Source organism: Culex pipiens, chromosome 1 (assembly GCF_016801865.2).
Source record: "Culex pipiens pallens isolate TS chromosome 1, TS_CPP_V2, whole genome shotgun sequence".
Taxonomy (NCBI): domain Eukaryota; kingdom Metazoa; phylum Arthropoda; class Insecta; order Diptera; family Culicidae; genus Culex; species Culex pipiens.
Genome location: NC_068937.1, coordinates 79,978,010 through 80,107,770, shown reverse-complemented (window position 1 = coordinate 80,107,770; position 129,761 = coordinate 79,978,010). Strand labels below are relative to the sequence as shown.

At 42.7% G+C, this 129,761-nt stretch overlaps 7 protein-coding genes and 2 pseudogenes across 8 annotated transcripts in view; 7 read left to right on the top strand and 2 right to left on the bottom strand.

Annotated features, from left to right (window-relative positions):
- Window positions 1-11,333: 11,333 nt before the first annotated feature.
- LOC120429982 (uncharacterized) lies at window positions 11,334-39,795 on the top strand. The gene is given in 4 exon segments (XM_052705985.1): window positions 11,334-11,660; window positions 26,951-27,240; window positions 27,557-27,934; window positions 27,936-39,795. Coding segments are annotated over 4 exon segments (2,892 nt in total). The 3' UTR covers window positions 29,833-39,795.
- Window positions 39,796-41,524: 1,729 nt separating this feature from the next.
- LOC120429981 (40S ribosomal protein SA-like) lies at window positions 41,525-45,735 on the top strand (annotated as a pseudogene).
- On the top strand, window positions 42,642-45,300 carry LOC120429980 (U5 small nuclear ribonucleoprotein 40 kDa protein-like; annotated as a pseudogene).
- A 21,445-nt stretch (window positions 45,736-67,180) lies between the features above and the next one.
- On the top strand, window positions 67,181-81,318 carry LOC128093207 (uncharacterized). 2 transcript variants are annotated; one of them, XM_052709215.1, is made up of 3 exons: window positions 67,181-76,231; window positions 76,398-76,916; window positions 81,180-81,318. In XM_052709215.1, the coding sequence occupies exon 1, from the start codon at window positions 69,601-69,603 to the stop codon at window positions 72,499-72,501; it is 2,901 nt and encodes a 966-aa protein (XP_052565175.1). In that variant the 5' UTR covers window positions 67,181-69,600; the 3' UTR covers window positions 72,502-76,231; window positions 76,398-76,916; window positions 81,180-81,318. The 2 variants fall into 2 exon arrangements, with proteins under 2 accessions (XP_052565175.1, XP_052565174.1); XM_052709214.1 differs by having other exon boundaries at window positions 67,181-76,916.
- Window positions 81,319-92,365: 11,047 nt separating this feature from the next.
- LOC120429972 (uncharacterized) lies at window positions 92,366-94,987 on the bottom strand. Its single transcript, XM_039595068.2, has 2 exons — window positions 94,521-94,987; window positions 92,366-94,288 (listed from the first exon to the last, which is right to left on the bottom strand). The coding sequence occupies exons 1-2, from the start codon at window positions 94,926-94,928 to the stop codon at window positions 94,076-94,078; spliced, it is 621 nt and encodes a 206-aa protein (XP_039451002.1). The 5' UTR covers window positions 94,929-94,987; the 3' UTR covers window positions 92,366-94,075.
- Window positions 94,988-98,170: 3,183 nt separating this feature from the next.
- Window positions 98,171-103,516, bottom strand: LOC120429979 (uncharacterized). The gene is made up of 3 exons (XM_039595073.1): window positions 103,481-103,516; window positions 98,342-98,733; window positions 98,171-98,246 (listed from the first exon to the last, which is right to left on the bottom strand). Exons 1-3 carry the CDS (start codon window positions 103,514-103,516, stop codon window positions 98,171-98,173), a joined length of 504 nt encoding a protein of 167 aa, XP_039451007.1.
- Window positions 99,527-106,049, top strand: LOC120429983 (angiomotin-like). Its single transcript, XM_039595075.2, has one exon. The coding sequence runs from the start codon at window positions 103,965-103,967 to the stop codon at window positions 104,922-104,924; it is 960 nt and encodes a 319-aa protein (XP_039451009.1). The 5' UTR covers window positions 99,527-103,964; the 3' UTR covers window positions 104,925-106,049.
- Window positions 106,050-122,250: 16,201 nt separating this feature from the next.
- LOC120429977 (uncharacterized) lies at window positions 122,251-124,182 on the top strand. The gene has a single exon (XM_039595070.1). The coding sequence runs from the start codon at window positions 122,251-122,253 to the stop codon at window positions 124,180-124,182; it is 1,932 nt and encodes a 643-aa protein (XP_039451004.1).
- A 5,076-nt stretch (window positions 124,183-129,258) lies between these two features.
- LOC120429973 (uncharacterized) overlaps window positions 129,259-129,761 on the top strand; it is a 2,823-nt gene continuing 2,320 nt past the window's right edge. Inside the window, exon 1 of the mRNA XM_052705984.1 lies at window positions 129,259-129,761. This exon is cut by the window's right edge and continues 884 nt beyond it. Coding sequence (XP_052561944.1) covers window positions 129,259-129,761 — 503 coding nt within the window.

Sequence of the window (129,761 nt, the reverse complement as noted above, 5' to 3'; positions counted from 1 at the left end):
AGAATTCCAGAAAAAAAAATTAAACGTTTGTACCAGTCTTATTTTATAATTTCAAAATTTCCTAACTTCCTAATTTCCTAGTTTCCGAATATCCTAATTTCCTTATTTCCATACTTCCAAATTTCCTGATTTCTTAACTTCCTAACTGCCTAAACTCCTAATTTCCTAGTTTCCTAATTTCCTAACTTCCTAATTTCCTAACTTCCTAACTTCCTAATTTCCTAACTTCCTAATTTCCTAGTTTCCTGATATCCTAATTTCCCAATTTCCTAATTTCCTATTTTCCTTACTTCCTAATTTCCTAGTTTCCTAATATCCTAATTTAATTTCCTAACTTCCTAACTTCCTAATTTCCTAGTCTCCTAATTTTAAAAATTTCCTTATTTCCTAATTTCCAAATTTCCTAATTTCGTGATTTCCTAACTTCCTAATTTCCTGATTTCCTCATTTCCTAATTTCCTAACTTCCTAACATCCTAATTTCCTTACATATTAATTTTCTAATTTCTTAATTTCCTTGTTTCATAATTTCCCAATTTTCTTATTCTCTGTATTTTACTTATTTGCTAATATCATAATTTACAAATTTCCTAATTCCCTTGTTTCCTAATTTCCTAATTTTTTAATTTCCTTATTTCATGATTACAAAGTTTTTTAATTTCCTTATTTCATAATTACATATTTTTTTAATTTCAGTTTTTCTTGTTTTAGAATTTAAGAATTTCCAAATTTGCTTTTATTTATTGATTTCTTAATTTTGTTTATAATTGTTGTTAAAAGTTTTTGAATAAACATTTTTAATCTATTCAATTTTAACTTTTGAATATTTTTAATCTTTTTATTTTTTCCTCGAAAGAACCTCAAGCGCGCACACCGTCAATCGCGCTCATACCGAACTGTCAACTTTTCTTGGGGGGGTCACGAAAAGAACACGCAAAATTTCTTGACCGCGTTCCTTCCGATCAGCATACCGTACTTTAACAATGAATTTGGAAACATGAATGATTTTTCAGGACAAAATGATTTAGATTTACTAGATTTGAATCAAGATAGGGACAATTTATCAGACATTTTACCGCCAGGGTACAATATACCTGAAGGTGATGATTTTTCGGGTTTTTCTAGAAATCCTTTGTTTTACAACATCAACATGCAACAACATAAGCGCAAATCTTTGCCCATTTCTCAATGGCCCATAAAATATGCGGGCAATGATAATGGGATTAGCCTTAATTTGTTCCTAAGACAGGTTGAATTTTTTGCAACATCTGAACATGTTACCAAATCAGAACTTTTTCAGTCCATTCACCATTTACTAGTTAGACAAGCAAGTACTTGGTTTTTTACCAAATGGCCTGTACTAAGATCGAAAAATTGGGATTATTTTGTATCAGCTTTGCGCAAACAATTTTTACATGGCAATATTGATCATTATGTGAAAGTCAAATCTGCGTCCATGTCTCAAGCTCGTAATGAATCTTTTTCAAACTTTTTAGTTAGAATTGAGCATTTTTTCCTATGCAGAACCATACCATTTACTGAGCATGAGAAAATTTGCGTCATTTGGAAGACTTATGTGATAGAATTGATGCTAATGATGAAAATTTGATGAATAAATTTAATTTTGCATTTGACTCAAAAAAGATTTATGAAGTTAACATTCCAATTACTCCAACAGCAATTGAAAATAAGCAAGATTCTAGACAATTTACCTTTTCTAATTCCAACTTTAACAACAATTCAAACAATATACAAAATTACAACAACCAGAATAGAAACAACAATAGGAATCAACAAATTCAAAACAATAGGTCAATTAATTCAAATCGGAATCAAAATAACATTAGAAATCAATACCACCAACAAAACAGCTTGAATCAACCTTATGAGGGTAGGAACAACACTAATACCAATCGCAACAACAATAGTTTAACAAACAATAATCAAAACAGTAACACAAATCTTGATAGTAATTGGAGAAATGTTAGCAAGGAAAATATTTTAAAATACTACAGAATTCCTTATCAAAAAGTTTGTTTAAATTGCAGAAAATTTGGTCATCACTTTACGACATGCTTTTTCAAACGTCAAGTATTTTGCTACGTTTGTGGTTTACCAGATTTTCACTATGAAGAATGTCCTTTCTGCGAAGCGAAAAACTCGAGGAGGGAAAATTAATGGGGGAAATTTTCCCAGATTCTATTGAAACCCCAGTTTTAAATGATAGACAAACTATTGATAATTTTTTACAAATCATTGATAGTGAAATACATTGTGACGATGTCCAAAACTGTTGTGATATTTCTACAAATTCAAATTCGAACACAAAATTCAAAGGTTATTTTCATGATGTAAACTCCGTGTTGCTCAATGTAGAAGGAGATGAAAGATTTTTTATCAAATTCAAAATTCTTGGCTTGGAATTGATGGGTTTGCTAGATAGTGGCAGTCAGGTGTCAATTGTTGGCACAGAATTTGGAAATGTTACACAGTTTTTCAATGTTCAACCACTTGACAAACCAATTAAACTTTCTTCCGCTAGCGGTGATTCATTGAGCATTCAAGGATATGTGGACATACCATTCACGTGGAACAATGTGACCAAAATCCTTCCTTGCTTACTAGTCCCACAACTACAGGAGAAATATTTACTTGGAGTTGACTTTTTCAAACTTTTTGACGTCAAGTTAACAGTAGACAACAATTGTGATAATTTACAAGTATTTACAGTAGACAGTGCAAATGATATTTCAATTTCAATCGCAAAACAATAATTATTCTTTTGATATTAACATTAATCATGAACTTAGTTCTTCACAATCAGCTGAGATAGAGGATGTAAAATCTACGTTGTGCATGTTCTGTACCAGAAACCTTAGACATTTGTAATGTAATGGAACATGAAATTATTTTAGATGATACCAAACCAATTCACTTAAATCCACATCCTTGGGCTCCAAGTATTCATCGTAAAATTAATACAGAAATTGATAGACTTTTAAAATTAGATATTATAGAACCTTCGAATTCTGATTGGTCACTTCATGTGGTCCCTGTCACGAAAGCGAATGGAGATATGAGATTTTGCTTAGATGCACGAAAATTAAATGCTAAAACTATCAAGGATGCTTATCCCCTTGCAAACACGATGAGAATTTTAAGCAATTTAGGCAAAAATCTTTATTTTACAGTTATTGATCTTAAGGATTCCTTCCTACAAGTTAAACTTAAAGAAAATTAAAAAAAATATACAGCAATTCCCCACGAAAACAGCATGATTCGAAAAAAAAACCTTAAAAATTTCAGCGAAGACCTACACATGTTAAAATACCAAAATTTTCGTTATTAAAAGACGCAACTTTTGGTACCATAACATCTATAGGTTATCGCTGAAATTTTAAAATTATCGCAGTTTTAGTGAAAAAAGTCGATTTTTTCTCGTTTTCGTCATTTTCCCATTTTTGCGCGTGGCTCGTCGAAAAATCCAGTTTTTATTTTCAAAAAATCGTATCTCAGAGTATCGATAACATAACTTCACCATTTTTTGATATGCTATGTGAAATTTTCCGAGGAATCCGATAAAAATATTTTCAGACATAGGCTCTTTGGTCCCGAGACCTTCAAAACAGCATTTTAAGTTTTCATACGACCTTTTCAAATTTTATGCTAGATTTTTGAAACTTCTTACTATTTTTCCCAAATAGCCCAACTAATCACCTTTCTTTTGCGTCTAGGACAGCTGAAATCGGATGAAATGGCGCGGAGATATGACTTTTTGAAAAAAGTGGTTTTTGCGAAAATCGACGAAAATTGCCATTTTTCGAACCACCCTAACTGTTCAGCGATAACCTTTATTCGTAATTCAAAATGGCGGCCGAGCTCGAGATTATCTCGCTGGTCTGTAAAATTTCAAGAATATGATATGACTCCAAAACATCGAAAAGGGAAAGAAAATGTTGTGTGCGATACGCTCAGCAGAGCGGTGTGTGCAATTTTTCCAGATACAACTTCACATTGGTATACTATTGTGGATTTAGCTCGTAGCTGGATTTTCTGGCATCTTCTCACGGTCATTGGAAACGGTCGTGGATAGACCTAGGGGTTCCCATTTGGAGTGAAAAAAATCAATTTATAGAAAAAATATGGATTAACATTTTGCTTTTTTATCACTTCTCCGACATCAGGAATAATTGTTTGAACATGCTCGCAATTTTTTTATTCGGTCGGAAAAATATTATTTTTCTTGAAAAAACTTTCATTTTTAATCACATGATAACCCCTAATTCTGGCTCGATGCCGCCATCATGCGACCGCGTGCTCCGTTTGTTTGTCAACAAAGCTGCAGCTGGATGGTGAGACGAAGTGAGGGGGGAAGAGATTTTGACATTTGTATGCCCGCATCTGGCCCGCCGCCTATTTCGTCGGTCACTGAGCCGCCGGTCGTTTCCAGTGACCGAGTCCAGCTAGGTACTGATCGTACAATAATTTAAAAGCTAAAATAGAAAATGATTCAATTTACAAATTAATTTCTATGCGTTCACAAATCCATGATGGACGATTTGAGTGTAAAATTTTAGTTCCTCCAGATAAAATTAATCTATTAGTAAAACAAGAACACGAACAACTCATGCATTTAGGGTTTGATAAAACTTTTGATAGAATTAGGCTTAGATATTATTGGCCGAAAATGAAGATTGATATTAAAAATATATTATCCAAATGTTCAAATTGTAAACAATGTAAATACCCAACAGTTGCAACATTGCCTTTAATGGGCCAACAGAAGAATGTTTATAGGCCTTTTCAAATGATAGCTATAGATTTTATTAGTGGATTTATTAGAAGTAAAAAAGGGAACACTGATTTATTAGTAGTTCTTGATATATTTTCCAAATTTGTACGATTATTCCCAGTACGCAACATAAGTGCAAATGTTTGTAGTCAAATGTAGACGAATTTAACTAATTTAGGTACCTAACAAATTTTCAAAACAATAATTCCAGATCGAAAAGACACTTCTGAACAATTGCGACGGCGATTGTGGCATGTCAAAGATCAGTTCGAACCAGCACGAACAAATTCTTACACTTTTCGCGATTTTCTAACATGATCATTTTTCTCTTAGAAACTGCCCAACAAATTCACCAGCATTACTACACATTTTGAAATTTTGATAACTAAAGTTGCACGACGATAAACAGTGTCAATAAATAATCAAAAACCACGGTTTAAGATTATTTATTGCCATTGGGTCTGGGGGTGTTGTAACCTGACCACGATATTCATCTGATCAGGTTTGCCAATCGTCGACTGCTTATCCCCACACAGAACCACAAGGGCAAATACTTGTAATCCGTAGGTATTTGTACTACATTAAACATTACACTCATACAACAGAACAACACCACAATTATCGTACGCATCCGTACATTGGCCAACACACTACTTCGTGCACGCAACGTCCGCGAGAGTGGACAATCTCGTCGCGGGTCAACCAGGGGATTTGCACCCATATTGGTCCCAAGCAACATTTGTTCTGCGTAACACCAAAAAAACGCCATTTCCCGATGGAGCATTAACATGACACGTATTCAACATGTCGCACGCGTCAAGGAGCACTTTCCCTAACCCACTCAACTCCAAAGAACACCCACATTTACCGCGAAATCTCAATCAATTCCGCGACGTGGGATGGATCATCAACGAACCGGTTGACTGGTATCAGGAACCCTGAGGGCCGATCCAAATTACGCTCACGGTCCTCTCTCACAACACAACGATCAGTGCGTACGCACATACGCACGCCACACACATGACCCAATATAGACTGATGACCGGTTCTGCAGCAGTATCAGTCGGTGGTTTACCGCAAAGCAGGACAAGTCGCGTACTCACAACGCGCAGTGAGATAGTGCAAAGCTTAATAAAAGGAGTTTTACATCGTAACAAGTGAAAAATCCTAAATCTAAATCCTTTTCGCTCGACAGGACGCAGCTTGTAGGCTGATTAAAGTGAACAAGTCGCAGAAGACAGCTTCAAACTGCGTCCGGTGCAGGTGTGTGAAACGTTGTGAAGTTAGTGATAACTACTAACGGAAGAATTTCTTTTGAGTTAGAGAGAGAGTGGTCACCGAGGCTAGGCTGCGGCCAGTGCCCTACAAAAGTGGCATCGATGCTGTGAGCGTCGGAATGATGTGAGATCGGTAAGGATCGTGTGGTTAGCGTTGTGGTTGATTTTTGGGACAATTGTTTGGACGATTCGATTTCTAAGGCCGTTTTTGGACTATGTCCAGGCCCTATTTTCTTTTCCACATTACTTCAAGATATTCAACAAAATTGCGGCTGGAGGAGTACAACTTCTGCAGCAGTGGATCAAGAAGCGCTGGACGAGCGATGCAGCAGGAGAATCGGCTGGAAGCCGGTGCGGTCCGTTCATTTCGGCGGGATGCTGGAATGACGACGGGTCACGAAGACCGGGCCATTTGAAGGAGTCTACGGATGCAGTTTGGCCAACAGCAGGGGGGATTACACACTATAACACTGACACATTTACATTAGTTTAATAATTAACTTAAGAATTAAAAATACATTTTGACTGCTAATCAATGCAGCAAAATTAAGTCGCCCAAGAAGGAGCGCCATTAACACTTAAACTACCATCCTCAATATTATCCCGCGAACTACCAAGCTAGCGAAAAAAGGCGAAGTCCAACTTTAAACAGCTGTATCTCGGCTCCCTGTTGACGGATTTTCAAAATTCAAGAAGCAAAAGATGCGGACAGATCTCTAGATTATTTTGCTTTTTGAAAAGTCAAAAACAGAGGCACTTACCCTAAGTTATTCCCAAAACCATGAAAGTACTGGCTTCGCACAGCGTAGAGCATGACTCGGACCGGGTAGTCCCAGGGTCGGCAAACTACTAGGTGATTCAAGGGAGGATCGGTTACAACAGAAAAACACGGAAGGATTTCCACTTTTCATCAACACTTTATTTGGGGTTTTGTTCGTGTGGGTGTGGGTGTGTAAAGTGTGGGTTTTTCAGGGGCTAACATACCGTGATCCGCTCAGCTGATGGTTCGCCTCCGGCGATTGCGGGCCGGCAGAGGAGTTCGTCCAACCTCCACTCTGCGGCGGGAACTGCCCCAAGGGGGGGGGGGGTTTGTTGCTGACGGATGCGGCGGCCCTTTGTTCTTGGCTGCGAGTCTGGTCTTCGGCGCCAGATGCAGCGTGGTTCGCCGGCCTACTTGGGCGGCGTCGGTTCTTCCGGCTTCCGTGCCGGGATGATGGACAACCAGCGGGCGTTGCTGGTTCCGGTGGGCAGGCGTCTTCCCTCATTGGCTGATCGGCAGCCCCAGAGTCCAGTGAAGCGGGCGTGCCGAGAGGGGACCCTCCTTTGCGGTTAAGGCCAGCGGCCTGAGGGTGGTCGTCCTTGACGATGATGGCGCGGGGAGGCTCCAGACGACGGGGGTGGTCCTATTACGGATTAGACGTGGGAAGCTACCAGCACGGGATTTACGCAACCCAGGCCGACCAATCCGAGATGGACGAGCTGCTCGCGGAAACCTCCTGGTTCCGCCGATGGGAAGGGCGATTGACGACCCTTCGCGGGAGCACGACTTGTCCACTCGGACGCCTGTTTGGAAGAGAGCGATTTTCCCCAAATCGACTTCCCTCAATTGTTTTCCCAAGTCCATTTTTCCCACCATTTCCTTTGTGACGTATTCAAATGCGCCCGCAGGAAACTGGTGGACATCAGCCTCGCTTACACTGATACGCTTCGCCCCATCAAAACTGTTGTAGTGTGGTGTAAGTGGTATAAAATGCTGAGGCGAAGCTTCAATTAACCAGAATTGTAACCAACGGTTACAACCAACCAGGCAACTTTTTTTAGCCCTCTATTTTCTAGTTGGTTTGCATGTTGGAGCGAATGTTGAATGACAATCTGTTTAAAATTTTATCATAATGCAAGATACAGTACAATTATAATATCCAATACCATATTGGACCGATCTGGCCACATTGGGACCGGTTCCAGGTTCTCCGGTGGAACCCGAAATATCCCCAATTCCAGAGTATTTTCAAGAATTTTATTAGAGTGGCAATATGGGTATCAAAATTCAGCATTTTCAAAATCAAGCTCATTGATGACGATAAAAACCAATTTGGACATATCTGGCCATTTTGGGACAGGTTCCAGGTTCTCCGGTGGAACCCGGAATATCCCAACTACGGAGTATTTTCAAGAAATTTATTAGAGTGGCAATATGGGTATCAAATTTCAGCATTTTCAAAATCAGGCTCATTGATGACGCTAAAAACCATTTTGGACATATCTGGCCACTTTGGGACCGGTTCCAGGTTCTCTGGTAAAACCCGGAATATCCCAACTACGGAGTATTTTCAAGAAATTTATTAGAGTGGCAATATGGGTATCAAATTTCAGCATTTTCAAAATCAGGCTCATTGATGACGCTGAAAACCATTTTGGACATATCTGGCCACTTTTGGACCGGTTCCAGGTTCTCCGGTGGAACCCGGAATATCCCCAATTCTAGAGTATTTTCATGAATTTTATTGGAGTGGCAATATGGGTATCAAAATTCAGCATTTTCAAAATCAAGCTCATTGATGACGATAAAAACCAATTTGGACATATCTGGCCATTTTGGGACCGGTTCCAGGTTCTCCGGTGGAACCCGGAATATCCCAACTACGGAGTATTTTCAAGAAATTTATTAGAGTGGCAATATGGGTATCAAATTTCAGCATTTTCAAAATCAGGCTCATTGATGACGCTGAAAACCATTTTGGACATATCTGGCTACTTTGGGACCGGTTCCATCCCCAATTCTAGAGTATTTTCATGAATTTTATTGGAGTGGCAATATGGGTATCAAAATTCAGCATTTTCAAAATCAGGCTCATTGATGACGCTGAAAACCAAGGTCATTGATGACGATAAAAACCAATTTGGACATATCTGGCCATTTTGGGACCGGTTCCAGGTTCTCCGGTGAAACCCGGAATATCCCAACTACGGAGTATTTTCAAGAAATTTAATAGAGTGGCAATATTTCAGCATTTTCAAAATCAAGCTCATTGATGACGCTGAAAACAGTTTTGGACATATCTGGTCACTTTGGGACCGGTTCCAGGTTCTCCGGTGGAACCCGGAATATCCCCAATTCTAGAGTATCTTCAAGAATTTTATTGGATTGGCAATATTGGTATCAAAATTCAGCAATTTTAAATCAAACTCATTGATTAAAATCAAGGTCATTGATAACGCTAGAAACTATTTTGGACATATCTGGCCATTTTGGGACCGGTTCCAGGTTCTCCGGTGGAACCCGGAATATCCCAACTACGGAGTATTTTCAAGAAATTTATTAGAGTGGCAATATGGGTATCAAATTTTAGCATTTTCAAAATCAGGCTCATTGATGACGCTGAAAACCATTTTGGACATATCTGGCCACTTTGGGACCGTTTCCAGGTTCTCCGGTGAAACCCGGAATATCCTCAACTTCTGAGTATTTTCAAGAATTTTATTGGATTGGCAATATTGGTATCAAAATTCAGCAATTTTAAATCAAGCTCATTGATTAAAATCAAGGTCATTGATAACGCTAGAAACTATTTTGGACATATCTGGCCATTTTGGAACCGGTTCTAGGTTCTCCGGGGGAACCCGGAACAACCCCAATTACGGAGCTTTTCCTAGATTTTTATTGAATGGCAATATGGGTATCAACATTCTGCATTTTCAAAATAAAGTTTTTTGTTGACACTCGAATTATTTTTTGGAATTATTTGAAAATGCTAAATTTTGTTACCCGTATTTCCACTCCAATAAAATTCTTGAAAATGCACTGTAATTGGGGATATTCCGGGTTCCACCGGAGAACCTAGAACCGGTCCCAAAATGGCCAGATATGTCCAAAATTGGTTTTAGCGTCATCAATGAGCTTGATTTTGAAAATGCTGAAATTTGATACCCATATTGCCAATCCAATAAAATTCTTGAAAATACTCTGGAATTGGGGATGTTCCGGGTTCCACCGGAGAATCTGGAACCGGTCCCAAAATGGCCAGATATGTCCAAAATGAATTTTAGCGTCATCAATGAGCTTGATTATGAAAATGCTGAATTTTGATACCCATATTGCCAATCCAATAAATTTCTTGAAAATACTCCGTAGTTGGGATATTCCTGGTTTCACTGGAGAACCTGGAACCGGTCCCAAAGTGGCGAGATATGTCCAAAATGGTTTTCAGCGTCATCAATAAGCTTGATTTTGAAAATGCGGAAATTTATACCCATATTTCCACTCTAAAAAAATTCTTGAAAATACTCTGGAATTGGGGATGTTCCGGGTTCCACCGGAGAATCTGGAACCGGTCCCAAAGTGGCCAGATATGTCCAAAATGAATTTTAGCGTCATCAATGAGCTTGATTATGAAAATGCTGAATTTTGATACCCATATTGCCACTCTAATAAATATCTTGAAAATACTCCGTAGTTGGGATATTCCTGGTTTCACTGGAGAACCTGGAACCGGTCCCAAAGTGGCCAGATATGTCCAAAATGGTTTTCAGCGTCATCAATAAGCTTGATTTTGAAAATGCTGAAATTTATACCCATATTGCCAATCTAATAAATTTCTTGAAAATACTCCGTAGTTGGGATATTCCGGGTTCCACCGGAGAACCTGGAACCGGTCCAAAAGTGGCCAGATATGTCCAAAATGGTTTTTAGCGTCATCAATGAGCTTGATTTTGAAAATGCTGAATTTTGATACCCATATTGCCAATCTAATAAATTTCTTGAAAATACTCCGTAGTTGGGATATTCCGGGTTCCACCGGAGAACCTGGAACCGGTCCAAAAGTGGCCAGATATGTCCAAAATGGTTGTTAGCGTCATCAATGAGCTTGATTTTGAAAATGCTGAATTTTGATACCCATATTGCCAATCTAATAAATTTCTTGAAAATACTCCGTAGTTGGGATATTCCGGGTTCCACCGGAGAACCTGGAACCGGTCCAAAAGTGGCCAGATATGTCCAAAATGATTTTTAGCGTCATCAATGAGCTTGATTTTGAAAATGCTGAATTTTGATACCCATATTGCCAATCTAATAAATTTCTTGAAAATACTCCGTAGTTGGGATATTCCGGGTTCCACCGTAGAACCTGGAATCGGTCCAAAAGTGGCCAGATATGTCCAAAATGGTTTTCAGCGTCATCAATGAGCTTGATTTTGAGAATGCAATGAGCTTGATTTTGAAAATACAGAGCAGGTAAGGAGTTTTTATTGGGCTTGTAGAGCTCGATGCGTCTCTGGCGTCAACCCGCTGAACCACTTCCGCCAGTGGAAGTGAACAACTGTCCCACTCCGATGCTTCAAACAGCGGTCGTCGATCTGGGCGACGGCAGCAATCGACCTGTGCCGTGTCGCATCCCTTTGGATAGCGGATCACAGATAAACTTTATTTCTACCTCGATGACTGATCGTTTTAAACTAAAAAGAGTTCCCGCAAACGTCCCGATCTGCGGCATCGGAGGTCAGACGACGAATACCAGGGAGTCGACAACCGTTCAGCTCCAGTCCCGATACAGCGGATTCACGGTGGACGTGGAGTGCCTGGTCGTCCCGAAGGTAACTTGAAAGATTCCGTCGTCACCGGTCAATACCACCGATTGGCCGATTCCAAATGGATTTCAGCTGGCTGACCCTAAGTTCCACATCCCAGATCGCATTGACATGCTCGTCGGTGCCGCCCTGTACTTCCGCTTACTGAAACGAGGTTTCGTTCCCATGTGGGACAATTACCCGGAACTGCGAGAGACTCACCTGGGTTGGGTATCGTCGGAGGAGCTGGAGAATCTGTCACTGGTCAGCAGTTTGCGCCCACTGCGGTGCTGCAGTTTGCGCGCAACGGCACCCGTTGCTGCGATCGAGAAGGCGAAGAAAGCGCGCGAAAAGAGGAACGACAACCAGTCTTTTTTCACCAGTTAGAACGGAAACATCTCGCACTTTAATTCTAATAAATTAAGTTTAGTTAGTGTAAAGAAGTGCTTCTTTCCTTCACCCACGGGCGCGTCCACCAGTCTACAGTCCACCGAAAGTGTCCACCGTTGCTTTCAGCTCCGGCACACCAAGATTTGGTTGAAGCCATTTTCGCCGTTTTCGTGGGGCCAAGTCTGGCCCGAACACTCATTGCAAACTGATTGAAAAGTTTTAACTTTAAATTCGACTTTATAATTTCATTAATTTGTCGTTCTCGTGTAACCGTGTACGCCTAAGTCCAAAAAGTAAACAAAAGTTTAGGTGATTCCGGTGGTTAGTCAGTGGTGGTCCACGACGATCAAAACCGAACGCGGCCGCAGCCAGGAGTTGGACGCGGAAACCTTTGAAGGAGGAAGGTTGGGGAATTAGGGGAAAAATGGTTTTCAAAAAGGTAAGGCCAGCTTCCTGCAGGACCTACAGTTGTTTCACGATCAAAATGGGTAAGAAAGAAGCTTGGGTGTTTGGTGGAGTTTGTGATTGATTTTGCTTGTTTTTGTAGGACGCCGATTTGCACCGGTTGTATTCGGTGGTGGTGGTCTGGGGTGGGTAGACGAGATTGAAGTTGAAGCAGATTTAATTTTTTTTTTGAACAAGTACGATGAAGTTAATTTTAACGGTGAGGAAAAGGATCCGAAAAGGGAAACGACGAGAAGCGGCATAATCGGTGGTGGTCAGCGCGGATGTTGCACTCGGTGCCGGCGGTTTACGACCATCAGCAGCATTATGTGCCGGAAGTGATGTCCTGAGGGTCCGCAGTCCATTTATCGCTGCGGGACATGTTTGACGTGTATTACCTAACATCCGTTAGAACAGTTTGCACCAGTTCTGGAAGGACCGTCTGTACGCAAGCCGCAAGTCCTGGAGCTGTCGTACTAGGAGTACTTCCAGAAGTTGGAGCGGGATCCGACGAACCTGATCAAGAACAACTACCTGGAATACCGAAGAAGTCACCGGTGAATATTGAGAATGTGTTCAGTGTCTAGCCAATTTCATTTCGATTCAAACTGTTTCAGTAACCCGAGCATGGGTAAATAACAAGGGAAATGCGTAATAATACCTTTCTCTGGTATCAATACCAAATTTTGGTATTCCTGGGCCCTTTAAAATTTGTCTTGAGGATTATGCAAGAGCAAAATGTGGTATCATACCAATTTAAGGTATTGTTTTGATATTGCTAAATTGCAGAATTTGTCAATGGTCGAACACCACATATTGGTATTCTTTTGGTATTACAATGTTTTATCAAATTCCTCTGAAACTATGGAAAAATTTTGACCAATTTTGACAAAATAATTAATTTTGCGCTAAAATGATGTCTCAAAGCGAATGCTTTAATTGAAAACCGGAAATTTCATACTTGATTTTAAACATTTTTGATATACCCCCTACAGAAATGACTTGAAATTGTAGAAAATTTTCTAAGTCAGGATGGCACATTTTGGTATTATTTTGGTGTTAAAGTGTTTTATCAAATTCCTCTGAAACTATGGGAAAATTTTGACCAATTTTGACAAAATAATTAATTTTGCGCTAAAATGATGTCTCAAAGCGAATGCTTTCATTGAAAACCGGAAATTTCAAACTTGATTTTAAACATTTTGATATACCCCCTACAGAAATGACTTGAAATTGTGGAAAATTTTCTAAGTCAGGATGGCACATTTTGGTATTATTTTGGTATTAAAGTGTTTTATCAAATTCCTCTGAAACTATGGGAAAATTTTGACCAATTTTGACAAAATAATTAATTTTGCGCTAAAATGATGTCTCTAAGCGAATGCTTTCATTGAAAACCGGAAATTTCAAACTTGATTTTAAACATTTTTGATATACCCCCTACAGAAATGACTTGAAATTGTGGAAAATTTTCTAAGTCAGGATGGCACATTTTGGTATTATTTTGGTATTAAAGTGTTTTATCAAATTCCTCTGAAACTATGGGAAAGTTTTGACCAATTTTGACAAAATAATTAATTTTGCGCTAAAATGATGTCTCTAAGCGAATGCTTTCATTGAAAACCGGAAATTTCAAACTTGATTTTAAACATTTTTGATATACCCCCTACAGAAATTACTTGAAATTGTGAAAAATTTTCTAAGTCAGGATGGCACATTTTGGTATTATTTTGGTATTGAAAGGTTTCTAATCTAATCTAATCTAATCGAACACAAGCGCAGCCAGTCCGAAGAAAGCATCCTGGAAGAACTTGTGGTAAGATTACGCCTCAAGTCCTTTCTTGTCAAAATTAATGATTACAGTACATCCGAGTTACCCCGAAAATGTATAGCAAAAATTAAAGCGGCCAGGCCTACTGCGTTGCATTAACCGCAGAGACAGATTCTGTGAACGGATCACATTTCACAGAATCATCAGGGGAGGAAGGATGCGTGGACATACCGTACCAAACGCTCCGATTCAGTTGTGGTGTGGTGTGTAAGTGTAAATTTGGCAAATAATAATATTTAGGGAAGGGGGGGGGGAGGGGAAGGGGAGGAAATGAGGACAGGAGAAAGGGAAGGTGGGAAAGGGAATGATTATATTATCCTTTGTTTAATGGATATATCATTTGATCAATAGAATATTATGTAAAATAAGGGAAAAAACATCAATCAAATAATGATAGATAAAATGGATAGATCTCACCAAATCAAGATTCAACAGCTCCAGCAGGGTGCCACTTGAATCGTAATTCTTCTAAGACTTCTGGACTTGAAAAGGACCAGCAGAAATCCTGGTACTGCTCGACCGGCAGCAAAGGCATCTAACGCCGCAAGTTGGTACTGATCACCACACGATGCATTTAGTCTGCTACTGCTGGCCAGTTTGGTAAATTGGAATAGGAGCATGATGACCACTCCATAAAGTGCTCCAGCTGTTGCTGATCCTGCCTTCTTGTTCGTGTGATCGTCACCCCCATGAAGAGCATCAAGCCGACGAGAAGTTGAAATCTGGGTTTTGATATTCCACTGACACTACCTCAACCGCTACCACCATTAAATTTGTACAGGAACTCCGGTTAAAAAATTGAAATCGAAGGTTTAAAAAAAAAATCAAATTCCAAAAATATGACAGCGGAAAAAAATACGTCTATTCACATATTTTGGTATTGAAAGGTTTCATCAATTTTCTCTGAAACTATGGGATTTTTTTACAAATTTGGACAAGATAATAAATTTTGCGCTAAAATGACTTGAAAAAAAATTTTAAAGCTGGTTTTAACATTTTTTGATATACCCATTAAGATATTTTTTTAAATTGTTGAAATTTCTCCAAGTCGGGATAACCAAATACTTTGAAAAACGAGTCAATCGAAAGATTATTGAATTTTGGTGAATTTCAATCCAGTTTCATTTTAATAACACTTATTTTTCAATCTTGTTATTTTCCAGAAGCTTCAAGAACTGCAAGCACAGGCCGTTCATCAATGACAAATGCATTCGGTGTGGTGAAGAATATCACTAAGAACAACATGGAATCATCAGGTGAGTAGATTTGGCTGTTGCATATGGATCATTACCGTTTTTTCACTAACTGCAACTGCTGCACTAAAAATGGTATGAAAATACCAAATTTTGGTATTACTTGTGCAAATATCAGCGACCAAAATGTGCTCTTGGTTGCCTAGTAATAGATGGTAAAATACCATGAAATCATACCAAAATCATGTATGTGAAAGACCACAGGAATACCAAAAGATGATTTTCCAAGGGCGCGGGAATACCTAAAATTAAAACCATGACAATACCAAGTTTTGGTATTCAAGCAATGTTCAAAAATCCAGAAGACCTCAACTTGGTATTGAAATGGTTTTATTTTGAGATATTATTTTACCCTTGTAATAACATGGTTTGGTATTGTTGTGCCCTTCCACATACAAGACTTTGGTATGATTTCATGGTATTTTACCATCTATTACTGGGCAACCAAGGGCATATTTTGGTCCCTGTTATTTGCCCAAGTAATACCAAAATTTGGTATTCCCGTGTTATTTACCCCTGCTCGGGAACTCCCGCCCGCAAACGCTCCTCTCGTGACGGCGCAGCTTCGGGCGGATGACTGGGGTCTTCGGACGTGAGCGGTAGCGTAACCCGAGCATGGGTAAATAACAAGGGAAATGCGTAATAACACCTTTCTCTGGTATCAATACCAAATTTTGGTATTCCTGGACCCTTTAAAATTTGTCTTAAGGATTATGCAAGAGCAAAATGTGGTATCATACCAATTTAAGGTATTGTTTTGATATTGCAAAATTGCAGAATTTGTCAATGGTCGAACACCACATTTTGGTATTCTTTTGGTATTACAGTATTTTATCAAATTCCTCTGAAACTATGGGAAAATTTTGACCAATTTTGACAAAATAATTAATTTAGCGCTAAAATGATGTCTCAAAGCGAATGCTTTCATTAAAAACCGGGAATTTCAAACTTGATTTTAAACATTTTTGATATACCCCCTACAGAAATGACTTGAAATTGTGGAAAATTTTCTAAGTCAGGATGGCACATTTTGGTATTTTTTTGGTATTAAAGTGGGATATGGGAAAATTTTGACCAATTTTGACAAAATAATTAATTTTCCGCTAAAATGTTTTGACACCTAAAAATGTTATTTAAAGCTGATTTATTTTTTTTGTGATATACCCACTAATATTTTTTTTCAAAAACTTTGAAATTTCTCTAAGTTGGGATAACCAAATACTTTGAAAAACGAGTCAATCAACAGATTATTGAATTTTGGTGAATTTCAATCCAGTTTCATTTCAATAATACTTATTTTTCAATCTTGTTATTTTTCAGAAGCTTCAAGAACTTCAAGCACAGGCCGTTCATCAATGACAAATGCATTCGGTGTGGTGAAGAATATCACTAAGAACAACATGGAATCATCAGGTGAGTAGATTTGGCTGTTGCATATGGATCATTTCCGTTTTTCCACTAACTGCAACTGCTGCACTAAAAATGGTATGAAAATACCAAATTTTGGTATTTCTTGTGCAAATAGCAGCGACCAAAATGAGCTCTTGGTTGCCCAGTCATAGATGTTAAAATACCATGAAATCATACCAAAATCATGTATGTGGAAGACTACAGGAATACCAAAATCTGATTTTCCAAGGGCGCGGGAATACCTAAAATTAAAACCATGGCAATACCAAGTTTTGGTATTCAAGCAATGTTCAAAAATCCAGAAGACCTCAACTTGGTATTGAAATGGTTTTATTTTGAGGTATTATTTTACCCTTGGAATAACATGGTTTGGTATTGTTGTGCCCTTCCACATACTAGACTTTGGTATGATTTCATGGTATTTTACCATCTATTACTGGGCAACCAAGGGCACATTTTGGTCGCTGTTATTTGCCCAAGTAATACCAAAATTTGGTATTCCCGTGTTATTTACCCCTGCTCGGGAAGACCGTAAGAATCGGTACAGCTTGGACGCGGAAGTTTTTCAACCATAAGCAGAAGCGTTAAATGCAAAAAAACGAAACCATACCATGTTTTAATATTAAAATACTGAGATAATGCATGGTAGTATCAAAAACTTTCCAACTTTCAAATTAAAAAGTTCGAACTTTCAACGAATATTCACCAACGCGAACCTTTAATCCAACGAACGATCTTTTTAAATTTACAGCATTTTTTTTGTGTGTAAGCGTGAAAATTTGTCTTAACTTTTCCGCAAAAAGTTTGCCAAACATGTGTAATGATCAAACAAACTACACTCAACCCCCGGTGGTTGGTCACTTTTTTGTGTGTATCCCGTTGGTTGGTCAAAGTCCAAGGATCTGACACGCATGCGGTTTCCTGAAGTCCTCGCCAGAGGCGCTGTCAATATTGTTTACGCGTGGTTTTTGAAAAGGTCGTATGAAATAAATACATAAATTTTGTTCCCAAATAATGTTTTTTTATCTTTTGCGTATATTTGCGAGATAATTTCAATTATTAATTATTATTTTTTTCAATTTTCTACATTATACAAAAAAACTAAACTAAAAATCTTAATATCTTCAGTTACCTTGAAATAAAATTAAATTAGTTTGAATCTTCCTGATCGTTGGTTTAAAATGAATGGAATACTTATTAAATTTCAGTCAAACAAACTTTAAACTAGCTGTCACTGAACACCACAGTGCTGATATGCCAACATTAGGTGCTTGACGGAATTAAATGCAGTTCCCCTAATTGTCCCCTGAGATTAAATATATATAAAAACTAGTATTAAACTTACAAAAGTTTTTAATTTGTTATTTATTTTCGATGCGCATACGACATTTTCAAAAGCAACGCGCCAAAAACTTGGTTTGATTTTGACTTCACTCGCTTTATATGTGGATGACAGTCGTGATGTAGCCGTGTCAAAGTCAAACTAAAAAGTGACGAACTATCACTTTTTACACGGCGCTCACGCACGCTATCAAAACAAACGTTTGGTAGTGTGTGTGAACTCCGTATAAAAGGGGTGTCAAACTAAAACGTGAACCCGTTCGTTTGACAACAGTTGGTGTCAAACCATCGGGGTTTGAATGTATTTGTTTCATTGCGGAGCGTTTTCGTTTTGTATCTTATCGTTTGTTTGTGATAATCTATATGTCCTTGAGCAATTTTCTACCAAAACCGGAAATGGATTTTATTTGTATTTTTTTATTTGGCTCAAACTTTGTGGAGGCCTTCCCTATGACCAAAGAAGCTATTTTGTGTCATTGGTTCACCCATACAAGTCTCCATACAATTTTGGCTGCTGTCCATACAAAAATGGTATCCCGGGCAGACGGTAATAACAAAATTCATGCCATTTCAATAACAAATACTGTTAAAATAACAAAAAATGGTATGGAATATTCTTGCAAAATCCATTTTTGCATAAGAGCTTAATAACAGTTTATGTAATCATAACCAAATTTGTTATTGGTTTGATATTAGTTGAAAGTCAAAACAACTTGGGAATAACATTTTCTGTTATGGAAGAATAACTCCAGCTGTTATTGGGATGATCGGATTAGTTGTTAAAATAACAAAAAAGAATAACAAAGATTTGTTCGAAGAATAACGCAAAATGTTATTAGTCTGTTATTACAATAACAATCCAATAACAAAAAAATCATAACTGCGAATAACAAATCTTGTTATTAATAACATAAAATGTTATTGGCCTAGTATTTTCAAATAACAAAAAATGTTATTCCCACGTTATTTCCGTCTGCTCGGGATGTAAATATTCAAACAGCTGTAATTTTGGAGCGAATTTTCTGATCAATTTGGTGTCTTCGGCAAAGTTGTAAGTATTGTTGAGGACTATTGAGAAAAAATAGGTACACGGAAAAAATTGCAGATTTTTTAATCAATTTCTTTCACTGAAACTCAATTTCCCAAAATACGTATTTTTTTATTTTTGAGATTTTTTGATATGTTTTAGGGGACAAAAATCCGCAACTTTTGAGCCATAGAAAAACATGGTCAAAAAATCTGCCGCCGAGTTATGATTTTTTGAAAAAATAGTTATTTTTGGAAAAAATCAAAATTTCATGCAAAAACAAATTTGACGATATTTTTTCAATGCAAAATTGGATTTGCAATCGAAAAGTACTTGACAGATTTTTTGATAAAGGGCTCCGTTTTCATGATATAGTGACCGAAAGTTTGATTTGAGCGAAATATTTGCAGTTTTTCGATTTTTAAAGGTTGTGACGATGAGTGACCATTTCTAAAAAATATTGTTTTGAAAAGTTCAGAAAATTTACTATAAAATTGTCTAAGAGACATTGAAGATTGGACCTCGGGTTGCTGAGATAGAACCGCTTTAAGCAAAAGAAACACGAAAATTGAAGTTTTCTAAATCTCCCCGAGCAGACGGAAACAACGTGGGAATAACATTTTTTGATATTTGAAAATACTAAGCCAATAACGTTAATAGTTATTTATAACAAGATTTGTTATTCGTCGTTATGATTTTTTTTTTGTTATTGGATTGTTATTGTAATAACAGACTAATAACATTTCCAGTTATTTTTCGAACAAATCATTGTTATTATTTTTTGTTATTTTAACAACTAATCCGATCATCCCAATAACAGTTGGAGTTATTCTTCCATAACAAAAAATTTTATTCCAAACCCGAACAGACGGTACTAACTAAATTCATGCCATTTCAATAACAAATACTGTTAAAATAACAGAAAGTGTTATGGAATATTATTGCAAAATCCATTTTTGCATAAGAGTTCAATAACAGTTTATGTTATCATAACAAAATTTGTTATCGGTCTGATATTGATTGAAAGCCAGAACAACTTGGGAATAACATCTTTTGTTATGGAAGAATACCTCAAACTGTTATTGGGATGCTCGGATTAGTTGTTAATATAATTAAAAATAATAACAAAGATTTGTTCGAAGAATAACTTAAAATGTTATTACTCTGTTATTACAATAACAATCCAATAACAAAAAAATCATAACGGCGAATAACAAATTTTGTTATAAATAACATAAAATGTTATTGGCCTAGTATTTTCAAATATCAAAAAATGATATTCCCAAGTTATTTTCGTCTGCTCGGGAAGTTTTTTTTGGCTTTCAACCAATATCAGACCAATAACAAATTTTATTATAATAACATAAACTGTTATTCAACTCTTATGCAAAAATTGATTTTGCAAGAATATCCCATAACACTTTTTGTTATTTTAACAGTATTTGTTATTGGAATGGCATGAATTTAGTTATTACCGTCTGATCGGGTCACCAAAACAACCCACAATTTTCTAATGTCGATATCTCAGCAACTAATGGTCCGATTTTCAATGTTAAATCATGAAACATTCGTGAAATTTTTCGATCTTTTCGAAAAAAATATTTTGAATTTTTTTAATCAAGACTAACATTTTAAAAGGGCCAAACATTGAATATTACGCTCATTTAAAGTGCTAGTCTTGATTTAAAAATTTTCAAAATATTTTTTCGAAAGGATCGGAAAATTTCAATCGGAATGTTTCATGTTTTTACATTGAAAATCGGACCATTAGTTGCTGAGATATCGACATTAGAAAATGGTGGGTTGTTTTGGTGAGACTTAGAAAACTTCAATTTTCCTGTTTCTTTTTCTTAAAGCGGTTCTATCTCCGCAATCCAAGGTCCAATCTTCAATGTCTCTTGGACAATTTTATAGCAAATTTTCAGAACTTTTCAGATTAATTTTTTTTAGAAATGGTCACTCACTCACTCATGGTCACTATTTTTAAAAAATCGAAAAACTGCAAATATTTCGCTAAAATCAAACTTTCGGTGGCTATATCTTGAAAACGGAGTCCTTTACAAAAAAATCGGTTAAGTAGTTTTCAATTGCAAATTCAATTTTGCATTAAAAAATAACGTCAAATTAGTTTTTGCATGAAACTTCGATTTTTTCCTCAAATCAAATATGGCTCAAAAGTAGCAGATTTTGTCCCCTAAAACTTATCAAAAAGTCTCTAAAATCAAAAAAATACGTATTTTGAGAAATTGAGTTTCAGTGAAAAAAAAGTTGATTAAAAAATCTGCAATTTTTTTCCGTGTACCTATTTTTTCTCAATAGTCCTCAACAATACCTACAACTTTGCCGAAGACATCAAATTGATCAGAAAATTCACTCAAAAGTTACAGCTGTTTGAATATTTACATACCATTTTTGTATGGAGACTTGTATGGGAGAACCAATGACGCAAAATAGCTTCTTTGGTCATAGGGAAGGCAAATAAAAAAATACATAAAATAAAAATGATCGAATTTCGTAGAGAGTTGCTGCCTTTTAGGTAGAAAATACAATTTATTTTATTATTCTAGAAAATGAAGTCTGTTAACAACGATCATCAAAGAATCAAACGTAACATACAAAAGAAACGAAAAAATAAGTCAGAAAACAGAAATCCATTGCTTGAACAACCTCACGATCTCCAAAAGAGTTGTCAGATAAAAACTATGTATGTCAGTTTTAAAGCTCTGAATTGGCAGGTTAGTTTCAATTGAGATTACTTGGAATCTACATGTTTGTACTGTACATTACTTTTATTGAACTCGGTCGTTGGAAACGACATCATCTAGGCTCGAACTTGTGTGTAAACAATGTTGCTCTAAAAAATGCGTTGCATACCATCTTGAATCAAAGAAATTAGAGTGTGCAGTATAAGCTTGGCGGCGCTACCGTCGCGGCTGAGAATACCTGACTTAACATGGAATATGGAATGGCTCAAAAATTTCGACAGAAAATAAATGTTTACCTCGTTAACATATAAAATTCACTTCAGTATACGGTCCATGTTCGCATAAATGTCCCATATACATTTTCAGCAAGTTGAGCAAACGGGCTTGGAAGTTTGAAAAGGGTTTCCCATGAATTTCAATTACACAAAGATTTCATTGAAAAATCATTCAACAGGGATCTAACCCATGCTCTTGTTAATGCTCTTGTTGATTTACATTGAATATTTTCCTAATTTAATGGGACTCGATATGTGAACATTTTCTTTATGGTTCATCAAAGTGTTCGCATACCAGCTCGATCGCAGCAAGCTACCAAGGTAACCACCTACCTAATGTTTGAAAATTTTAAAAGGAACAAATTAATCTGTTGTGAGATTTCATTCCTTTGTGGACCACCAATCAGTGAGGAACTCCTCGATATTAGCACCTGAAAAGTGCTAAAAAGTGCCAAAATGCCTCACGGCAAGAAAAGAGGCGGTCCTCACCAGCAGGATCGGCAGATATGAAGAAACTAAAGAATGTCGAAATGCTACCGAATGCTTTAACTAAAACTACTTAATTGCTATACATTAAAATAAAAACTACCCGAGCAGACGGAAATAACTTAGGAAGGTCAGTTTTTGATATTGTGAGAAGATCAAAATCCGTTATTGGGATGATTGGATTAGTTGTTAAAATAACAAATTTCCATAACAAAGATTTGTTCGAAAAATAACTCAAATTGTTATTGCTCTGTTATTGCAATAACATACTAATAACATAGAATCCAGAACAATAGAATAACAAGGTTAGTTATTCTGAGCCATGGATGGGGAGCACCCAAATAACAAAAAATGTTATTAATATGGATTGATTGCATAACAAAAAGTGTTATTATTTCATCACATGGAAAGCTATATCCCGGGGGCAGAAAGTTGCACGGCGTGGTTGGAACAAATTAGTATAAACCGAGATAACCCATCAGAGATTTATATGTAGAAAGTTGTGTTTTACCGGCCTGAATCTGAATTTATAAATATGAAAATATTTTATCGGTGAAAATTGCGTTTTCCTAAAAAATAGGTTTTTGATTTTTGATACGAATTTTTAATTGATCTGGCCTAACAGGTGGATCGATCTTTGAAAAATATTTTTATAATAAATTTGTAAAGAAATCTCACACCGTTTTGATTGTCGAAAGATATTCCACTTTGAAGACAACCATATTTTGGGTGATTGAGAATTTGGTCCTTAAAACATTTTTATTCGTTGTTATACCCCCTCCCAGTTTGGGACCCTCCCTCATTCCAGTTTTCTAGGCCTAATTTCACGAAAAAAATATTTTTCAGGCATAAAGCATTTTTTTGGAAAAAAATATTTCAAATTTCTGTTACAATTGCAGACAGGCAACTCCTTACCTGTCGACTCAATTAAAATTATAAAACGTAATTCAATTCGAAACATTTACGAATTCCGTTTCAGAATTCCGATTGAGTTGAATGGGTGCACCTGAACTCTTGAGCAATATTTGAAAATGGTGCATGAGCTTTTTGAGCGCTTGGACTGTTTTGCAATAACCCAGGCAATAGGTAACTATTTTACTATTTTACAAAACCTGAAGTTGCCAGAAGCCTGCCGATTTGCGAAATGGATCCAGCTGAATAAATGTTGATGCGCACTTTTAAAATTTTGCTCCAGAACTGACCTAACGACCTACTACATTAACTTTAGTATCCAACGGAACGCAAAAAATCTCGTCTTAAAAACTGCCAACCTTTTAATTATCCGTTAGTAGATTTAAAGTCGATCAACATGCGGTTCCGCCGATTACTAGTGCATGCGATTCTTTTGCAAGCTAATTTTAGACAAATTCTTACTAGCAAAAAAAAAAAAACGAAAACGAAACTATTGGCACTACGCCCCCCGGGGCATGGCCTTCCTCTAACGTGGGATTTCTGCTCCAGCGCCTCTGACGAGACAGGAGAAACCGGGACCGACGTTTTACTTCACCATCCGATAGAAGCTCAGTGGATAAGGCGGGAATCGAACCCGCGTCTCATAGCATCATCGGGATCGGCAGCCGAAGCCGCTACCCCTGCGCCACGAGACCCACCCCCTAGCAAGTGATACCAAAAAAAATCAAAATCAAATTATTCGCTCTACAGCATTGCCTTGGCTTTCTCGATTGCGAGATTCCTACTCGAAACTAGGTGTCCGAAGGCTTGATTGTTGAGGCAATTGCAAACATCTTTTTACACCTAAGCTTCCATCCACCCCGGGATTCGAACTGACGACCTTTGGATTGAGAGTCCAACTGCCTACCAGCGACTCCACCGAGGCAGGACCCAGGGAGACGACTCCTACACCTGGACTGAGCTAACGACCTAACCTCTAGGTTAGACCGGGGCCAACATTTACTTCCCTGTCCGACGGAAGGCGTGATCAGACAAATCTCGTCTCAAAATTTGCCACCGGGACCTTCTGGGATCAAACCCAGGCCGACTGGGTGAGAGGCAACCACGCTTACCCCTACACCACGGTCCCGGCTCAGCAAGTGATACCCTCACTTCAAATAATATTAAACTTACATACCAGATGCTGCCGAAAATAACCGAAACTCGTTACCCAACGAAATGTTCGCATTTGAATGAAATTGTTGAATCGCTGCGACGCTGAAAGAGAACAATAAAAACACAAAGTATCAATTCACATTAATTAAAAATCAGAAAATATACTTATCTAAAGGATAGATGCTGTTGTTAATCATTGATTGCCTTTTTCTTTGTAGTCTTCTTGTTGAACTCCACCCGGACGATGATTTTGGGCGCACTTCCGCTGGCGATTTTTTCTGATCGCCCTCAATTCATTTCGCTCTCAGATTCTTCTTCTCCTCACAATTCTTCTGCTAGTAGATTTACGGTTCGTTTCTACTTCGTGCTAAGCCCAGATTCTGATGATATTTCATCATTATCTCAAGCCAATCGCTTCGTCAACAGCTCCTTCCGGACCGACAACTAGTCGGCCAGCTCCAGGTGGATACGAATTTGAATGTTGTTTTCCTTTGAACAGGTATTTTCTGGCGATGAGTTGCGCGCCTAACTGGATCCGGCGCCTTCAGCGACGATCCGAGGACCACTTCAATCACAGTTACACCGGCTTCCACTAAATCAAACGAGTTACCTGTTAGAACCGTCTTCTTGGCGTAAATGTCTTGCCTGCTGCATCTCTCTTGGACAATCTAAACACAGACCGCACGGCGCTCGGTTTCGTGTGCGCTACATTCATCACATCAACTATAAAACCAGATTGTTTATTCCGTCAGAATCTTCCGGTGCGCGGTCCCGTTGGTTCCTTCGTCGTTGAAAACCATAACAGTTTGGCCTCCACGGCCAGCTTCCACAATCTGAGTGGCCACATCGCTCGCAGTTGCCACCGGCTTCTCCTTAATTCAATGTTTTGCCGTCAAATGAAAAAAAAACTTGGCAAGGGTGGAGTTGTCCCAGACACAGGCACAAACGCACAGAGGGCAGCTTCTTGTTCCTCCCACTAAACAAGTGAACACAAACAAACACCCGCGTTCGAAACTTCACAACAAAAGACAACAATGTTTACACTCGCGAAACCTGCTGCGACGACCGCGACGACGAAAAGCAAGTGCCTGCTGCGATAACACTGTTGACGTTTGAGCAGGGGGCGTTCAATAATGACGTGTGTGCGTATTGGAGCTCGAAAATATATAAAAAAAATCTGAACTTTTGTTTATTAACCTTTTTACACAAACGGAGTAAGCAGGATATACTTAATGTTGTCATTTGTTTATAAGACCAGTGTTCGAGCCTGAACCTGTCAGCTCGAAGAAAATTTTGGTTTGGTTTTGGCAGCACTGCGCTTCTGTGATGACAACTGCCACGAAGGTGGCAACCCAGCCTGCGTCGTTGCCAACAGCGAAAAAGACGCGCGCAACGACGTGTGCTCGGCAGCAAGCGAGACAGAGCTGGCAACAGCGCGTCGACGACGACGCCGTGAAGGGATCGCGCGAAACGACGTGCGCGGCAAAAACGCGCCGTTGACGACGGCCTGAGCGAGAGAGAGAAAGGGAGAACGAACGGCGCACGAAGATGTTCGTGGAGGAGTTTTGGCGCGCAACGAAAGAGGACGACGAAGACGGGCCTGTGCGTCGGAACAAGTGAAGATTTAAGTTTTTCGCAGGCAGCCGAACCGGTCGGACGTCAAGTCGAGCGCGTCGCGATCGTCGGAAGCATCAATTGATCACTTAAGCTAAGTTTTAGTAGTAAATAGAAAGTAGTGAGAGAAATTCTAGTGTTGTGTTTGTGTTTGCGATACTTCCGACCCTCCCAAACTGGTTCCGCAAGTCCGCTGAAGGTTTAAGCAAAAATCTACAGTCCGCTCCGAACATGGTCCAAACGAGCCGGATCTGGTGAACCGGGAGTGTGGAGACAGGACAAAAGGCGGAGGGTCGTTTCTATCGTGGCAAGTGGGCACAAGGCCCACAGAGTGGAAAGATACGCCGCGAAGAAAGAGTGCAACAGGACGCCATCTTGACAAAGTGAAAAAGGCGACGCCATTTTGGATTCGTCCAGAATGCGTCCGAAAAAAGTGTGAAAAGTGCTAAGCGACGCCATCTTAGATGCGTCCAGAGTTTTCTGAAGCTGGAAGAGGTTCCGAAAAGAAGACTCGAGTGTAGTGAAGTTCCGGCCAAGAGGACACAAAGTTCCCCCAAGTACCGCGATTACAGACTTGGCTGTTTTCCGTGCTTGGTTCGGACACTGGAACCGATCGTTGGTGTTCCTCTTGTGCCGGAAACTGCCCTAAGGTGCCTGCAGCAACTCCCGGTTGCGGCGCTGAGCAAGGACGCGACGACTCCAGAGAAGAAGAAGCGGAAGTTGCAGGCAGAGAAGGAAGGAGATTTCGGGAAGTGGTCCTGGAAGTGAACACCGAGAAGAGGAGCGAATACCTTCTGCGAACTTGGTCCGGAAGTGAAGACGCTCGAAGTGAGAAGGCTTTCGCGAAACTGGTTCCGGAAGAAAACGCGAAGAAGTGGTTCCGGAAAAGGTGCGCATAACGTTTTGGAAAGTGGTTCCGGAAGTTCGGCGCAGAGTGCAAGTAAGCGGGTAGAAGAACCCCAAAGTGAAGGCGAACGGTTCCAGCAGCCGTTCCGAGCTCAGTGCCCTGCCACTGTAGCATCTGTGGTCAAAGTGCTTCGCCCGAGGAAGCCACCAAAGAAGCTGAGGAACTCGGAGAAGGCGGCCACACCGAATAAGACACCGGAGTGAGATCGGCAAGAAGCCCGGTCACAAAGAGCACTGCGTGATCCCCAGAGGAGCAGCAAGTGAAAAGGAGATGGAGCGGTTCCACGAAGTCGTCCACCAGCGTGAGCTGGCTCAAGGTAAGCTCGTATCTATTCTTGACAGCTTGAGAGATGCCACGACGCTCACATGGGCAGCGTTGAAGACGTACCAGAAGGAGGTAGAAGCCGCGTACGACGCGTACCACACGGCGTACGGGCAAATCCTTGGCATGGTTCCGTCAACCTCACGGGACGAGCATGATGAGCTTTACGACGCCTTCGATGACCTGCACACGGAGGTCCTAACGGTTATCGAAGCAGGGTTGCTTGAAGTGATGCACCAACGTGATGGCCATCGACGAAACCCCGAAGAGTTCCTGGAAGCAGCTGGAAGAGCTGCTGGACAGTGATCAACCGGAGTTTACCATCCAGCATGGTGAACGGTCCGAGAACGCCAAGACTGAGCAGCCCAAGGTCATCGAGACGAACAAGATAGCTGACGTGGAGGACACGTCACAACCTGCCAAGGAGCCACCCGGACAAACCGTAACGGACAACCCGGGTCAGCAGCAAATGGCCATGACCGCCGGAAGAGAGCCGGCACAGATGTGCGACGTGTGCGGACTAGGCCAGCACAAGAGCTGGAAGTGTCCGCAGTTCCTAGCGATGACAGCCCCCCAGCGGCTGATCAAGACAAAGGAGAAGCAACTCTGCTTCAATTGCCTCCGGACGGGACATACCTCGGTGCAGTGTGTGTCCACCGGAGCGTGCGCGACGTGCGAGGAGCGGCACCACACCCTGCTGCACGCCGAGTACCGGAGAAACCCAAAGCAACCGACAAAACAAACGAAGGTGGAGCAACCTGTTGCTCCACAACAAGCCTACACGAGTCCAGTGACGACAGAAGCCAGCTCCTCTGGACAAGGACAACTAGCGCCCGACGCGCTGTCAGCCGTCGCGGACTCTCGGAATAAACCCTGCAGCCCACACCCCTGCAGTTGTTTATTAATAACTACACAACATGAACTGGACAGACACCACGCGAACGAGTTGGCTGACATCGAAGAGCAGTCACGTTCCAACACCATGGCGATTCCTGCTGGAGTTCAACTCGCCGTCAGAGTCAACTTGGTGGCTCTGCGCGAGACGAGCTTCAGCCAGGTCTTGGACGGCACGATTGGAAGTGGCGCAGCACACGAAGAAGCGGTCCTGATTCAAGGCACGGAGTTTGAGGATCGACCCAACTTGGAGCAGCACACCGAAGCCTGCGCACGAGAAGTTGGTGAAACCTACAAGGAAACAAGTTTAGTGAGTGATCAAACAGCACAAGGAAGGTTTTACCTGCTGTTCCAGGCGATGCTACGCACATCGAAGACAACGCTGGCTTTCCAAGCCGAGCGTTTCCAAGGAGGAGAGACAAGGTGCAGCGCCCGGCTGCAATCAACGCTCTTGACGGCGGCGCGTACAAGTACGCCGCACAAGGCTGCTGCAGTTGGCACACAGCTGAGGTTTGATGAGCGTTCAAAGCATCGAACAACTGCAGCACCAGTGATTATGAAGAAGACAAAGAGTGGCTCTGGAAGAACCCACCCACACCAGCGGTCGGTGTGCGCCGACCCACTGACGAAGAGGACGTCTGGGAACACTGGAGATGGTCCAAGTGGAAGCGAAACAAGATGCCGGTTTCCGACAATCGGCAAGCAACAGGAAGCACTGAAGTTCATCCTTCAAGTCGTCCAGTCCTTTTGGCAGCCCCTGCGATTGTCAACTGCGCTTGTACGAAACAACACGACCTGTAAGTACTACACGAAGTTAAGCAACGGGATGACACAAGTTCGCAGCTGGTCGAAGCCAAAGAAGCCCCCCGAAGAAACAACTCAAGACTTGCCTGATACTTTTGGACAACAGACGGGAGCCGGAATGACTAGAAGGCGGAAGTGTGACCTCTGGATTGCATGGAGATCACTTGCAGTTCTTCGCGGGTGGAGGATGTTCGAGCCTGAACCTGTCAGCTCGAAGAAAATTTTGGTTTGGTTTTGGCAGCACTGCGCTTCTGTGATGACAACTGCCACGAAGGTGGCAACCCAGCCTGCGTCGTTGCCAACAGCGAAAAAGACGCGCGCAACGACGTGTGCTCGGCAGCAAGCGAGACAGAGCTGGCAACAGCGCGTCGACGACGACGCCGTGAAGGGATCGCGCGAAACGACGTGCGCGGCAAAAACGCGCCGTTGACGACGGCCTGAGCGAGAGAGAGAAAGGGAGAACGAACGGCGCACGAAGATGTTCGTGGAGGAGTTTTGGCGCGCAACGAAAGAGGACGACGAAGACGGGCCTGTGCGTCGGAACAAGTGAAGATTTAAGTTTTTCGCAGGCAGCCGAACCGGTCGGACGTCAAGTCGAGCGCGTCGCGATCGTCGGAAGCAACACTAAATTGACCACTTAAGCTAAGTTTTAGTAGTAAATAGAAAGTAGTGAGAGAAATTCTAGTGTTGTGTTTGTGTTTGCGATACTTCCGACCCTCCCAAACTGGTTCCCCAAGTCCGCTGAAGGTTTAAGCAAAAATCTACAGTCCGCTCCGAACAACCAGGTCTTCCAGAATGTCCGGATTTATTTGAAGGACCAAATTGATTTGGTCAAGACTTAACTCGAAACGGAAATGCTTTTAAAAATTACATCATCTGTGGATGGTACCCGTTGGTAGAACAGATCACTTGGTAGCCAGGTTGGTAGCTGTTTGTTTTGAATGAATCCCATTTGACAGTTGCGTCATGGGGGAAACCTCCTCATTTCACTTCAAGGTCATGAGCATCGCGACGGCCTCAGCTCAGCTGTATGTTTGGATTATTTTTTTTGGAGGTGCAGTAGCAACGTTTTTTTTGCGAGGAAAAATTTAGTTAAAAGTGGTTCCAGCGGAGTTAGACGCGTCACCCGAGCAGACGGAAATAACGCGGGAATAACATTTTTTGATATTTGAAAATACTAGGCCAATAACATTTTATGTTATTTATAACAAGATTTGTTATTCGCCGTTATGATTTTTTTGTTATTGGATCCCGGGCGGAAAGTGAGTTGGTGGCGATAACTTCGAACTATCTTGGCTTGTTTATTTGCATCTTGCTGTAAACTCCTCGAGTTATGACGACTTTTGAAACCGACTGCGTATCATGGAAAGTATATTCCATGATCATACTGCATTATCTACAGTTGATATTAAGCTGTTAGTGGTAGTTTTTTTGGACTAAGCAAAAATTTTGAATATTTTATTTTTTCTTAAATTTTACCCGAACATCATGAAATGACTGACATAATTTTCAAACAGTGTAAACTAACAGGATATCGTTTCAATAAAATTACAATTACAATTACAATTTCCGACACTTAGAATAATTTTCATGAGCTGATATTTTACTGGACTTTGAAATTTTTGCGTATATTTTTTAATTCTTTACTTTTTACAGAAAAAGCATTTTTTTGGGACTAAGACAATTTTTGGGAGTTTGGAAACATGATAAATTATTTTGATGTTTATTTTTGCTTTGAACCAAAATTTCGGAAAAACCGTCGAAATTACAGGAAATTTTCGTCCGATTTTTACAAAAACATCAGTTTGTTCCTAAAATAATGTCCCTAACAAAACGTCTTCATTGAAATTTTGAAATTCGAAAGTTGGTTTTTAATAATTATTGATATACCCCCTACAAAAATCGTTACGGCACTTAGAAAATTTACGGGATCCGTATCACGACATGGTTTTTGGTAGAATTTATTTGATTTTTTGGACTTAGCAAAATTTGGCTTTCGGCCAGTAAAATATTTTCAACACTTAAAAAATTTTCTAGAACAGGAAACTGAAAAAAATTTGGGACTTAGAAAATTTTTGGGAGTTTGGAAACATGATAAATTATTTTGATGTTTATTTCTGCTTGAACCAAAATTTCGGAAAAATCGTCGAAATTACAGGAAATTTTCGTCCGATTTTTACAAAAACATCAGTTTGTTCCTAAAAAAACGTCTTCATTGAAATTTTGAAATACGAAAGTTGGTTTTTAATAATTATTGATATACCCCCTACAAAAATCGTTCCGGCACTTAGAAAATTTACGGGATCCGTATCACGACATGATTTTTGGTAGAATTTATTTGATTTTCAGGACTTTGCGGAATTTTTGCTCTCAGCCAGTTGAATATTTTTCAACATTTTGAAAAATTATTTTGATAAGAAACATTACCAGGCTTATTGAAATTTTACTGTGGATTTTAGGACTTATGCAATTTTAGGAATATTTTCATAAACTTTTATTTTTAATTTAAAAAAAATGGAATATAGAGACATTGGATTTTTCGTGATTTGGAAAATTTTGTGACATTTTGACAATTCAACGCTTTCTCCACAATTTTTTAATGAGTTTTTAAAGTAAAATAATTTTTCAACTTTGAAAAATCTTGTTTTGATGTAATTGCGTATATTCCTGCAATATTACTCATATTTGTGAAGAGGAAGAAGGGGAGGGGGGTCTGAATTGTGGCGGGGTGCATTAAAAACCAATAAAATTATTTTTGGGATCAAAATCTACTTTATGAACTTGATATGATTTTTGGAAGATTTCAGTTGTTTGCTACTATAAACTCAACTTGATGTGGCATTGTTGGTCAAATAAACTCAACAAGATTTTTCGCAGATACGCCTCGAACAATTTATGTTCGTGGCCATGTTCGGTTTCGCGTGGGAGTCGCTCAATCTGCATTCCTGTCACACATGAGGTCTGCACAGCTGATTCCACGTAGATTTTTCCCGCCAGTAATGACAGGAAACGCTGACAAACGGAATATGTGCCAAAATCATAAGTGGTTTTTTTAACATATAAAGGGAAATCATCGTGAACTGGAACTGCCGGTCGTTAGCCCGGGTAAAGTGGGAACGTTGAGATGATTGTTGTCCTCTGCTCTCATCTCGCAAAAAGCCATACAGAGAACCACGTCCCATTCCCCATCCCCAATCCCTTTCCCAAATCCCAATCCCCAATCTACAGTGTCAAGCGACCCGTGCCAAGGGATGTATGTCTGGAGGGGAGCAAGAAGTATCCAGGTCTGAACGGAGCCTGCGTGGTACCAAGACGCCCCACGCAGTATGTAGTCTCCTCTGTGTCTTTGCAGGCCCGAGTCACAGTTGAAGTTTGTAGGAGTCCTGAAAACAAGGTTTATCAACATGGAAACTGATCAAAACCAAAACCCAAGTGCCAGCTGCTTCCCTCAGCTGGAACCAACGCGGAAGGAAGGAAGAAGAAGCATGAAATCCGCCGGAAGAAAGGACACCACTAGAAGAGAAGAGTCGGCGGAAAACTGTAGAGTGCAGTTTGCGGTGTCGGAACGCATGAGAGACATGCACAGGAAGGTTCACATGTGGAAGGAAGTAGAAGAGTTATCCAGTACCAAACGAGAACCTTCTGTTGTTCTTCGGAGCAATTCTGCGAGAGATGGTAAGGTTACGCAACAGTTTTTGACGAAAACTAGGCAACCACATGCATATTTTCGCTTTTTTGCGAATATAGCACCGGTACAGCTGAACATTCTGAAAATTCACGCAACAACCTCACCGCTTGAGCACCCCCGCTACGATGAGCACGGTATTTTACCACTCGTCAACACAGCATCTCAGAAAACTCTCAGGTACAGATATACAATCCAAAACCGACCTCATGTGGCCTTCCAGTACTTCATGTACTATACAAGAGGAACCCGCATCCTCAACACAGCGACCAAGCTGCAGGACACTGCCATCCTGTTCCCGGATCATCAAAACATCTTGGAGAAAACGGCAGGTTCAACTGAACAATGAACAATATCCGTTGCATCCAGGTTAACCTCCATCATGCTAAGGGTGCTTCCAGTATCCTTAGTCGGAGGTTCACTAAAGAGCAATTGGGGATTGCTCTCGTTCAAGAACCGTGGGTGAACCACAACAAAATCCTTGGACTGTCCTGTCAAAGCAGTAGATTGATCTACAGCAATACGCAGGCAACACCAAGAACGGCGATTCTGCTGAGCGGAAACATCAAGTGTACTCCAATCACGGAATTCGTCCAACGAGACATCGTTGCAGCAATGGTGACCGTCCCGACCACCAAGGGAAAGCAGGAGATGGTTGTTGCATCTGCTTACTTTCCTGGTGACCAGGACGATGTTCCACCGCCAGAAGTGGCCGCACTTGTGCGATACTGTAGGGCTGTCAATAAACCGTTCCTCATCGGTTGTGACGCGAACGCCCACCATACGATATGGGGAAGCACGGATGTTAACGATAGAGGTGAGCGGCTTCTTGAATACTTGACGTCTAACAACGTCAATGTATGCAATAAGGGCAATGAACCTACTTTTGTTACTGTCGCAAGACAGGAGGTCTTGGACCTCACTCTGTGTAGTGCTGCTTTTGCAGACAAAATAAAAAACTGGCATGTCTCTGAAGAAGCTAGTCTATCCGATCACAGACAGATTGTCTTTGACATTGAAGCCAGTCAACTGAAAAGGGAAACGTTTCGTGACCCAAATGACACGGACTGGAACGCCTTTCGAGGTCACCTTTGCCGGTCCAAACAAGACGCTCCTTCACGAATACGAACCCCCGAAGAATTGGATACTGCAGCGAATACTCTTCAACGCAGGATCACGGCAGCCTACCAGGCAAGCTGCCCTACGAAGGTGAGGGAAATCTGTCGGGACGTATCGTGGTGGAGCGAAAGCCTGAGCAGTCTCCGCAAGGAGGCTAGAAGGCTTTTCAACAGAGCTAAGCTCACTTCCGAATGGGATGCCTACAAAGCAGCCCTAACGAAGTATAACGCGGAGTTGAGGAGAGCCAAAAAAACTAGCCTGGCTAATTTCTGTGAGGACATAAGCTCGATGTCTGAAGCAACCCGACTCCAAAAGGCGTTGTCAAAAGACCATTCCAACGGTCTAGGACAGGTGAGAGACGAGCAAGGCACTCTCACTGTCACAAACAAGGAAACACTGCAAGTACTCATGAGTACGCACTTTCCAGAATCAACTGAAAGAGAGGAGGATGCAGCTAGTACCCGGACTGCAGATGGCGTATGGTGTCGACCATCAAGAGAGTCAGTCCACCTAGCCCGTCGAATGTTCAACCAGTCTTCAATCAGATGGGCCCTCGGCACATTTGAACCACTGAAGGCTGCAGGACCCGACGGCATCCTTCCAATCTTTCTCCAAAAAGCAGCCGACACCATAATGGCTGAGTTGATCAACTTACTTCGAGCCAGCTTCACCCTGGGTTACATCCCTCGAAGCTGGCGCAAAGTTAAGGTGATCTTCATACCTAAGGCCGGCAGAAGTGACCCCACGATGCCAAAAGCCTTCAGACCAATAAGTCTGACAGTGACGCTGCTCAAGCTTATGGAGAAAATCACGGATAACCACATCCGGGCGGAGTTCTTGAAGGACTTCCCTTTGCATAAACACCAATATGCATACCAAGCGGGCAAATCGACCGAAACTGCCCTACACGCGTTAGTGTCACGTATCGAGAACGCACTGAAATATAAAGAATCTGCACTTTGTGCTTTTCTTGATATTCAGGGTGCCTTCGATAACACTTCGTACACAGCCATCAATGAAGCGCTCCGGTCGAGGAACGTCGATGGAACAACTGCGAGCTGGATTCATGCTATGCTTACGAGCAGAGAGATTTCAGCATCGCTAGGAGACACATCTATCACAATAACAGCAGCTAAAGGCTGTCCGCAAGGGGGAGTACTCTCTCCTTTGCTTTGGCTGCTGGTGGTAGATAGTCTTCTAAGAAAACTTACACTACTCGGCTACGAAGTCATTGGATATGCTGACGACGTAGTCTTAATCATCCGGGGGAAGTATGACGGAACGTTATCGGACCGTCTACAGTCAGCTGAACAGAAAGCTGAACTGGAATGCACATCTGGACTATGCGGTAAAGAAGGCAACTACTGCTATCTGGGCGTGCAACAAAATGCTCGGCAAAACCTGGGGCCTTAAACCGAAACTTGCATTCCTAGGGTAACCTATGCGTCGACCGTTTGGTGGCCGAAGACTGAACAGAAGACATGTCAGTCGAAGCTGACCAAGCTCCAACGACTGGCATGTCTCTCTGTAACGAGTGCAATGAAAACAACCCCCACCGCGGCCATGGAAGCCATGCTATGCATTCTGCCTTTACATTTACATGTGAAGCAGGAGGCAGCGCTTGGCGCTCTACGACTACAACGGTGTAACAACTGGGTGGAAGGAGATGGAACGGGTCACTCGCGGATCGTGAAGGCTTTTGACATTTCCCCCCTTGCAACTTCAGTCTCGGACTGCATGGAGGTGAGGCTCAACATGGACATTCCATATGAGGTGATTGAAACAAATCGCCAAATGTGGAGTAATGGAGGACCTACACTTCCAGAAGGAACTATTCGTTTCTTTACGGATGGTTCAAAAATGGGCACTTCTACTGGAGCTGGAGTCTTCGGTCCTCGAACCAGGGAAACCATATCTATGGGAAAGTGGCCTACCGTTTTTCAAGCAGAAGTGTATGCCATACACATCTGTGCGAGGACGTGTATTATGAGAAATTATAGACACGCAAAAATCGGTATTTTCTCGGATAGCCAAGCTGCACTATTGGCATTAAAATCCTCTAAATGCGAATCCAAACTTGTTTGGGAGTGCGTCGCTTCCCTCAGGGAACTTGCTTCTCGGCATAACAGCCCAAGCAGACGGAAATAACTTGGGAAGGTCAGTTTTTGATATTGTGAGAAGATCAAAATCCGTTATTGGGATGATCGGATTAGTTGTTAAAATAACAAATTTCAATAACAAAGATTTGTTCGAAAAATAACTCAAATCGTTATTGCCCTGTTATTGCAATAACATACTAATAACATAGAATCCAGAACAATAGAATAACAAGGTTAGTTATTCTGAGCAATGGATGGGGAGCACCCAAATAACAAAAACAGTTATTCATATGGATTGATTGCATAACAAAAAGTGTTATTATTTTATCACTTATCCGAGCAGAAATTCGTTACAGAAAAAAAAAATATATGAAGCATAACATTGTAACTCAGGCTGTCACAAATATGAGTCATATAAGAGTCATAATAACAGAATTGTGTATAAGAAATTGCTCCAAAAGTAACAAAAAAATATCAGTATCTGACAAATTTATAATAGAAAATTAAAACTCAAAATATCATACAGTGGAATCTCTCGTTGTCGATATTGAGGGAACCATCGAGAGCGGGAGTTATCAAATTATAGAATGAAAAATCAAAGCAATCTATTTGAAGGGACTGAAAAAATATTTACAGCTAGAGCAATATTGCTATCGAGAAGAAGAGAGTCATAGAAGACAGCCATTGAGTAACTGTAATTCTAATTGATTTGTTTTAAAATAGTTAGTTTTGTGTTAAAGCTAGAGAATTAAAACTGTACTGACTTACGGCAATTTCCATATAATTCACCTGAACTTCATCGAAAGTCGTGCATTTTACTATTAATTTGCAAATGTTGGTGGTTGCGGATGAATTTCAACCTAAAAAATAGAATATTATTACAAAGTGTCTAATTCTTTTAGGAAAAAAATATTAAAGCACTTATCTAATGGTGGTCGTGATGGTGATATTTATCGCCAAAGATAGAATTTAGGATAACATGCAGGCTGTGATGTTCATAATCCGTCCAATGATCCAATGACTTTTCTGAAAAAAATAAAAATAGAAATATTACTTTTAATTATGATTTATTGAGTGTGCATTGTTCCGAAACGATTGATATTAAACATATATTAAATATTTTGAGAAAATAGAGAGGAATAGTTTTAAATTAAAAAAAATATAGCAAAAAGTATCCTAATTTATTTTGTTTTTTGACTTCGGTTTTAAAAGTTAAAATTTTGATGGCTATTTTGATTCCTTTTTATTGTTTCACTTCCGTTTAAACGCTTCAATGTTTAAAATCCGGATTTACAAAACTTGCTTTTAAAACATTATTACTAATTAGGTTCGTTAAGCTACATTTCAAAGGTAACGTTTGAAAAGGACGGAAAATGGGTGTAGTGAATTTGTTACTGGCGTGCGAACTTGTTCTTGACCTCTTTAGAGCTGTTTATTCACTTCTTAGATTACATACTTCTTTTTGAAGTGTTGCCCTAAATTTTAACCTCGTTTTCCGTACCGGCTAAAAGTAGTATTTCTTGATAGTATTACAAACCTGCCAATTTTACTGCTGCTTTTTCTTTTGAAGATGATTGTCATGTTGGTGGACCGTGTCCTAGACCTTTAGGCTCTTGGCGAGGTGAATATGGAGCATTAGAAGCTGGAAGAATCGAACCAATAGTTAAAATAATCTGTTGGAGTCTTATAAATGTAATTTTTACTCACTTTCGTTTAACACGCCAGCGAGTGTTTTTGAAACTCTATCGAAAACCCGTTGACGTAGCTTTACCGCCGATTTCAGTCGACGTTCGTAGTGTACGCCATCAAGTCGAGGGTGAAATGCTAACCCATCAACAGCTCGGCCCCCTGTTGTCAGTTCGGGGAAAGTGGCCTTCGAAGGAGTTGGTTCCTGTTTTGCTGGAAAAGAAAAGAACACTGTTAATTTTAGGTTTTTGACAATTTTTAACGTTCAAGCTTACCTTGTCCGATGATATTTGCTCTCGAAGCGTCAGCAAACTTGATCTCGCAGCAGTACATCAACTTCCAGCCGGAAGGTCTGGTGTTGTTGTTACTGCTGGGTCAAGGCCAATGTTTACTCTGCACGAATTAGTCTCCATTTCCGCCGATTTTCCGCTTAGAACAAAACAACTCACTCACTTTCCGCGCGATTCAACCGATTCCATGCAGTCCACGACACTAGACCACAACAGATGCCGAGAAATTCGTTCTCAAGCAGCAGATTTTACAAATTTGTTGTTTCTCCAGCGGCGCGTCGAAGTCCGTTTTCTCTCTACTAGTTATAACTGTCAAATTTTTCACTGCTTTAGCAAACTCAAACCTGCGGACACTTTATGGTTCGGGTGAAATAAGTTATTGCCGGAAATGCGACGGCAGACCGACGACGCAGCGACCGAAACGAATCAAAACGCGCACGACAACACAACAACAACAAATCATTTGACAGCTCGTCCAAGCAGGCTTAGCTCGTGGGCCATTCACAAATGGCGTTATGGCAAAATATGTTCAATATGCACGATTTTTTTTTTGCAAATCTAGCAAAACAATGCAAAAGGGTCATTGTGGATTTGTAAACAAAGAGTGTATTCTGCTTACGCTAGAGGATGTTTACACATCTGGCATAAAAGAGACACACTTTTTGTTTACAAACCCACAACGGCCCTTTGGCATTGTTTTGCTAGAATATACTGTATCCTGGATATCTTGTTAATGTTAGTTTTTGTTATGGGTGTGATGCACTGTTTGTCTACAAACCTAGAGTTTTTTTTGAATAGGTCCTATAAACAAATGAAAGAAAATAATTTATTGGACAAGCAGTTACATAACCAAACTTTTTGGCAGTACGAAGTTGCTGCCGGATCTCTTCCGGAAAAGAAAAGATTGCATGCAGCTACAAAAACCTTAAAAATTAAATTTTGTGCACCGAAAATTTAAAAAATAATGATTCAAAATAAACATGCTGGAGTTTATTTGAAAAGGTTTTGTAAACATAGGAAATTCCATAGCTTAAAAAATAATAGATGTCTAATTTTTTTTAAACGGTCATATAAAAATATAAACCACAATAGCACCTATAATTAGCACCTTTTCTAAAAAAAATCTAGATATAAAAGTTAAGCAATTAAACCAAGTGAAACGTCATTTCGGGATGGCCTCTTCGAATGATTCCGTTTTCCACCCAACCTTCCCACTGGTTTCCACCCACCACCCACGACTGCTTGGATGTAAACAAACTTTACACTCTAAAATGAGAAATCGCACTTTGCTGAGTTCGTTTTCGCACTTCTTCATACTAATGTTTCTGTTCGACTACGATTACCAAGAAAAGTGAATTTTAAGTTACAGTGTAGATTGTATGCGAGAATTTCTCGATCCTGTCAAAAAATTTCGTCTGCACTGTTTTGAAGCTGGAATAAAAAAAAAGTTCAAAAATCCTTTCCGCACACATTGGCAATAAAATTTGAAAAAATAGAGAATTTTCACGCTGTCGGTAAGTTGCTTACAACGCTCTTTAGATTTAAATAAAAGGAAATACTTTCCCGTTGCACAAATTCATAAGAAAAACTCTAGGCCAAGGTACAGTTTTACTTCTTCATCAAGGAACTCAAGGAGCAGGAAAAAAAAAACAGCCGGCTAGCGCTCCAGTGCACTATGGGGTTTCAGGCGGCCATAAATCGAAAAACCGACATACTCTAATTATTTTTTTGGTATTTTTTTTCGAAAATAAACATTCTAACTAAGAAAAATCCGGAGTTTGAAAGTTGTAGGTTCAAAATTCACTGAATTGCAGACCTTCAAAGGCGAAAATGGCAAGAAAAAACATGTTTTTTGACAAAAAAATGATTATTTTTCATAGTTGTACTGTGTAGCTGTTTATGTATTTTTTCCTGCATCATTATATATATTCAGAAAGGTAATTGATTCAACTTTTCAATAACATTTTACAAAACACACTTTTACAGGCTAAAAATAATAATAAAAATCAAAAAAGATTGATTTTCATTCAAAATTTAGTTTTTTTCAACTTTGTTAATGGAGTACTTTTTTTGTGTGCATTTGTGCGGTCTGAAAATTTTGTAGCTTAAAATTTGAACCATGTCCTAACTTGTCTCCAAATTTCAAAGTGCACTTATGTGCACTTTTTGAGTTATGCCATTTTGAACATTTTGACTCATGCAAGAAAATTAATGATTTCGCTTATACGCTTGGTTAAAATCACATTATTTACCTGCGGAGGCAGAAATGACGTACCTGCTATGTATGTTTTGAAATTGATTTGATATTCATGACTTTGTTGGTACTTAAGTACGTTTAATAAAATTAGAAATTCCTATTCTAAGTATTTTACAGAAACGATTCGTCGAATATTCATATCAGTTCGTTGTTGTGTTCTTTTGAAAGTATGGATAATAATACCGTAGTGCCCCTGTACGATATAACGAAGCACTATTCTGAAAACGTGAGAACTGCTTTCGAGTATATTTGTAAGAATTACAACATTGCAGAACCATCACATGATCAACTCAGGGAAAAACCACAGAGGAAAAACTACGCATGTTGTTCTGTAGCTTCAAAACGAGGTATACAAAAGCCCATAGAAGAAGTTCATATTTTAAGTAATCTAACGACAATCGGTTACATAGTGATTTTGATTTAGAATAATTTATCGTGGAAAACGTGAATTTTGCAAGTGGATCAACAAAAAACGTGGACGAGAATCCATACAATGTTCCATAAAATAAACCGTCTAAAATTCTAAAACATCGCAAAAATCAAATTTTAATTGGATGGGGAGGGGGGGGGGGGGTTGGGTCTTCAAAGAGAGGTGGATTTTAACTCAAAAAGAAGGGGAGGGAGATTGAACGGAAATCAGAAACTTTAACATAGCATAAACCGCCATTCCGGGCATCAAATAGACAGAGCAAGAATATTAAAATTCACCACTTTAATGCATGTGGCCTCAAATATATGAAAAAATCGAAAATTCAACATTTTTTCGGAAAAATATCAAAATTCGTTTGTTTTCATTATACTAAGTACAAACAACACAAAAAAGTCACAAAAAAGCAAAAAAATATTTTTGGCCGCTCGCTTATATGGAAATACCCCATAGTGCAGTGGCCTAATCGATACCACGGAAAAATCCTGTCCCCGAATGAGCGAGGTTTTAGCAGAATGGCCAAGAATCACCATCTGAAGAAGCAAAGATTCCGCTGGAAATGGCATTTGATGAGACGCACAGCAACTCGATCCAAAAACTTCCAGTTCCGCCGAATGCGCTCGAGCAATATCAGCAACAATCGCAGCTGGTCATCCCACACAAAGATCATACGGCCATCTACAGCTTGCGGACCGGAACGGTTGCCGGAAAATCCTCAACCATCGTTTTAAGACCCCCTTTAAACGGTCGGGTGGAGTCGTACGCGTCGCTCGGCTGGCATCTACATCATCAACTTGGGCAGCACCTGGGGAACACTGCATCGCCAGCATCGAGTACTCCAGAGAGATACCCTCATAGCGGGCCGCTTCACGTTCGGTGCGAATCAGATCCAGCCGACGTTCTGTGAGCCACGGCTGCTGATCGAGACCGATCCGCTTACCGATCATCAGTCCATGATGGAGGCGTCCTACGACAACGTGCAACACCGTCTCGCTGCTCAAGTTCGTCAAAGTTGCATTCCCGTGCAGCACCAAGTCGTCGCACACGATCGGTCTGATGTATTGGCTGTTGGACCGTGAGGTGCTAAAGCTGCGTGGCAAGATCTCCGACAAGTGGGAGCTGAAGCCCGATCTATTTTTCTACCGTGATCCAAAGGAGCAGGAGAAAGGGTGAATTGCACTGCTGAATGCTGCCACGGCCACCAAGAAGATGTACAACGACGAGCCGATTCCGGCCGTCGAGGAGAGTGGAAACTGGGATGAGGAAGCTGCTCCGGCTGCTGCCGCGGCTGTTCCGGCCGTCATTGGTGCCGTCATCCAGCAGATGATCCAAGCCGATAACGAAAGAGGCCTACACCCGGACCGTCGGATCATGGGGCGGAGTCAGGGTGAATTCAAAGGAGGATCGACGGTGCTGTTAAGCGCAAATGGCCGCAGAATGAGAATGTTAAGAATTCGATTTATCAAATGTTATAAATAAAGTTGTTAGGTATTTATTGATAGCTGATGAAATAAAATCATTCACGATGATTATCGATCAAGCGTAATCATCCGAGTGCTGTTGAGCGTAATTGATAAGTTCTGATAGCCATAAAAAAATATAAATCTTCAAATATTGAGTTATTTGATGGGCTCATTGAAATTCAGATTGCAAAAATCGTCGATGAATAAGCATAAATGGAATGTTAGAACCGTTTGACCAATTCGGTCGTAGATTAAATATAATCGGTAGAAATTTAAAGATAAGTCTAGCGACCTAATATTTTTAGTTAAAATGTTTAGTAACCGAAGAAATATAAAAAAATGATCAAAAGTCGGCTTAGTCCACGAATATCAAAAAGAGAACAAAGTATGAGTTTGATGTAAAATAACATTTGAAAAACCTGTTTTGATACCCTGCCATGTTTATTTTCTCAAAATAACAGATTTAGTAACTATTTTGTTTACGGAAAACAAATGTATTATTTTTTTGCTACGGTTTTTTACGACATCCTCCTCGGGATGTGAAAAACATAACTTAAAATGTAATTATCGTCTTACTCCTCATTTCCAATGGAATATCAATCCAATAACAGTTCCTGTTATTATGCAATAAAATGGAAAAACATAACTTAAACTGTTATTGTCATCTTATTTCACATTTACAATGAAATATCAAACCAATAACAGTTCCTGTTATTATGGAATGAAATGGCAAAACATAACTTAAACTGTTATTATTATCTTATTCCACATTTCCAATTGAATACCATCCCAATAACATTGTTTGTTAAAATAACAGAAACTGTTATTACTTTTTCTTCCAAAAATTATTTACAAGAATATTCAATAACAGAATCTGTTATTTTAACACAATCTGTTATTGAAATGGCATGAATTTTGTTATTACCGTCTGTCCGGGAGAGTCATGCTGTTTTGGGTCCCAGGGCACTGCGGCATTGAAGGCAACGAAATGGCTGATGAACTTGCTAGACAAGGCTCATCAAACATCTTCGTGGGTCCCGAGCCGTTCCTTGGAATCTCAAAAAGTGCCGTGAAGCAAGAAATAACTAACTGGGGACAATTGCAAATCGCTTCAATCTGGGGCGAGATGCGAGGATTGAGACAAGCTAAAACTTTTATCACTCCAAGTCCTTCAATTGCCAGGAAACTTCTTGGCTTAAACCGTAGGGAACTACGAATACTGGCAGGGCTTCTAACAGGACATTGTCCTGCCAGATATCACCTGCACAAAATCGGCAGGTGGCCTAACAACCTCTGTCGTTTTTGTTTAACTGAGCTGGAAAGCTCGGCACATTTACTCTGCTTCTGCGGAGCACTTGTGTCTCGAAGGCTGCGGTTCTTTGGATCGCACCTTCTTACGCCGTACGATGTATGGCACCACACCCATCCCAAGAAGGTCATACAGTTCATCGACTGTATTGCGCCGAATTGGGATAAACCATGTCTGCAAAATAACCCCTCGTCTTCCGATCCAATGGATACGAGTAATTTGTAGTATGGACAGTAACCAGGGTACATCACAAAAGATAGCCTTCTCAGGTGGTCGCAGTGAACTTAACCCAATGCCCATTGGGCAACATAAAAAAAAAATGTTCGGTTATCTCTTAACCATACCCTGGGGTGAACTTGACTTGTTCGTGTTTTTACGAACATGGGTAGATTTTTCCAAGATGCAACTTTCTGCCCGGGATTGTTATTGTAATAACAGACTAATAACATTCTACGTTATTCTTCGAACAAATCTTTGTTATTATTTTTTGTTATTTTAACAACTAATCCGATCATCCCAATAACAATTTGAGGTATTCTTCCATAACAAAAAATGTTATTCTCAAGTTGTTCTGGCTTTCAATCAATATCAGACCGATAAAAAATTTTGTTATGATAACATAAACTGTTATTGAACTCTTATGCAAAAATGGATTTTGCAAGAATATTCCATAACACTTTCTGTTATTTTAACAGTATTTGTTATTGAAATGGCATGAATTTAGTTATTACCGTCTGTTCGGGCAGAGTGACGCGCTCGTCATGGTTCTACAGATTCACACCGATCTGATGAGGACAAGCAGCTCATCGAACAACAATTTTGCTGTTAGTGGACCCGGTCCACTGGGACGCTCGTAGAGGTCACGGCTGGGAGAACTTTTCTACCAAGTTCTAGCCAGAGGGTCAGTATTTGGTTTCGACGGGATTTGTTCGGCAGATTTGTCGGTAAAACGAGTACGGTGAGCAATGCGACAACGTTGGGGTGATGAATGGCCACACGGGTGCTGTGATGGAGGTGCACTTTTCACAGATCGTGAATCTTTACCCTTCCAGCACGGACAATATGGTGGCCGTGTGAGACGTTCGGACGTGTACGATGAAGGGACACCCGATCCTCGGCAATATCTCCTAGTGTACAGGTGGGATCTACTTTGAACTTTCCCGTTTTGCTTCAGCAGGAGCAGATCATTTCCAGTAGGATTGAAATTGAGATTAAGATGAGGGACATCCCAAGCGGGAGGTGATATTCAGATTTAGAGGACACATGGACACGATCACCGGATTGGCGCGGGTCTTACGTGTTGTCCTGTTCGATGTACAACATGTTACAGATTTGAGACGATCGGCGATACGCTGCGTCAAGGTTCTCATCATTCATCATGCTAAGATGTGCGTGGTCACCTGATGGTTCGAGGCTCGATCTGCGGACCGCTTTGTGTACATGTGGGACACGACGTCTCACCAGATCATGTGCAGACCACCAGGCCACCCCGGCAGCGTCAACAACTAGGACTTTCAGTCGACGAAACTGTTAATCCTTTTGGGTATTAACGACAAAATTTGATTTGATTTAACCTCCTCTACCTAGACACTTTCGCCTCTAATCGTTCTATATTTCTAGATTGAATTTTCAAAACAACCTATCCCTCATGGGTTTCCTATGCAGATAGGGCCTTTTGAAAATTTAATCGAGATTTGTGAATTTACCTATGAGAACATGTAAGCGAATAAAAAAAAAAGATTATATCGATCGAGACTACACAGCAAAAAATCCGATGGTAAAATCGCATGCAAAAGCATGCACATCACCTTGGTCAAAATTAAGGCTACCAACTCTTGCTAAGCCAAAATCCGTATACTTTACCGATATGACACCATGGTATAACAAAAACTGTCAAGGAATTATTTAGATAAGTTTGGAATTTGGGAATTAAAAATATTTTTGTTATACGTTTAAAAGTTTACGAAATGCCAAGTTTGCTTTTACGAATAATATCATTGGGCGTCATCCATAAAGTACGTCACGCTCTAGGGGGGGGAGGGGGGTTATCGCAAGCGTGACAAAGTGTGACAAGGGGGAGAGGGGGGGTTCGTGAGACCGTGACGTCACGCTAGGCTATTTCCTGAATACTGAAAATTCAGTCAAAGAATATATCTGAAAATATTTTTTTTTATAAAATTTACTCATAAATCAAACACGACACAATGCTTTAAGAAACAGAGTTTTCGATGATAGATTTAATATGCTTATATCATCAGATTTAAAAAAAAAATGTTGGTGGCTATTTCTATCACTACAACATTCAACAAAATAAAAATCTAAACACAACCTGTAAAAATTAAAAACTTTCTCGATTTTACTCCGAATTTATAAATAATTCTATTTATAAATCATGTTATAATTATTCAAAAAATCAATATGAAGGGGGGGGGGGGTCAACAGAATGTGACGTACTTTTCAAAGGGGGGTTGGAGCCAGCGTGACAAAGTGTGACATAGGGGGGAGGGGGGGTTAATTTTGGCCAATTTTAGCGTGACATACTTTATGGATGACGCCATTGTTAGTGTTTTCACGAAAACATTTCTAGAGGTCCTATAAATACAAGCACAACACAAGGTTTTCACAAGCCAAAATTTGATCTTTTATTAATAAATATGTTTTGTAAGGCAGTGGCAGTGCGTGGCCGAATGGTTACGCTGTCCGCTTTGTAAGCGGATGATTCTGGGTTCGATTCCCATCTGCTACAACCTTCCATCGGATGAGGAAGTAAAATGTCGGTCCCGGCCTTGGTTGTTAGGCCGTTAAGTCATTCCAGGTGTAGGAGTCGTCTCCATGCCATAAGTACAAACACCACACCAAACCAAGCCTACTCCGGTGGAATCGCTGGCGGCGGTTGGACTCGCAATCCAAAGGTCGTCAGTTCAAACACTGGGGTGAAAGGTTCCTTGGAGTAGAAAGAGGTTTGGGTGCTCTCCCCATTCAAGCCTTCGGACTCCTAGGTTCGAGCAGAAACTTGCAATAGAGACCACAAAAGACCCGGGGGTCGTTAATGTGGATGGTTTGATTTTTGATTTTTTTTTGTTTTGTAAGGATTTTGAAAAGAACAATCATTGACAATCAAGTTTCAACTGAGGGAAACCCGGAAAGTTATGCAAGTTATCCCTTTAAAATCAAACTGACAGTTAAATAAAAATATCTTATTAGAGAAAGCTTTGGTCCAATCAAAAAAGCAATGAAATAATTCCGTACAAATCCGTATTATGCAAAAAATTCCGTACCAAAATTCCGGCCTGTTAAAAATCCGCGGAGAAGGTTGAAAATCCGTACGGTAAGGAAAAAATCCGTACAGTTGGTAGCCTTAGTTATAAGCCTATCGATTCTTAAATCATCACTTCAAAAGATTGAAACAGGGCTGTGGAGTCGGAGTCGGAGTCGGAGCCGGAGTCGGTGGAGTCGGGTCTTTTTGGGGACCTGGAGTCGGAGTCGGAGTCGGAGTCGTCAAAACTCGAACAGCTGGAGTCGGAGCCGGAGTCGGCTAAATTTTTATGAGCTGGAGTCGGAGTCGGAGTCGGAGCCGAATATTTCTGATAACCCGGAGTCGGAGTCGGAGCCGGAGTTATCTTAAGTTCAACAAAATTATGTACATTGTTTATTAACAACTAATATTTATTGTTATTGTTATAATGCAAGTTAATCCATAAAACTTCGTATATTTTCAATCGTTTTTTGGATCGCATGCACTGCGTTGCCTTTTTATTCATTTTCTAAGAGAGATTTATCAGATGTCATTATGTTTTTAAGCATTTTTATAGTGATTGGAATGCTTTAATTGTGTCATTTCATTATGATCATTTAATGATAACTAGGCTTAGTGATTTTTCACGCTCGAAAATAGCAAATTTCACGGGGACCTCAATTTCAAAACACCCAATTTCACGCAAATTTCGCGGAACGTGAAAAATGTTAAAATAAATCTGAAAATCTTATGTTTAAATCACAGAAACTACTTTTTATGCTTTACTATATATTATTCTTCAATAAACTGACGTGAACGTGACAAAAAAAGTCTCCTAATTATATAAAAATACATTTAGTTTTTTTATATAATTAGGAGACTTTTTTTATCACGTTCACGTCAGTTTATTGCATGCGTATTCTCATTTATTGGATTGCATTTTTAATATCCAACTACAAAAGGTTTAAAAGTTTTCGCTGATTTGCTTCTGTTTTATCAGTTTAAATTTTATTGAATTTCATATCAAAGCAAGATTCAACAATCTTGACCATCCAAAATATGTAAAATATTTTAAATTTTCTTCAACATTTAGACCATTCAAAATAATTTTTAAGGTTTTCATCTCTCTTTTTAAAAAACTAAATTTAAAATCCATAGGCAGAAATATTATAAATTGTTACGAAATCGAAATTTTTATTATATTATATTTTAAGGGTGCACAGCATCCAAGGAAGCTGTTGTCTTCTTATTCCAAATTTGTCAAACTTACGGACCCAATAGTTTTGAAGATACTAAAATGTCTGTAACAGAAATCTGGGTGCAAAAGCTATGGTTGATGTGTACCGTTAAGAACAGAAAACAAAAAAAATGTATTTTTTAACTTTCAAGGGAATTATTCACACAAATAATAAAATATTTTTATAATAAAACAGGAGTCAGAAAAAAATCTGAAATGTTTTAAAAAGGTGATTTCAAAGATTAAAAATACTCTTCATTTTATTTTAAATAAAACAAAGCTTGATTTTTTTAATTTCTTTTGAAATCATACATTTTAAATAAAATAGCAGTAAAATTTGTACTACAGCGAATTAAAATATTAGTAAATTTAGTTAGTTTCTATAGAAACTGAAAATTTTAATAATTCTTTAAATGGTTCATATCAAGCTTATCAAACGAAGACTAATAAAATTTACTTAAATAGTCTTTATGGTTGAAATATTTATTATGAAGTCATTTGGCAAAAAAGTGATTTGAGAAAATTAATAAATTTCAAGAATCCGGAATCGCGGAATCGTCAAAATTCACTAACTCTATATATATAATATGTAACCGGCCAAATGTAACCGGAGGCGGTCGGTCGGATCGCATTGGCGTAATTAAACGAATGGCTTAAGCGCCACTCCCAAAGGGAGACCATTCATCATGTGCTGCTTTGCCCAGCTATGAGACCCTGCCACAGGGCGGGTGTATCCTTGATGCCGCGAAAGTCGTGAAAAGATGCCTCAGAAAACATCAGAAAAAACTACAAAATTACTCTAGAAACTCAAAAAAACGTATATTCAGGTTCGCATAATTCAGTAGCTACAATTTATTGCTTACAAAAAAACACTTCGGCCTACGAGATTCGATCCAGAGATCTTCTGCATGCTAGTCTACCACGGTACCTCGGTACCACAAGAGAATTCCTGTCTCTCTACCTGACGGCAGTGCACTGCGTGGCTAGTAGTGTGCGTTGGCTTGGGGGGCGAAATTCATTCGGGTGATCGCTATAATAGATTCACTGGGGGGCTTGCGATCACGCAACATAACATGGGGGTGGCTTATGTTGCCCACTGGGTTGGCGGAAAAAGAACTGGCCAACGATCGATCATGCGCATGTCGAAAAAGGGTTTGTACTTACACGACCATGGATTTACGTGTGTTGGTTGGCGATCCGGCGATCAGGTGGTGGCGCGCTTACAGCTTCGGCTACGGCGAGATGGTTCCGCCGGCGGCTAACAGAAGACGGGTTGGCACTCACGGCGTGCGCTCGGCATCACTTCCGGTGTGCGGGGGCGCACAGGTGTGCAGTTACGAGGCTGCGATGTTGGCGTCGGTTGCGACGACGGCGCGGATGCGCGCGGGAACTTGGCGGTGTACCTAGGCCTCCACGAGGCCGTTCCGGTCATAACATAAAATTTCATAACATAACATAAAAGTAATTGAACATAAAATTTCACGGGATTTCGCGGAAAAAGCCAAATTTTACGAATTTCACGCTGTCCGCGAAATCGTGAAATTTCACTAACTCTACTTATGGGAGAACTGTCATTTCTATCACTCGAATCCGGTGCTCTATTAAACCAAGATATTACCTCGCTTAATTCTACAGTAGTTCATAAGATTATTTTTATTCCTTTTTGAGTTTGATTAATTATTTTGAGAAAAATCGTTACATTTTCACACAAACATAACATTTCACGGGATTTCGCGGAAAAAGCCAAATTTCGCGGATTTCACGCTGTCCGCGAAATCGTGAAATTTCACTAACCCTAAATTGATAACCTGTTAATCCTCTCTTACCCAAGTAGGGGAAATATACCCTTTCTCAGCCTATTTCTATTATAGGCCTATCAGCACTTTGATCATGAATTACAGCTTTCATAAAGTGTTTTGGACTGTTCCGAAATGATAAAAAGCTGAAATAAAAGTGAGCAAGGAACTCTCCATTGTTGATACATCTGAAAATGTTGATTTAAGAATTGGTCGAACGGCTTAGAGTGATTAAAATGGGTATATTTCCCCTATGTAGTATGATAACTAAAAAATTAAACAATATTGGTTTTGTAGTCAGAAACATTCAACTGATTCTTGACTGCTTCCTTTTGCTTATATACCCTTTCGATTCAAATTTGACCATACATAATCCAGTTTTTTTTCTGAAAAAAGTACACACCCAATCACCTTTTAACCCTATAGTTAATGTCTTTGAAGTTTTAAATAATATTTTTCTAGGAAAGAAATTGCGAGGTACATAAAAATATTGAAGACTCCACTGTTTTTGAAAATCGGGAAAAACACTGACAAATACAACAAAATCAATGTGTCACATTTAAAAAAAATGAAACTGACAAAAAATATCATATAAAGTTGCAACTAATTTTAAAATAATCATTGAATATGGTAAATAAAAATGTTAATGTTTACTATTTCTCTACTAAAATCTGAAAGTGTTTATCCTTAGGCAAACTATTTTGATATCATTGCAAATTATCATTGAACAAATCTCAAAATTTGAGAACCGAAGAAGAACCAACAAAAATGTATGAAAAAATGACAGGATTTTAATTTATTCAAGAATTCGTCTGCTGTGTGCTATCTTGTGACACAGAACCGTTTTGGTCGAAAATGAGTTAACAAACACTACAAGATGCTTTAACCCAATTTTGGGAACTCGCTTCCGTTTCCCGGATATCGCAATACACTTGTGACCTAGACCAATTTATCATCAAAATGATCGTACACACTTGTGACACGTCATACACGTGTTGGAAAATGTGGAAAATTTGTCTTGTTTTTCACAAATTTATGTTAATACACACTTTTTAAAAGCAATGCAATCTTTTGTTTTTGAAAATATACTTATTAAGTCGGTTAAACTATTGATTTATGTGTATTTTAGTTTGTATGGGAATTCTGTGCACAGTTGTGACACGTAGTACAATTTTACTTTCGAAACACACTTGTGATGAGTGCTTTTCAGATTTTTGTTTACATAATGTACTGTATCTTTTAACTGGTGTAACCAAATTAGGAGCGTTTGTTTAGCGATATTATACCAACCGATTGCTTCAAAAAGTTTGACTCTATCATTCATAGTTTTGAAAATATTTATCATCAAACTTTGAAAATCGATTTTCTCGAATGGTATTAAATGGTCGTTGTCACAAGATTTGTCTCTTAATGTACATGTCGTCCCACGCCAATATGACGGAAAGCGATTACCATTGCAAATCAATGCACCTAAAAAAATGTTCTTGGAAAGGTAGCTTAAGGGGTCCTTTTGAAATATCATTGACCTAGAAAATATGTTAACAAAGAAGAATAGAATTTAGTACATATTTAAAAAAAACCAAGGTGATTTTGATAGTCACTGTGCTTCTATAATTTTTAGCCTAAAAGTGAACAAATTAAATTTATTGGTTAAAATAATCATTAAGATTTGGTTTCTTGATTTGGTTTTTTGATTAAATAAAATTAATAAATAATTAAATAACAGTTAAATAATTAAATTTATCAGCTTTTTTATAAATTATATGTAAATTTGAGGTTAAGTAAATAAATCCATATACACTTACAAAATTGTTCTTCAAATCTGGAAATATTTTTTGATTTATGTTTCAATACCGTATAAAAATTATAACCTAGAATGTTTTTTCCCCTTTTTTTATTCGAACTTTCTTTCCTTGAGAAAAGCATGACACTTAGAGAGTATAGAAATAATCCCATTTATCATTGTTTTCAAAATAATAGTTAACTAACTTTTGAAATATTAAAAAAATATGTGGAGTCGGAGTCGGAGTCGGAGCCAACAATTTATTGAAGGCTGGAGTCGGAGTCGGAGTCGAAGTCGGCTAGAGTTGGTAGGCCGGAGTTGGAGTCGGAGTCGGAGTCGGTTGGAGCTGAAAGCCGGAGCCGGAGTCGGAGTCACCTTATCTCAAAAAGCCGGAGTCGGAGTCGTTTAAAACATGACCCGACTCCGCAGCCCTGGATTGAAACTTCGTTAAAAATGACATACTTTTCAAACAATCGATTAATATATCTCCCCGAATCAAATCATTAACTCAATTTTAAGTTTTAGCCTATCGCAATCATCACTTCAATAGATTGGAAATCTTAACAATTTCTTACCCAGCTTGTTCAACAACCGATAATATACCAATACACGAATTCCAATCATTGTCGTGACATTCGCCCGATTTTCTATTTAATTTGAATATTGGACAAAAAAATTAGCTCAAATTTAGGTCGTAAAGGTTATGAGCCTATCGATTTTAATTTTTTTTTCCAACAATATTGAAAATCAGTTTTTTTATTTCCAACTTCTCCAACAATCGATAAAATTTATCTGTTAACGCCCAGTTAACCAAATTTGACGATTAGTAGAAAAACCGAGGGGCGAGACAATAGTAAGAAATTAAATAAATTAAATTAATTAACTGCCGAAATTAATTAATTAACGAGAAGTTAATTTTGTTTACGATCCAATCATCGCCACCTCTTCTTACACCACATTGGTTTGACAGTTTGACCTCACGCGTATTTGTTTTTGTTTTGAACTGTCGCAAAAAAAAAAATAAGCAGGAGAATTCAGGTGGCGCAGGAGATCAGGAAATGTTGCTGAAACAGGAGATGCTGGCCAGAGGATCGATCTGGGAGGAAAAGTCCTTCGTTTTTTCGGACAGTGTAGTTGATCGGTGAGGACCGCATCGTGATTTATCCGATTGCATTCAAGCGCCCAGCAAGCAAGTTTCTTTTGCTCCCCGGTATAGATGGCTGGGATGAATTAGCCTTTGGCAACAACTCCAACGTCCTGATCGGATCCGGCTCAAGCTGTTCAATCATCCCGATCGGAAAACTTTCTGCTCGCGTCATCATTACAGCAGCGCTGGTCCAATCGACAGCGGAATAACAATCTCGTCCGCTTCTTCCTCTTCAGCGGCAGTAGCGGTCATCGCCCAGCAAGTGGAGTCCAAGATCAACAACAACCTTCACGCGAATGCGCAAGGGCACGAGTTTAACGATTCGTAGGGCAGCAACCAGTGGCCGAGCTCAAGTGATGGTGCAGGATGCGGCGGAAGTGGTGCCCAGTATCATCACAGTGTTATCTATGTCACAATTAATCACGGTGTAGTTGGTGGGGGCATCACAGAGGGACACACCACCACTATCAGGCGCAACAAGTCGGAGGAGGTCGGGGTTAAGGACACGAACCCGGCGGATCAAATGGCGTTGCCGGAGCTTGAGAACGAACCGATGCATGTAGGATAAGTTAGTGATTATGTGGAGTTTCACGAGTTAAAAAGTTTCTTGTTTTATGTTTCTCCTCAGCTCCAAAGCATCAAGCAACTAGACGACACCACCTTCCAGAAGTTCACATCTTAGCAGAAGTAACAGTAACAACAATCACAGCAGTCTCAACTGATGGCAGGACCTCCAACGAGTAGCAGTGGCCATATGCAGTCACACATGCGACAACAACAACACCAGCAGCTCAGTCCGGACCGTAGGTACACGTCGCCAAACGAGCAGAACGTCATCATACATCCACATCAGTCGGGTCAACCGCCGAGCGGGTTAGCCGTGAAACACATCGTCCCAGATCCGATCAATTGGACCGGCAAATTACGTAGGCTTGCAGTAGTGCTTACCACCGTTCAATCCGTGACACCCTCTGGCCCCGTGATGACCACCATCACCGGTACGACCTTGAGCCCGGCGGTCCAGCAACATTTGTTAGACAGTTACAAAACAAGTTTATATATTTATTTAAATGGTTTCCATTATAATGAAAAACAAATTAATTATAATCAATAAACAACTGCCAAAAGGACCCAGACCACTTAAATTAAATTGAGCATGCTTGTCGGGACGGTGCTTTGTGGCGGTTTGTGAAACGCGAACAGATAGTAATCACCATCGGGTTGACGTCTTGACGATCTTCCTAGAGTCGAATCACCATTCCAGTGAATTCACCGTGATTTCCGCAGATGAATCCATCTTCATGAAGATAGAAATGAACGACAGGTGACGACGCCTGCTGACGTCGTCATTCTTCGAATCGTAATCCGGACTGGTCTTGGGGGCACTCATTCCGAGGCACATCTCAATAAATTCATCGCACAACTCTGGATCAGTCGTGAAGCCACAGAGTAATCCAGAGGGAGCACTGGCATTTGATTTATGGTTGCGTTACGCGGTACATCGTGGTACATCCCCCCTTCAGCAAAACTTTCGGTTGTCGTAACGCACGAGGCAAACTGACATTTGAGCGTTACTTTTTTCAAGCGTTCAGATCTAAGAGCTCTTAGGTTTTGTCTTAGGTTCTGATGACTTTTCTATAAGCTGTCAATTTTTTTCACAATTCCAAAATCAACAATGTGAATTTTCTGATGGCTCTAAAATGAATCAAAAAGAATGCATGCGGAAAATTTCAGCGCGCCATTTGAAGAAGATTTCTGGAGCTGTTGCGGTTCTCCAGTGCGTTGAAGTCGGAACATACAGTTTACCGTTTTGACCGAACCCTTTGTCGAGGAGAAAAAGAGCAGATTGTCGAATTTACCTATTTAATATTTCTAATTAATTCCTTTGGGGAGTAACGGACCATACAAGAAATATATGTGTCGATGGAAGCTTTTTGCTTTTAATATACTTTAGTTTATAATCCTCATACTGGGCTGAATTGAAGCATTGACCCAGTGCCTGCAGATTCCACCGTTGGCGTTCATGGCCACCTGGTTGAAGTACGAATAGGCCCTGTGCTGTCAGGATGGAAGCAACATCCAACAGTCCTAGCACAATTTTAGTCGACTATTTTGGTTCAGCTGAGCTGGTCCAACGGGGATGTTGATTCATTGTAAACATCAGCGTTATGAGGAGGATTAAATGACCCCTTGGGCGTACGGCTCTGATTAAAAGGTTCATCACGAAGATCCCAAAAACTTCACTTGAGGTGGTCGTCTTCTAACAGTTGCTAGAAGTTTACAGCTCCCCAGGTTAAATGTTCTAAAGAAACATTGACAATTTCAAAATCCATGTCATTCCAAGCTCAGCACTTGTCAAAACAAACAAATCGAAAAAAAAAACCTGAGTTTACTATGATGAAAATATTCATCAGGAAACGCATAACGCAGCTACGATACCAAAGGGTAAGCTCGTAACGCAGCCACAAAATTCGATGACTTTTGTTCGGACTGCGTCCTCTGGATTACTCTGTGGCGAAGCTCAAATGAAGACGCCTGAAATAAACAGTAATTTGCTGACTGCGTTTTTTTTTTAAATTAATTTAAAATACTCACGGCATACTGCCGTTTGAAGAAACTCTTACCAACAGCGTTCCGAATGCACCGGAGAAAGCTTTCCCCGCCGTCCTTGAGGATGTCAACTTCCGTAGAAGGAAACTCTATGTACTTTCTTGCTCAATTTGTCGTAGGTTTGGTCTTCAACGTAGTAGGCAGGGTAGTCGGCTTCTTGGTCTGGTTCGTGTTCCGTGAGGACTTGTTCCGGTCTGTGTTCCGTGGAGATTGCCATCGCCGCGGACGGGTCGTCCGTATTTGCGCACTCTGCATTGAGAATAATGGTGTAGACGTAATCTGGTTCCGAGGAGGTAGTAACTGCGGTGGTCATTCAATGGACCGTTTTGACTTGGACCGGAGACGCTTCCAGCGGGACGAATATCTTGCGGGGTGATCGATGCTCACTGGGTGACTTTATAGATTGGATTGCAACAATTTTCCTGTGGTCACTGCTTCCGCCGTCGAGTTGGAACCGTACGTAGAACGTGTACCTCGTTTGAAGGTGATGTTGGAGTTGGAGCGAGAGTTTGAGTCTTTGGTGGGCGATAACTTTTGAAGTGGCCAGATTCCAGAAAAGATGAAAGTTTGTTTTGGAAGCGAAATTGGGTTCAAAACAAAAATAAAAACAAATTTGACAGTCGCACGCAAAAGCAAAAACAAAGTTTTCAACAAAGCAGGTTTGGCGCTGTCAAATGTCAAATTGCAAGAGGTATTTAATTTCTTAATATATTAAATGCGAGCATTTAAAACATTAAGGCCTTTGTCACGCCCCTCGAGAAAAACACTTCCAGACAACACTGTAGCCCCACACACACAATCTCAGTAGCCCTTCGTGTACCTTTATGTTCAATGTTTGTAGTCGTTTCAGGACACGAATAGGTTTGTCTTTGTAAAGTTTGTAGACTTCCCGGTCGCAAAGCACTTGACCACTAGGAACTAGACCAGAACGCAACCCACAAGACACTTCTGACCAGATGGTCGACCGGGACAGTGACCCCTCCTCAGGGGCCAGTTAAGTAGAACGAATAAATCATACTAGAAACAGTCATTTCTGTACCTTTCCACCCAATAAAGTCATCTCCAAATAATCGCGTTTTCACTTACCGGATCACAAGTTTTTCCCCCGACACACAGGACCACATCCGCTACGATGTGCGTTAACATTATCTTTTATTAAATCTTCTCTGAAATCCAATCATAAACTCAATTTAATTCGTGCAGGTTATTAGCCTATCTATTCTTAAACCAACAGTATTGAAAATTTGAAGAAAAAAGCTTTTCCAACAATCGAAAATATTTATATCTACTATACCTTCCTTGAATCCAATCATGAGCTCAAATTTAAGTTATGCAGGTTATGAGTCTATCATTTTTGAAGATGTGAAAATTCTTTTACCAACTTTAATAAATCGATATCATTTATGGGCTTTGGCTGTCCCGATGACAGTTGAGCCAGTCAGATTTGCGATTCCTTTCCGTAGGGTCGTAGAATTTTCGCGTCCGCCGTCGGTGTGTTTTTCGTTTTTTTGGCGTGCGTGTGTGGGTGTGAAGGTGCGGCTGGCTTTGGCTGTCCCGATGACAGTTGAGCCAGTCAGATTTGCGATTCCTTTCCGTAGGGTCGTAGAATTTTCGCGTCCGCCGTCGGTGTGTTTTTCGTTTTTTTGGCGTGCGTGTGGTGGTGTGAAGGTGCGGCTGGCTTTGGCTGTCCCGATGACAGTTGAGCCAGTCAGATTTGCGATTCCTTTCCGTAGGGTCGTAAGAATTTTCGCGTCCGCCGTCGGTGTGTTTTTCGTTTTTCTCGCGTGCGTGTGTGCGTGTGAAGGTGCGGCTGGCTTTGGCTGTCTCGATGACAGTTGAGCCAGTCAGATTTGCGATTCCTTTCCGTAGGGTCGTAGAATTTTCGCGTCCGCCGTCGGTGTGTTTTTCGTTTTTTTGGCGTGCGTGTGTGGGTGTGAAGGTGCGGCTGGCTTTGGCTGTCCCGATGACAGTTGAGCCAGTCAGATTTGCGATTCCTTTCCGTAGGGTCGTAGAATTTTCGCGTCCGCCGTCGGTGTGTTTTTCGTTTTTTTGGCGTGTGTGTGTGCGTGTGAAGGTGCGGCTGGCTTTGGCTGTCCCGATGACAGTTGAGCCAGTCAGATTTGCGATTCCTTTCCGTAGGGTCGTAGAATTTTCGCGTCCGCCGTCGGTGTGTTTTTCGTTTTTTTGGCGTGCGTGTGTGCGTGTGAAGGTGCGGCTGGCTTTGGCTGTCCCGATGACAGTTGAGCCAGTCAGATTTGCGATTCCTTTCCGTAGGGTCGTAAGAATTTTCGCGTCCGCCGTCGGTGTGTTTTTCGTTTTTTTGGCGTGTGTGTGTGCGTGTGAAGGTGCGGCTGGCTTTGGCTGTCCCGATGACAGTTGAGCCAGTCAGATTTGCGATTCCTTTCCGTAGGGTCGTAGAATTTTCGCGTCCGCCGTCGGTGTGTTTTTCGTTTTTTTGGCGTGCGTGTGCGCGTGTGAAGGTGCGGCTGGCTTTGGCTGTCCCGATGACAGTTGAGCCAGTCAGATTTGCGATTCCTTTCCGTAGGGTCGTAGAATTTTCGCGTCCGCCGTCGGTGTGTTTTTCGTTTTTTTTGGCGTGCGTGTGTGGGTGTGAAGGTGCGGCTGGCTTTGGCTGTCCCGATGACAGTTGAGCCAGTCAGATTTGCGATTCCTTTCCGTAGGGTCGTAGAATTTTCGCGTCCGCCGTCGGTGTGTTTTTCGTTTTTTTGGCGTGCGTGTGTGGGTGTGAAGGTGCGGCTGGCTTTGGCTGTCCCGATGACAGTTGAGCCAGTCAGATTTGCGATTCCTTTCCGTAGGGTCGTAGAATTTTCGCGTCCGCCGTCGGTGTGTTTTTCGTTTTTTTTGGCGTGCGTGTGTGGGTGTGAAGGTGCGGCTGGCTTTGGCTGTCCCGATGACAGTTGAGCCAGTCAGATTTGCGATTCCTTTCCGTAGAGTCGTAGAATTTTCGCGTCCGCCGTCGGTGTGTTTTTCGTTTTTTTGGCGTGCGTGTGTGGGTGTGAAGGTGCGGCTGGCTTTGGCTGTCCCGATGACAGTTAAGCCAGTCAGATTTGCGATTCCTTTCCGTAGGGTCGTAGAATTTTCGCGTCCGCCGTCGGTGTGTTTTTCGTTTTTTTGGCGTGCGTGTGTGGGTGTGAAGGTGCGGCTGGCTTTGGCTGTCCCGATGACAGTTGAGCCAGTCAGATTTGCGATTCCTTTCCGTAGGGTCGTAAGAATTTTCGCGTCCGCCGTCGGTGTGTTTTTCGTTTTTCTCGCGTGCGTGTGTGCGTGTGAAGGTGCGGCTGGCTTTGGCTGTCTCGATGACAGTTGAGCCAGTCAGATTTGCGATTCCTTTCCGTAGGGTCGTAGAATTTTCGCGTCCGCCGTCGGTGTGTTTTTCGTTTTTTGGCGTGCGTGTGTGGGTGTGAAGGTGCGGCTGGCTTTGGCTGTCCCGATGACAGTTGAGCCAGTCAGATTTGCGATTCCTTTCCGTAGGGTCGTAGAATTTTCGCGTCCGCCGTCGGTGTGTTTTTCGTTTTTTTGGCGTGTGTGTGTGCGTGTGAAGGTGCGGCTGGCTTTGGCTGTCCCGATGACAGTTGAGCCAGTCAGATTTGCGATTCCTTTCCGTAGGGTCGTAAGAATTTTCGCGTCCGCCGTCGGTGTGTTTTTCGTTTTTCTCGCGTGCGTGTGTGCGTGTGAAGGTGCGGCTGGCTTTGGCTGTCTCGATGACAGTTGAGCCAGTCAGATTTGCGATTCCTTTCCGTAGGGTCGTAGAATTTTCGCGTCCGCCGTCGGTGTGTTTTTTGTTTTTTTGGCGTGCGTGTGTGGGTGTGAAGGTGCGGCTGGCTTTGGCTGTCCCGATGACAGTTGAGCCAGTCAGATTTGCGATTCCTTTCCGTAGGGTCGTAGAATTTTCGCGTCCGCCGTCGGTGTGTTTTTCGTTTTTTTGGCGTGTGTGTGTGCGTGTGAAGGTGCGGCTGGCTTTGGCTGTCCCGATGACAGTTGAGCCAGTCAGATTTGCGATTCCTTTCCGTAGGGTCGTAAGAATTTTCGCGTCCGCCGTCGGTGTGTTTTTCGTTTTTCTCGCGTGCGTGTGTGCGTGTGAAGGTGCGGCTGGCTTTGGCTGTCTCGATGACAGTTGAGCCAGTCAGATTTGCGATTCCTTTCCGTAGGGTCGTAGAATTTTCGCGTCCGCCGTCGGTGTGTTTTTCGTTTTTTTGGCGTGCGTGTGTGGGTGTGAAGGTGCGGCTGGCTTTGGCTGTCCCGATGACAGTTGAGCCAGTCAGATTTGCGATTCCTTTCCGTAGGGTCGTAGAATTTTCGCGTCCGCCGTCGGTGTGTTTTTCGTTTTTTTGTCGTGTGTGTGTGCGTGTGAAGGTGCGGCTGGCTTTGGCTGTCCCGATGACAGTTGAGCCAGTCAGATTTGCGATTCCTTTCCGTAGGGTCGTAAGAATTTTCGCGTCCGCCGTCGGTGTGTTTTTCGTTTTTCTCGCGTGCGTGTGTGCGTGTGAAGGTGCGGCTGGCTTTGGCTGTCTCGATGACAGTTGAGCCAGTCAGATTTGCGATTCCTTTCCGTAGGGTCGTAGAATTTTCGCGTCCGCCGTCGGTGTGTTTTTCGTTTTTTTGGCGTGCGTGTGTGGGTGTGAAGGTGCGGCTGGCTTTGGCTGTCCCGATGACAGTTGAGCCAGTCAGATTTGCGATTCCTTTCCGTAGGGTCGTAGAATTTTCGCGTCCGCCGTCGGTGTGTTTTTCGTTTTTTTTCCGCGTGCGTGTGTGGGTGTGAAGGTGCGGCTGGCTTTGGCTGTCCCGATGACAGTTGAGCCAGTCAGATTTGCGATTCCTTTCCGTAGGGTCGTAGAATTTTCGCGTCCGCCGTCGGTGTGTTTTTCGTTTTTTTGGCGTGTGTGTGTGCGTGTGAAGGTGCGGCTGGCTTTGGCTGTCCCGATGACAGTTGAGCCAGTCAGATTTGCGATTCCTTTCCGTAGGGTCGTAAGAATTTTCGCGTCCGCCGTCGGTGTGTTTTTCGTTTTTCTCGCGTGCGTGTGTGCGTGTGAAGGTGCGGCTGGCTTTGGCTGTCTCGATGACAGTTGAGCCAGTCAGATTTGCGATTCCTTTCCGTAGGGTCGTAGAATTTTCGCGTCCGCCGTCGGTGTGTTTTTCGTTTTTTTGGCGTGCGTGTGTGGGTGTGAAGGTGCGGCTGGCTTTGGCTGTCCCGATGACAGTTGAGCCAGTCAGATTTGCGATTCCTTTCCGTAGGGTCGTAGAATTTTCGCGTCCGCCGTCGGTGTGTTTTTCGTTTTTTTGGCGTGTGTGTGTGCGTGTGAAGGTACGGCTGGCTTTGGCTGTCCCGATGACAGTTGAGCCAGTCAGATTTGCGATTCCTTTCCGTAGGGTCGTAGAATTTTCGCGTCCGCCGTCGGTGTGTTTTTCGTTTTTTTGGCGTGCGTGTGTGGGTGTGAAGGTGCGGCTAGCTTTGGCTGTCCCGATGACAGTTGAGCCAGTCAGATTTGCGATTCCTTTCCGTAGGGTCGTAGAATTTTCGCGTCCGCCGTCGGTGTGTTTTTCGTTTTTTTGGCGTGTGTGTGTGCGTGTGAAGGTACGGCTGGCTTTGGCTGTCCCGATGACAGTTGAGCCAGTCAGATTTGCGATTCCTTTCCGTAGGGTCGTAAGAATTTTCGCGTCCGCCGTCGGTGTGTTTTTCGTTTTTTTGGCGTGCGTGTGTGGGTGTGAAGGTGCGGCTGGCTTTGGCTGTCCCGATGACAGTTGAGCCAGTCAGATTTGCGATTCCTTTCCGTAGGGTCGTAAGAATTTTCGCGTCCGCCGTCGGTGTGTTTTTCGTTTTTCTCGCGTGCGTGTGTGCGTGTGAAGGTGCGGCTGGCTTTGGCTGTCCCGATGACAGCTAGCCAGTTTGATTTGACCCTATCAACACCCTATCATACCATTTCAGCTCGATACACATCGAAACTCGTCGTTCGCACCGTTAATCAGTACCTCACTAAACATCAATCATTCAAAACTCGTAAAATCATCTCAAGTTGAAAGTTACATTGTTTAATCCTTCATTCTTTAATTATAAATGATTTTGGTTCTATCTTTCCACAGCCGGCTGTCTAAGACTAGACCATTTCATTTAAAATTTAACAACCGATAAACGGGAAATGTCTCATCCGCAGCATCCGATTGTTTGCCTTGAGAATAATATATAAAAACTTTCAACAAACACTATGATTTTGGGTCGCATCATCATCTTCTATGATGAATCCTGACCAAACACCCTATCCTACTAACAAGTTTTCAGGTTCCTGGCGCTCTTGGGGTGTAAGCACAGAGTAAATCAGCTGCCCTAGTAGCAACCTGCGCTAACTAACATTCCCGTCCCTTAAAATCGAGGTCTACAAACTGACATGGCGGGCGCCGTTGGTGGCCAATGACTGTTACCTATTCGCAACTGATCTAGCTTTAGCAATCATGGTGTTTTGTCTTTTCAGCGCATTCATACATGCTGTTGATAAGGGAAACACCACTAGATCGTCGAAGCCTATAATCAGTAGTGCTGAAAGGATATTACGGTTCTGTTCAGCAACGGAGGGGCAACCATGGGTGATCTCTCATGCTCATGCTTTAATAAATCGATATCATTTATGTTATACTATCTTCCCGGAAATCCAATCATGAGCTCTAATTTAACAGCAATTCCCCACGAAAAAAATGGAAAAAAACAAAAGTGCTCGGATCGGGCTCAAAATTTTTCTGGGGGTTCCCTGGCCGAAATAATTAGACCCGTATTTTTTGTTTGGCCATTAGGGTGACCTACGCCGTGTTAGGGTAGTCTGAAAAATTGCAATTTTCGTCGATTTTCGCAAAAACCATTTTTTTCGAAAAATCATAACTCCTCGCCATTTTAACCGATTTCAATTGTCTTATACGCAAATGAAAGGTGATAAGTAGGCCTTTCAAAGAAAAATAATAAGAAGTTTCAAAAATCTAGCCTAACATATGAAAAGGGCGTTTGAAACTTTAAAATGCCGGTGTCTGGACCAAAGAGCCTATGTCTGGAAATATTTTTATCGGACTGCCCGGACATTTTTACATAACATACTAAAAAGTAGGAGGAGTTCATTAACAGGGTTCGCAAAAACCGGAGGATGACGAAATTGGCAAAAAATCGTCATTCTCCGGTTTTTGCGCGCGGCTCGTCAGAAAACATGGATTATATTTTCAAAAAACCATATCTCAGAACCCTGTTAATGAACTCCTCCTACTTTTTAGTATGTTATGTAAAAATGTCCGGGGAATCCGATAAAAATATTTCCAGACATAGGCTCTTTGGTCCAGACACCGCCAAAACGGCATTTTAAAGTTTCAAACGCCCTTTTCATATGTTAGGCTAGATTTTTTAAACTTCTAACTATTTTTCTTTGAAAGACCAACTTATCACCTTTCATTTGCGTGTAAGACAATTGAAATCGATTAAAATGGCGAGGAGTTATGATTTTTCGAAAAAAGTGGTTTTTGCGAAAATCGATGAAAATTGCCATTTTGCAGACCACCCTAACACGGCGTAGGCCACCCTAATGGCCAAACAAACAAATACGGGTCTAATTATTTCGGCCAGGGAACCCCCAGAAAAATTTTGAGCCCGATCCGAGCACTTTTGTTTTTTTCCATGCTGTTTTCGTGGGGAATTGCTGTTAAGTCATGTAGGTGAATTAAAATTCTACCCTCTCAAGGAATTTACGCTAAAAGACTCACACATCGACGCGTTATACTCACAAAAACTCAAGCCAAAAGCTCAAACATCCACGCGCTACCCTAAAGGGTACTCAAGCTCAGCGATTTATCCTTCACGCTCTAACCTCACATGGGACTCGAGGTAAAAAAAATATATCATCTTCCATGCTCTACCCTCGCAGAGGATTCAAGCCCACAAACTCAAAAAATTACGTTTTACCCTCACAGGGGACTCAAGCTAAAAAAATCATCTTCCATGCTCTACCCTCGCAGGGAACTCAAGCTCAAATATTTATCATCGACGCTCTACCCTCGCAGGGGACTCAAGCTCACAAACTCAAAAAAATATATGCTCTACCCTCACGGGGGACTCCAGCTCAAAACTCTAGCAATCACGCTTTACCGTCTCAGAGGACTCAAGCTCACAAAGTCCAATAATCACGCTCTACCGTCACAAGGGAGTCATGCTCAAAAACTTCAAAAATCACGCTCTACCCTCACAGGGGACTCAAGCTCAAAAAGGCCAGCAATTACGTTCTACCCTCACACTGTACTCAAGCTAAAAAGAATCATCTTCCAGGCTCTACCCTCGCAGGGGACTCAAGCTCAAAGATTCATCTACCAGGCTCTAACTTTGCAGGGGACTCAAGCTGAAACATTCAATATCCACGCTCTACCCTCGTCGGAAACTCAAGCTAAAAAAAAAATCCTCCAGGCGTTACCCTCACCAGGGACTCAAGCTCGAAGTTTCTATAATCACGCTCTACCCTCTCAGGTGACTCAAGCTAAAAACTCCAGCAATTACGCTCTACCCTCACAGGGGACTCAAGCTAAAAAATCATCTTCCAGGCTCTACCCTCGCAGGGGACTCAAGCTTACAAACTCCAATAATCACGCTCTACCCTCACAGGGGACTCAAGCTCAAAACTCCAGCAATTACGCTCTACCCTCACAGGGGACTCAAGCTAAAAAAAAAAAACATCCTCCAGGCTCTACCCTCGCAGGGGACTCAAGTTGAAACATTCAAAATCCACGCTCTACCCTCACAGGGGGCTCAAGCTAAAAAAAATCATTTTCCATCATGCTCTACCCTCGCAGGGGGCTCAAGTTAAAATATTTATCATCCACGCTCTACCCTCACAGGAGACTCAAGCTCAAAACTCCAACAATCACGATCTACCCTCACAGGGGACTCAAGCTCAAAAAGGCCAACAATCACGCTCTACCCTCACAGGGGACTCAAGCTCGAAAACTCCAACAATCACGCTCTACCCTCACAGGGGACTCAAGCTCAAAACTCAAAATATCATGCTCTACCCTCACAGGGGACACAATCTAATCTTATCTAATCAGACCCTAGCGCAGCCAATCTTTCGAAGGGATCCTGGAGAGTGCCTTAGGTTAGATGACGCCTAGCACTCTTCTTGTCATTTATTAACATTTGTAGTGCGTCATTGCATTAGAATGCATTGAAACATCACAAGCGTTAAACCGGCCAGGCCTACTGCGTAAAGCCGTATCGCAGAGATGACTCGTAATTGGGTTGAGTTTAAGCACAGAGTGTTCGAACAACAACACAATTTTGAATCGACAGGGGACGAAGAAGCGTGGGGACACACCACCATACGCTCCGAGATTTGGTTGTATTCGTTGGGAGCACCATGCTAAGAAGGTTTGGTACTCCGGGACCCTCTGGGATGGGACATTGTATTTCCACGAATGCCCTGAACACTATTTTGCCGTGGTTATAGCGCCACAACTCGCTGTCTGTAACAGTATTCCTAATTCCAGTCCAAGTTCACCAAGTCGTCATGGCCTAGTGGCTAGCATTTTTGCTTACCAATCCAAAGGACGGGGGATTGAACCCCGCCTTGAGCGACTTTTGATTTTTCGTTCATATTCATCACTTCAAATTTCTATGTTCTTAACTTTCTCGTTGGGAGCAGATGGGAATCGAACCCAGAACCATTCGCTTACAAAGCTAACACCGTAACCAGGCAGCCACGGCCGCTCCGTGCTCTACCCTCACAGGGGACTCAAGCTCAAAAACTCCAACAATCACGCTCTACCCTCTCAGGGGACTCAAGATCAAAAACTCCAACAATCACGCTCTACCCTCACAGGGGACTCTAGCTCAAAACTCCAACAATCACGCTCTACCCTCACAGGGGACTCAAGCTCAAAACTCCAGCAATTACGCTCTACCATCACAGGGGACTCAAGCAAAAAAAAAAACATTTTCCATGCTCTACCCTCGCAGGGGGCTCAAGTTCAAATATTTATCATCCACGCTCTACCCTCACAGGGGACTCAAGCTCAAAACTCGAAATATCCCCAAGTAACCATGGGACTGTATAAGGTAGCTTTAAATCCCCTCTATATCAACATATAAAGTATGCATACAGAGTCTCAAAACTTTATATTCACTTTATACGCATGGAGGTAAAATTGAGTGGCGACGGGTAGAGTTGATATAAAGTTATACCGCGGTAAAACGTCAAAATACTACCTTACCGACGGAAATTAAAAAAAAAAAACAAAAAGCTTTGTGCGCAGTTCTCTCTCTCTCTCTCTCTCTCTCTCTCTCTCTTGAGAGAGTGCTTTTCACGTTGGGTTGACGGGGTTTGAAAGCTTGTTTGTGTTTTTTTTGCTGTGTTTGTTCTTCATTCGAGATTCTAAGCTGCGTGTTGATTCGCTGTTCTGAGATGTTTCACCTAGATGCCCTGCGCCAACCGTCTCGTCCGTCCTGAAATATGTTTTCATGTATAATTTTTGTCGATAGAGAATACACTAGCCAGGCTAAAACAAAGTATTTATTTATCACTACACTTCAAACAACAACACAGGTATCACAACTCATGGTTTTCAATACTGGCCATTTCGAAAAGGTGGCCACAATCTGGAGAGGCCGCTACCTCGCAATTGTTCCGATTGGGGGACAAACATCGAACCATACAGATATCATGGTTTTTGATACCGAATTGACCGAATATATAAATCCAATTATGTTTTGATTTTAGCCGGGTCCGGTGGTGTAGTGGTTAGCGTGGTAGCCTCCCACCCCAGCAGGCCTGGGTTCAATCCCAAATGGACCCGGTGGCATTTTTCGAGATGAGATTTGCCTGATCACGCCTTCTATCGGATGGGGGAGTAAAACGTCGGTCCATTTGCGTAAAAGAGGTTTTGAGTGACTAACCACACATAACCTTCGGACGCCTAGAAATGAGCAGTCGTTAAAATTTTAAGTTATTCAGTCTGTGCGACCTCAGTCGAAGACGGTGCAAATAAACAACCAATGGATTGCCTTGCCAATGTTTTGATTTTATCTGACGCATAATTCAACAAAATGGCTTAATTTTAAAAGTTTAACCACTTGCACCTTTTTCCAAATATTGTATTTTTCAACGCACCGCTGGCATAAACGAAAAAATGTTGAAATCGACAAAAACATCTCCTTTTTTCACTAAAACTGCGATAACTTTAAAATTTCGGCGACGACCCATATAAAAAAGAATTATGTTTTTGTTCAACCGGTGCTTTGTTGTCTTTGTTAACACAGATAATTTCTACATTTTGTTTCAGGACTGGATTATTGCACCTGAAGGTTACGGAGCATATTTCTGCAGTGGTGAGTGCAATTTTCCACTAAATGCCCACATGAATGCAACAAATCATGCAATTGTGCAAACTCTTGTTCACCTCATGCATCCCGGGAAGGTAAGACAAGAAACAACAAATAAGAAATGTTTATGGGTAGACATTATAATTTGTGATATGTATTTTAGGTACCCAAGCCCTGCTGTGCTCCAACAAAATTAATCCCCATTTCTGTTTTATACCACATAGACGAATCAAACGTGAACCTAAAAAAGTATAAGAACATGGTTGTTAAAAGCTGTGGTTGTCATTGAATTTAATAAACGAGATTCAATAAAAATATGTTTACTTTAAAGCTCTTTTATTTATCTAAAGTCATTCATCCTAAGTTGCAGGGTTGTTAAAATATCAAAATATCAGCTCTTAGCAATTACAATTATCCCGTCTGAATATTCATGCCTCAAATACAACTGCTCTTCTCTCCTTATTGAAACTCTCAGCGCCGAACATAGCCGAACACGTTTTCTTGTTTACACACTCGCGATTGACATTTTCCTTTTCTCTCTCATTCCCGCTTCCACGATCATGGGTCATAAGTTCAGTGCTTCTGGGGACGCGCAGTCCTGTTTTTTCGCGATAATTTCGTCTCTTTTGTGTGGCTGTTTGTGTGCATGGGGTGATTGGTCAGTATAATTGAATAATGCCGTCATAATTTCAGTGCTTCTGGGGACGCGCAGTCCTGTTTTTTCGCGATAATTTTCGTCTCTTTTGTGTGGCTGTTTGTGTGCATGGGGTGATTGGTCAGTATAATTGAATACCATACCATACCATACCAATCAGCATAGCGCACCAGGTACGCGTGCTGTAGCAAGAAGACGCTTCCATCTTTCTCGATCTTGAGCTGCTATTCTCCAATTTCCCAGGTTACAGATCTTCCGGATATCACCATTCACTTTATCTCCCCACCGTGCGCGCGGTTTCCCTGCTCTTCTGCCTGTTCCGCCAGCTGGTTCAGCGCGGTCAAAAAGCAGTCTGACAGGCTGGCTCTCGTCCATTCGGGCGACATGGCCGGCCCACCTGAGCCTCCCCACAGAGTAATCCAGAGGACGCAGTCCGAACTGGTAACACTGCTCTTTGAATAAACTTGTTGTGCTTAGTGCCTCCTGAAACAACTGCTTGATTCTACCTGAAAATCGCCTCAGAACACCTGCAATCACCGCTGAGTATGCTGCCTGCAACCCGCTGTGCCTGTAGCCGCTGGAAAATTGTAGCCGAGGTAACTGTATAGTGAGATCTGAGCCTGTGAATTTCTAGTGTAAGCATAGTTTATTGAGCCGCCATAACAGCGAAGGGCTGCCCACCCAAATCTGGTGCTTTGTTGACATCCGCTTCTGTCACTTCACCGCGCTACTGGCCTGCCATATAACTTGCTGATACACAGAAAAAACAGCTCACTCACCTGTTCTGTTACCGAACCACCTCGCTGAAAACAATATTCAAATGCTGTAAGCTGTTAACGATGCTCTTAGCGCCACCCGCACAAAAGCCCACTTAAAATCTCGCCGCACATACCACGAACAAATTGCATCAAGCCCAAAGTTGTAACAGCCAAATCAAGCGTGAATAAAGATTGCCGTTCTGCTGTTTGTTTTCATTTGAAAACCGCCCGCCCGCCCTGCCCCTCCGCTGCCAGTCCGCCCCAGTTTTGTTGCTGCACGATCTACTGCTGTTATTCTTCGCTGTTGCTGCCTATCGTACATTTCTACGCATTGTCCTGAGCCGTCCACGTACTCGTCAGATTGCTTGATGGTGTAAGTAGCAAAGTGCTGTCGGCGTTGTCTGTGTTGTTGGACAGAACAGTACATGAGCTACCCCCTGTATTATTCGCTGGACAACTAGCGCCATCTATTGCCGAGCACTGCTAACATGGATTTAAAAACATTAGCAGAGTTGCCAAAACTGATTGAAACGATGAAACAGGAATCACTAAACTGTACGAAGGAACTAGTTTCTAGCCAACAATTCCTGTCCAGCAAATTTGAGGAAATCGTGCAAAGCCTCAAGATTCTGAGTGATGAAGTACAACACCTACGCGCTGAGAACGATCAACTGCGGTGCTCAATCAAAACACTATCGCTCAATGCAAAATCCATATCGAACGCAGTTCAGAACACTGAAAGGGACTTGGAGAGCCAATGTAGAGCGCAGCTTGCTTCGAATGCGATAGTAGTTGGTTTGCCAAGATGCCCACAAGAGGACACAGCTGACTTGGTGCTCAAACTCTGCGATTCCATCGGCTACAAACATGCAAAGAATGAGATTGTATCCTGTAATCGAGTCGCCAATCAGACAGCAGGCAGTTCACCAATCAAGATAACGTTCAAAAGCAAGTACGGCAAGGAGTGCTTAATGGAGCACAAGAAAAACTATGGACCATTGAACAGCACTATGATCAAAGGGGCGGAATGGCCACGAGGAAAAGCTGGCAAGGTGTTCATACGTGACGACCTAACACCAATCACGATGAGACTTTTTCAGGAGCTGAAGGAGCTGCAAGGAACGTTGAAGTTACGCTACGTCTGGCCGGGTCGAGATGGGGCAATAATGGTCAGGAAGTCTGACAACTCCAAAGCTATTCCCATACACTCGCGGCAGGATTTACATAAGTTGCAGACTTTTGGACAGAATTGATGACCAGCATCCAGTCAGTCACAAGCAGCAAACCACATAATGGCCATTGAACCGCAATCAACCAATCAGTATGTAGATGAACCAACTCTGCTACGCTTTCCCCTGAATGAAACCAGCTTGAAAATTATCCAGATCAACATAAGAGGCCTCAACGACTTCGACAAACTCGACTCTCTCTGCATATTCCTGCGTAACCTGAATACCTGTGTGGATGTCATCGTAGTTGGTGAAACGTGGATAAAACAGGACCGCTCACAGTTCTATAATATCCCAGGCTACATAAGCATCCATTCATGCCGATCAAAGTCCTCCGGGGGTTTGGCCCTATTTATCAGAAATGGTCTGAATTACGAAGTCTGTAACAACATTTCGGATCGTGGACATCACCGCGTTGCTGTCAAAATCAAAATGGGCAGGATTTCTGTATCTATCAACGGCTTATATCGTCCTCCTGATGGCGACACAGCACGACTACTGGCAACAATTGAAGACATCTTATCAAACGCAGAAGGCTCAGAACACAACATCCTAGCAGGTGATATTAACATCCCTGTTAACAGACCGCTTGATCGAGATGTCCAAAGGTATCTTCAGCTGCTGAATTCATTCAGCATGGTAGTGACAAATACCTTTGTCACTCGACCACTCAGCAACAACATACTCGACCACGTGATCAGCAGCGTATCGGATGCCCCAAGGATAACCAACTTCACGATGGAGTGTGAATTAAGTGACCACAACTATGTGCTTACGGAGTTGAAGCTGAGTAATCGTCGGGAGAGCAAACAGCTCTCAAAAACGAGGGTGAACTACAATGCCGTTGACTCCCAATTCCACCAGTTCCTCGTTAGTGAAGATTGGACCTCCCGACCAGTGAATGCGAGACTGCAAGCCATTACCGGTAAATATGCGAAGCTAGTTGAAGAAAATTCCACAACTACAACCGTTGAAGTGAAGGTGAAGAACAACTGCTGTCCTTGGTACAATTTTGATATCTGGAAACTTGGCAACATAAGGGACAGTATGCTAAAAAAGTGGAAACGTAACCGCCAGGATGCAAGAACAACAGAGCTGTTGGCCCACGCTAACCGGAAACTTGCTGCTGCTAAAACAAAGGCCCGTATTCAGTACCACTCCAAACTCTTCAACTCAGGTAACCCAAAGATGGTGTGGAGCCGCATCAACGAGCTGATGGGTGGTAAGTCGAAACCAAACAGCCCCATTTCCCTTGTGGTGAACCTCAATGAAGAGCACGACCCAATGAAAGTTGCAAATGTACTCAATGAACACTTTGTGTCAGTTGGTTGTGTGCTGGGCAACCAGTTGACTTCGAATGGCGACGTCAACCACTTTGGAACTATCAATCGCTCTCAAAGATCCTTTTTCCTTCGACCCTCATCCTCACAAGAAGTCTTCGAATGGATCTTCACACTTGATCCGAGCAAAGCCACGGGTTACGACCGTTTTCCGATAGCCGCCCTCAAGAAGCATAGTATCCTGCTCTCAACCATAATAAGCGACTGTTTCAATGAAAGTATCAGCCATGCATCCTATCCAACATGTCTGAAAAAGGCAATAGTTTTCCCTGTCTTCAAATCTGGAAACCCCAAAGACCCCAACAACTACAGACCGATCTCTGTATTGCCAGCCATAAACAAAATTTTTGAAAAACTAATCTTCACCCGACTGAATGGTTTCCTGACAACAACAAAGCAGCTTTACCAACATCAATTTGGATTCCGGCAAGGATCGACAACAGAAGTGGCTGTTGTTGAGATGATTGATGAGATCTCCAAAACGCTGGATCGCAAGCTCTCCGCCGGTGCTGTTTTTCTGGATCTGTCCAAAGCATTCGACACTATCAACCATGAAATGCTGCTGAAAAAACTTGATTGTTACGGAGTAAGAGGTCATCCTAACTATCTGTTGGCAAGCTACCTGAAAGAACGTGCCCAACAAGTTGTAGTGTCTGGCGTGCTCAGTGACGAATGTGCGATCAGTTGTGGGGTACCCCAAGGCAGCGTCTTAGGTCCATTACTGTTTCTCCTGTATGTCAACGATCTATCTAACCTAAAGCTACATGGTATGCCCCGCCTCTTTGCTGATGATACGGCAATCTCCTACACCAGTGCTTCGCCTACACGTGTCGTCGAAGAAATGCGAGAGGATATGGAGGTGGTCCAAGATTACCTTACAAACAATCTTTTAGCCCTGAACATCGGTAAGACAAAATTTATGCTGTTTCGCTTTCCCAAAAGGAAATTGCCAACATATCCGGAGCTAACAGTACGAGGAGAACGAATCGAGGAAGTAGCCACCTTTAAGTACCTTGGAGTGCATATCGATAACCGATTGTCTTGGAGTGAACACGTTGAAAAGGTTGCCACAAAGTGCTCTGCACTCAGTGGAGTTCTGAGGAAGTTGTCTAAGTCTGTACCACAACATGTGTTGCTAAAAATGTACCATGCGTTCATCCAAAGCCGTTATCAATATGCAATTGCCGCTTGGGGAACCTGCTGCAAAACACATTTGAAAGTACTACAAGTCCAACAAAATCGTTGCATCAAATCAATCTACAAATTACACTACCTGCATCCAACACGTGAGCTGTATACTATGCCGCAGCACAACATACTCCCGATAAATGGTCTGTACACGCAACGGATCGCTACGGTCATGTTTAAGGCTGTGAAAAACTTAAACCTGCACCACAACTGGCAGTTTAGGACAGCTGAACATCGGTATCCTATAAGAACAGCGCATCACCTACGACAGTCTGACTTCAGGACGGAAACCGGCAGGAAAAGATTCTTAACAAGAGGTCCTCATATCTATAACAATTTGCCGGAAGATTTAAAACAGTCGCAAACCCTGAGTGAGTTCAAAAAGAAGCTAGTGAGTCACATTCGTAGCCATTTAGAGAGTTACATTGTACGTTAGAAAATGTCAGTGTAGTAATTAGTAACTTAACTGTATGTCTTGAATTTCTTCTAAATATCTGCTAGTTTTACCAGTTTTAATCACAACCCTTTCAAGGAACACACTGTGTTCATTAGGGAAGTGATTGTTGTAATGTAAAAGTTTTTTGAATAAAGTCATTATTCAGCAAAAAAAAAAAAAAAAAAAAAAAAAAAAAAAAAAAAAAAAAAAAAAAAAAAAAAAAAAAAAAAAAAAAAAAAAAAAAAAAAAAAAAAAAAAAAAAAAAAAAAAAAAAAAAAAAAAAAAAAAAAAAAAAAAGTCATCGAATTTTGTGGCTGCGTTACGAGCTTACCCTTTGGTATCGTAGCTGCGTTATGCGTTTCCTGATGAATATTTTCATCATAGTAAACTCAGGTTTTTTTTTCGATTTGTTTGTTTTGACAAGTGCTGAGCTTGGAATGACATGGATTTTGAAATTGTCAATGTTTCTTTAGAACATTTAACCTGGGGAGCTGTAAACTTCTAGCAACTGTTAGAAGACGACCACCTCAAGTGAAGTTTTTGGGATCTTCGTGATGAACCTTTTAATCAGAGCCGTACGCCCAAGGGGTCATTTAATCCTCCTCATAACGCTGATGTTTACAATGAATCAACATCCCCGTTGGACCAGCTCAGCTGAACCAAAATAGTCGACTAAAATTGTGCTAGGACTGTTGGATGTTGCTTCCATCCTGACAGCACAGGGCCTATTCGTACTTCAACCAGGTGGCCATGAACGCCAACGGTGGAATCTGCAGGCACTGGGTCAATGCTTCAATTCAGCCCAGTATGAGGATTATAAACTAAAGTATATTAAAAGCAAAAAGCTTCCATCGATACATATATTTCTTGTATGGTCCGTTACTCCCCAAAGGAATTAATTAGAAATATTAAATAGGTAAATTCGACAATCTGCTCTTTTTCTCCTCGACAAAGGGTTCGGTCAAAACGGTAAACTGTATGTTCCGACTTCAACGCACTGGAGAACCGCAACAGCTCCAGAAATCTTCTTCAAATGGCGCGCTGAAATTTTCCGCATGCATTCTTTTTGATTCATTTTAAAGCCATCAGAAAATTCACATTGTTGATTTTGGAATTGTGAAAAAAATTGACAGCTTATAGAAAAGTCATCAGAACCTAAGACAAAACCTAAGAGCTCTTAGATCTGAACGCTTGAAAAAAGTAACGCTCAAATGTCAGTTTGCCTCGTGCGTTACGACAACCGAAAGTTTTGCTGAAGGGGGGATGTACCACGATGTACCGCGTAACGCAACCATAAATCAAATGCCAGTGCTCCCTCTGGATTACTCTGTGGCCTCCCGATCTTCGCCTGGGTGGCGATGCACTATGGGCCATCTCCATACAAACAGGCGGCCAAATTATTTTTTTGCTTTTTAAATGTTTTTTCATACAAATTTGGGTAATTGTATGGTATTGAAATGATATACGTAGATTTTTATGACTTTTCATGTTTTTCAATAGTTGATTGTTTATAATAAATAGTCCTTTCATACATTTGCAAGTGCAACAGAATTGCGTATATATTGTATTGCAAGTTTAAATTATTAAATTATGTATAAGCTAATACCACTGACGAACTGACGTGCCACCCCGAATCCAAACTTGACCGCACTTTCCTATCTTCCTTCTCACTCACCCTCAGCGATCGGCGATTGCCAAACAGACGATTTGACAGATGCGCAGCTGCACTGCCCTGTCGAAAAAACACCCTACTGTTCCAAAAATATAATCGGGTTTAGTCGGATGCATCGACTGACGAAATAACCGACTAATCGGCCGATGTTGCAACATACGCTTATGGAAATTTAACCCAGACGTAAGCCGACGAATCGGTATTCGCAATCAGCCAACTCGACCATACGAAGTTGGCCGATTAGTAGGTTGATTAAAATCACTGTCCCCGGAGAAATCCGGGAACCTGCGTCTTAATGGAACCGGCGTATGAATTAGCTGCCAAAAAGTAATGGATTACATACCCACAACGTTTCGGCTGCTAGTTTAATCACCTAAAAATAAATTTACGAATTAGAAATAATTGTCTATTTTTTAGAACTTCCGGACAAAGTTCCAAATGTTCTGTGATTAAAATTTATTAGATATTTCATAATAAAAACTTACCCCAAAAGATTTAAGTAAATACACCGATGGTCAATTGAAGCGCCGGGCCTTCTGCTGGGACCGCTACCTAAAACTATGTTTTGGTTCATTACCTTGAAAACATTTAAAAACAAACAAACACTTGAAACAATAAACTTGCCTATTATTCTTAAAAATGATTATTGAAACACTTAGAAAATACTTACCAAACTTTGTACAAGCTACTTTTTGCTACAACATTGAAAATTGCAGAAATTCCGGTTCAAATTAACGCAGACAATAATTTACCTAAGTCCATTTTGTAAACAACACTAAAACGTATTTCATTGACCGATTCCTTGGCCAACTTAGTGTGTTTCCGTGCATGCCCGACTTAAACCAATCTAATTTGCCGATTAATAGATCGACTGAAACGTTGGCATCGACGCATGCCAACTTAGTAGGTTTACAGGTCGGTCGTTTTAGAAGACACCCGATTTCGTTGGCTGATTGCTCAGATTGAGAACTGTTAAACTTTCTACAGGGTGGCTGAGAAACTTTCAGGAACAACAAAAGAAAATGGGGGAAAACATATTGAAGCCTAAAAACTATTGCAAATTCTGAACTAAACGATGAATATTTTGTAAATCTTGCATTATTTAATGTGAAATGAGGCAAGGAATTGCTATAAACTTCCAAATTAGGCTTTTCTTCAGACTTTACGATACATTTCCATTCCAACTCTTATCCGCCATTTTCACTTGTTGTTCCAGAATCCATCACAGCAAGGAAACAGCTGATGTGGCAAAACGTCAAACTTGAATTCTGACAATCGCCGAAGAAGAGAATAGTAGAAGGAAAAAGAAACAGTGTGCCGTCAAAAATGATCGACAAATTTGTTCCTGGTGGCACGTCAGTTCGTCAGTGCTAATACATCCCCACTTTAAGGACACAAACCCCGTCCCCTCTTTCTTTCACCCCCCCCCTTCCCCCCTCCCCTCCAACAAAATTTTGTTAAGCGTAATAAAATCATTTTAAGTCAAATATTTATTATTTACTGCTGTGTGTTTCTTTTTGTGAGTCCATGCCATATAACTTGAGACCCCTCCCCCACCCTTACGGGCATAAATTGCGAAAATTTTAATTGTTGAATCAAATAACAGAAAAATTAATTTTATTCAAAATATTAATTATGAAGTAAAACGATAAAATACAAAACATATTCTTACTAATCCTAATGTTCTTGCTCGTGAAAATTCATTTGAATATAGAGTTTCTGACGGCTTCAGGATGCGTTAGACTGGTTGCAACGCGAAGTTTTATTATTGTTTCAAATTGCGAGCAGTTTTAAATTTTTAGAACTGGCGGAAATGAAACTAGAACACGATGCTCGCAATGCGCTGCTTCAAATCTCGTTTCAAATAAATATTTGAAAGTGTGTGTGTGTGTGTGTGTGAGGATACGACATCAATCAAAAACTCAGTTGTCAAGCCTAATTACGAGCAGTACCTACGTGAAAGACGAGAAGACGCTGAAATTAAAATGTTTTGTGACTTTGTGCTTGAAGATTTGATCGATGATTCGGAAATGGATGTGGCGTTGTTGGAATTAGAAGGTAAAAATGACTTTTATTTGGAAGTTAGCTCAACTTATGTGAAATCAAGTGAAAGTGTGTGCCTATGTAGGACAGCAACAAAAAGTATCTTCAGTGGGGATGATATTGGGTGGGGATAGAGATTAAGTCAAATTTCTCAGATTTTATATTTTTACGTCTATTACAGGGGAGGCATTTACACGCAATCATCGAGGAAAACGTAGCTTTGTCCGGAGAAATTTTGTAGAAGAACATCAAAAACTGATGGAGGACTATTTTGTCCTAAATCCTAGATATGATGATACGAAATTTGTGCGTCGATTCCGGATGTCGAAGGAAATGTTCTTGAAGATAGTCGACGATCTGCAGGACGACGAATTCTTCAAACAAAAAGTAGATGCTCTAGGGAAATCCGGATTAAGCACAATACAAAAATGCACCGCAGCCGTAAGACTTCTCGCTTACGGTATATCTGCAGATGCGGTGGACGAATACATTAAAATTGGCGAGTCCACGGCTTTATTTTATCTCAAAAAGTTTTGCTCGGCAATTACAAATCTTTACGGAGAACATTTTCTTCGGTATCCGAATCAGGAAGACATAACAAGGCTGTTGAATGAAAATGCAAATCGTGGCTTCCCAGGCATGCTCGGGAGCATCGATTGCATGCATTGGTAATGGGCGAATTGCCCTACTGCGTATAAAGGTGAGTGTGAGTTAAATGAATCATTGTTATGGGCCAATACGCAGCTCCAAAGGAATGGGGTTTAGAAACAGCGTTCAACTTGGGTCATTCAGGAATACAGTCAGAGCCGTAGCCAGATCTTCGAAATAGCCAACAGCTCTCCTCCATATTTGAAGAGCTCACCGGGTAGCCGATCTTTGCCAGTAGCCTGATCTCCTTCTGCACCGTCTCCAGATCAGGTGCCGGGAACTATTGGTCAGCTACGGTCGGCCCAAGTTGGGCTTCAAAGCCGTTGAGGTGCTCGTTGAAGAACTGCTGCCATCTATTCAACACCTCGCCTTTGCCCATGAGAAGGTTTCAACCTGCGTCCCGACACGTGTTGGCTTGCAGCGCATAGCCTTTGTGAGCACAATTTCGTAGAACTTCCGCGTCTTGTTTGGTCGGAACAGCTGGTCTCTTTCGGTGCGATCACGATCCTCCAGCTGGCGCTTGTTTACCTTGAAGACCGAAAAACTATGTGCTATGAGTCTGCAACTTCAACTATCGGGCTAACATTCCTCCCTTTTGTTGAACTGCAGGCTTCTTGGGAGGGCGTCGGTAAAGGCTTATAAAGTCTGGGTCTTCAGGGGTTAAACAGTGAACGGATGGTTGGCTCCCACTGATCATTTTTGATTCATTGTTTTGTCGGAGTGCGAAATAACTAGGCGACTGGTTTCTAAGAAATTCAAGTACATAATGGTTTATTCAACTAGGGATACAAACAAGGTTAACTACGATCGGTCCAACTCCACAGCTTGCTAGATCCCAACACTCCTCCTCAAGCTGCGTAGCACTATGGGGTATTTCCATATAAGCGAGCGGCCAAATATTTTTTTGCTTTTTTGTGTTGTTTGTACTTAGTATAATGAAAACAAATGAATTTTGATATATTTCCAAAAAAAAGTTTAATTTTCGATTTTTTCATATATTTGAGGCCACATGCATTAAAGTGGTGAATTTTAATATTCTTGCTCTGTCTTTTTGATGCACGGAATGGCGGTTTATGCTATGTTAAAGTTTCTGATTTACGTTCAATCTCCCTCCCCTTCTTCTTGAGTTAAAATCCACCTCTCTTTGAAGACCCCCCCCCCCCCTCCCCCTCCAATTAAAATTTGATTTTTGCGATGTTTTAGAATTTTAGACGGTTTTTGGAACATTGTATGGATTCTCGTCCACGTTTTTTGTTGATCCACTTGCAAAATTCACGTTTTCCACGATAAATTCTTCTAAATCAAAATCACTATGTAACCGATTGTCGTTAGATTACTTTAAATATGAACTTCTTCTATGGGCTTTTGTATACCTCGATTTGAAGCTACAGAACAACATGCGTAGTTTTTCCTCTGTGGTTTTTCCCTGAGTTGATCATGTGATGGTTCTGCAATGTTGTAATTCTTACAAATATACTCGAAAGCAGTTCTCACGTTTTCAGAATAGTGCTTCGTTATATCGTACAGGGACACTACGGTATTATTATCCATACTTTCAAAAGAACACAACAACGAACTGATATGAATATTCGACGAATCGTTTCTGTAAAATACTTAGAATAGGAATTTCTCATTTTATTAAACGTACCAACAAAGTCATGAATATCAAATCAATTTCAAAACATACATAGCAGGTACGTCATTTCTGCCTCCGCAGGTAAATAATGTGATTTTAACCAAGCGTATACGCGAAATCATTAATTTTCTTGCATGAATCAAAATGTTCAAAATGGCATAACTCAAAAAGTGCACAAAAGTGCACTTTGAAATTTGGAGACAAGTTAGGACATGGTTCAAATTTTAAACTGCAAAATTTTCAAATCGCACAAATGCACACAAAAAAAGTACTCCATTAACAAAGTTGAAAAAAACTAAATTTTGAATAAAAATCCATCTTTTTTGATTTTTATTATTTTTTTTAGGCTGTAAAAGTGTGTTTTGTAAAATTTTATTGAAAAGTTGAATCAATTACCTTTCTGAATATATATAATGATGCAAGAAAAAATACATAAACAGTTACACAGTACAACTATGAAAAATAATCATTTTTTTGTCAAAAAACATGTTTTTTCTTACCATTTTCGCCTTTGAAGGTCTGCAATTCAGTGAATTTTGAACCTACAACTTTCAAACTCCGGATTTTTCTTAGTTAGAATGTTTATTTTCGAAAAAAAATACCAAAAAAATAATTAGAGTATGTCGGTTTTTCGATTTATGGCCGCCTGAAACCCCATAGTGCCTAGGTTGGGGAACTCATCAACTTCTTCATCAGCATCTCAGTTTGATCTCCGACAGCAGCGACCATCAGCTCCGGCTTTGGTCGTCTCCCACGTTCGGCATTAGCTTCATCCGCTACAGCAACTTCTGGCCGGCATCCGACTACGTCACGTATTCGACTTGGTCCTGATGATCGTCGTCCTAGTGCTCCGAGCTCCAATTCGTCCGTGGCGTTCGGATCCCGCAGCGTCCGCTCAGCTTTGGTCCAGCCCGTCTGGCTCGGGTTGCTTACCTTGCGTCCCAGAGTGGACGCACTGATCGCGACTTCAGGCCGTGTGTTAACCGCAACGCAACGTACAGCAAAGCACTAACGTAGTCGTTCTTCCGGGGCAGCGATTCCTCCTCCTTTTGCTGGCGTTTCGGGTAACCTTGATAAATCCTTACAGCGATCGTATGTGTACACGCGCTTTGGTCCAGCCAGAACCGTCCGTTCTGCGATCTGTCGAACGATCTATCGTCGGCCTTTTTTCTCACGAACAATAAGGGATCCGCTTCTGACGGCAGGTACTCCAAGTTTCGCAGCACGTAAGAAAACTGCTGGTTCCAGACGCGTCCCGCCTGCTCCAGTCCGTAACAGCATTTCTCAAGAAAGTATACATTGCCCGGTAGCATCGAGCCGGTCTCAAAACTGGCCAAGTTCTCGTTAAGGGACTGGATCTCCTCCTTGAAAGCGAGTAACCACTTCTCGGAGTACATCAGCAAACGTACGGGGCTCCCAGTGCTCCTGGAAAAGGTCAACCAGGTCCCGACATCGCAGGCCTCCTTGAGTTGTACGACAAACATTGCGCCCATCTTGCTCCTTTCTGCAGTCCGGATCTCGACGTTTTCTGGCGACAACGCGTCATCAACGTCTTCCGTATCATTCCGTCCATCGCCGGAAACCTCCACCTCGAAATCGCTGGAGTCTGCCTCGATCCTCACCGCCGTCGTGTTCGCCATCGAGCACTAGAACAACGGGCACGTCATCAGCCACACATTCTTTCGGGAAGACTTCAGCAAATGGATAAAGAACGATACTTCCCTGCGAAGGTTCGGTTTCCCGAACCTTCTGATGTGTCATAAAATGACAATGTCGGCTGATGGTCCACTCGTGCCTCTCCGGATCGATGGAACGAGCCGAGCGACACTTGCGCTCCTAGACTCCATTCTGCCACAGCGCTTCACGAACCGGCCACATCTTGTAGAGTCCACCGGCCATCGCCGCGGATCCAATCACCTTGTTGTTCTTGAGAATCCGGCATCCGTTCGCATCGAAGTCGACCTTGGCCCCAAAGGCAGTCAGCTTCGTCACAGAGATGATGCTGGTCTCGAACTTGGGCACGTACATCACATCGGACAGGACAACGTCGTTTCGTTTGCCCTCCGGAGACTTCCAGATCAACTTACATGAGCCAACACCCTCCGAGGTCGTCTTCTTGCCGTCCGCAAGGTAGACGTCCTACTTCACGCTCTGATCCATCGACACGAAACAATCAGGATTGACGCACATGTGGGACGTAGCCCCCGAGTCGAAGATCCAGCTCTCGATCGTCCAGCTCTTGACCGGCCATCGCCAACCTCTCGAAAATTTCTTCCATCTGCTGGACATGCTGCTGGATGTCCTCTCCATCCGAGTACTGCATCCCGCACAATCGCTTCAGCAGAGCCACCTTAGACGTCAGGGTGACCGTCTCAAAGTGGTCCTTCAGGGCGTTCCAGCAGAGCTTGGCCGTCGTCGCATTCTTGATAAGAGGCAACTGGGTGTCCTCCATCAGCAGCCCGATCGTGGCCCGCGCCCTCTGGTCGCCGTTATCCAGTCATTATTAAACAGACTTTACTGAAGTAACTTTTGCTCAATTTTGATGGGGAGGTAGGTGCCTACTTTGAGCTGTCCGACTCGTAGTTTCTGGGTTATTGATTTCAAATTATTAATTAAAAAAGTAACATATAATAATTGTTTTAGATTAATTGAAATAAATGAGAATTTATTTACTTACAGGGCAGTACACTGGCAAAGATGGGAAAGCCACTCTTGTACTAGAAGCCGTCGCATCGTACGACACCCATATTTGGCATAGCTTTTTTGGCTGTCCTGGAAGTTTAAATGATTTGAACATTCTCGATCGTTCGCCGTTGGTGAATCATATAATAAACGTAAGTTCGAGAGAATAGTTAAAACGTTTAATTATAACAAATTGTATAAATAATTTTATCTTTTTCAGGACGATATTTTAAAATGCAATTATGAACTAAACGGCAAACAAAAAGAGAAAGCCTATTTTCTCGCCGATGGAATCTATCCAGATTGGGAAATATTTGTTAAAACCATTTCTCACCCAAATACGCCGAAGGAAAAGTTGTTTAGTAAAAAACAAGAGTCGGCGCGAAAGGACGTAGAGAGAGCATTCGGGATACTAAAAAAATGCTGGCACGTGCTTAATTATCCAGCTAGGTTCCAAGATCTCGAGACGTTGCAACTCATCATGAATGCTTGTATAATATTGCATAATATGAGGATTGAGTACAATACCGATACCGGACCAATCGAGAACGATCCGCTGAATGTGGTTGAGACAGGTCCAACCAATTTTGCTGATTATCTTCAGAAACGAATGGAGGTTCGCAATTCGCTCAATCATTCTATACTTAAACGAGATTTAATCGATCATATTTGGAACCATTTCGGGGACCAACCTAATTGATTTTTTTTTGTTTATAAGACACATTTACACGTGATGTTAAAATAAAATTCTGAATTTTTTAGAACAGACACATGATTTTCAATAAACTTTAATTTGACAGTAAGCTGTTTGTTTTTTCTTTGGAGCTGCGTGCTGACTTCAACCCTCGACCCCCCCCCCCTCCCAACAACCCAAGCAACCCAGTGTATGAACTGCCCACGTTTCTTCCTCCCCTGTAGATTCAGGAATGTATTTTTGTTTGAACATTGAACACTCAATCCACTTCAACGAATCATCATTGCAGTTAACTTTACGCAGTTGGCCTGGCCGCTTTAGCGTTTGTGATGTTTCAAAGCAATCTAATAACGTCATGATTCGAAATCCGGACACTTAGTAGCACATCATTTTCGTTATAGCTGACAAAAAATCATGTAATAAGTTAGAAATGAAGAAATATCATCAGGAGGTGAGGTAGTATTACAACTCGTTTTTGCTAATGAATCGCACAAATTTGGACTGAAATGTTAGTGAATGGCATTCTTTAGGTCTCAAATAAGCTGTTAAGCGGTGTATGCACTTCGGAAGGAATCGGTCAAGAAAATTTCAAATGGGCAGCAGCGAAAGCAAGCCAGAGAGGCTGAAGAAAAGCCCTAATAAAACGCTCCCTCTCCTTTGTTCTGCTGTTCGTAAAGCTGTTTCTTGATCCCTTTCCTTCCGATCTGCATACTAGCCTTTAACATCAAAACAATCGATATTTTATATAAAAAATTGCTGGAATTTAAGGAAATCAAAACCATAAATTTTGCTTTGCCTTCCCGGTGCTTCGGACGCCTATGAAATGTTTCGCGTGAAATGTTTCGCATTTTTGGTAATCTTATAATTTAATTTTATTTAATTGTTTTGACATTAACGTTAGGGCACAGCAAATGGTAATAATAACAAGGTCGCCAACGATCCAAGGTACATAAACTCCTCCACAACCTCGAACTCGTCGCCGTCGATCGTCACGCTTGGTCCTATGCGAACCCTAAGGGACTTGGTTCCTCCTGCCAGCAGATACTCTTGGGACTTTTCGTCCATGTGGAATAAAGGCGAAATTAATTTTAATTTAGCAAACAAAGCTAATATATTTCTCGCGTCTTTACACTTTGAACGTTCGTTTGGGAATGAGAAAATCAATACGGCGTAGCATGCCTTGCGTACGCCCGCTCGTTCGTTGTGGTTGTGTTGGTGTCGGCACCGGTGTAATTACCAATACTGCTCATCAACGCTTGCCGACATCGGATTTCAAACCAAGCAGTGATGACAGCTTGGCCATCCTGACCGCTCCGAGCGGTTTGGTAAGTAAGTCGGCCAGCATATCCTCGGTAGGGCAGTAGACCAACTCGATGACTCCCTCGTTGCACAGCTCCTTCACGTAGCACTCTCTGGTCTCGCAATAACCGGTACGTACACGGAATCGGTTGTTGCGTTTGAAACGGAATACGTAAACGATTCGAATTGCATTCCGTTTCAGAATACCGATTGAGTTAACTGGGAAGAAGTGATCTCACAAGCTATAGTGACGGTCGCTATACTCTCGGATGTTTTTGGTGCAGAGATAATCTATTAATAGCTTGATGAACTTGATGCAGCTTTGGTTGTCTTCCATCACTACAACAGGTTTCTGGGGTGCTTCGCCAAGATTGTCTAGCAGGTGTAGTAGCCAAACGTTGAGCTCGTTTCGCTCAACGCCAGGAACACTGACTCCATCGAAGACAAAGTTACAGAGTTCTGGAACTGGCTTGCCCAAGAAAAAGCGCCCCCGCTAGTTCGAACACCATTCCTGACGTGGGCTTTCGTGTCTTCATGTTCTTTGTGTATCCTTTGTGTATAGACAGGAATCTGCACCACTTTGGACGAACTCCATTGCAACCAGGACGGCGTGCAGTCGATGGTTCCAGCACCGGGCGGACTGCTTCAGCCCGTAGATGCTCCTTCTGCGTCTGCACGCCAGCTTCTCTGCTCATTTCTTCTCAAATATGCAGGTTGCTTCATGTACAGCTCCTCCTCGAGTTGCCGGTTGCTTCATGTACAGTTCCTCATTGAGTTTGCCGTACAGGTAAGTCGTCTTCACGTCAAAGGATCAGCTTCTCTTTGCGCGAAGCGTGGTCTGCTTCGTTACAGGGGCAAAGACTTCGTCGTAATCTTCGCCGTACTTGTGGCAGTACCCCTGTGCCACCTGGCGCACTTTGTGCTTGAGAATTTCTCCGGCTGCGTTTCGCTTCCGCTTGTAGCCATCTCAAAAGCGTCGAATTTTTCAATCGGTTCGGACCGGTTCCTCTGCAACCTCTGCAACACCGTCCTGTTCGATGAACTTGGCATCTCTGCTGATCACGATCCGCTTGGTGTCGGGGTCCAAGAAACTGTAGGCCTTCCGCCCTTCAGCGTACCCCACGAAGACCATCTTCTCCGCCTTCATGTACAGTTTCAGGCGAGGTTTCAGGTGCTTCTTTTTCGGAACGTGCACGAATGCCTGCGAGCCGAAGGTTCGGATGTGGCTGTACGATGGCTTCTTGCTGTACCACAGCTTATGCGGAGTCTTCTCGACCGATGATGAAGGTTGTCGCTGTTTTCGCCTCTCCCCAGTACTGCTTACCAAGGCCAGAATCGGCGAGCATGCATCTCATCATCTTCACAGCGTATCGGTTCTTCTGCTCCGCTTTCCCGTTCTGCTGGGGTGAGTGGAACGTCCCGCTTTCGACCAGAAACTTCTTCAACGACGATCCGGAATACTCGTCTCCACCATCCGTGCGAAAGACTCTGGGAGGACGACTGAACTGGTTATTTAACCAAGTTGAAGTACTCCCGTATCTTGGACTCGGCCTCTGACTTCGCCTTCAGCAGGTAGACCACTGTGTTCCCACTGAAATCGTCCAACAGCGCCATGAGGTACCGGTTTCCTGCCGCGTCGCAACTTCCATGGGGCTTCTTCGGGAACGGTAGGTGACCCAGCTTGCACACCCCACAGACACGCTGAACATCGCACTTCAATTCGCAGGCCAAATCCAAGCTCCTCTCGGACGATCACAGAGATTGTATCAGATGTTCATACAGTTGGGTGCTCTGGCTTCGCAAGCATCGACTTCTCCACAAACTGCTTAAATCGGTAGAGCCCGCCGTGACGCTCGCTCATCAGAATCGCTTCTTGGCCCTGAAGGATCCCGCCTCGGCCGAATTGCACTTTTAATCCAAGATCGCAAAATTTACTCATCGAGAGGAAGTTTCCTGCCAGCAACCGCAAGCAGTGTGTGTGTGTGTGTGTGTGTGTGTGTGTGTGTGTGTGTGTGTGTGTGTGTGTGTGTGTGTGTGTGTGTGTGTGTGTGTGTGTGTGTGTGTGTGTGTGTGTGTGTGTGTGTGTGTGTGTGTGTGTGTGTGGTCCAATCCAATACCCGCTAACCGGTAGCGAAATTATGAGAAAGTATAATTTGTATCGAACTTTGTATATGCCGAATGCTGATACAACTTATCTCAGTCCCGGGTATTAGGTGGTGATAGCCCTCGCGCTGCTTCCAACGACCCATTTCAGAATAGCAGAGATCCTAGCGGCCCAATTCCGAGGTCGTTGGGCATTGTCCGGCCCCGCCTTAACATAGAAGCAAGCACCAGACGGATCCTTGCTCTATCCCAATCCCTGCAGGCAAATCAGGGATCAGAGCGTACTTAATATGAGAAGAATACAGCATGTTTTATAACCTTCAGATGGCCGACTGGTTAGAATCCCAGACCATCAATCCAAAGGTGTGAGTTCGAACCCCACCTGATTCTGTTTCGTTTTTTGGCAGGCAGAAGCCGTAACCATTAAGCCACGGAGCCGGTCTCCTGCTAGCAACCGCAAGCAATCAGCTCATATTTAGTATTCGGGCTCAGTACACCTAGAAGATCATGCCCTGAAATGCCCGCAAAATTGGCCCGTTTTGTTACATCCTAATAATTACACTTGAAATGAAAGTTAGAATCAATAATTTATTTAATCATTTAAATAAGGGACCTCACTGGACTTCTGGACTGGACGGGTCCGGTGGTTTAGTGGTTAGCGTGGTAGCCTCTGAATCCCAGTATGGCCTGGGTTCAATCCCAGACGGACCCGGTGGCATTTTTCGAGACGAGATTTGCCTGACCACGCCTTCTATCGGATGGGGAAGTAAAACGTCGGTCCATTTGCGTAAAAGAGGTTTTGAGTGACTCACCACACATAGCCTTCGGACGCCTAGAAATGAGCAGAAACTTGCAACAGAGACCACAAAAGTCCCGGGGGTCGTTAAAGTGGATTACTTTGCTTTTACTGGACTTCAACAAAGGCAATGCTAGAATGGTATCTAGTGCCTTATCTTATCTTAAAACAATATACGAAACGCATAGATGCTACCATCTTCTCCGCCTTCATGTACAGTTTCAGGCGAGGTTTCAGGTGCTTCTTTTTCGGAACGTGCACGAATGCCTGCGAGCCGAAGGTTCGGATGTGGCTGTACGATGGCTTCTTGCTGTACCACAGCTTATGCGGAGTCTTCTCGACCGATGATGAAGGTTGTCGCTGTTTTCGCCTCTCCCCAGTACTGCTTACCAAGGCCAGAATCGGCGAGCATGCATCTCATCATCTTCACAGCGTATCGGTTCTTCTGCTCCGCTTTCCCGTTCTGCTGGGGTGAGTGGAACGTCCCGCTTTCGACCAGAAACTTCTTCAACGACGATCCGGAATACTCGTCTCCACCATCCGTGCGAAAGACTCTGGGAGGACGACTGAACTGGTTATTTAACCAAGTTGAAGTACTCCCGTATCTTGGACTCGGCCTCTGACTTCGCCTTCAGCAGGTAGACCACTGTGTTCCCACTGAAATCGTCCAACAGCGCCATGAGGTACCGGTTTCCTGCCGCGTCGCAACTTCCATGGGGCTTCTTCGGGAACGGTAGGTGACCCAGCTTGCACACCCCACAGACACGCTGAACATCGCACTTCAATTCGCAGGCCAAATCCAAGCTCCTCTCGGACGATCACAGAGATTGTATCAGATGTTCATACAGTTGGGTGCTCTGGCTTCGCAAGCATCGACTTCTCCACAAACTGCTTAAATCGGTAGAGCCCGCCGTGACGCTCGCTCATCAGAATCGCTTCTTGGCCCTGAAGGATCCCGCCTCGGCCGAATTGCACTTTTAATCCAAGATCGCAAAATTTACTCATCGAGAGGAAGTTTCCTGCCAGCAACCGCAAGCAGTGTGTGTGTGTGTGTGTGTGTGTGTGTGTGTGTGTGTGTGTTTTTTTTTTTTTTTTTTTTTTTTTTTTTTTTTTTACAAGGTCGGAATCTGCTATCAGACACCTGAGAATTCATTTCTCAGGTAGTGTGGGGTTGGGAAAACAAAAAGAGTTTTCCCGACCCACTAAACCAGTCCTTGAACGCCGTGCCCTTTTCCCCCCGGGACCACCTTTCGGTATAACTTCGGGGGGAGGCGTTGCATTTTCTGCACTAGTCTACTTACAGGATCCATGCCGGGTGCTAGAACCATTTCCTGTTCTACATACATATGAGTCCATGCGAGGGTTTAACCGCGCCCAAGAATCGCGTTGCTTTTGATCGGTTAGTCATATGCAGCCCTCTCCTTGGACCATCGAGACGTGTACCGATTTGGTAGAGCCAACCGTCATAACGTGCTCTCCTTCACAGCCACACTCGTGGGTTCTCAACTCCTGTGACCATCGAGACGTGTACCGATTTGGTAGAGCCAACCGTCATAACGTGCTCTCCTTCACAGCCACACTCGTGGGTTTTCGACTAGGCTTCTAGTCGTTCCTCCTCTGGTCGTCTCTCCATTTCCGCTGGAGAGCCGAAGTGATCTGCGTCACCGCTCCGACGACCGCATTCCACTTGGCGATGTCGCTGCACATTCTTCGCACCACATTATCCGGGCTGGTGTCTGCTCCGATAATGGCCAGCATTTCGCTTCGCGCTGCCTCGAAGCGAGGGCAGCTGAACACCACGTGCTCCGGTGTTTCCTCGCAATCGACGCAGTCCGGACAGAGAGGAGACTCTGCATGTCCGAACCTGTGCAGGTACTTCCTGAAGCAGCCATGGCCCGACAGGAACTGTGTGAGGTGGAAGGTGACCTCTCCGTGCCTTCTGTTCACCCACGCGGATACGGACGGGATAAGCCGATGCGTCCATCTGCCTTTCTCCGTAGTGTCCCACTCACGTTGCCACCTTGCCAGCGATTCGGCTTTCGCAGCTTCCCGGATACCTCTCGTGCCTCTCCGGGTGTAGCGCACGGTGTCCTCCTCCAGTGTGATGCCGATGGGGATCATTCCGGCTATAACGCCAACCGCTTCCGACGAAATGGTCCTGTACGCGCTTGCAACCCGCATGGCCATCAGTCTCTGCGTTCTGTCGAGCAGCGCTCGATTTCGCTTCGTCCCCAGCGCCGTCCACCATACCGGTCCGCCGTACCTAAGTATGGACGTCGCGACACTTGCCAAGAGGCGGCGCCTACTGCTCCTGGGTCCAGCGTTGTTCGGCATAATCCTCGACAGTGCCATGATCGCCTTAGCCGCCTTCTCGCAGGCGTAATCGACGTGGCTGTTGAAGTTCAGCCGGTCATCCACCATCACCCCGAGGTACTTGAGCGCTCTCTTCGAGTGCACTACGTGTTCCCCAACTTGTATCTGGGCCTGCTGCACCTTCTTGTGGTTACTAACCAGAACCATCTCCGTCTTTTGGTGAGCGATCCGCAGCTTCACCTCGAGCATCCAGTTCTCGATCATTGCGATTGCCTCCATAGCCAGCACTTCGACCTCCTCGACATTTTCGCCGGTTACCGTCAGCACTATGTCGTCTGCAAAGCCAACAATCTCTACGCCGTTGGGTAGCCCCAGTGTCAACACTCCGTCATACATTCCGTTCCACAGTACTGAACCCAGAATGGATCCCTGCGGAACTCCCGCGGTAACAACAACGGTTTTTTGTCCATCGGCAGTGTCGTAGACCAGCACGCGGTTCTCGAAGTAGCTCTTCAAGATCATGCACAAATAGTCAGGCACCTTCATTTTGTGCAGCGCTGCTGCTATGGCCGCCCAGCTCGCACTGTTGAACGCGTTCTTGACATCGATCGTGACTATTGCGCAGCAGCGGTTCCCCCTGCGTTTTTTCCTCCGCGCTTCGTCGGCTTTCTCGACCACTTTCCGGATGGCGTCCACCGTGGATCTCCCTTTACGGAAGCCGAACTGCCTCGCTGCTAAGCCATGCTCGCTCTCCGTGTACTTGGTCAGCCGGTTAAGGATGATCCGTTCCAGAAGCTTTCCGAGGGTGTCCAGCAAACATATAGGCCTATACGATGATGGGTCCCCCGGTGGTTTGCCTGGCTTCGGCAGCAACACGAGCTTTTGAACCTTCCACGGGTCGGGGAAGTGTCCTTCGTCCAGGCATTTCTGCAGGACTGTTCGAAACCTATCCGGGAATGCTTGAACCGCCGATTTCAGGGCGAAATTCGGGATTCCATCCGGGCCGGGAGCTTTCTTCACCTTCAATCTCTTCGCTACTGCCACAAGTTCTTCGTTGGTGATCAGATGACCTTCGGCGTTGCTACCCCCTTCGTCGTTGTACGGTGTAGGAGGCCATGTCGTTGGGTCATGTCTTGGGAAGAGCCCTTCCACAATGACCTTGAGCTTGTCGGGACACGTTTCAGCCACCATCGATGGGCCTCTGATCTTCGCCATCGCGACACGATATGCGCTTCCCCAAGGGTTCGCATCAGCGTCTTGGCATAACTCCTTGAAGCAGTTTGTCTTGCTGCATTTGATCGCTTTCTTGAGCGCGGCCTTTGCAGACCGGTACTCCTCTCTGCGCTCCTCTCTAGTTGCTTCGGATCTTGCTCTCTGGACTCGTCTTCTGGCGCTGAGGCAACTTGCCCGAAGGGTACCGAGTTCTTCATTCCACCAGTAAGCTGGACGACGACAGTTCCTTGGCTCCAGTCTCCGCGGCATGGTTGTGTCGCATGCTGTCACCAGTTGTGCTGTTAGCACGTCGGCACTCAAGTCTTGGGGACCATCACACCAATGGAGCGCTTCCACGAAGAGACCCTCGTCGAAGTACTGCAGCTTCCATTTCCTTCCGTAGGACCGGCTGCTCCTATCTGGTACAGGGGCTCGTCTCCCGATGCTGTACCGGATCGCTTGGTGATCGCTATGGGTATAGTCCTCACTCACCCTCCAGTTCATGTCGGCCGCCAGTCGCGGACTACAGAACGTAACGTCGATAATGGACTCACGACCGTCTTTGCGGAAGGTACTGCTGGTTCCGCGATTCGCCAGCCTAACGTCTAGCTTTGCCAGAGCTTCCATTAGGCTATGCCCCCTAGCATTGGTGCATCTGCTACCCCACTCGACCGCCCACGCGTTGAAGTCACCTCCGATAACGATCGGGCTTCGTCCGATCAGTTCATCGGTCAGACTATCCAGCATCTGCTGAAACTGCTCCAAGGTCCATCTTGGGGGAGCATAGCAGCTACAGAAGAAGGTTCCGTTTACTTTGGCGATCACGAATCCTTCAAACGCCCTCGAGACCACTTCCTGTATGGGGTACCGCCCCATCACGTGTATCGCCGCCATTCTTGCTGTATCCGCGGCCCAGTTTCCGTTGTCGTGAGGAACTCGGTACGGTTCTGCAATAATTGCCACGTCACACCCCGTCTCCGCGGTCGACTGCCACAGCAGTTGCTGTGCAGTGTCGCAGTGATTGAGGTTCACCTGGGACACCTCCACTACTTTTTGCCCGAGGCCAGCTTCTTGTACACCGGGCAATTAAAGCCACCCGTCGCATGGCTATTGCCATCGCCTTCTTTACAGAGCACGCACTTCGGCTTATTTTTGCAGTCTCTTGCCATGTGGCCTTCTCTACCACATCTTCTGCAACTGTTGGTTCGATCGGGACCGTCGCAATTTCTCGCCTGGTGGCCGAAGCCCATACAGCGGAAACACCTCGTCATCTGCTGGGTCACTCGAGGAACAGGCCTCAGTGGGCACACCGACCACCCTACTTTGACCTTGCCGGCTTCCAGCAGCTTAGACGCCGAAGGCGTCGATAGTCGGACCGACGCAATTTGCGTGCCGCCGTAGGCTTTCCTCAACCGGATTGCCATCGGTGTCGTGCGGTCATCCAGAAGAACGATCAGCGCATCTTCTAGCTCTTCCTCCGTCGTGATCTCGTCCAGGTTCCTGCACTCAATCGTTGTCTCCGGCGATAGCGCCCTTACCTTCGACTCGTAGCCTACGGCTTTCTCGACGAGGGACTTAAAAGCTGAGCTCTTGACCACGGGGTCATTCTTCAGCTCAAAAAGCATCGCTCCGGTCTGTGTGCGCCTGGTTTTAACCACGTTCTCGCCAAGCTCCTTGAGTTCCGGATCGGTTCGTACTTTCCGGAGGAGGTCTGCGTACGAAACACCTTCCTTCACCTCGACCACCAAAGCCTCGCCTTTGTTACGCTCCCTGCGAAACTTGGGTTTTTGGGTGTCCTCGTTCTGCTTCCCTTTTTTCTTCCGCTTCTTTTTCTTGACCTTCTCCCATTCCTCCTTCCCTGGGTCTGGTTCTGGCTCCTTCGCTGGGTCCGGACTGTCTCCATTCCCCTGCTTCTGCTTCTTTGCGTCCTCCTCCTCTCCAGGCGTTTCCCTGTCCCTTTTAGAGCCTGGGCCGGGCGGCGTTTTCGGTTCTTTCTCCCGTAGCGCTTCCTCCTCCAGTTTTGCGTTCAGCGTTTCTTCGGCTCTTTCAGCTCTGAGCTTCAGTGAATTGCGCGTCACCACCAGCGAGCTGTTTTCGCGCTCTGCGGCATTCATGGCTGCCTTGACTCCATTCACCATCTGCTTGATTCTGGTGTGGACGTTGTTTTTGTCCTTGATGAAATCAAAGAGTTCGTTAACCCTCCTTCTGACCTCCTGCAACGCGGTCCTTCCGAGCAGGACTCCGTCCTGAGGGGTACTGCCGGCGAAGTTCAACAAGGATGACTTGGGTGTCTCCTCTCCAATTACTCCTATCTGCTGACTCGAAGCAGCCGCCTGGTTCAACACTGGGGATCTCAACACCTTCCCGCTTCCACGGAACGCGCTCGCCACTCCGCCTGCTGTGTCGCCGCCGTTTGACTCGCTTCCTGCCATTTCGACGTTTGCGTCCTCTTCTACCTCCGTGTTTTCCGATGCTTGGGGCGCATCGGGACCCTTTTGTTGGTTTGTTTCACTTGTCTTCATTTTTGAATCCCACGAGTCGCTAGGGAAATACGGTCCGCTGCGCCAGTGCCCTGCCGTGACGCAGTAAGGGCAAATTACGTGTGGGGTTCGCCCCTGTGCCCCACAGGCTCCGTTATCGACTGGGAATTTGTTGAACCCCCCCAGCCATGCATCCCTCGACACGGGTCGCGTCACATCTTGGATTCGGGGTTTGGTGAGGTTTTGGGCTAAAACACTTATAGCGGCGTTCGATCGCTTGACAGAGGTGTTTACGGACCCATGTGGTTTTTTTTTTCGAAGAAATTAAACAGAGCCCTTGTTCAATTCCGCCACGTCCTAGACATCCTCCCGCTGCTGGTCCGGGGGCGATGCAATGAATGTATGCAATCGCCGACAGCTATCCGCCTACTGCAACCCGCCCGGTAGCTGGCAGCTAAGCTCCGCAGGGACCCTCACCTGTCCCCACGGTTCACGGGTGTGTGTGTGTGTGTGTGTGTGTGTGTGTGTGTGTGTGTGTGTGTGTGTGTGTGTGTGTGTGTGTGTGTGTGTGTGTGTGTGTGTGTGTGTGTGTGTGTGTGTGTGTGTGTGTGTGTGTGTGTGTGTGTGTGTGTGTGTGTGTGTGTGTGTGTGTGTGGTCCAATCCAATACCCGCTAACCGGTAGCGAAATTATGAGAAAGTATAATTTGTATCGAACTTTGTATATGCCGAATGCTGATACAACTTATCTCAGTCCCGGGTATTAGGTGGTGATAGCCCTCGCGCTGCTTCCAACGACCCATTTCAGAATAGCAGAGATCCTAGCGGCCCAATTCCGAGGTCGTTGGGCATTGTCCGGCCCCGCCTTAACATAGAAGCAAGCACCAGACGGATCCTTGCTCTATCCCAATCCCTGCAGGCAAATCAGGGATCAGAGCGTACTTAATATGAGAAGAATACAGCATGTTTTATAACCTTCAGATGGCCGACTGGTTAGAATCCCAGACCATCAATCCAAAGGTGTGAGTTCGAACCCCACCTGATTCTGTTTCGTTTTTTGGCAGGCAGAAGCCGTAACCATTAAGCCACGGAGCCGGTCTCCTGCTAGCAACCGCAAGCAATCAGCTCATATTTAGTATTCGGGCTCAGTACACCTAGAAGATCATGCCCTGAAATGCCCGCAAAATTGGCCCGTTTTGTTACATCCTAATAATTACACTTGAAATGAAAGTTAGAATCAATAATTTATTTAATCATTTAAATAAGGGACCTCACTGGACTTCTGGACTGGACGGGTCCGGTGGTTTAGTGGTTAGCGTGGTAGCCTCTGAATCCCAGTATGGCCTGGGTTCAATCCCAGACGGACCCGGTGGCATTTTTCGAGACGAGATTTGCCTGACCACGCCTTCTATCGGATGGGGAAGTAAAACGTCGGTCCATTTGCGTAAAAGAGGTTTTGAGTGACTCACCACACATAGCCTTCGGACGCCTAGAAATGAGCAGAAACTTGCAACAGAGACCACAAAAGTCCCGGGGGTCGTTAAAGTGGATTACTTTGCTTTTACTGGACTTCAACAAAGGCAATGCTAGAATGGTATCTAGTGCCTTATCTTATCTTAAAACAATATACGAAACGCATAGATGCTACCAAACATTTATTTTCGGAAAAGTTTTCTCCCTCGCTCAGCTCATTATCGATCTCGATAAACTTCTGGAAAATGTCGTCATCCGGAACAGTGGCATGGTTTTCAGATTCTGGGTGATCCTTGGGTGCTAGCATTGCGCATAGACTCTGAGATCCATCAATTCGCGAAGAAATGTTGCCGGAATCTGTATTCAAACTGTTATTGGACACAGTTAGTTCTTGCAACACCCTTTGCTTCTCCATTATCATTATCTTCCTCGAGATCGGGTCCAAATCATCCAAACGAGTAGTGGCAATTTGGATAACATTTTTTTGTCTGAGTTCATTTTTATATTCAGTAAAAACTTTCGCCTTCACTTCGGCAGCCGACGCAATGCGTTCAAGTGCTTCAGCTCGTCGCAGTTCCAAGGCATGAATGTTGCTGGCGTTGTTTGAGAGGAATTTCGACTTATCACGTCCGCATGGACGACCAGTTGGACTTTCGGCGTAAGAATTTGCGGCGGACGGACTAGCAGTAGAGGTACTCGCAGCGGAGGTACTAGCAGCGGAGGTACTAGCAGCTCCCACTGTAAATAGATAAAAAAATAATTATCAGGATTGCTGATTTAAAGATTGTATTGTGATTGTTAAATTTGCACTCCAAATTGAGTCCTGAAAGCAGGAACATTACCTCCCTTCGTAAATATCGCTCAGTACCAACTTGCCGGATTTTTTTTTCGAAAAAGATCCGGCAGCAAGTTTATACTACTTTGCCGAAAAGGGAGGTTATGTCAATTCTTGCAGTAGTCAATGTCTTACCGCTATTTCCAAGATCAACACTGAATTTCGGGCAGAAGCGTAACACGCAAGAAATCGAAACTCTTTGCCTTCATCCTGCTTAAAAATAACTGCCGCTTTGTCGAGTTTGTCCTCATCCGTCGTCCCACATTGGTTCTTATTTTGGAGATTAGTCATTATCCCGCAAAACTTTGAGACCGCGCGGCTTACGACACCCCATCGTTGGCGAAGACCGTCAGGAGTTCGGGTCTCGAACCTACCGTGGTCTTTGACCGAGCTCCAAAATGAATCTTTTGTTTGGTCCGTGCCCTTGATCGGATCTTCTGAAACAGCAATCCACGATTTAGCTAGTTGAAGATCATCCTGGGGGTGAAAACCAGCTCCTCGCTTCTTCCCGGAAGATTTTTTCTTACCCCCCGCATCTTCCATTTCCTGAAAAATGTTTCGATAACGAATAAAAAAACAAGTTTTTATTAAAAACAGGAAAACTCACCAAAACCGAGACCAGAAACGCAGCTGCTGCTAAAAAAACAAGATTCAAAGTGAATCGAAATCAAAACTTTGTTTATCTGTCAAATGTCACTAACACACTGAAGCAAAAAATAAAACAGAGTTCTATTCCAGTTCCAAATCGTCACACGTTTGAAACAAACTCGTCGAGCAGTTTTATTTCTGATCCAAAATACTGCTCGAAAAATAAAACTGCAACTCCGCGTTGCGGGTGGTCTGTTTCAGTTCTATTTGAAAAATGAAACAGCTAGAACAAAGTAGAGCCGCGTTGCAACCAGTCTTAAAGGTACTTTTTATGATGTTTTGTACTAACCAACATAGAACTTAAATGTGGATCAGTTTCATGGATTGATCGCAGAAATTCATCATGCTAAGTCAATATTTTGCTGAATACTTTTTTCGGTATCAAACTGAGATTCTCCAGTTTCGCTTGAGAAACTTCGGTACGAATACCTTATTTTGACTAAGGTACTCAATTTTAAATGTAGGCAACAGAAAATTCCAACAAAGTCATTTCGAACTTCTTGAAACCAGGTATTGATTTTTGAAGCGACGATGCCCACGAAGTAGGTAGCAAAGCAAGTGAAATAAACGGGCGCATATGTAGATTGCAGCAAATTTTGATAAAACGTAAATGTTCAAAATGGCATATCTCCGAAAACGCAAAAAATCGCAGGCTGGAAATTTCAGCAATGTTAGATTATGATCCAATCCTTCAAGTGATCTTAGTTTCATGTTTAGCATCGGTTAGCAAAAAAAGTACTCGATTAACAAACACAAAAAAATAAGTTTTGTCAAAAAAATGCTTCAGTTATTCGATGAAAACTTCAGTTTTTGATTTGGAAACAACATTTTATCTATTAATAGTTTCAAAGCTTATCTCATTACCTTTCCAACGATGTATAATTGTCCTAATAAAATATTTAAAATGGCTGAGCTATGTTAAAATTAAACAATCAGCATTTTTTACGAAAAACGCTAGTTTTTTACTCCATTTTTTGACTTTCAGCTTTCGTATCTCCGTATTGAACAAATTTAGAGCTTTGAAAATTTGGATTTTTCTTAGTTAGAATGTTTACTTTCGAGAAAAAAATACCAAAAAATATTTGGAGAAGGTCACTTTTTTGAAACTTGGCCACCCAATGTACCATAGTGCGATGGTCGGTTCTTCAAGAAACGCGTGCAGTTCGTGGTTCATGCGTCTTCGCCACACTCCGTCAGACACCTGCACTCCACCGTAGATCGTTCGTAGCACCTTCCGTTTGAAAACTCCAAGGGCACGTTCGTCCTCCTGCCGCATCGTCCAGGTCTCGTGGCCATAGAGGACTACCGGTCTAATCAGTGTTTTGTACATCGTCAGCTTCGTGCGGCGTTGCACTCGATCTGATGTGAGAGTCTTCCGTAATCCGAAGTACGCACGATTCCCGGCAAAAATACGAGTCCGGATCTCTTTGCTGGTGTCGTTGTCGGCGGTTACCAGCGATCCCAAGTACACGAACTCGCTCACCTCCTCCAACTCATCATCATCCACAGCTAGAGGGGTGAGACATGGGGGGCCAACGTCCTTCGAACCCCTTCCTCTCATGTACTTCGTCTTCGTCGTATTCATGCCAAGTCCTACACGCCTTGCTTGTACCTTCAGTCGGGTGTAGACATCCTTCACCGTCTCCAGGTTTCTTGCCACAATGTCGATGTCATCGGCAAAAGCAAGCAGCTGGTAGGACCTGTTCATGATCGTGCCACTCGTGTCAATGCCCGCCCTTCGAATAATGCCCTCAAGGACGATGTTAAACAGCGCACAGGATAAGCCATCACCTTGCCGCAGCCCTCGGGGGGTTCCGCTACATCCCCCGAAACACGCACGTGACACATCACACCATCCAAGGTAGCCTTGATCAGTCGAGTCAGTTTATCCGGAAACCCGTTCTCGTGCATAATCTGCCATAGCTGCTCGCGGTCGACTGTATCATAGGCCGCCTTGAAGTCGATAAAGATGTGATGTGTGGGCACGTTGTACTCACGACATTTCTCGAGGATCTGTCGGAGACAAAATATTTGGTCCGTGGTGGCACGCGCGCCAGTGAAGCCCGCTTGATAGGGCCCCACGAACCTCCTTGCATGGGGTGACAGCTGACGGCAGAGGATCTGGGAGAGGATTTTGTAGGCCGCGTTGATAAGCGTGATGCCGCGGTAGTTGCCGCAGTCCAGCGCAGTCCCTTTTTGTAGATGGGGCACACGACACCATCCATCCACTCCTCCGGTAGCTTCTCCTCCTCCCAGATCTTGGAGATCACACAGTGAAGCGCCCTCGCCAGTTTCTCTCCTCCATATTTGAAGAGCTCACCGGGTAACCGATCCTTGCCGGCAGCTCTGTTGTTCTTCAGCTTCCTGATCTCCCTCTTCACCGTCTCTAGATCAGGCGCCGGGAACTGTTCATCAGCTGCGGGCGCTCCAAGGTTGACTCCAACGCCGTCTCCGTCCGCTTCATCGCCGTTGAGGTGCTCGTTGAAGTACTGCTTCCACCTGTCCAACACCTCGCTTTTGTTTACGATCAGGTTTCCCTCGTTGTCCCTGCACACATCGGCTCGCGGCACGAAGCCTTTGCGGGACCGGTTCACCTTCTCGTAAAACTTTCGCGACTCGTTAGCTCGGAATAGCTGCTCCATTTCTGCGCAATCCCGGTCTTCCTGCTGGCGCTTCTTGAGCTTGAAGACCGCGACCTGCCGATTCCGAGCCTGCCTGTATCGTTCCACGTTCCCTCTCGTCGCCTTGTGCAGCTTCCTGTCGTAAGCTGCTTTCTTCTCAGCGGTAATCCGTTGGCACTCTTCGTCGTACCAATCATTCCGACTGACTCGGATCCATCGCAGTGTGGCTTCCGCTGCACTGCCGATGGCTGAGCGAATTCTGCTCCAACCATCTTCGAGCGAGGCTGCGCCAAGTTCCTCCTCACCTGGCAGATTCGCTTCCAGCTGCTGCGCGTAACTGTGGGCCACTTCCCCGTTCTGCAGACATGCGGTGTTGAACGGAGGGGCCTGCCGGCTTCGGCGTTGGTTGAACACCGTCGACAGCTTTGAGCGCATGTCAACTCCAACTAGGTAGTGGTCCGAGTCAATATTCGCACCGCGAAAGGTGCGTGGTCGATTTGCGTTTTCGTCCGTTGGTCAGGTGATGGCCAGGTGGCTTTGTGGATGTCCTTGCGAGGGAAGTAGGTGCTCCTGACCACCATTCCTCGGGAGGCTGCAAAGTCAATGCAGCGTTGGCCGTTGTCGTTCGTGACCGAGTGCAGGCTTTCTGGGCCTATTGTCGGCCGATACATTTCCTCCCTCCCAAACCGAGCGTTCATATCCCCAATGATGACTTTCACATCCTGCCGCGGACAGCCGTCATACACCTCCTCCAGCGTCGCGTAGAATGCTTCCTTTTCATCATCTGACTTTTCCTCGTGGGGGCAGTGCACGTTGATTATGCTGTAGTTGAAGAAACGGCCTCTTATCCTCAACTTGCACATCCGCTCGCTGATCGCCGTGAAGCCGAACACGCGATCCTGCATCTTGCCCCGCACAATAAAGCCGGTACCCAGCTTCTTGTCCTTGCCGCCGCTCATAAAAAAACGGGAATCGGTCTGCCGACCTGGCCAGTCGAGCACCTGCTCCTCCTCCAAGCACACCTCCTGCAGTGCCACAACATCGAAGTGGCGAGGTTGCAACTCATTCGCCAATGCGAACTGGAAACCCAAAAAGTTCAGGGACCTACAGTTCCAAGAACCGAGTCGCCAATCGGTGATCTGCTTTTTAATGGGCTTCTGCCGTTTGCTCCGGATTTCCAATCTTCTTGCCATTCGCGATCCTCTTTTTCGGTAGGCAGCCTTATCAGGGCCGCGCTACCTAGCCTCGGGGCGACGAGGTCGCCTACGAGCTACCGAGACTTAGCTCCGGTTTTCTCTCGATACCGTAACGGGGTATAATTGAATAATACCGTCATAAGTTCAGTGCTTATGGGGACGCGCAGTCCTGTTTTTTCGCGATAATTTTCGTCTCTTTTGTGTGGCTGTTTGTGTGTAATGTTCCGTCAGTGCAAGCGGGTGGTTGTGTTTGTGTGCAAAGTGCCCTTTCTTCATCATCGCTGGTTGGAAGGCAATTTGACGGTTGAGTTCGTTAGTTTTATCGCGTAAAATAATATTTTGATTCATCAAGAACGTTGTGTGGTGTGCGAGTCTTTTTTTTGTGTTGAAAAGATCTTCCCATAGCTCCGTAGCTCGGAGGGCTCGACGTCGGTTGTTTGTGTGTTAAGCCCTCTCCATAGCATCGTAGCTCGAGAGGCAACGATAATCAATACCTCATCTAGCTAACAGAAAGAAGATCGGAAGGCACTTGATGGTTGAGTTCGTAGCGTCGTTTCCGTAACAAATTTATGAATTATAACCATTTAAAATCAGACTACGCTATAATTGCAGCATTGCGTTTAACACCTCATACAGCCGGCTGTCTAAGATGAAACCATTACATTTAAAATTTAACAACAGTTAAACGGGAAATGTCTCATCCGCAGCATCCGATTGTTTGCTTTGAGAATAATATATAAAACCTTTCAACAAACACTATGATTTTGGGTCGCATCATCATCTTCTATGATGAATCCTGACCAAGCACCCTATCCTACTAACAAATTTTCAGGTTCCTGGCGCTTGTGGGGTGTAAGCACAGAGTAAATCAGCTGCCCTAGTAGCAACCTGCGCTAACTAACATTCCCGTCCCTTAAAATCGAGGTCTACAAACTGACATGGCGGGCGCCGTTGGTGGCCAATGACTGTTACCTATTCGCAACTGATCTATTTTTCCCCACGATTATCTCAGAACTGGCTGAACCGATTTTGGCCGGATCTGCCTTATTCTGTTCGTTTTTGGGTCCCCTAAGACCCTATTAAATTTTATCCTGTTTAATGAAGTACTTTTAAAGTTATGCCAAGAAACTTTTTTTTGTAGCTACAAAAAAGGGTGATATTTGCATAACCTCAATGGCCGGATCATTTTGCTTACGAGCGAGAGTCGCGCAGCATGCGTAGGGATTTTGGTCTGACCACGCGGGGGATTGGCAGCCACACCCCCTTGCATGCGTATCGCCCGGTTGCCACATTGCTTAAGCAGTGTCTGCGTCACTTCTGGAAAAAATCTGTATTAATTATGTTGCTGCATAATTTTGTCTAGACAAAGATTTACACGAACTTTTTACTGAAATATATAACTCATGGGACTTTCTCCTTTATTTTGGAGAGTTGGTAAAAAAAAAGAATTGAAAATTGCTGTTCAAGTAAAATCAATAATTATAAAAAATAAATGAAAAAAAAATAAAAAAAACTCTTAAATTAATTTGTAAATACAACCTAGAATACAACATGAATATGAGGAAGGCACCAACCACCTTAAGGTGGATTAAGTAACGTTTTTTTATTTGACCTCACCATCGTGTTCCCCGGCCAATTTTACATAAGAATCATTTATCGACAGAAATGAATATGTTTCGTTCCAGAGATATCGAATTTTAAAGTTTTGTGTTTTCGAAATTGCCTACGTGAGCTTCATTCGCTGCATCTGCTAGAAGCACACAGGTGGTCTGATCAATAACTACTACCTGGCCATTTATTGAAATAATATTTCATCATAATTAATCTTCATCAAATTGGGCAAAAATTAACTGTATAACACTGTAGGAATCTGGAGTTTAATCGCGAATGTTTCAAAAAAATCAAATTATTCGCTCTACAGCATTGCCTTGGCGTTCTCGATTACGAGATTTCTACTCGAAACTAGGTGTCCGAAGGCTTGATTGTTGAGGCAATTGTAAACCTCTTTTTACACCTTAGCTTCCATCCACCCCGGGATTCGAACTGAAGACCTTTGGATTGTTAGTCCAACTGCCTACCAGCGACTCCACCGAGGCAGGACCCAGGGAGACGACTCCTACACCTGGACTGAGCTATCGACCTAACCTCTAGGTTAGACCGGGACCAACATTTACTTCCCTGTCCGACGGAAGGCGTGATCAGACAAATCTCGTCTCAAAATTTGCCACCGGGACCTCTTGGGATCGAACCCAGGCCGACTGGGTGAGAGGCAATCACGCTTACCCCCTACACCACGGTCCCGGCAATCGCGAATGTTTATCTGCTCAAAAAAAAAATAAAAAAATAATAAGGTGAATTTTTTGTGCTAACCCACAGGACAGAGCAATAACGACACACAGTAAAGGGCAGAATTGGATTCCGACGGAGCGAGCAGGAAAATGCAATTAATCTTGTTAGTAACACTGAACAATAAGTGCACGATACATTATTGAGTAAAACATATGAATTAAAATGAATAAAATTTGTTGATACGTTGTACTCTAATGAAGAACGATCACAAGGAGTAGAAAAAGGATTTCTGGAAAGTATAAAACTGAAAAATGTAAGAAAATCACAAAGTTTGATCTGCGGCTAATTCCCCATATTTAGTTGCGATGATATCGATACCCTCCGAACAACAGTGTTTTTTTTCTTTTATCATTCTTGGATTCTTGGAACACAATACAACTGCTGTCCTCACGTATAAGGTTATTTTTGGATTAAATGTAACTTGACCAAAATCATCTTTTAATCAAATGGAGCTGGCTCACAATATAAAAATTGATTTAATATGATCAATCTTTTAAACCATAAATCAGATTTGCCAAATTATGGTAAAGTGTCAATAATAAACTATAATAATAATAATAATAATAATAATAATAATAATAATAATAATAATAATAATAATAATAATAACAATAATAAAGCAGGTTTTGGGGTTTTTGCTGAATGACACTATTTTGCTACCGCCCATGATAAAGACCCTAGTCATGGCCTAGGAGGTACTCTAAAACGGTTAGCAACACGTAAAAAAACGGTGCATTCAAAATAACCCAATAAATATTCCTTTCACAAAAATAGATTGATCAAGGTAGGGGAACAGCATCTAATTACAACGTTCCTCTAATGTTGCCATATCAGCGCTTTGGCATTCAATTACAGCTGATTAAAAGCGTTTTCAACTGAAATCGAGTGATAAATAGCCCAATAAGAAGTGAACAAGCAAGTTTCTATCGAAAGTTTTGCAAAATTTGTTGTTTAAATAGTGAAAATGAGCAAATTGGACGAAACTAGGAGCGAGGACTTAACCTGCCAAACATACGAGAATTTCCCCTATTAGCCATTTGAATAAATATTTGCGTAAAATATAAAAAAAAAATAAATCAAACATCTCCCAGAACACCAGGGAGCAGTTATTGATCAGCTCGCCTGTGTGCTTCTAGCAGATGCGGCAAATTGATATAGGTAATCTCGAAAACACAAAACTTTAAAATTCGATATCTCTGGAACGAAACATATTCATTTCTGTCGATAAGTGATTCTTCTGTAAAATTGGCCGGGGAACACGATGGTGAGGTCAAATAAAAAAAATAAGTTGGGGTGTTTTGAGATACGGCCGTTTAAAGTTTCCAATTGCGCAATACAGGTAGAAAAAATAAATTAATCAATATTTTGATCACGGAAATGGATTCTACGTCCAATTTCCTTCAAATTTAAGTCTAAGCCGTTTGAAACTAGGAGGTTTGGTCAAAAATTGCCGAAAGTCGATTTTTTGGGGAGGTACAAAAATGGAGGGGGTGGTCCGATTTGGATGAAATTTGGGATTCTTGCATGTTTTGATAGTATCAACAGCTCTGCCAAATTTGAGCAGGATCGGAGAGGGTAATTTTCAAATTTGCACTTTTTCGTGCACAGTTGAGATAGAATGACCCATATTTGAAATTGCTATTAACTTAATTTGTTGCACGGAACTTGTGATTTTGTTGAACATTTGTTATGTCAAGTAAAAGTAAATCTTTACCTGTTCCTGAGGGGAACACCCGTGAAGAGTATCGGGGCCGGCATTTACAAAGCGGATTCAGTGACAGTTCATTAATCAACTTAATGTTAACATGTTAAGGTTAATGTTAACATTCCATAGGTTGTCTTCCTAAGGTGTCTTTGATAAGGTCCAGTTTGTGACGATACACTACCTTCCCTTTACTAAGCAATCGAAACCAGAAGGGAAAAGATCACCAGTTGTGATGGTCCGAGCCGGGATTTGAACCCCGATCTACCGCTTACTAGGCGGAAGCGTTACCACTGGGCTACGTGGCTCGGTGTTTTGTCAAGACAAACATAAAAATAGCTGTAAAAGAATTATATTGTTTCTAATAATTATTACACAACCAACCAATACCAACAAACTTACTGATTAGATTTTACTTCCCATCAGTCCGCAGTTTTACTACGATATTTTCATTACGAAAGGCATTTTTCTTCATTATATCGCGTTATTTCGCCGGTCGAAACACTTGCGCTTCCGTGAATAGTGGAGTTTAGTGCAATAATTGTGATATTGTGACTTAATTCGTGTAATTAATATTACATCCGCGCCGTTGTTTTCGTCGTCCTCGCGAAGCATTGTAGCCTAATAACACTGCACTCGTCACCCGTAGTTGCGCCACCTCTCGCGCACTAGTGAAGCAGTGCCGTTGCAGTGTGTGTTCTGTTTACCTTTCGTAACTACCCAGTCGAAAGAACGGGCCAAAAGCGGGTCAAAAGCGTTCCTTGTTTTTAAACGATTTTCGGACAAATTTCGGATCGAAGATGCCTAAATCTGGAAAGATTGAGGTGGTTGCGTGCTGTGAAGCCGGTTCTCGTGGAACGAAGATTAGTTGTGAATTTTGCGCCAAGAGCTGGCATATAAAGTGCGCCAATATTACTGCGAGCGCACTCAAAACACTTCGCGACACTGGTGGTGCGTGTTGGCTTTGCCCGATGGGAGACAACCTGCTTCGAATGATACCAACAAGCTGATCCTCCAGCGTGTCACATCTGCGCTGTTGCTCATCGGGAATTTGACGGATACAATGCGAGTCTTCTGTCGGATGTACTCTGCATCGCTCTCGACGCCCGTTCCGACGCTGCCGCCGTCAGCTGCTCTTGATCCTGACCTCTCCGACGCCTTTCACGCCAATCTGAGCAATCTCTTTGACTCGATTCTTGGTGATGGGAACAAAAGGCCCCGTACGAGCAGCTTGTCCAGGCCATCTGAAGTTCAACCCGAGAAAATTCTGAGAGTTGACGTTCCGGTTGACCAAACTATCGAGTCAAACATTACAGTTCCTCCCGTTTCAGACGCTGCTGGCACTTTCCCGACGGCCACACCAGAAAATTTGGCCGCTATCACTACCACTCAGTCGGCCGCGACTCTGCTGGCCGCCGCTGTACTCGGCGTTTCTCCTTCGGCTTCCCAGCAATTGCCCGCCGCCGCCTCGCCAGTCACTCCGCTGGCTATCTCTCAGCAGCTCGGCGCTTCTCAGCCGGCCGGTTTCCAGCAATCCCCAACCGCCGAAACCGCCGCCCCCCCGCCGGTTGCCAATCCGCAAGTAGCCGCCGTCGCAGCAATTCCGCCTACAATTCAGTCCGGCGTACCACCGCTCCCCTCAGCAAGTAGCCGACCTGTCGCAGATGGATTTGTCGTCCCCGCAGGTTCTGCAGCCGCTGCGAATCATGCAACAGGCCCCGCCACAATCGCTAACTATGCCCTCGTCCCAGCCTCTAGTTTCGCCACCACCGACCATGCTTTCCGCCCAGCCTCTGGTCAAGCCTCAGCCGCCGCCGCCGCAAATCATGCCCTCGCTCCAGCCTCTGATTTCGCCGCCGCCGCCGCTAACACTGGCTCCGCCTCCGCCTCTGATTACGCAGCCGCTGCAGACTGCGCCGCTAGCATCAACCTCTGCTGTTACACCCAGCTTCCACAACGAACTTGCCGCCCGCTCTTCAGCAGTTATCAACGCCAACCAACAATCGACAAGACCTACTGTTAATTTTATACCATACCCGACCAGTTTTACCGTAACCGAAGGAAATCATATTAACGTTTATGGACCTAGTCCACCACTGCTTGATCAGCAGCTTACAGTCAGTTCCACCCAGAATGCTCAAACACGCCAAACAAATTGTATGCCACACACCACTCAAACCACTTTAGACCACAATCAAACATCGATCAGTCCCTCACCACCTAGCAATCTCAATCAGCCCCACCATACATTACTTGTAGCCCATCTTGCGCAACCAGCACCAGAGCTGAAATGGTATTACGTTTCTCGATTCTTGCCAAACGAGACTCCCGAAAACTTGATTCGCTACATTCGAAACCAAACGAATTGTGACCCAGCCTCAATCGTGTGCCAGAAGCTAGTTCGCAAAAATCGTAATTCGAACAGACCTCTCACATTTCTCTCATTCAAACTAAGTGTCCCTGAATCGATCGAGAACTCAGTCATTGCTGCTGATTTTTGGCCTGAAGGAGTTACCATTAAGCCTTTTTTACCGAATCGGCAGCCCGCCGAACAAACTGGTCCTCCCCTGGTCAGCCTCTAGCAGCAGAACAGCCGTACGCCAATCAGGAGCAATCCACGCACAGCAACCCCTCGTCGCCGACCCTCACTTACCATGACACCGAGCCAATCGTTGACGCAGCGGGCAGCCTACCCGTATCCTCACAACCTGTCGTGGCCTCCGTTCCATCCCAACCAGCTGACGGTGCCTTCCGTATACCAGTACATGCCGCTGTACAGTCGGATGCCAGAGTTCAGCAACATTCAACAATCAACAATGGTTTGATCTCACCTAGATCATCTACTCAGACTTTACTTGCTGATTTAGTCTCTTCAAATCGAATTGCTCAACCTGTTGTATCCACGAATCTGCTGCTTTACTATCAGAACGTTGGAGGCATTAATACCACTATCGCCAACTACGCCCTTGCAATCTCTTCTGCCTCCTACGACCTGTACGCATTCTCTGAAACGTGGTTGACCTCAGCTACTCTATTTGGTCAAATCTTTGGTCCCGAATATGAAGTATTCCGTGGAGATCGGACCGTCTCGAACAGTATTAAAGAGTCAGGCGGGGGAGTTCTGCTTGCCGTCCGCTCCAAACTAAAGCCACGCCAACTATTCCCACCAAATTGTACCGTTCCAGAGCAAGTATGGGTCGCAGTTCCACTCGCTGCATCTACGATGTTCGTGTGTGTTATCTACATCACTCCTAAATTTGAGAACGATAAGCCGCTGTTCGATCAGCACAGACATTCTTTGACGTGGATAGTCTCCAAAATGAAAGTGAACGATAGTGTTATGGTCCTCGGTGACTTTAACTTCCCAGCCATTCGCTGGACGCGGACCCCGACAAACGCGTTAAAGCACAACCTCCTGAATGACTATTCCACCGCAAACCTTAGCCAACTGAATGACATGCGCAACAACTCAAACAACGTTCTCGACCTGTGCTTTGCCAGCTCAGATACACCGATCTACTATACTCTTCTCCCAGCACCTTTACCGTTGGTTAAAGACGTGCGGCACCACCTGCCATTTCTCGTATCGATATCATGCACGGTGCTCCCTTTTCGTGAAGTCGCTGGCAACTCTTTAATGGACTACCGAAAGGGAAACTATGATGACATGAACAACTTCCTGACCAACATCAACTGGCACCAACTTTTGGCCAACCTTGACGCCGACACAGCCGCTGCTACTTGGACAGGTGTTCTGACGGATGCCATCAACACCTTCGTTCCAAGGAAACTGCGCCAGCCTCCAAGATATCCACCGTGGTCAACACATCGATTGCAGATTCTGAAGTCCAGGAAACGAGCTGCCCTCAAGAAATTCGCCAAACATCCGACAGATCGATGGAGAAACCATTATAGGTCAAGAAACCGAAAAGAAATTCTGAACAAACAATTTTTTCATCGCCACCAACACCGAATCCAAAGCCGATTGAAACGAGACCCCAAGAAGTTCTGGAATCATGTAAACGAGCAGCGGAAAGAGACAGGTCTGCCAACTGCGATGATACTCGACGGTGAGGAGGCCACTTCCACCGAGAGTATAAGCGATCTATTTCGTCGCCAGTTCAGCAGCGTATTCACCAACGAAGCAGTAGAGGAAACGCATATTGCTATGGCTGCTAGCAACGTTTCACTGCGACCTCCCATTGGACCTCACCCGGTGGTCACTTCCGAGTCCATCCGTCGTGCCTGCGCCTCTCTCAAAGGTTCTACCAGCTGCGGTTCAGACGGCATCCCAGCGTTTGTGCTCAAAAAGTGTTGTGATGCACTCGCGGAACCACTGGCTCAACTTTTCAACACCTCGCTTGCTACTGGAGTTTTCCCGTGTTGCTGGAAGAAGTCTTACGTGTTCCCAGTTCACAAGAAGGGCCCCAAACGTGATGTCCGGAACTATCGTGGAATTGCTGCCCTCTGCGCAGTTAGCAAGCTGTTCGAAGTTATCGTGCTGGATTTTATCAAGTTCAACTGCTGTGACCATGTCGCCCAGGAACAACACGGCTTCATGGGGAAACGTTCCACTAACTCCAACTTGGTCTCTTACTCGTCCTTCATTCTACGAACCATGCAGCAACGGAAGCAGATCGATGCCATCTATACGGACCTATCAGCGGCCTTCGACAAGCTGAACCACCGTATCGCCGTTGCTAAACTGGAACGACTAGGCTTCGGCGGGCTATCTCACTGGACGTGAAATGAGCGTCAAAATCGGTGACGTGATTTCCGCTGCTTTTTCTGTTTTTTCAGGCGTTCCACAAGGAAGCCATCTGGGCCCTCTGATCTTCCTCCTCTACATGAACGATGTACATCATCTGCTAGGCTGTCACAAACTGTCGTATGCGGATGACATCAAGCTGTTCGTCGTTGTCGAGAATGATACCAGATTCAGATTCTTCAGGAGCAGCTCAACCGGTTCGCCAACTGGTGCTCCGACAACAGGATGGTTCTGAACGCTTCCAAGGGCTCGGTCATCTCTTTCACACGCAAGCGCAATACCATTTCCTTTGACTACACACTTTCAAACACCACCATACCCAGGACCTCTTGTGTGAAAGATTTAGGTGTGATGCTGGATAGCAAAATGACGTTTACTGACCACATCACTTAACTGTCTCCAAGGCTTCCAAAACTCTTGGCTTCATCTTCAGAATAGCTAAAAACTTCTGGGATTTATGCTGCCTCAAAGCTCTTTATTGTTCGTTGGTTCGCTCTACTTTGGAGTATTGTTGTACTGTTTGGGCTCCCTTCTACCAAAACGCGATTCAACGCGTAGAAACAGTGCAACGGAAGTTCGTTAAGTACGCGCAACGTCACATTATCTGGCCTGATCCCGCCAATCCGCCGAGTTACCCAGAGCGCTGTAAAATGCTTAATCTCGAACTTCTTACAGTAAGACGTGACGTTGCCAAGGCGACTTTCGTTGCAGATCTCCTTCGTTCGTCCATCGATTGTCCGGTCGTTTTGCAAATGGTCAACATAAACACTCGCCCTCGCGTACTCCGTAATCACTCATTCTTGACTGTCCGCAGGGCTCTCACAAACTACGGGCAGAACGAACCGGTTTCTAGTATGTGTCGTGTTTTTAACTTGTGCTCAGATCTGTTTGACTTTGACATCTCCCGTGACACAATCAAAAAACGATTCCTTAATCACCTGAAATCCCATCCCTAACCTGACGATACACACGTAGATTTTAGAACTGTGATATTTATGTTAATTTATTGAGTTAGTTTTAAGAGTGAACCCGTCTTGTATCATTTGAGTTTTGTGTACTTGTTGATGCGATAAGATGAGGTGGTTTTGTGCTTTTTTGAGAAAGTGTCTTGAATAATACCAGACACAGCTCAAGGGGGCTTTTGTCCACCTCCGAGTCCACCTCCAATAAAGAAAAAATAACAAAAAAAAATAACACTCAAATTTCATTTTTGACTTCGGCAGAATTTTCTGTTCCTCAGAATGATTTACTACCGAAATCTCGGAAGAAATTTAAAAAATTCCGGATTTGTCAGCTATTTCAACCGATACTTCGGTAGAATGAAAATAAATGCCGAAGTTCGTCACATCATTTTAACGAACATCTCGGTGTAAACAAAAACTGCCGAGCTCGGCAAAATCCAGCTGTCAGACGCGTGGAAGTGCCGAACTGTTCGGCTAGATTTTAGAGTAGCCATATTTGTTTTTAGTTTTGAATGAGATAGTTTGTGCCAGTTCCATGAAATATTCCGGATTTTCTATTTGAAAGGCAAATCTAACAGTAAGCAGTAAGGATCAATAATAAGCTCGGTGAGTAATTAGAAAATGAAATACCGTCATCAGGGGTGACATTGGGTCTGGGGGGTGAGATTGGGTCATACAAATTTCAGCATTTTTGTATGACCCAATCTCACCCCCCAGACCCAATGTCACCCCGAATTCTGCCGAAGTTCGGTATAAAAATCTGAGTGTGTACATTTTTTTGGGAGGGTGGTCCAGCCGCAAAACGTTGATGTTGAAACCTCCAAACTGGGCCCTCGTCCTGTCACGTCCGTCAGCAGTCTTGTCGTACATTACAACTAGAACCAGATCTGCCAATGAATTACACAGAAAAAAAAATGATGGTAATATTCATCAGGATATGGTGACAGATTTTGTGGCAAAATAAATGATAAATTTTACCCCAGAAAATGATGAATTTTCATCAGTTTTGACAAAGAACTTTGTCCTAAGTGCATCTCCAGCGCTGGGGTGCAAATCAAATTTGCACCCGGCTCATGAATACCGAGATCAAATTTGCCACCTTGAAAAAACTCCGTCATCCCCACCGCTACACAGCTAAAAAAGTAGTAATCCAGCTGCGTGTAAAAGGCCTGGGTGTAAAATAAATATTGCATTATTTTATGCAATTTTATGTGATTTTACAACCTGAAACATGTAGCCCATCAGTATGGGAAACCTACTTGACCGAAATGTCAAGCTCATATATGCGTTTATCCTTACAGCTATTCATCGGTCATCCGGCCGAGTGGGCTAAGGCGCCAGTCCTTACTGTTGGTACTGGGTTAGAATCCCGTCGGTTGCAACTTTTTTTTTGTGTTTGCAAAAATTGTACATGCAGTGTGTAATATTAAGTGTTTATTTTGACGAAGGTGATGTGCATGCTTTGGCATGCAATTTTACCAACGGATTTTTTGCTGTGTAGGGTAGCAAATTTGCCACCGAAACAAGCCCACTGCGGGGGGCAAATATGGGTTTTTATCATTTTTTGCTCTCGTTTACCTTCAAAATCAATAATTATGTGTTGATTCATGACTAGAAATGCTAAAAGTTCATTAAAATTTTTAATCCTATTGAAAATTTCAAAGAATTTCATTTTTGAAAATGTCGAAAGTTAAACCATTTGCTACCCGATTTGATTCCCACCTAATTTGCTCTCGAGTTTGCCCCCGAGTCTCCCACCGCGCGTAGCAAAGCAGGTATCAAATTTGATCTCAAGTTCATCTGTAGAAGAAAAATATGTGTCGGTACCTGTCGGGTACTCATTTTCTGATACCCGACAAGTACCGGCAAGCCGGGGGCAAAGTTTTGAATACGTGTTTCGGAGATTTTCTATGTCTGCTCTTGTGGGTGATTCAAAAATTCAAAAATTCAAAAATTTAAAAATTCAAAAATTCAAAAATTCTAAAATTCAAAAATTCAAAAATTCAAAAATTCAAAAATTAAAAATTCAAAAATTTAAAAATAAAAAAATCCAAAATTTATTTTTTTTTACTTTTACAAAATTTTAATTTAAAAACTAGGGGGTGTACAAAGTAAAAATATTTACCATTCGTTAACATATTGACGTTGTTGTTGATTTATTGGCCAATAAATAAACGAGAATGTTATGACCTAAATTTGCACACCTTGATTTGACAGTTGACAGTTTGACAGACAGACGAAAACAACAAAATATTGTTGACGACAAAATTTTACTATCTAAAGAATACCGTTTGCAAATTTTCGGAGAAAAAAGTCCTGTTCGGTCCCATATTGGCCAAATCCGGGCACAGTAAGACCTAACTTCCGGCGTAATGACGGGCTGACGGAGCTCAAACAAGAGGAGATATCAGGGCCGTAGGCGAAAGCAGAAAATATTCTTTTACCAATCGTTTTCTACGATGCGGCTCGCGGAGGATGAGGATTCTATAGGGGCAGGGGGGGCAGAATGGACCAGGGGGGCAGAATGGGCCACCCTTGGTTTTGGACTTTAGAATGGATTGAGACCAATTGTAAGGCAAGGGTCTTATAAAGGACGTCAAATAACTTCACCATACCGAAAACGACGTTTGAATTGATTGTATTTTTCGAAATACGAGCAAAAATGTAAATTTATTAGAAAAACCACGCAAATGTTGTTTATTTCGAGGTCTAAATAAGCTTTCTGAAAAGTTGGATTGTTTGAAAAAGTTTGCTCAATGCTTATAACGATACTAGATGTTACTACCAAGGTATACAAACAACAACGGAACCTTAAAATCATTTAGAGGCTTGGTGGTGATAGTGTTAAATTAAAATCCACTTGGGGGCAGAATGGACCACCCTTATCCTGCCTTATAAAACAATCAAAAGTTGCGAAATTTTAGCTAAATGGATTATTTCACTTCTGGTAGCTTCACAAATAACGTTTAATGCAACATTAGTTGATTTTTTAGTTGTTTTGATGATTATTTGTAAAAATAGTGTCCTTTTTCAACATATTAACACTATTTTTCAAAAATGTTTTATTTGGTAAGTGACTATTTTTTTTAAAGTGGTCTAACTTCATGGAAACTATGTTAGAAAGGTACCTTAAGTCATTTCTTATCTCCCTTCAACGTTGTATTAGACGAAATGGCTTGTTTTCTAAGGTGGCCCATTCTGCCCCGTAGGGTGGCCCATACTGCCCCACACCCTGGAAAAGTAGTCGAAAAAACTTTTTTTTTAATGTGGCTCAAAAATAGTTTTAACCTAAAAAATTTCATCAACCAAGTATACAATATTGAAGGGAACATCCCAAAGCATAATCCTACTACACTGAATTCATAAGTTTTCATGTTTTTCTATGGTTTTTGGCGCATTTTACTTAGGCGGGCCATTCTGCCCCCCCTGCCCCTATCAATGGTTGGAAAGATTTTCCGCGTTTTTTCTCCAACAATATGGCTCGAAGAGGCATGAAACTGCTCTGCCAACGATCATGACCATGATTATGTCCTTCCAATTGTTTCCTCTTGCGTGGTGGAAGAGGGAGGAAATCGGTCTCGATGTCGATAGTTTTCCTCCTGCCGCTACTTTTCATTGAGTGTTAATTTTTGCTTATTACATGATCGAGGAAGCAACGGGACAAGACCTGGTCACCGGAACATGGTCCCTTACTTTCAAACGGTAGGAGGATTCAGGACAGTAGGCGAAAGCTTTGACTTTGACCCATCGTTGCCCTCTAGTGCAGTTCAAGGAGAAGGAGGAGGCAATATTTACGGTTTCATCCGGGATTTTCCGGTTTTTACTTCAACTGTTCCTCTAGCGGCCATGGTCATGATGATGTCCACATTGAAGAAGGAGGCAATCGGTCTCGTTGCCGATTGTTTTTCTTCTTCGACACTGGTTTCATTTGGCCACAATTGATGATCGGATTTGCTGTTTCCCTTCAACCATTTAGTTGATTTTGGACCAATCCGGAAAGTCACCGGTTCTAGCATTTTTGTATTTCTTTGCACTCTAAATATCAGGCTATGTTATCCGGCCTGTCCAAAGAATTTGTCCAAGTTCCGTAGAAAAAGAGAAACCTGCTCCGTTTTAATGAATATAGTATTCATCGAGGGTTCATTTTTGGAGGAAGCAAGAGGACGGGTTCTGATCCCGGAACATGGCCTCTTACTTTTGCGACAATTGGAGCAGGAGGAGCAAGAGGAGGAAGCTAGATTAGGTGGACATGACTTTTCGGGTAATCCTTCAACGTAGCGGGACGTAGAGGAATCAGTTAACCGGTCCACTGCATTTTTCTTCTTGGGTGTTACAGAAGTAACTTGACCATTCTTGGCCGACGGAGCATGGTCCACGCTGAAGAAATGTCCAATTTCTGCTACTTATAAATTTCCGTGAAAATCCTCACCGTCAAAATTGTTTGTGTTTATGTTCAATTTGACATTTCTATTTGACAAAGGTTCAAGGATCCACAACCCAGGTAAGGTCGCGTTAAAGTATTGACGAAATATTAATCAATCAACGAACTATTATAAGCTATTATTAGTCTATCGACCAAGTTGTCCTGCCCCTAGTTTAAAAAATAATAATATTTTTTTCAATTATTTTAAGCTGTTGCACATATTTTTCAAAGTTTATGTCGCCCCCGGTTCGAAAAACCAGGCGGCAAAAAAATACGTTTTTCAAAAAACTTCCAAATTTTAAAGGAAATATAAGTCCATCCAACAGAAAACAATTAGAAATGCATTTTCCTGCGTTTAAAATCATATGTAGCATGTCTGGGTTCGGTCAAAAATATTTTCAATTTTTGTGGAATTCCAATGTACAGCACCGCAAAAAGTTTTTTTTTTGAGGACCCCGTGGCGCAGTGGTTAGCGGCTTAGGCTGCCGATCCTTCATGTGTGCTAAGGGGCCCGGGTTCGATTCCCGCCCATCTCCTCTGGGTGTTCTGTGTTTGTCCCGTTTAATTAGTAAATTCAGTCTGAAAAGACGGTGTGATGTCTATAAAAAAAAAAAAAAAAAAAAAAAAAAAAAAAAAAAAAAAAAAAAAAAAAAAATAAACAAAAATCTCTTCAATAATTGGATATTTTGAAAAATAATGATTGCAAAACAACTGGGCAGTTGTGAAATGCATTTTAAAACACTTTTTTCATTCAATTGTTGAGAACATAGCTTGTTATTTCAATTTTTATTATGTTTTGCCCCCCTTCCCCCCTCCACGACCTGGACCAGAGTCGAGGGACGAAAACGAAAAAAAACGAAACTATTGGCACTACGCCCCCCGGGGCATGGCCTTCCTCTAACGTGGGATTTCTGCTCCAGCGCCTCTGACGAGACAGGAGAAACCGGGACCGACGTTTTACTTCACCATCCGATAGAAGCTCAGTGGATAAGGCGGGAATCGAACCCGCGTCTCATAGCATCATCGGGATCGGCAGCCGAAGCCGCTACCCCTGCGCCACGAGACCCAGAGTCGAGGGACATAAACTTCAAAAAATATTTGCAGCGGCCTAAATTATTTTTTTTAAATTTTTCCTATGATTTTTTATTTTTTTTTAATTTTTTTAAATTTTCTAAATTTTTTAAATTTTCTAAATTTTTTAAGTTTTTAAATTTTTTTTAATTTTTTTTAATTTTTTTTAAATTTTTTAAATTTTTTAAATTTTTAAAATTTTTAAAATTTTTAAAATTTTTTAAATTTTTAAAATTTTTAAAATTTTTAAAATTTTTTAAATTTTTTAAATTTTTTAAATTTTTTAAATTTTTTAAATTTTTTAAATTTTTTAAATTTTTTAAATTTTTTAAATTTTTTAAATTTTTTAAATTTTTTAAATTTTTTAAATTTTTTAAATTTTTTAAATTTTTTAAATTTTTAAATTTTTTAAATTTTTTAAATTTTTTAAATTTTTTAAATTTTTTAAATTTTTTAAATTTTTTAAATTTTTTAAATTTTTTAAATTTTTTAAATTTTTTAAATTTTTTAAATTTTTTAAATTTTTTAAATTTTTTAAATTTTTTAAATTTTTTTAAATTTTTTAAATTTTTTAAATTTTTTAAATTTTTTAAATTTTTTAAATTTTTTAAATTTTTTAAATTTTTTAAATTTTTTAAATTTTTTAAATTTTTTAAATTTTTTAAATTTTTTAAATTTTTTAAATTTTTAAATTTTTTAAATTTTTTAAATTTTTTAAATTTTTTAAATTTTTTAAATTTTTTAAATTTTTTAAATTTTTTAAATTTTTTAAATTTTTTAAATTTTTTAAATTTTTTAAATTTTTTAAATTTTTTAAATTTTTTAAATTTTTTAAATTTTTTAAATTTTTTAAATTTTTTAAATTTTTTAAATTTTTTAAATTTTTTAAATTTTTTAAATTTTTTAAATTTTTTAAATTTTTTAAATTTTTTGTTATTTTTTTAATTTTTTTTAAATTTTTTTTTAATTTTTTTTTAATTTTTTTTTAATTTTTTTTTAATTTTTTTTTATTTTTTTTTTAATTTTTTTTTAATTTTTTTTTAATTTTTTTTTAATTTTTTTTAATTTTTTTAATTTTTTTTTAATGTTTTTTTTTTTAATTTTTTTTAATTTTTTTAATTTTTTTTTTAATTTTTTTTTAATTTTTCAAATTTTTTTTTGGTTTTTTTTAATTTTTTTTTAATTTTTAAATTTGTTTTTTTTGCACAAAAAAAAACAATTTCAATTTTTTTTCCGTGCATGATTCGATTTTCCGTGCATCATTCCATTTGCCTCCGTAGCAAACCAGCAGAATAGCGGGTAGCAAAGTGAAATCCTGAAGAACTGAGAGCAAATTTGCTACCGCGACAGGTACCGCGGTGGGGTTGACGTCGGGTGCAAATTTGCTTTGCTTCGATGTTTGCACCCAGCGCTGGAGATGCCCTAAGGGCTCTATTCTGGTGAGGTGTCAATCCAGAAAAACGAAAAATGTCGCGCGTTACGAAAATGTTGCATGCTTGGTACTGGGGAAGAGGTCTGCGACGCAACAAGGCACTGTTGCGTCACCATTTCGAGCCAATATAAACCCCGCTCGATCAGCCCAGGAAAATCATTCTATCGCTGGACGCCGAGAAGTAAACAACAACCTGGACCTGGAAGCAGATGGCCTGGAGGCCCAGAAGCAGTTGGCCGAAAAGCAGCTGGCCTGGAGCAAGGAGCAGCCCAAGCAGAGGCAGGTCAGCCGGAATATTCTGGCCACAAGACCCGGAGTGGCCAGAACCCTCAGGGGTGTTCCGATGGAAGGCCATACGAGACTGGACAATATGGGTATCAAATTTCTTGGATTTTGATACTGGTGATGAAAATGGACATTTTGACAGTATTGTCCACAACCTGGAGTGGCCGATGCCCTCAGGGAGGTTCTCCCGGGAGGACATTTACCGAACAAAAAGATTTTGGGCAATATGGGTATCAAACTTCTTGGTTTTTGGTACTGGTGATTACAATGGCCATTTTGACAGTATTGGCCACAACCTGGAGTGGCCGGTGCCCTCAGGGAGGTCTTCCGGGGAGGACATTTACCGAACCAAAAGATTTTCGGCAATATGGGTATCAAACTTCTTAGTTTTTGGTACTGGTAATTACAATGGCCATTTTGACAGTATTGGCCACTACCTGGAGTGGCCGGTGCCCTCAGGGAGGTTCTCCGGAGAGGACATTTACCGAACCATAAGATTTTGGGCAATATGGGTATCAAAATTCATGGTTTTCAATACTGGTAATGAAAATTTTCGCTGTGAAAAGAAATGATTAATTAAATTGCGCAAATGGCGCGAAATGGAATTTTATAGTTTGAAAAGAATAACTCTTTCATTTCGCGCCATTTGCGCAATTTAATCAATCATTTCTTTTCACAGCAAAATTTTTCTTCGCGAGCAGCTGACGGCCATTTTGTTTTGGGGTGCCGCTCTTGCCGAGCAAAATTCATCGCGCCATGTGCTCTCCCTCTCTCTCACACACACACGCGCAGTAGCAAACGATAATTGCGCGACCGACGCCCTCTTGCTGGGTCGAGGTTCAGTTGCGATTGATAAGTTGGACGCACAACATCGACGAGGACGAAACGGCCGGCACGTTTAGACGAAATCCGACGGAGAGGACCATTTCCGTGGAGGATTTGATTGGCTGCCAAAAGTCCGTGGCCAACGGACCGTTCCGGATCAACACCACCAAAAAAAACCCAAAAACTAAACAGTCTTTTTCAAGACTCACGAAAGAGTAATTCTTTTCAAATAAAAAAAAAATCATTTCGCGCCATTTGCGCAATTTATTGAATCATTTCTTTTCACAGCAAAATTTTTTCTTCACGAGCAGCTGACCGCCATTTTGTTTTGGGGTGCCGCTCTTGCAGAGCAAAATTCACCGCGCCATGTGCTCTCCCTCTCTCTCTCACACACACACACGCGCAATGGCAAACGTAAACTGCATGACCGACGCCCTCTCGCTGGGTCGAGGTTCAGTTGCGATTGACAAGTTGGAGCCTCGGCCCAGCGGTCATGCAGGTCATGCTCAAGCTCAGAATAATTCTGGCTGTGGAAGAGGGCACATCGTGACTCATCAGTTACGGCAGATAACGGAGGGAGTGAGAGAGAGATGCTTGATGCGCTGGCGACTCTCTACATTCAATGTCCTCTCTTCTCCCATTTTCCTCCCGTCGGTACATCATATATGTACGTAATTTTCTTCGTGACGTTGTAGCCATCGCTAACGCACTATGGCTTCAATATCTTAAAGTGGCCTGAGTTTAAAGTTAAATAAAATAAGTTAAATCTGGACATCGTACTGGCCACTTGGTGGAAGCAGTTTGGAGGACCACCCGGAGCAACCAGTCAAGGATCGACCCGGAGAAGCAGTGGAGCGCACCAGCAAAATAATATGGTTCTTTTTAGAACCACCATTATCACGAAAGAGTTGTCCTTCATTTCTAATTGCTTGCTAGATCGCTACTAGGAATGCTCTTGGTGGGAGTCTGGACCCCTAAGAAATCCAGTCTTTTTTGGAAGCCGTGAGAGATTAATTTCTTTTGCGGCTGCAATATAAAAAAAACTGGAGTTTATTTTGAAAAGGTTCAAAAAACCAAATTCCAATTTTTGCTTTTAGGGTGTTTTTTAATACCCCTGGGAGCGGCCGTGGCTGACTGGTTACGGTGTTCGCTTTGTAAGCGAATGGTTCTGGGTTCGATTCCCATCTGCTCCCAACGAGAAAGTTAAGAACACATAAATTTGAAATGATGAATATGAACGAAAAATCAAAGTCGCTCGAGGCGAGGTTCGATCCTCCGTCCTTTGGATTGATAAGCAAAAATGCTAACCACTAGGCCATGACGACTTGGTGAGCGTGGACTGGAATTAGGAATACTGTTACAGAGAGCGAGTTGTGGCGCTATAACCACGGCAAATAGAGTCCTGGGCATTCGTGGAAATACAATGTCCCATCCCAGAGGGTCCCGGAGTACCAAACCTTCTTAGCATGGTGCTCCCAACGAATACAACCAAAATCTCGGAGCGCTTCTTCCTCCCCTGTCGATTCAGAATTGTGTTGTTGTTCGAACACTCAGTGCTCAAACTCAACCCAATTACGAGTCATCTCTGCGATACGGCTTTACGCAGTAGGCCTGGCCGCTTTAACGCTTGTGATGTTTCAATGCATTCTAATGCAATGGCGCACTACAAATGTTAATAAATGACAAGAAGAGTGCTAGGCGTCATCTAACCTAAGGCACTCTCCAGGATCCCTTCGAAAGATTGGCTGCGCTAGGGTCTGATTAGATTAGATTAGATTAGATTAGGGTGTTTTTTAATACCCCTGACTCAAGGCGGTTTCAAAAACACCCAAAAATGGCCGAAATGGCCATTTTCATTACCAGTAAAAAAAACATGAATTTTTATACCCATATTTCTTTAAATCAAATGGTTCGGTAAATGTCCCCCCGGGAGAACCTTCCCCCAGGGCACTGACCACTCCAGGCTCCAATTTGATCCCAACCCCAATGCCCCAAATCATTCTGGTTTTCCGGTGACCGTCCTAACAATCTTGATTAGAACAGAATTCTTCTCAAATTGGTGCACAACAGTGCTGTTAAACGTTAATTAACGTTAACGCGTCCGTTAATCGTTAAAATTAACGTGAACGCGAACGGAGCCTACGTTGATCTTAACTTTAACGCGAACGGAGCACGTTAATTAACGTCGTTAATTAACGCGTTGATTAACGCGTTAATCTTTGTGAGGCTCCGACTTTGAGGGCCTGTATCTCCCAAACGATAACATCTAGCGGGTTACTTCCAGTTGCATTTTACGGGCATTAACTCTGACTATGAGTTCCCGGTGAGGTAATTTGTTCAAAGTGGCCACCGGTTCCGGCAACCCGGAACATCCGTCAAGCATGTTTTTTAAAGTTTTTGTCGTTCAATCGTCATTTGAGCCAATGTTATGAGACGTTTTTTGTAGTACATAGGTATACTGATTATATTGGGTCAGTTCAGGGTATCTGTGGCCACTCCGGAACCGATTCCATGGTACCACGCAAATGGTTCCGACGATTGTGATATTCAAATGTCGACCTGTTGCTTATCAAACTTCGTATAGTTAAAATCATTAATCATCCATTATCATGCTGTGGCCTTTGACCCGATCGGACCACTCCGGAACCGGTTACCGGTGGCCTCGGAGGAAGTGTACTGAGTATAGAAAAAGTCCTTTCATGTGACATATCAAACTTCATGAAATTGAAAGTTATGTCGGTGCCTTATGATTCAGTATGAAGATTTTTTATATTATTCGGGAAATATTTCCGATGCACTGGTTCCGGTTGACCCGTCTTTAAACTCTAGTGCGCTTGCAATTAGTAGGCTACAAGATAGTAAGCAGTTGAAGTCCCATTGCACTGTATCCAAGTAGGCCAATTAACCAGCTGAATTGTACAGGTTTGACACTCTCGCCGGTTACCATGGAAACCCGATCAGAGAGCCAGTAGTTGCTGTTTATTACGTCAATTGTCAAATTTGCCTAATTTTTAGTTCAAGGCCTCCCAGATTGTGTTATGGAATCACTTCTGAATGTTCTGTCGATGATTTCAAAACAAGCCAACCAAACCAGTGTATAGCAAATATATATTTTTATTAACATAAAATTCTTCATAAGACGTCGGCACTTTCTCTATGATGCAGGAGAAGCGAGAGGGGGGAGGAGTAAGCACTGTAGCCTCCAGTGACCGATTCCGGAAGGATCAACCCTGAAGACGTCAGTTTGGCCTTCGTTGGTTATAATTTTCAGTTTCATGAAGTTTGATATGTCACATGAAAGGACTTTTTCTATACTCAGTACACTTCCTCCGAGGCCACCGGTAACCGGTTCCGGAGTGGTCCGATCGGGTCAAAGGCCACAGCATGATAATGGATGATTAAGGATTTTAACTATACGAAGTTTGATAAGCAACAGGTCGACTTTTGAATATCACAATCGTCGGAACCATTTGCGTGGTACCATGGAATCGGTTCCGGAGTGGCCACAGATACCCTGAACTGACCCAATATAGTCAGTATACCTATGTACTACAAACAACGTCTCATAACATTGGCTCAAATGACGATTGAACGACAAAAACTTTAAAAAACATGCTTGACGGATGTTCCGGGTTGCCGGAACCGGTGGCCACTTTGAACAAATTACCTCACCGGGAATTCATAGTCAGAGTTAATGCCCGTAAAATGCAACTGGAAGTAACCCGCTAGATGTTACCGTTTGGGAGATACAGGCCCTCAAAGTCGGAGCCTCACAAAGATTAACGCGTTAATTAACGACGTTAATTAACGTGCTCCGTTCGCGTTAAAGTTAAGATCAACGTAGGCTCCGTTCGCGTTCACGTTTATGTTAACTTTTAACGATTCCGTTAAGTTAAACGTCGTTAATCTAAACGTTTAACAGCACTGGTGCACAAACTGTGTCTTTCAATATGTGCGTGTGTGTGTGAGTAATACCACCACCGTGAGATCCATCTTTGATCGAAGTTCGGTCAACATTAAAATTTTCAGAGACTATCTGATAGCTTATATAGTTCACACGAAATGTGGCAACCATGGTGCAACATTATCGCGTGACTATTCCAAGAAAGCAGGAGACGAGGCAAAATTTGCACCATTTCGTGCAATCTATTTAAGCTAAGAGATAGCCTCTGAAAATTTTAGTGTTGATCGAACATCCGTCAGAGACGGAACGACGGTGGTAATTTTATTGCACACAAACACACACACACACGCATTGAAAGAAACAGTTTGTGCACCAACTTGGAAGGAATTCTGTTCTAATGAAGATTGTTAGGGCGGTCACCAGAATGATTTGGGGCAATGGGGTTGGGATCAAATTGGTAGTATATTGGCCACAACCCGGAGTGGCCAATGCTCCAGGGGAAGGATCTCCCGGGGGACATTTATCGAACCATACAAGTTTTGGCAATATGGGTATAATTCATGGTTTTTGATTCTAGATATGAAATTTTGAAAATTGCCATTTTGACCGCATTTGCCAAAGCCTGAAGTGGCCAGTGCCCTGGGGGAAGGTTCTTCCGTGGGGACATTTATCGAACCTATCGACTCGGAGCAATATGTGTATCAAAATTCAGCATGCAACTTGAAGGAACTGAAAAGTTCATTGACATCTAGAGCAATATTGATATCGAGAAGATTGACTGCCAGAGAGTCGACTGTAGTTATGTTCTCATTTATCTCAATTTGTCGATTGACAGTTGTTCCGTTCTTACACTGAAATAAAAAAAAGTACCAAATTCCTAAATTCTAGGAATTTTGGCTCCTTTCCTTATTTAGTAATCGGGAGGCAAAATTCCTAAAATTTAGGAATTTGATACTTTTTTTTATTTCAGTATAGAAATTGTTGAATTTACGGACCCATTCAGGAAACAATTTTATTGCTAAAACTGAAGCGACAATTTTAAAGGGCACATTTCAAAGGGTTGATTTCATAAAAATAGATTTTATTTCGAGAGCTTTGTGCAAAGTTCTTTGTCATTCTGGTCATGTGTAACATAACCACCTGCACCTTTTTTTATGAATATTCATCAGGTTCACATTTTTACACATTTTTTATGTAATATTACACAAATAAAGAGGTAATATTCAACCTACCAAATTTTCAACATTCCAAAATTCAACTTTTTTTTCTGTGTAGTACACTTCGACCAAATAAACACTGACGCTGTATGGATCTGACTCTAGAATAAATGCACAGTTGTGTGTTATTCATAAGTTCAACTTATTCAATTATTTATTTAAGTCTGTGGGATCCCGGGTGCAGAGAGAGAGAGAGAGAGAACGAGAGACGACATCTGGTGACGTCTATCGTTCTGCCGTTTTCCGCCTTTCGTGACGACGCGCTCGAAAGAGTCACAAGTTCGATTAACTCGATAATCAAATAAATCTCGTTAGACTATTAATCCTCCGGCTTTTATTATTCGCCTCGTTCGTTCCCCCACAGTGGTGACCCGCGACGTTCGAAAGTTTACCGGTTCCGACGGAAAACCTGCGAAAAAACGTTTTTTTCACGCGAAAAACAAAGGGGGACATAACCTCGAAATGTCTAACCCGCCGCCAGCCAACCTAGAAGGGAACGCAAGCAACATGCAAGCTGTCGCGGCCGTCGGTGTCAAGCTTCCAGATTTCTGGAAAACGGACCCGGAAATGTGGTTTGCGCAAGCGGAGGCGCAATTTACTTTGGCCAACATCACACGCGACGACACAAAGTACTCCCACATCGTGGCCAAAGTCGATCAAACCGTGATTTGCCACATCGCCGACCTGGTCCATCGCCCCCCGCTTGAGAACAAGTACAATGCAGTGAAGGAGAGACTGATTGGCCGCTTTGCTTTGTCCCCTCAAGCCAGACTGGAAGGACTGCTTGGAACGCACGACCTTGGAGATTTGCGTCCCTCCCACCTTCTCGCAAAGATGCAGGAACTCTCGTCGGGATTGGGAGTTGAGTCCGCGCTGCTGCTCTTTCTGCAGAAACTGCCAACGAACGTTAGAGGAATCCTCTCGATTTGCAACGAGTCGCTAGCGAACATTGCGTTGATGGCAGACAAAATGATCGAAACTATGTCAGCAACCGTGGCATCCGTGAGCAAGCCGGAAGGGCTTCCGACCTCCGAAACCGACGATCTCAAGGCACAGGTTGCAGCTCTCACAGCTGAGGTCAAGCGGATGAGGATCCAGCCCTCGCGTTCCCGCAGTCGATCACTGTCCCGAGCTCGGGACGACGCTCGCTCTCCGTCCAGAAATCGAGATGACGTGTGTTGGTATCATCGCAAATACGGAAACAACGCTCGACAGTGCCGTGAACCGTGCACGTTTTCTCCAAAAAAACTAGATGTCGGCCCATCTCAAACGGCGGAGGTGGGTGGAGCTTCAACAAGTCGTCGTCTTGTCGTCTACGACAGATCATCCAAAACAAGATTCCTGATCGATTCAGGGTCCGACGTGTCCCTGATTCCCGCGAGCAGAAGTGACCGGACCGGAGGCGAGATACCTTTTCACCTGCACGCTGCAAACGGCTCAAGCATCAAGGCGTACTCCAAGAAATTCCTGTGCACGGATCTGGGACTGAGGCGGAAATTTGTGTGGAGCTTCCTGGTTGCGGATGTCGGCATGGCGATCCTCGGCGCTGACTTTCTGGCGCACTACGGGCTGATCATCGATCTCAAGCACCAGCGCCTGATCGACAACACGACGAAGCTGCATTCGCTTGGTGGAATGATGACAGCAACGGTCCACAGTGTCACGTTCGTCGACGAACAGAACCCGTTTCGGGACCTGCTGCACGAATTCCAAGAAATTACTGTGCCCTTCTCACTCCGGTGCCAACCAACCCACGATGTAACTCACCACATCGTAACGAAAGGCCCTCCTGCTGCGTGCAAGGTGCGTAGACTGCATCCCGATAAAGCGAAGGCCGCGAAGGAAGAATTCCAGTTGATGATGGACCTGGGCATCTGCAGACCGTCGAGTAGCAGCTGGCCAAGTCCACTGCATTGTGTCCCGAAGAAAAATGGCCAGTGGCGGTTCGTCGGGGACTACCGGCAACTCAACAAAATCACAGCACCCGACCGGTACCCGGTGCCTCACATCCACGACCTGCTCCACACGCTGACCGGTAAGTCGATATTCACGACACTTGACCTGGAACGAGCTTATCACCAGATACCGGTAGAAGAGTCGGACATCCCCAAAACAGCAGTGATAACACCGTTTGGCCTTTTTGAATTCACTCGCATGCAATTTGGGTTGATGAATGCCAACCAAACGTTTCAACGCTTCATGGACCGTTTGTTTGCAGATCTTGACTTCGTCGTGAAGTTCATTGACGACATCTGCATCGCGTCCACGTCCATGGAAGAGCATCGCCGCCACGTTCGCATTGTGCTAGAACGGTTGCACGCCAACGGCCTGGTGATCAACGTCGCCAAAAGCCAGTTCGCTAAGACAGAAGTAAATTTCCTCGGCATGTGGTAAGCGAAACTGGAATTCGTCCGCTCCCGGAACGGATCAAGGCTGTGCGAGACTTCCCAACGCCGTCAACGGTTCGTGAGCTGAGAAGGTTTCTGGCATTAGTGAATGTCTACAAGAGGTTCATTCCACACGCCTCCGACATTCAGGCAGACCTTCGAAAGCTGATCCCCGGGAACCGGAAGAATGACACGCGGAAAGTGCAGTGGACCGAGGAATCGAGAGCAAGCTTTGAAAACTGCAAATCATCTCTATCTTCATCTGCGCTCTTGACGTACCCGGACTCGAGGAAGCTACTAGGGCTGATGATCGACGCGTCCAATACTGCTGCTGGAGCTGTTTTGCAGCAATTTGACGGCAAGTCCTGGGAACCACTTGGATTCTACTCCGAGAAGTTTAACGACGCACAGAAGAAGTACTCCACTTTCGGCAGAGAACTGACAGCAATGCAAATGGCCGTTCAGTACTTCCGCCATTTCCTGGAGGGGAGGAGTTTCACCATTATCACGGACCACCGGCCTCTCACGCACGCGATTACTACAACATCCAGTAGCCGTCTTCCTCACGAAGAGCGATACTTGAGGTTCGTTGCCGAGTTCACCACGGACATCCGACACATCAGCGGCGTTGACAACGTTGTGGCTGATGCACTTTCTCGCGTCGACGTTGTCCAGTGCACCATCGACTTCGAGCAGCTGGCGAAGGACCAAGAGAACGACGTCGAGTTGGAGAATCTGGTGAAGTCACCCACAAGCTCGTTGAAGCTTGTACAGAAGCATTTCTCGCACTGTCGCAAACCGGTCTACTGCGACATCTCGATCCCGAACATCCAGCGCCCTTACGTCCCAAAAAAGCAGCGGCAGTCGGTTCTGGAGAAATTCCACGGCTTGGCACACCCTGGTGTGCGGGCTTCTCGAAAGCTTATCTCGCAACGGTATGTGTGGCCATCGATGATTAAAGATATTGCAAACTTCGTCAAGTCGTGCGTGAACTGTCAACGGTCGAAAATCTCACGGCACACTGTCTCGCCCCTCGGCAGTTTTGAATTGCCAAAATCACGTTTCCGTCACGTTCACATTGACTTGGTTGGTCCGCTACCAACGTCCAAAGGCTGCCGGTATCTGTTGACAGTCATCGATCGTTTCTCACGTTGGCCGGAAGCCATACCACTGTCCGATATGACAGCGAAGACGGTGGCGGAAGCGTTCTGCGGAACTTGGGTATCGAGATTTGGAGCACCGGAAACCATTACGAGCGATCAAGGAAGGCAGTTCGAGTCCGAGTTGTTCGCCGAACTCAACCACATGCTGGGAACAACTCACATTCGAACAACGGCGTATCACCCAGAAGCAAATGGGATGGTGGAGCGGTTTCACCGAACGCTGAAGGCGGCGATAATGTGCACTGACCCGACAAACTGGTACGACCGGTTGCCGCACATTCTCCTTGGCTTGCGAGCAGCTTACCGCGACGACCTGAACTGTAGTGCTGCCGAGTTAGTGTTCGGGCAATCTTTGCGGCTGCCGGGCGAATTCTTCGACGATGCACTTCCGGCGGTCAGTCGAACGGAGTTCGCGAACAAGCTGCACCAAGTGTTTGAGGACGTTAAGCCACCAGCAGCTTCGAACCACGGTAAACGCAGTGTGTTCGTCAGTGGCGACCTTAAGAAGTGCTCGCATGTCTTCGTGCGCATCGATTCTGTCAAGCGATCACTGCAGCATCCTACGAGGTACTGGAGAGGGGAGACAAGAGCTTCAATGTGCTGGTAGCAGGAAAACAACAATGTATTTCCATCGATCGACTGAAACCGGCGTTCATCTGCAATCCTGAGGTCAGCGCGCCCCCAAGATGATCCAGCAACGAAAGTTACACCTTCTGGACACAGAGTGCGATTCTTGGTGTAACTGGGGGGAAGCTGTGGGATCCCGGGTGAACCACCCTGTGCAGAGAGAGAGAGAGAGAACGAGAGACGACATCTGGTGACGTCTATCGTTCTGCCGTTTTCCGCCTTTCGTGACGACGCGCTCGAAAGAGTCACAAGTTCGATTAACTCGATAATCAAATAAATCTCGTTAGACTATTAATCCTCCGGCTTTTATTATTCGCCTCGTTCGTTCCCCCACAAGTCCAAATATTCATTTGCTAACTACTTTGGATTGTAAAATTAAACTTTAATCTAAAATCCTCTAAACTTAATGTTCAAAACTAAACATTCCTTTAACTGTTGTACACGCAGAAAAATGTTTTGTAGAATCAGCCTGTACGAGGTTTGAATCAACAAAATTTTTGTTGAATATAACAGCGTAACAAAAATTTTTTTTGTTATTAGCAGGACGATTCATAAAACTCCCCGAGGGATCGGCTTCCTGAACACAATGCAACCTGACCCATGTCTTAATTGTTACCCTAGCTCGAGATATTCAATGCAGAAGTTTTGCATAAGAATCACCCCCCGTCGAAAAAATATTTTTTATTTTGTTTTCACTGTAACTAAAGTTCTATTAGGTCTTTTTTTATGCTTCTGGTGTCATTGGACGGTAAATTGTTAGAAAAAACCCAAAATATGGTCCTGTTGGTCGGTTCCTGTAACCGGTTCCGGTGGAAATCCGGATTATTGGCCAAAATTGTGCGAAATCTTCAAAATTTTGAAATTTGTTGCTCTTTATGCGAAAAAAACATATTATTGCTTCAAACAATCAATACAAACTCAAAAAATGGTTTGTCCAAGCATATCCGAAGGTGTTTTATCGAAAATGTGGCCATTGAGAACCGGTTCTGGCCAATCCGGATCCGGAAACTAGAAAACATTTAAGCAGTTTTTTTTTCAAAATTCCTATGTGTCAGACAATTTAGAAAAACAAATGTGGGGTTGAAGCATTTTTTGCTACTCTATATTTTCAGAATCCCAAAATATGGCCAAGGGGCCAATGGGAACCTGTTCTGACTGTCCCGGATCCGGGAAACAGTGGTCACATGACATTTTTATTGAATTTATTAAAAAGTTGTTTTAGTTACCAGAATTTCAAAATTCCTTGAAAAAAAATCTAATTTTATTTATAGCCAGAACCAGAAATGTGGCCATCGGGAATCTATTCTAAATGTTCCGGATCATGGAACCAGTGGACACTTGACAATTTTATTTAAAAAAAAAATAAGTTTATTTTTTTTAATTAATCTAAATTTCATCAAAATCAGATTCAGACATGTAGCCAAATGGCTAACCGGACCCTGTTTATATATTCCGGATCAGGGAACCAGTGGACAATAATCAAGATTCCTGGAAAACAAATCAGATCAGAAATTTGCCCGAGTGGCCTACCGGAACCTGTTTTAAATGTTGTTAAAATATTGTAAAATATTTTTATTAAGAAATTTTCAGGATTCCTTAAAATGAATCTGAATTTATTTAAAATCAGATTTATAAATGTGGCCAATGGGAACCTGTTCTAAATAATCCGGATTTTGAAACCAGATGACACTTGACATTTAATTAAGTTTATTTAAAAAAAAGAGATATCGAAATTATAAGATTCCTGTTTAAAAAATCAGAATTTATTTAAATTTATTTTTACATTTTCATTTAATTTATTTAAAAAAAACATAGCTACTGGATTTATAAGATTCCTGTAAAAATCTAAATTTATTTGAAATCATTTTGAAATTTTAATTAAATTTATTTTAAAAATAATTACACTACTTACAAAAATTCAGCAGAAAATCTTGATTTATTTAAAATAAGAATCAGAAAGTATCTGATTTTAAATAAATTCAGATTCATTTTAGTGAGTTTTGAAATTATCCTAACTAATATATTCAACAACATTTTAACAACATTTAAAACAGGTTCCGGTTGGCCACTTGGACACATTTCTGATTCTGATTTTAAGTAAATTCTGAATTTTTGCAGAAATTTATTAAGTCAAATAATTTTTTTTTGAATAAATTTAATTATAATGTCAAAATAATTTTAAATAAATTCTGATTTTTTAACAGGAATCTCATAAATCCAGTAACTGCGGGGAGCGGCCGTGGCTGAATGGTTACGGTGTTCGCTTTGTAAGCGAATGGTTCTGGGTTCGATTCCCATCTGCTCCCAACGAGAAAGTTTAAGAACACATAAATTTGAAATGATGAATATGAACGAAAAATCAAAGTCGCTCGAGGCGGGGTTCGATCCTTCGTCCTTTGGATTGGTAAGCAAAAATGCTAACCACTAGGCCATGACGACTTGGTGAGCGTGGACTGGAATTAGGAATACTGTTACAGACAGCGAGTTGTGGCGCTATAACCACGGTAAATAGTGTCCAGGGCATTCGTGGAAATACAATGTCCCATCCCAGAGGGTCCCGGAGTACCAAACCTTCTTATCATGGTGCTCCCAACGAATACAACCAAAATCTCGGAGCGTATGGTGGTGTGTCCCCACGCTTCTTCCTCCCCTGTCGATTCAAGGTGGGAAAAGTTATCTCACAGATGGTTATCCCGGGAATAATTTATAGCGCTATGGCGGCCATCTTTATAGCATGTGGGATAACTTGTCATGGTTATCCCAGGAACAATGGTTTAAGGTCTGCCATTTCACCCGCTCCACCACCAACCGACCCTCGTACGACTAACCAAGCTGCGCTGCATCGTGAAGAAGCGACAAATCTTCTGCTCTACTATCAAAATGTAGGGGGTATGAACACTACCATCGCAAATTACTATCTCGCTATCTCTTCCGCTTCTTACGACTTTTATGCATTTACCGAAACCTGGCTGTCAACAACTACCCTCTCGAGTCAAATCTTCGGTACCGAATACGAGGTTTTCCGCTGCGATCGTTCTGCCGCGAACAGCTGCAAAGATTCAGGCGGAGGTGTCCTTCTTGCCGTCCGCTCCAGTCTCAAGCCACGCCAACTGATCCCACCGAATTGCACGTGTCCAGAACAGGTGTGGGTTTCAGTCCCTCTCGCCTCATCCACATTGTTTGTGTGTGTTGTTTATATTCCACCAAAATTTGACAACGATGCGACTCTCTTTGAGCAGCACAGACGATCTTTGACGTGGATTTTATCCAAGACGAAAGTCAATGACAGCATAATGATCGTCGGCGATTTCAACTTTCCGGGTATCCGTTGGACACGCATCCCGACGAACAAATTGCTACCAAATCTTGCTCTCACCCCCTCGAACAAGCTTAAACATGATCTCCTGGACGAATATTCGACTGCGAACCTGAGCCAGTTAAACGACCTGTGCAACAGCTCCAACAACGTGCTCGACCTTTGCTTTGCCAGCTCGAAAGTACCTGTCAACTGTGCCCTCCTCCCAGCACCTTCACCTCTCGTGAAAGACGTTCGTCACCACTTGCCCTTCCTGGTTTCTATCTCGTGTACAGTGTTCACCTTTAGTGACACGAACGGTAGTACCTTCATAGACTACCGCAATGGTAACTACGAAGGTATGAACGAATTCTTGGCAACCGTTAACTGGACTCGACTGATGGCCAATCTCGACGCCAACGAAGCTGCTGTTACCTGGACGGAAATTTTGACGCAAGCTATCAACGTCTTCATCCCGAAGAAACAGCGGCAACCTCCTCA

Excerpts from the sequence above, each read along its gene's own strand:
- LOC120429972 (XM_039595068.2), bottom strand. The coding sequence starts at position 94,928 with ATGGAAGATGCGGGGGGTAAGAAAAAATCTTCCGGGAAGAAGCGAGGA. Across the intron at positions 94,289-94,520 it reads TGTTGATCTTGGAAATAGCG|TGGGAGCTGCTAGTACCTCC; the intron begins GTAAGACATTGA and ends ATCTATTTACAG.
- LOC120429977 (XM_039595070.1), top strand. The coding sequence starts at position 122,251 with ATGTCTAACCCGCCGCCAGCCAACCTAGAAGGGAACGCAAGCAACATG.
- LOC120429983 (XM_039595075.2), top strand. The coding sequence starts at position 103,965 with ATGCGAGTCTTCTGTCGGATGTACTCTGCATCGCTCTCGACGCCCGTT.
- LOC128093207 (XM_052709215.1), top strand. The coding sequence starts at position 69,601 with ATGGCCATTGAACCGCAATCAACCAATCAGTATGTAGATGAACCAACT.
- LOC120429979 (XM_039595073.1), bottom strand. The coding sequence starts at position 103,516 with ATGCTTCGCGAGGACGACGAAAACAACGGCGCGGAT. Across the intron at positions 98,734-103,480 it reads ACGAAAACAACGGCGCGGAT|TTCGCATTGGCGAATGAGTT; the intron begins GTAATATTAATT and ends TTGGGTTTCCAG. Across the intron at positions 98,247-98,341 it reads ATTGGGGATATGAACGCTCG|CCTCCCGAGGAATGGTGGTC; the intron begins GTTTGGGAGGGA and ends TTGACTTTGCAG.